Below are 143457 nucleotides of genomic sequence, written 5' to 3'. Positions count from 1 at the left end.
TGATATTTTCCCTGACCAGTAATGCCACTCCTCCCCCTTTCATCCCTCCCCCTCTATCACGTCTAAAACAACGGAAGCCCGGAACATTAAGCTGCCAGTCCTGCCCCTCCTGCATCCAAGTCTCACTAATAGCAATAATGTCGTATCCCACGTGCCAATCCACGCTCTAAACTCATCTGCCTTACCTACAATACTTCTTGCATTGAAATAGATGCACCTGAGAACATTTCTATCACGTACAAACCTTTGGTTTCTGTCTATACCTGCAGTCCTCGCATGACCTTTTCCCTCCTCCACCTCACTATCTGCTCTAACACTCTGGTTCACCTCCCCCGCAAATCTAGTCAAAGGACCCCATCACGGACCGCACCCCATCACCTGGAGATGTCCCAGACGCAGGAGTTGATGATGAGGATGTCCGGCGGTGGTCCGCTCTGGAACCCGTCCAGGACCCTCTCCACATAGTCAGAGTACACGCGGGTGAGGAAGTGGAACCGCAGCAGGTGGAAGGGCTGGCAGAACTGGCGAGCTTCTCGGTAATCCGTGCTGTTGGTCAGCTCCCCGCCCTCCAGCAGGCAGTCTCCCTCGAAGCTTTGCTCACACTGGCAGGACACAGCAATGTCAGGCACCAGTCGCAGGGCCACAGCACATCTCCTATCTCAGTATCCTGCACCATGACCAGACCCCTCAACCTCCTGAGCTCAATGACCAAGCCTCCGAAGACCCACCACCCTCTGACTGAGGAAACCCCTTCTCATCTCAGCCCTGAATGTCCTCCTTCATCTGAGGTGTGAAGACCCACACAGGGAATCATCATCCGTATGTCCCATGTCAAGGATTTTGTACTTTCCACAAGTCACCTCCTGTTGGTCTAAACCACAGAGAATCTGCTTAACCAGTGCGCAGAGGACAAACCTGTTCTCCCACAGATCTCCCCTATAAACCATTGCACATTCAGGCTGTGACTGGTTTCTGTGGGCAATGTGGGGCTGAGGTAGCAACTGCATTAGCCGTGAGCTTATGTGGAGGCCAGCTCCTGCTCCCGATTCATGTGGTTCCTGTCACAGGTTCAACCAGTCCACCCCCACTCTCCAAGTGTATCCGATACTAGCCCTGGACACAGCAATTGAGGACCAGTGTAATAGGAGCAGGACGTCTAACTCTTGTGACTAAATCTTTCTGCAGTGAAGGCCAACATAATGTCTCCTTCCTAACCACCCGTGTGTGAATGCTGAGTGGTGAACATGGTCACCTAGTTCCCTCTGAACACTGAAACATTTCAGTCTCTCACTATTTAAAAAATACTCTGCCTTTACTTCGTCTTACACCATTTTTCACGTTCTATTCAGTCAGCCATGCCGCACCCATGGAAACTTACTGCCTATGTCCCCCAGAGCCCACTGCATCCTCCCACCACAGGATCAGAATACAGGCCACACACTGGCAGTCTTCCCACCACCTCCCCTCCCACACCCCTCCACACCCTCCTCCCCTCCCACACCCACCTCCCCCCTCCCCCCACCAGCAGCAGACCAGACCCCCATCCCCCATACCTTGGTCCGCAGCTGTTTGTCGGTCAAGTAGCCCGCAGTCTGTAGGAAGAGCACTAGGTCCTTGTAGACTGCCCGCTGGACTGCAAGAGGAGGCGGGGGGGAGAGAGACAGGGGTGCAATGAGTGAGGTGGGGAGGGTGCGACGGGGGTTCAGGGGGGGGAGAGTGGTGCGGTGGGGGCAGCAGGGGAGACACGGGGGTGCGGTGGGGGAAAGGGGGACGGTGGGGGCGGGAGGGGAGGGGTGGATGGCGGGGGAGAGGGGGGATGGCGGCGGAGGGGGGAGGGGGGACAGAGGCGGCGGGGGACGGGGATGGAGGGGGCAGGGGGACGGCGGCGGCAAGGGGGAGAGGGGGACGGCGGGGAGAGGGGGATGGCGGGGGGACGGCAGGGGGGAAAGGCAGGGGCGGGGAGGGGGGACGGCGGGGGTGGGGGGGGGGAGGGACGGCGGGGGTGGGGGGGGGGGAGAGGGCATTAATCCCACACCGTTCTCTGGATCCAGACACAGAACGACAGGAAGCAGATTGACTCTCCCCCACCCGCTCCCCCCCCCCACCATACAAACTGCCTGCCCCCCACCACACGATCTCTCCGCGCCCCACATACTCTGCTGTTACAAGATATCGGAGATGGAGAGTGAGCAGGGGACCACTGCAACAGCCAGTAACCTGCTCTCCCTTCATCCTGCATCTGTGCGCACGAGCTCCCCACTCTGCCCACTCTCCGCAGCGAGGTTCTCACAAATTCCCTCTGGATTCATTCTTTACAATTTGATTTTTATGGTCAGTAGTTATAAAGTCACAAAGCATAGAAACAGGCCCTTCGGCCCATCATATCCATGCTGACCACCTGACATAAAAGTTGGTGGAGATGTGGACAGTGAGGAAGGTTGTCGGAGGATTCAGCAGGATGCAGGTCAGCTAGAAATGTGGGCAGCGATATGGCAGATGGAGCTTAATGCAGACATGTTTTATGTTGCACTTTAGAATATAGAACAGTACAGCACAGCACAGGCCCTTTGGCCCACCATGTTGTGCTGACCTATATAAACCTACTCCCTGATCAAGCTAACCCTTCCACACATCCCGTAACCCTCCATTCTTCTTACATCCATGTGCCCACCTAAGTCTTTTAAATGTCCCTATTGTGTCAGTCTCTACCACAACCCCTGGCACCACCACCCTCTGTATAAAGAGACCATCTCCCCTAAACTTTCCTCCACTCACCTTAAACTGCTGTCCTCTGGTATTGGCCATTGCCGCCGTGGGGAAAAAGTACTAGCTGTCTATTCGATCTATGCCCCTCAATCTTATACACCTCTATCAAGTCAGCTCTCATCCTCTGTCACTCCAAAGAGAAAAGCCCTAGCTCGCTCAACCTTTCCTCAAAAGACATGTGCTCTAATCCAGGCAGCATCCTCATAAATCCCCTCTGCACCCTCTCTAAAGCTTCCACATCGTTCCAATAATGAGACGACCAGAACTGAACACAATATTCCAAGTGTGGTCTAACCAGAGTTTTATAGAGCTGCAACATCACCTCGCGGCTCTTGAACTCAATACCCCGAGTAATGAAGGCCAGCACACCATACACCTTCTTAACCACCCTAAAACTGCGCAGCGACTTTGAGTGATCAATGGACTTGAAACCCAAGATCCCACTGTTCCTCCACACTGCTAAGAATCCTACCATTAACCTTGCACTCCACCTTCAAGTTCAATCTTCCAAAGTGTGTCACTTCACACTTTTCTGGATTGAACTCCATCTGCCACTTCTCAGCCCAGCTCTGCATCCTGTCTCTATCCTGTTGTAACCTATGACAACCTTCTATACTATCCATAACACCTTCAACCTTCATATCATCCACAAGCTTACTAACCCATCCCTCCACTTCCTCATCCGTCATTTATAAAAACTGCAAAGAGCAGGGGTCTTAGAAGAGATCCCTGCAGAACACCACTGGTCACCGACCTGCAGGCAGAATATTCTCCATCTACTACCACCCTCTGCCTTCCGTGGGCAAGTGAATTCCGAATCCACACAGCCAAGTCTCCATGGATCCCAGGCCTCATGACTTTCTGGATGAGCCTACCATGGGGAACTTTGGCAAACCCTTTACTAAAGTCCATATACACCACATCCACCGCTCTACCTTTGTCAATTTGTTGTCACCTCCTTGAAAAACTCAATTAGGCTCCTGAGGCACAATCTGCCCCTCACAAAGCCATGCTGACTATCCCTAATAAGACCATGCTTCTCCAAATGCTCGTAAATCCTGTCCCTAAGAATCCTCTCCAATAGTTTGCCCACCACTGGCGAAAGACTCACTGGTCTATAATTCCCAGGACTATCCCTATTACCTTTTTTGAACAACTGAACAACATTTGCCACCCTCCAATCCTCTGGTATGATTATCGTCAACACCCCTGCAATCTCTTCCCTCACCTCCCGTGGTAACCTGGGGTATATCCTGTCCAGCCCCGAGGACTTATTTATCCTGATGTTTTTCAGAAGCTCCAACACTATCTCTTTCTTAACCTCAACATGCTCCAGGACATTAGCCTGTTCTATGCTGACCTCACATTCATCAAAGTCTCTCTTCCTGGTGAACAATGAATCAAAGATGCGAGAAGTATCAGGAATAATGGTAATGAACTCAGAGCATGGGTAAATACATGGAACTATGACGTGGTGGCCATTACAGAGACTTGACTGTCAAAAGGGCAGGAATGGTTGCTGGATATTCCAAGGTTTAGATGTTTCAGAAGGGACAGGGACGGAGGTAAAAGAGGTGCGGGAGTGGCTTTGCTGATCAGGGACAGTGTCACAGATGTAGAAAGGGAGAATGTCCTGGAGGGATCGTTCACTGAGTCAGTGTGGGTGGAAGTCAGAAACAGGAATTGAGCAATCACTCCATTGGGAGTATTCTACAGACACCCACCTCCCCCACCCCCCTAATAGCAGCAGAGATGCTGAGGAGCAGATCGGGAGGCAGATTTTGGAGAGGTGCAAAATTGACAGGGTTGTTGTCATGCATGGGTGATTTCAACTTCCCTAATATTGATTGGCACCTCCTTAAAGGGGATAGATGGGGCCGAGTTTGTTCGGTGTGTACAGGAAGGATTCCTGACACAGTATGTGGACAGGCCAACTAGAGAAGAGGCTGTACTGGACCTGGTACTAGGCAAAGAGCCTGATCAGGTTTCAGAACTCGCGGTGGGAGAGCATTTTGGAGATAGTGACCATAACTCCTTGACCTTTACCATAGCCTTGGAGAGGGATAGGAGGAGACGATATGGGAAAGTATTTAATTGGGGGAGGGGGAATTATGATGTTTTAGGCAGGAACTTGGGAACATAAATTAGGAACAGATGTTCTTGGGGAAGTGCACAATGGAAATGTGGAGGTTGTTTAAGGAATAGTTGCATGGGGCTCTGGATAGGTTTGTCCCATTGAGGCAGGGTAAGGATGGTAGAGTGAAGGAACCATGGTTGACAAGAGATGTGGAATATCTTGTCAAGAGGAAGAAAGAAGCTTACCTGAGGTTTAGAAAGCATGGATCAGACAGGGCTCTGGAGAGTTACAAGGTAGCCAGGAGGGAGCAAGAATGGAATTAGGAGAGCTAGAAGGGGGCATGAGAAGTCCTTGGCGAGTAGGATCAAGAAAAACCCCAAGGCGTTCTACACATATGTGAAAATAAGAGGATGACTAGAGTGAGGGTAGGACCAATCAGGGATAAAAGAGGAAACATGTGCCTGGAGTTGGAAGAGGTACGGGAGGTCCTTAATGAATACTTCGCTTCAGTATTCGCCAGAGAGAGAGACCTTGACGTTTGTGAGGATGGCGTAAAACAGTCTGAAATACTAGGGCACGATGACGTGTGGAACGTGGGTGTGCTGGAACTTTTGAAAAACATTGGGATAGATAAGCCACCGGGGCCAGACGGGATACATCCAAGGTTATTACGGGAAGCGAGGGAAGAGATTGCTGTGCCTTTGGCGATGATCTTTACATCCTCACTGGCCACAGGAGTAGTGCCAGATGATTGGAGGGTGGCAACTGTTGTTCCTTTAAGAAAGGGAGCAGGGATAACCCTGGGAATTACAGACCAGCGAGTCTTATTTCAGTGGTGGGCAAATTACTGGAGAAGATTCTTAGAGACAGGATTTATGGGCATTTAGAGAAGCATAGGCTGATTAGGGACAGTCAGCATGGCTTTGTGAGGGGCAGGTTGTGCCTCACGAGCCCGAATGAATTCTTTGAAGATGCGACAAAGCACATTGATGAAGGTAGAGCAGTGGATGTGGTGTATATGGATTTCAGTAAGGCATTTGATAAGGTTCCTCATGGAAGGCTCATTCAGAAGGTCAGGAGATATGGGATCCAGGGAAACTTGGATGTGTGGATTCAGAATTGGCTCGCCCATAGAAGGCAGAGGGTGGTGGTAGATGGAGCGCATTCTGCTTGGAGGTCGGTGACCAGTGATGTTCTGCAGGGATCTGTTCTGGGACCCCTGCTTTTTGTGTTTCTTATAAATGACTTGGATGAGGATGTGGAAGTGTGGGTTAGTAAGTTTGTTGATGACATGAAGGTTGGTGGCGTTGTGGATAGTGTAGAAGGTTGCTGTAGATTACAACAGGATATTGATAGGATGCAGAGCTGGGCTGAGAAGTGGCAGATGGAGTTCAACCGGGATAAGTGTGAAGTGAGACTCTTTGGAAGATTGAATTTGAAGGCAGAATACAGAGTTAATGGCAGGACTCTTAGCAGTGTGGAGGAACAGAGGGATCTTGGGGTTCACGTCCATAGATCCCTCAAGGTTGCCGCACAGGTCGATAGGGTTGTTAAGAAGCCGTATGGTGTGTTGGCCTTCATTAGTATCAAAGTATTATATCATCATAGTATTGAGTTCAAGAGCCACCAAGTAATGTTGCAGCTCTATAAATCTCTGGTTAGACCACAGTTGCAGTATGAAAAACACAATCATGCTGGAAGAACTCAGCAGGCCAGGCAGCATCCGTGGAGAAAAGCAGGCGGTCAACGTTTTGGGTCAGGACCCTTCTTCAAGACTGAAGATAGGAAAAGGGGAAGCCCGATATATAGGAGGGAAAAGCAGAGCAGTGATAGGTGGACAAATAGGGAAGGCAGGGTGGGCACAGGGTGGTGATAGGTAGATGCAGGTAAGAGACAGTCATAGGCAGGAGCGGGGGAGGAGGAGAGAGCCACTCTTGCCCTTGCGACAGGCAAGTCTCTGTAATGGCCACAACATCATAATTCCACATACTGATCCGTGCTCTAAGTTCATCACCCTTGTTCTTAACACTTCTTGCATTAAAGGAAATATATTTCAACCCATTCAACTGACTGCTTTTATGCCCTGTCCCCTACCTATCCTTCCTCACCTTCTCTGTATGCATCACATCTACTTCTGCACCACCTGATCCATCATCTAATCTAACACTCCGGTTCCCATCCCCATGTCAAACTAGTTTAAACCCTCCCCAACAGCTCTAGCAAACCTGCCCACAAGAACATTGGTCCCTCTCGAGTTCAGGTGTAACCCGTCCCTTTTATACAGGTCATACCTTCCCCAGCAGAGATCCCAGCAATCCACAAATCTGAAAACTACTCTGGGATACCCTTACAGGCACCGTTATACAGAGAGACCTTGGGGTCCAAGCCCATAGCTCCCTGAAAGTACTAACACAAGTGATAGGATGCTTAAGGTGTACAGTATACTTGCATTCATCGGTCAGGGCACTAACTTTGGGCAGTCATGTTGCAACTATACAAAACTTCAAGTATTGTGAGCAGTCCTAGTCGCTGCATTATGGGAAGGATGTCAGAATCAGATTTATTATCACTGACATATGATGGGAAATTTGTTGCTTTGCAGAGGCTTTGGAGAGGGTGAAGAAGAGATTCACCAGGATTTGCCTGGATTAGAGTGCTTCAGCTATAAGGAGAGGTTGGACAAACTTGGGTTGTTTCCTCTAGAGTGTCAGAGGCTGAGGGGAGACCAGATAAAAACGTATAAAATTATGAGATAGGGTAGACCGTCAGAGTCCCTGTCCTGGGGCGGAAATGTCAAATACTAGAGGACATAGGTTTAAGGTGAGAGAGGGGAAGTTTGAAGATTTATGAGGCAAGTTTTGTTTTACAGAGAATGGTGGATGCCTGGAACGGGCTGCCAGGGCGGGTGGTGGAAACAGATACGATAGCATAGTTTAAGAGGCCTTCAGACGGACACATGAACGGGCAGGGATTGGAGTGATCCAGACCACGTGCAGGCAGATGAGATTAAATTGGTACTGTGGTCGGAGCAGACATGGTGGGCCATTACCAGCACTTGGTCCACATGCCTCAGTGATTCACGCGGTTGTCCAGGTGCTTTTTCAATGTCGTGAGAGTCTCTGCCTCCAGCATCCATGCGGGCAGTGTGTTCCAGGTTCCATACACCCTCTTCCTCAGATCCCCTCTACGTTCCTTACTCCTCACTTTAACCTATGCCCTCTAGTCTTAGATATCTCTGCCATGAAGGTAAGTTTTCTCCCATCTACCCTGTCATAATTTTGATCTCACACGGAAGTGGAAAGATCTTTTCCTCCACTGATGCTCTCAAAGTCCTATAACGTGTCGGCCAGGTCTTGCCTGTCCTGATGGACACCCGAGTCTGTTCAGCTCCTGACTCCACACACTCTGGCAGCTCCAGGGCTTTCTGGAAACCCAGCTCTCTTACGCTGTACTTAGAGTCACAGCATACATACAGCATAGAAACAGGCCCTTCAGCCCACTGCTTCCATTCGTTCTACAGACTAATGTGGTTGGCAATCAGTGGTGAGCGGGGTGCCGCAGGGGTCGGTGCTGGGCCTGCAACCATTCATGATGTACATTAACAGTTTGGAAGAGGGGGCCGAGTGTAGCGTATCTAAGTTTGCTGATGACACTAAATTGAGTGGAAAAGCAAATTGTGCAGAGGATGTGGAGAGTCTGCAGAGAGATATAGATAGGTTAAGTGAGTGGGCAAGGGTCCGACAGATAGAGTACAATGTTGGTAAATGTGAGATCATCCATTTTGGAAGGAAAAATAGAAGATCAGAGTATTATTGAAATAGTGAAAGATTGCAGCATGCTGTTGTGCAGAGGGACTTGGCAGTGCTGGTGCATGAATCGCAAAAGGTTGGTTTGCAGGTGCAACAGGTTATCAAGAAGGCAAATGGAATGTTGGCCTTCATTGCGAAAGGGATTGAATTTAAGAGCAGGGAGGTTATGCTGCAACTGTACAGGGTACTGGTGAGGCCGCACCTGGAGTACTGCGTGCAGTTCTGGTCTCCTTACTTGAGGAAAGATGTACTGACTTTGGAGGTGGTGCAGAGGAGGTTCACCAGGTTGATTCTGGAGATGAGGGGGTTAGCCTATGAGGAGAGATTGAGTCACCTGGACTATACTCGCCAGAATTCAGAAGAATCAGAGGGGATCTTATAGAAACATAAAATTATGAAAGGGATAGATAAGACAGAGGCAAGAAGGTTGTTTCCACTGGTAGGTGAGACTAAAACTAGGGGACATAGCTTCAAGATTTGGGGGAAAAGATTTAGGATGGAGATGAGAAACTGCTTTTCCCAGAGAGTAGTGAATCTATGGAATTCTCTGCCCAGGGAAGCAGTGGAGGCTACCTCCTTAAATCTATTTAAGACACAGTTAGATATTTTTGCATAGTAGGGGAATTAAGGGTTATGGGGAAAAGGCAGGTAAGTGGATCTGAGTCCACAGCCAGATCAGCCATGATCTTATTGCATGGCAGAGCAGGCTCGACGGGCCAAATGGCCAACTCCTGCTCCTATTTCTGATGTTCTTGTGTTCCATGCCAACCAAGATTCCCATCTAAGCTTGTCCTATTTGCCCATGTTTAACCTATATCCCTTTAAATTTCCTGTCCATGGACCTGTCCAAGTGTCTTTTAAACGTTGTTATTGTACCCGCCTCAGCCACTCGCTCTGACGGCTTGTTCCATAGAACACTTCACCCTCTGGGCGAAGGAATTGCCCCTCAGGTCCCTTTTAATCTCTCTTCTCTCACCTTAAACCTATGCCCTCTAGGTTTTGCTTCCCTTTCTCTGGGAAAAAGACTGAGTGCATTACCCTGTCTATTACCCCTCACGATTTTATACACCTCTACAAGGTCACCCCTCAGTCTCCTACACTCCAAGGAATAAAGTCCAGCCTGCCCAACCTCTCCCATTAACTCAGGCCCTCAAGTCCTGGCAAAATTCTCCTGAATCCTTTTTGCACTCTTTCCAGCTTAATGACATCCTTCCTATAACCAGGTGACCAAAACTGAACACAATACTCCTGGTGCAGTCTCACCAACGTCTTGTACAACTGCAACGTAACGCCCCAGTTCTTAAAGTCAATGCCCTGACTGAAGACCAGCGTGCTAAACACCTTCTTCATCAACGTCTATCTGTGATTCCACTTTCAGAGAACTGTGTACCTGTACCCCGAGGTCCCTCTGTTCTACAACACTCCTCAGGGCCCTACCGCCCACTGTGAAGGTCCTACCCTGACTTGTCTTCCCAAAATGCAAATATTTGCATACACAGTAGTGTAGCGGTTAGCGTAACACTATTACAGCGCCAACGACCCGGGTTCAATTCCCACCGCTGTCTGTAAGGAGTTTGTATGTTCTCCCTGTGTCTGTGTAGGTTTCCTCCGGATGCTCCAGTTTCCTCCCACATTCCAAAGACGTACAGGTTAGGAAGTTGTGGACATGCTATGTTGGCGCCGGAAGCGTGGCGACACTTGCGGGCTGCCCCCAGAACACTCTATGCCAAAGATGCATTTCACTGTGTGGTTCAATATACATGTGACTAATAAAGCAATCTTATTTTATTTGTTAGGTGTGTCCAGAAAGGATTCCTGACACAGTATGTGAACAGGCAGACCAGAGGAGAGGCCATACTGGATTGAGTACTAGGCAATGAGCCTGGTCAGGTGACAGACCTCTCAGTGGGCAAGCATTTTGGAGATAGTGAGCACAACTCCCTGACATTTCGCATGACCACGGACAGGGATAGGAGCAGACGATATGGGAAAGTTTTTAATTGGGGGAGGGCTAATTACAATGGCATTAGACAGGATCTTGGAAGCGTAAATTGGGAACAGATGTTCTTAGGGAAATGCACAGAAGAAACGTGGAGGCTGTTTCGGGAACACTTGCATGGGTTTCTGGACAGGTTTGTCCCACTGAGACAGGGAAAGGATGGTAGGGTAAGGAAACCATAGTTGACAAGAGTAGTGGAACATTTAGCCGAGAAGAAAAAGGAAGCATACTTATAGAATGCAGACATGGGCTGAGAAGTGGCAGATGGAATTCAACTAGGAAAAGTATGAAGTGATATGCTTTGGGAGATCGAATTTGAAGGCAGAATACAAAGTTAATGGCAGGACTCTTAGCAGTGTGGAGGAACAGAGCAATCCCTCAAGGTTGCCACACTGGTCGATAGGGTTGTTAAGAAGGCATATGGAATGTTGGCCTTCATTAGTCAGGGTATTGAGTTCAAGAGCCGCGAGGTGATGTTGCAGCTCTATAGAACTCTGGTTAGACCACACTTGGAGTATTGTGTTCAGTTCTGGTCGCCTCATTATAGGAAGGATGTGGAAGCTTTAGAGAGGGTGCAGAGAAGATTTACCAGGATGCTGCCTGGATTAGAGAACATGTCTTCTGAGGAAAGGTTGAGTGAGCTAGGGCTTTTCTCTTTGGAGCATTAGAGGCCACTTGGTAGAGACGTATAAGATTACACCTTTTCCCCAGGGCAGCGATGGCCAATACCAGAGGACACCCATTTAAGGTGAGAGGAGGAATGTTCAGGGGAGATGTCAGAGGTAGGTTCTTAACACAGAGAGTGGTGGTAGAGGCTGATATATGGGCAGGCACAGTAGTGTAGCAGTTAGCATAACACTATTACAGCACCAGCGACTTGGGTTCAATTCCGGCGGCTGTCTGTAAGGAGTTTGTACGTTCTCCCGTGTCTGCGTGGGTTTCCTCCGGTTGCTCCGGTTTCCTCCCACATTCCAAAGACATACGGGTTAGGAAGTTGTGGGCATGCTATGTTGGCGCCGGAAGTGTGGCGACACTTGTGGGCTGCCCCCAGCACACTCTTCGCAAACGATGCATTTCACTGTGTGTTTCGATGTAAATGTCACTAATAAAGATCTTATCTTATACAACAGGGATATTTAAAAGGCTCTTAGATTGGCACATGGATGTAGAAAATGGAGGGTTATCAACGAGGTTAGATGAGGGAAGGGTTAGATTGATCATGGAGGAGGTGTTCATATAGTTCCACACAACATCGTGGGCTGAAGGGCCTGTACTGTGCTACTTGGTCAAACACAGAAGCTCAGCAGAGGCCACAACAGCCAGTGCTCCTGGTGTGCTTACTGAGGTGAAGCAAGCTCTGTTCCAGAAAGCTCTGAGTCACTGCTGTGTGTACCACACAATCAACAAATGCTACTTACTGGAATCTCCCAGAACAACCACAAACTTATTGTGCAGCAGGAGGCGAGCCTCTTCTGACGTGAAGCTCATTGTCGGCGTGGAACAGGATGGCAATGGCTGCAGGGCACATATCAAAGGCCAGGTCACCACTGGCCACTGCTGGGGACCAGCATCCAAACCCTGCCCCCTGTCCACCAGCATTCTTACCCTGGAGACGGCCCGTCTCCCGGACAACATACATCCCACAGGCAGCCTGGGCCCAGCCCCCTCCACCGGGCAACCCCAGACCCCATGCCCCCGCCACCGGGCAGCCCGGCCCCAGCCCCCCCCCCCCACCGGGCAGCCCCAGACCCCATGCCCCCCCCCACCGGGCAGCCCGGGCTCAGCCCCCACACCAAACACATGGCTCCCTGGGCCAGTCCTGAGAGTAGAGCATCATTGGTGGGGGGGGGGTGGGTGAAGGGGAGGGGGATGGAGTGAGGGGGGGAGACACTAACACACCCCTCCCTTCCCTCCATCACCTTTCCTTTCCCCTACACTCTCCCCTCACCCCTCCCCACCCCCTCACCTCCCCCCTCCCCTCACCTCCCCCCCACCTCACCCCTCACCTCTCCCCTCCCTCTCCCCTCTCCCCACCCCCCCCACCTCACCCCTGACCTCACCCCTCACCTCCCCTCTCCCCAACCCCCCTCCCCCTCCCCTCTCCCCACCCCCCCACCTCACCCCTCACCTCCCCCTCACCCCTCCCCCCCACCTCTCCCCTCCCCCCACCCCCCCACCTCTCCCCTCCCCACTCCCCCTCACCCCTCCCCCCACCCCCCCACCTCTCCCCTCCCCTCCCCCCACCCCCCCACCTCTCCCCTCCCCCCACCCCCCCACCTCTCCCCTCCCCCCTCCCCACTCCCCTCCCCACTCCCCCTCCCCCTCACCCCTCCCCCCACCCCCCCACCCCCCCACCTCTCCTCTCCCCACCCCCCCACCTCCCCTCCCCCTCCACTCTCCCCCCACCTCACCCCCTCCCCTCTCCCCCTCCCCTCCCCACCCCCCCTCCCTCTCCCCTCCTCACCCCCCCTCCCTCTCCCCTCCTCCCTCTCCCCTCTCCCCACCCCCCCACCTCCCCTCCCCCTCCACTCTCCCCTCTCCCCTCCCCCCACCTCACCCCCTCCCCTCTCCCCACCTCACCCCCTCCCCTCTCCCCACCCCCTCCCTCTCCCCTCTCCCCACCCCCTCCCCCTCCCCTCTCCCCTCCCCACCCCCCCCTCCCCTCCCCACCCCCTCCCCTCTCCTCCCCCCTCCCCTCCCCACCCCCCCCCTCCCCTCCCCCCCACTTCACCCCTCACCTCTCCCCTCCCTCCTCCCTCCTCCCTCACCCCTCACCTCTCCCCTCCCTCCTCCCTCCTCCCTCACCCCTCACCCCTCACCCCTCACCTCCCCCTCACTTTCTCACCAGTTTGTTTTCAGAATTCGACCGATTCCCGCCCGATTTGTCACCTCTGACCTCCGGCCGTCAACGACTCTGCTCCAATCAGGACAGAGACCGGTGCCGGCGGGATCACGTGACTATGGCAGCCAATCAGGAGGGGAGAAATAAACCCCGCCCACCGGCAACGGCTGGCGCCTCCAATGAGTCGGTGAAGGTCGTGGGAGTTAGTGTTGGTCGTGGGGGGTCATAGTGAGGGTCATGGGGGTCATAGTGAAGGTCATGGGGGTCATAGTGAAGGTCATAGGGGTCAGTGTTGGTCGTGGGGGTCATAGTGAGGGTCATGGGGGTCATAGTGAAGGTCATGGGGGTCAGTGTTGGTCGTGGGGGTCATAGTGAGGGTCATGGGGGTCATAGTGAAGGTCATGGGGGTCAGTGAGTGTCAGAGTTTTGGGGGTCAGTGAGGATTATGGGGTCATCATAGTTCATGGGGTCAGTGAGGGTCATGGGGTCAGTGAATGTCAGAGTTATGGGGGTCACTGAGGGTCATCGAGGGTCAGTAAGGATTATGGGGTCATTTCAGTTCATAGGGTCAGTGAGGGTCATTGCAGGTGAATGCGGTTGGGCTGGTTCGCGAGGTGCACAGGAGGCGGTGAGAGCAGAGTGACAACAGGTGTCTCGTATCTTCACTAAACACATTCCCGTCGCCCTACAAGACGGATTGCAGCAGTACAGTCGGTGCAGCAACGGGGAGGGGAACTGGAACCGGTCTATCACTGTCGCTGGTACCGAGGTGCAGTGAAAGACTTGTCTTACAAACCGTTCACACTGATCAATGCATTACACACTGCATTGAGGCAGTACAGGGTAAACAATACAGAACGCAGAGTAAAGTGTCACAGTAGACCATCAGACAAAGGAGCAGAAGTCAGCCATTCGGCCCATCGAGTCTGCTCTGCCATTCTGTCATGAGCTGATCCATTCTTCCATTTAGCCCCACTCTCCCGCCTTCTCACCATAACCTTTGATGCCCTGGCTACTCAGATACCTATCGATCTCTGCCTTAAATACACCCACTGACTTTGCCTCCACAGCCGCCCGTGGCAACAAATTCCACAGATTCACCACTCCAGCTAAAGAAATTTCTCTGCATCTCTATTCTGAATGGGTGCCCTTCAATCCTGAAGTCGTGCCCTCTTGTACTAGACTCCCCTACCATGCAAAACAACTTTGCCACATCTATTCTGTCCAGGCCTTTTAACATTCAAAATGTTTCTATGAGGTTCCCCCTCATTCTTCTGAACTCCAAGGAGGACAGCCCAAGAGCCGTCAAATGTTCTTCATGTGTTAACCCTCTCATTCCTGGAATCATTCTCGTGAATCTCCTCTGAACCCTCTCCAACGTCAGCACATCCTTTCTTAAATAAGGAGCCCAAAACTGCACACAGTACTCCAAGTGAGGTCTTACCAATGCCTTATAGAGCCTCAACATCACATCCCTGCTCTTATATTCTATTCCTCTAGAAATGAATGCCAACATTGCATTCGCCTTCTTCACCACCGACTCAAGCTGGAGGTTAACTTTTAGGGTATCCTGCACAAGGACTCCCAAGTCCCTTTGCATCTCTGAATGTTGAATTTTCTCCCCACTTAAACATTAGTCTTCCCCTTTATTTCTTCTACCAAAGTGCATGACCATACACTTTCCAACATTGTATTTCATTCGCCACTTCTTTGCCCATTCTCCTAGTCTATCCAAGTCTCTCTGCAGACTCTCCATTTCCTCAACACTACCTGCCCCTCCACCTATCTTTGTATCATCAGCAAACTTAGCCACAAAGCCATTTATTCCATCATCCAAATTGTTGATATACAACGTAAAAAGAAGCAGCCCCAACGTGAAACACTGCGGAACACCACTGGGAACCAGCAGCCAACCAGAATGGGAATAGGTTTGTCAGGCAGGATTTTCCTTTAAGGAAACCATGCCGAGATTGGCCTATCTTGTCATGTGCCTCCAGGTACCTGTTCAAAGAGGACGGGTTGCACTTGAATCCCAGGGGGACCAACATACTGGCGGGGAGGTTTGCTAAGGCTACTGGGGAGAGTTTAAACTAGAATTGTTGGGGGATGGGATCTGTACTGGAGAGACTGGGGAAGAGGTGTTTGGCTCTCAAATAGAGGAGGCTAGGAGTAAGTACCATAGGCAGGTGATAGAGAAGGACGTGTTCAGACAGGCTTGAGATGTGTGTATTTTAACGCAAGGAGTATTGTGAACAAGGCGGATGAGCTTAGAGCTTGGATCGATACTTGGAGCTATGATGTGGTGGCCATTAGGGAGACTTGGATGGCTCCGGGGTTGGAATGGTTACTTCAAGTGCCGGGTTTTAGATGTTTCAGGAAGGACAGGGAGGGAGGCAAAAGGGGTGGGGGAGTGGCACTGTTGATCAGAGATAGTGTCACGGCTGCAGAAGAGGTGGACGTTGTTGAGGGACTGTCTACGGAGTCTCTGTGGGTGGAGGTTAGGAACAGGAAGGGGTCGATAAGTTTACTGGGTGTTTTTTATAGGCCACCCAGTAGTGACAGGGTTATTGAGGAGCAGATAGGGAAGCAGATCCTAGAAAGGTGTGAGAATAACAGAGTTGTTGTGATGGGGGATTTTAATTTCCCAAACATCGATTGGCATCTCCAGACAGTGAGGGGTTTAGATGGGGTGGAGTTTGTTAGGTGTGTTCAGGAAGGGTTCTTGACACAGTATGTAGATAGGCCTACAAGAGGAGAGGCCGTGCTTGATTTGATATTGGGAAATGAACCTGGTCAGGTGTCAGATCTCTCAGTGGGTGAACATTTTGGTGATAGTGATCATAATTCTATCTCCTTTACATTAGCACTGGAGAGAGATAGGAACAGACAGACTAGAAAGGCATTTACTTGGAGTAAAGGGAATTATCAGGCTCTCAGGCAGGAAATTGGAAGATTAAGTTGGGAACAGATGTTCTCTGGGAAAAGTACGGAAGAAATGTGGCAAATATTCAGGGGTATTTGTGTGGATTTCTGCATAAACATGTTCCGATGAGATGGGGAGTCATGATAGGATACAGGAACCGTGGTGTACGAAGGCTATAATAAATCTAGTCAAAAGGAAAAGAAAAGCTTACAAAAGGTACAGAGAGCTAGGTAATGTTAGAGATCTGGAAGAGTACAAGGCTAAAAGGAAGGAATTTAAGAAAGAGATTAGGAGAGCCAGAAGGGGACATGAGAAGACCTTGGTGGGCAGAATTAAGGAAAACCCCAAGGCGTTCTACAAGTATGTGAAGAGTAAGAGGATGAGATGCGAAAGGATAGGGCCTATCAAGTGTAGCAGTGGGAAAGTGTGTATGGATCCAGAAGAAATAGCGGAGGTACTTAATGAATACTTTACGTCAGTATTCACTATGGAAAAAGATCTGGGGGAATTGTAGTGGGGACTTGCAACGGCCTGAAAAGCTTGAGCATGTAGATATTAGAAAAGAGGTGGTGCTGAAACTTTTGGAAAGCATCAAGTTAGATAAATCGCCAGGACCGAATGAGATGTACCCCAGGTTGCTGTGGGAGGCGAGGGAGGAGATTGCGGAGCCTCTGACGATGATCTTTGCATCGTCGATGGAGATGGGAGAGGTTCCAGAAGATTGGAGGGTTGCGGATGTTGTTCCCTTATTCAAGAAGGGGAGTAGGGATAACCCAGGGAATTATAGACCGGTGAGTCTTACCTCAGTGGTTGGTAAGCTGATGGAGAAGATCCTGAGAGGCAGGATTTATGAACATTTGGAGAGGTATAATATGATTAGGAATAGTCAGCACGGCTTTGTCAAGGGCAGGTCCTGCCTTACGAGTCTGATTGAATTTTTTGAGGATGTGACTAAACACATCGATGAAGGGAGAGTAGTAGATGTAGTGTATATGGATTTCAGCAAGGTGTTTGATAAGGTACCCCATGCGAGTCTTATGGAGAAGGTGAGGAGACATGGGATCCAAGGGGACATTGCGGTGTGGATCCAGAACTGGCTGGCCCACAGAAGGCAAAGAGTGGTTGTTGAAGGGTCGTATTCTGAGTGGAGGTCGGTGACCAATGGTGTACCTCAGGGGTCTGTACTGGGACCCTTGCTCTTTGTGATTTTTATAAATGACCTGGATGAGGAAGTGGAGGAGTGGGTTAGTAAGTTTGCAGATGACACGAAGGTTGGGGGTGTTGTGGATAGTTTGGAGGGCTGTCAGAGGTTACAGAGGGACATAGATAGGATGCAAAGTTGGGCTGAGAAGTGGCAGATGCAGTTCAACCCAGATAAGTGTGAAGTGGTTCATTTTGGTAGGTCAAATATGTTGGCAGAATATAGTATTAATGGTAGGACTCTTGGCAGTGTGGAGGATCAGAGGGATCTTGGGGTCCAAGTCCATAGGACGCTCAAAGCAGCTGCGCAGGTTGACTCTGTGGTTAAGAAGGCATATGGTGTATTGTCCTTCATCAACTGTGGAATTGAATTTAGGATCCGAGAGGTATTGTTGCAGCTATATAGGTCCCTGGTCAGACCCCATTTGGAGTTTTGTGCTCAGTTCTGGTCGCCTCACAGGAAAGATGTGGAAGCCATATAGAAGGCACAGAGGAGATTTACAAGGATGCTGCCTGGAATGCGGAGCATGCCTTATGAAAGCAGGTTGAGGGAACTCGGCCTTTTCTCCTTGGAGAGACGGAGGATGAGGGGGGACCTGATAGAGGTATATAAGATGATGAGAGGTATTGATTGGGTATATAGTCAGAGGCTTTTCCCCAGGGCTGAAATGGTGGCCACAAGAGGACATAGGTTTAAGGTGCTGGGGAGTAGGTACAGAGGAGATGTCAGGGGTAAGTTTTTTACTCAGAGAGTGGTGAGTGTGGGGAATGGGCTGCCGGAAACAGTGGTGGAGGCGGATACGATAGGGTCTTTCAAGAGACTGTTGGATAGGTACATGGAGTTGAGTAAAATAGAGGGCTATGGGTAAACCTAGTAATTTCTAGGGTAGGGACATATTCGGCACAGCTTTGTGGGCCGAAGGGCCTGAATTGTGCTGTAGTTTTTCTACGTTTCTACTCCATAACCTCATCCTTGACAATCGACTCCAACAGTGGATCCCCTAGTGGGCTCAACAACAAGCTGTTCTAAAAAGCCATCTCGTAGACATTCTACAAATTCTCTCTCTTGAGATCCAGTACCAACCTGATTTTCCCAATCCACTGGCATGTTAAAATTCCCCACGATTATCATAACATTGCCCTTCTGACAAGCCTTTCTATTTCCTGTTGTAATTTGTAGTCCACATCATGGCCGCTGTTTGGAGGCCTGTATATAACTGCCATCAGTGTCCTTTTACGCTTGCGATTTCTTAACTCAACCCATAACGATCCTATACCTTCCGATCCTACATCACCTCTTTCTAATGATTTAATATTATTTCTTACCAGCAAAGCCACGCCACCCTCTCTGCCTACCTGCCTATCCTTCCAATACACCATGTATACTTGGATGTTCATTTCCCAAAGACATCCATACTTTAGCCACATCTCAGTGATGGCCACAACATCATACCTGCCAATCTGTAGCTGTATTTCAAGATCATCCACCTTATTTCTTATGCTGTGTGCATTTAAGTATAATACTTTAAGTCCAGTATTTGGTACATTTGGCTTTGATTGCACTGCAACTCTATTGCACTGCGACTCATCCCACTGGTTGCAAATTTGCCCCATCACCTGCCTGTCCTTCCTGTCCTCTTTACTGCGCGCTATCTTTGATTTATTACTGTTTTCCCCTTCCTCAGCCCTATCACTCTGGTTCCCATCCCTCTGCCAAATTAGTTTAAACCCTCCCTAACAGCTCTATTAAACCTGCCCACTAGGATATTGGTCCCCTTCGGGTTCAGGTGTAACCCATCCTTTCTGTAAAGGTCATATTTCCCCCAGAGAGATCCCATTGATCCAAGAATCTGAAGCCCTGCCCCCTGCACCAGTCTCTCAGCCACGCATTCATCTGCCTGATCCTGCAATTCTTGCTGTGCTAGCATGTGGCACAGGCAGCAATCCTGAGATTACTACCCTGGATGTCCTGCTTCTCAGCTTCCTTCCTAACTCCCTGTATTCTCTCTTCAGGACCTCCTCCCTATTTCTACCTATGTCATTGGTACCAACATGTACCAAGACTTCTGGCTGCTCACCCTCTCCCTTCAGAATGCTGTGGGCCCGATCTGAGACATCCCGTACCCTGGCACCTGGGAGGCAACACACCATGCGGGTGTCTCTATCAGGCCCACAGAATCTCCTGTCCATTCCCCTCACTATGGAATCCCCTCTGACTACCACATTCCTCTCCTCCCTCCTTCCCTTCTGCGCAACAGAGCCAGGCTCAGCACCAGAGACCCTGTCACCATGGCCATCCTCTGTCAGGTCTCTTCAGTTACAGAGAAAGTGCAGTGCAGGTAGACAATAAGGTGCAAGGTCATAATGAGGTAGATTGTATTGGGATTAGTATTGGTATTTTTTTATTATTGTCACTTGTACCGAGGTCCAGTGAAAAACTTGTCTTACAAACCGATCATACAGGTCAATTCATTACACAGTGCAGTTACATTGAGTTAGTACGGAGTGCATTGATGTAATACAGGTAAAAACAATAACAGTACAAAGTGTCACAGCTACAGAGAAAGTGCAGTGCAATAAGGTGCAAGGTCACAACAAGGTAGATCGTGAGGTCAGAGTCCATCTCATTGTATAAGGGAACTGTTCAATAGTCTTATCACAGTGGGGTAGAAGATGTCCTTAAGTCTGGTGGTACATGCCTTCAGGGTCCTGTATCTTCTACCCGATGGAAGAGGAGAGAAGAGAGAATGTCCCAGTTGGGTGGGGTCTTTGATTATGCTGGTTGCTTCACCAAGGCAGCGAGAGGTAAAGAGAGTCCAAGGAGGGGAGGCTGGTGTCCGTGATGCTCTGGGCTGTGTCCACAACTCTCTGCAGTTTCTTGCAATCCTGGGCAGAGCAGTTGCCGTACCAAGCCGTGATAGATCCAGATAGGATGCTTTCTATTGTGCATCGGTAAAAGTTGGTGAGAGTCAAAAGGGACAAACCAAATTTCTTTAGCCTCCTGAGGAAGTAGAGGTGCTGGTGAGCTTTCTCGGCCATGGTTTCTACGTGATTTGACCAGGACAGGCTGTTGGTGATGTTCACTCCCAGGAACTTGAAGCTCTCAACCCTCTCAACCTCAGCACCATTGATGTAGACAGGTGCATGTACACCGCCCCCTTTCCTGAAGTCAATGACCAGCTCTTTAGTTTTGTTGACATTGAGGGAAAGGTTGTTGTCATGACACCATTCCACTAAGCTCTCTATCTCCTTCCTGTACTCCGACTCATCGCTGTATGAGATACGGCCTACAACGGTGGTATCATCTGCAAACTTGTAGACGGAGTTAGAGCAGAATCTGGCCACACAGTCATGAGTGTATAGGGAGTAGAGGGCTGAGGACGCAGCCTTGTGGGGCACCAGTGTTGAGAATAATCGTGCCGGAGGTATTGCTGCCTATCCTCACTGATTGCAGTCTGTTTGTTAGAAAGTCAAGGATCCAGTTACAGAGGGAGGTGTTGAGTCCTAGGTCCTGGAGTTTGGTGACAAGCTTGCTTGGAATTATTCTATTGAAGGCAGAGCTGTAGTCAATAAACAATAGTCTAACATACGTGTCTTTACTGTCCAGATGCTCCAGAGCTGAGGGTAGGACCAGGGAGATGGCATCCGCTGTAGACCTGTTTCACTGATAGGTGAATTGCAATGGGTCCAGGTTGTCTGGGAGGCTGGAGTTGATGCGTGCCATGACCAACCTTTCAAAGCACTTCATGATGGTGGATGTCAGAGCCACTGGTCGGTAGTCATTGAGGCATGTTACCTTGCTTTTTTTTGGTACTGGGATGATAGTGGTCTTCTTAAAACAGGAGGGAACCTGAGATTGAAGCAGGGTGAGGTTAAATATGTCCGCAAATACTTCTGCCAGCTGATCAGCACAAGATCTGAGCACACGGCCAGGAACACCATCTGGGCCAGGTGCTTTCCTCGTGTTCACTCTCCAGAAGACTGATCTTACGTCCTCCACTGTAATCACAGGTTCAGCTTCACTGGTGGCTGTCAGGGTTGGATGGTGACAATCCACTTCCCTTCTGTTCAAAACGCGCATAGAATGTGTTAAGCATCCAGAAGGGATGCGCTGTTGTTAGCTATGCAGCCCGACTTCGTCTTGTAGCCTGTTATGGCATGCAAGCCCTGCCATAACTGACAGCTGGTCAGGGACTCAAAATAGAGTCGGTATTGCCTCTTGGCATCCCTGATAGCTTTCCGAAGGTCATACCTTGATCTCTTGTACAGATCAGGATCACCAGATTTATGTGCAGCAGTCCTCTCCTTCAGTAGGGAGTGGATCTCTCGGTTCATCCATGGTTTCCAGTTTGGGAACACCCAGATTGTCCTCTTTGGTACACAGTCCGCCACACACTTGCTGATAAAGGTCAAGAGTCAATCTTATCATACTAGGGGACCGTTCCATAGTCTTATAACAGCGGGATAGGAGCTGTTTTTGAGCCTGGTGGTATGTGCTTTCAGGCTTTTGTGTCTTCTGCCCGATGGGAGAGGGGAAAAGAGGGAATGTCCCGGGTGAGTGGGGTCTTTGATTATGCTGGCTGCTTTACCGAGGCAGCGAGAAGTGTAGACAGACTCCATGGAGGGGAGGCTGATGTCCATGATGCGCTGAGCTGAGATGCATCTGAATAGGATGCTTTCTACGGTGCATCGATAAAAATGGGTGAGTGTCAAAGGGGACGTGCCAAATTTCTTTAGCCTCCTGATGAAGTAGAGATGCTGGTGAGCTTGGCCGTGGTGTCTACATGGATGAACCAGGACAGGCTGTTGGTGATGTTCACTCCAAGGAACTTGAAGCTCTTAACCCTCTTGACCTCAGCACCATTGATGTAGACAGGTGCATGTACACTGCCCCCTTTCCTGAAGTCAATGACCAGCTCTTTTGTTTTGCTGACATTGAGGGAAAGGTTGTTGTCATGACAAGGTATGACATGTTGTTGTACATGGTGGTGTAGCGATTAGCGTAATGCTATTACAGCGCCAGTGACCCGGGTTCAATTCTGAGCACTGTCTGTAAGGAGTTTGTACGTTCTCCCCGTGTCTGCGTGGGTTTCCTCCGGGTGCTCCGGTTTCCTCCCACATTGCAAAGACGTATGGGTTAGGAAGTTGTGGGCATGCTATATTGGCACCGGAGGCGTGGCGACACTTGCGGGCTGCCCCCAGAACACTCTCCGCAAAAGATGCATCTCACTGTTTGTTTTGATGTACACGTGACTAATAAAGAAACCTTAGCTTATCTTATGTCACTAAGCTCACTATCTCCTCCTGTATTTGAGATACGGTGGTGTCATCTGCAAACTTGTAAAGACACCATGTCACCAGGTTGATTGGTTAATTGGCCACTGTAAATTGCTCATGTAGTGTAGGTGAGAATCTGGGCTGATGATGTTGATGGGAAGGTGGGGAGAATAAAATGAGATTAATGTATCAGTTTATTGTTGTCACATGTACCAGGTTGCAGTGAAAAAATTTGTTGTGTGCGTTCCAGGCAGATCATTCCATAGGCAGGTACATCGAGGCACTAGAAAACAGGATGCAGAACGTTTTGTTGCAGTTACAGAAAAGGTGCAGTGCAGGCAGACAATGTAAGATCAGAGTAACTGGTCAATGTCGAGCTGTCTCCGTGGGCCTGTTAACGTGATGTATCTCTCCACAACCACACCTGCAGATTCCCTTCCGGTCACACACTGTCCTCACTGGAAAATACATCACTGTCCTTCATCATCACTGGGTATAAACCCTGGGTGTCCCTCCCCAGCAGCACCGGACCAGCTTCCCCACATGGATGTGGCTGAAGGGGACACACCATCACCTTCTCAAGGGTCATTGTGGATGGTCAATAAATGCTGGCCTCACCAGTAATGCCCAGATCACAACAGTTAGTATGTTTATGTTTTCATTTATTGAGATCTGAGCATCAAAAACCTGCTGCATCTTTACAGGATGTTGGTGAGACCACACCTGGGGCAGTGTGGTACCTGGTGAGGCCACACCTGGGGCAGTATGGTACCTGCTGAGATCACACCTGAAGGACTGTGGTACCTGGTGAGGCCTCACCTGGAGCACTGTGGTACCTGGGGCACTGTGGACACTTCTGGTCTCCGTATTTAAGGCTATGCCAACACAGGAATTAGTGCAGGGAAGGGTTACTGGGTCGATTCCTGGGGTGAGAGGTTGACGATATGGAGTGGTTGAGCCAATTCTTATCCAAGCTCAGAAGAACAAGAGGGGATCTTATTGAAACATCAGATTCTGAGATGGATGAACAGGGTCAGTGCTGAGAGGAGGTTTGCTTGCAGCTGGTGAATCAGGAAGAATGAGTGTAGTCAGTGTTTTAGCTCTCTCACCGAGGTCTGGTGTTGTTCCCAGTCCGTCAGGGGAGCCAGTCGTCACGAGAACCAGTTGTTACGGGAACCTACCCGTCATGAGAACCAGTCCGTCACGGGAACCTCTCCGTCATGGGCTCTTGATCTCCATTGCATGTCTGTTGCACTTTCTCTGTAACATCATATTCTGTATCCTGTTTTTTTCCCCTTTTGTACTAAATTGATGTACATGTGTGGAATGCTGCGTGCGGAATGGTCTGTGGGTCACTGCTGGTGTGGACAAGACTGACCATACACATAATTACGCCGAGCTCTGCATCGACACGTTAGCCCGAGCCCACAGTGTGTAGTGTTGGTGTTCCCGGGAATGCTGTGCCTCCAGGCCGTTGCTCCCTCGTCACCAGGAGTCCACAGGATCGGACACTTCCAGCAGCCGGAGCACTGGTCTGTGGATCTGGTTCTTCCCTCTGCCGCTCTGTGCCCCTGCCCCAGGGCACCGACTGACCACAGCCTAGCCCCCATGTCAGTGGTGGTGACCCTTCCCAATGTCACCACCGAAACACTGGACCAGATGGGACTGTACCTCACTGTGCTGTTTATTGGGGTCCGGCTTGGACATCGACACACAGAACTGCTCCCAAACCCCCTGAGTACACCTGTCTCTGACAGTCGAGGGGCCACCCCTCTCCCACCCCACCCTGTCACCACCTGACTGGGGTGTCACCCGGAGTGGGTCTGTAGTCACACGCAACCTCCTAGCTACAAGCGGCAGGACCCCTGCACTAACGGGCAGCAAAGTCTCACTCACAACAACCATCTCATGACAACTGCTTCACACTAAGAACAATCAGGGAGAGAGTAGGTCCCCTGTAGGCTCAGTGTGGACTGTGTGTGTGGAGCCACAGGAGATGGGCAAAGTCTTAAATGAATACTTTGGTCTGTATTCACTGCAGAGAAGGTGATGGAAACTGGGAATTCAGGGAAGAGGACACTGAAGTTCTGAAACCTATCAACATCACCAAAGGGAGGAGCTGGCACTCTTAAAGCACATAGAGGTGGATAAATGCCCAGGGCCTGACCAAGTGTGTCTGAGAACATTGTGGGAAGCTCGGGAAGATATTGCTGAGAACGTGGCAGAGACTTTTATCATCGTTTGTCACAGGTGAGGGAACAGAAGACTGGAGGGTGATCAATGTGCTGATGAGCCTGACATCAGTGGTGAGAGTCTCCGGAGAGGCTTCCAAGGGACAAGATCTCCCTGCATTTGGGAAGGTGTGGACTGATTAGGGATTGTCAGCATAACAGTACAGCACAGGAACAGGCCCTTCATCCCACAATGTTGTGCTGAACTCATTAACCTTGTAATTAAATGCCTAATTTAACTAATCCCTTCTGCCTACACAATGTCCACATCCCTCCATTCACTGCACATTCATGTGCCTATCTAAGAACCTCTTAAATGCCTCCACCACCACCCCTAGCAGCACATTCCAGGCACCCACCACTCTCCGTGTAAAAAAAAACCTGCCCTGCACATCTCCCTTGAACTTACCCTGTCTCACCCTAAAGCTATGCCTTCTAGTATTTGACATTTCCACTTTGGGAAAAAGATACTGGCTGTCTACCCTACCTCTGCCTCTCATAATCTTATAAACTTTGATCAGGTCTCCCCTCAGCCTCCACCGCTCCAGAGAAAACAACCCAAGTTTGTCCAACCTCTCCTTATAGCACATACCCTCTAATCCAGGCAGCATTCTGGTAAACCTCTTCTACACCCTCTCCAAAGCCTCCACATCCTTCCTATAATGGGGCGACCAAAACTGAATGCAATTCTCCAGATGCGGCCTAACCAGAGTTTTATAAAGCTGCAACATAACTTCCTCACTCTTGAACTCAATGCCTTGACTGATGAAGGCAAGCCTGCCGTACACCTTCCTTACCGCCCTATCAACCTGTGCAGCCACTTTCAGGGAGCTATGAACTTGGACCCCAAGATCCTTCTGTACATCAACACTTAACAAAGGGTCCTGTTCAATCGCCTTACTAAAACCCATGTAGACAACATCCACAGCTCTACCTTCATCAATCAGCCTCGTCACCTCATCAAAAAACTCAACCTAGTTAGTAAGGCACGACTTGCCCTGCACAAAGCCATGCTGACTGTCCCTAATTAGACCATGGTTTTCCAAATGCTCATAAATCCTGTCCCTCAGAATCCTCTCCAGTAACTTCCCTACCACTGAGGTGAGACTCATCGGTCTATAGTTACCCTGTTTCCCTTCTTAAACAATGGAACAACATTAGCTACTCGCCAGTCCTCCAGGACCTTGCCTGTAGCTATAGAGGACATGAAGATCTTGGTGAAGGGCCCAGCAATCTCATCTCTCGCCTCTCTCAATAACCTGGGGTATATCCCATCAGGCCCTGGGGACATCCACCTTAATTGCTCTTCAAGGGAGGCCAGGGAGAGAGTAGGTCCCCACAGAGATCAGCAGGGCCACCCGTGTCTCGGGCCACAGGAGATGGATGGGGTTTTTAACAACTATTTCTCCTCGATGTTCACTGAGGAGAAAATCATGTCTCCTCAAGAGATGAGGGAAACAAGTGGAGATGTTTTGGAGAACATTCATATGACCAGAGAGGAGTATTTGCAGCCTTACAGCACATCAAGGTGGATAACTCCCCAGGGTCTGACCGAGTGCATCCTCGGACTTTGTGGGAGGTTCGAGAAGAAATTGTGGAGGCCCTTGAGGAGATACTTGCTTCATCGTTAGCCACTGTGAGGTTCTGGAAGACTGGAAGGAGGCTAATGTTGTTCTGTTGTTTAAGAAGGGTAGCAAGGACAAGCCAGGGAACTACAGCTTGGTCAGCCTGACACCAGTGGTGGGGATGTTACTGGAGGGAATTCTGAGGGACAGGATCTACCAGTATTTGGATGGAGAGAGTCTGATCAGGACAGGTCAGCATGGCTTTGTACATGCTTGATGAACCTTGTTCTTCAAGAAACCCAACACCACCCCCTCCTTTATCTTGAAATGCCCTGGCACATTAACATGCCCCACACTGATCTCCCTATCCTCTACGTCCTTCTCCTTGGTAAATACTGACGCAAGTGCTCATTAAGGATCTCACCCACATCCTCCGCCTCCAAGCACGTTCCCTCCTTTATCCTTGAGTGGTCCTACCCCCTCCCTTGTTAACCTCTTGCTCTTGATGTATGTTTAGAATGCCTTGAAATTCTCTTTAATCCTACTTGCCAAGGACTTTTCATGACCCCTCATTGCTTTCCTAATTCCCTTCTTGAGTTCCTTTCTAGTTTCTTTATAATCCTCGGGGGCCCCGTTTGATTTTAGATTCCAAAACCTTCCATACGCTTCCTTTTTCTTCTTGACTAAATTCACTAAGTGTGTGTGGGAAATTAGGTCTCACAAATTTAATTGAGTTTTCTTGAAGAGGTGATGGAGTGGACTGACCAGGGCAGGGCCGTACATGTTGTTTATGTAGGCACTAGCAAGGCCTTTGACAAGGTCCCACTTGGTAGGCTGGCCCGGCATGTGACAGAGGGTGGTGGTGGAGGCTGGTTTTTCAGATTGGAGACCTGTGACCAGTGGTGTACTGCAAGGATCTGTGCTGGGTCCCCTGCTGTTTGCCATATATGTTAATGGTTTGGATGACAATGTTGGTTGCATGATTGGTAAGTTTGCAAATGACACAAAAATTGGTGGTATAGTGGACAGTGAGGAAGGTTGTCTAAGATTACAACAGGATCTAGATCTACTGGGAAAGTGGGCCAGGGAATGGCAGATGGAACTTAACTCAGATAAGTGATGCAGTTTTGTAAGTTAAACCAGGGCAGGATATACACAGTGAACGGCAGGGCCCAGGGGAGTGTAGAACAGAGAGACCTGGGGGTACAGGTACATTGTTCCCCGAAAGTGGTGACACAGGTAGACAGGGAGGTGAAGGGGGCATTTGCCACACCCTCGGTCAGGGCACTGAGTACAAGAGCTGGGACGTCATGTTACAGCTGTACAAGACGTTGGTGAGACCACACCTGGAGTGTTGTGGGCGGTTCTGGTCGCCCAGCTATAGGAAGGGTGTAATTCAGCTGGAGAGGCTGCAGGAAAGATTCACAAGTATGTTGCCAGGACTGGAGAGATTGAGTTATAAGGAGAGGCTGGACAGGCTGGGACTGTTTTCCCTGGAGCGAAGGAGGCTGAGGGGTGACCTTGTAGACGTTTATAAATCATGAGGGGCAGAGATAAGGTGAACGGTCAAGGTAGGGGAGTCTAAAACTAGAGCATTGTGTGCAGTTCTGATCGCCCTGTTACAGGAAGGGTGTGGGGGCGTTGGAGGGGGTGCAGGAGAGGTTCACCAGGATGCTGCCTGGATTAGAGGGTATGAGCTATCAAGGAGAGGTTGTTTTCTCCGGAGTGGAGGAGGCTGACGGGAGATCTGATAGAGGCATAGATACACAGTCAGAGTGGAAATGTCAAATACTAGAGGGCATAGCTTTAAGATGAGAAGGGGAAAGTTTAAAGGAGATGTGTGAGACAAGGTTTTGTTTTTACACAGAGGGTGGTGGGTGCCTAGAACATGTTGCCAGGGGAGGTGGTGGAGGCAGATACAATAGTGGTGCTTAATAATCATTTAGCCAGACACAGGAACAGGGAGGGAATGGAGGGACCGACCGCGTGCAGGCAGGTGGGAGTAGTTAGATTGGCATCATGGTCAGCACAGACATGGTGGGCCGAAGGGCCTGTCCCTGTTCTGTTCTATGGTACCTGAGGGGCAACTTTTACAGAGACTGGTGGGTATACGGAGGAAGTGCTAGAGGTGGGAACAATTATGTTTAAAAGACACCTGGACAGGTTCACATGTTGGAAAGGTTGGAGGAGAACAATCTGCCTGAGGAGCTCAGCAGGTCGAGCAACGTCTGTGGATGCGTCACAGAGTCATACAGCAATGGAAGCAGGCCCTTTGGCCCAACTCATCCATGCTGACTGTGTTGCCCAGCGAGCTAATCCCATCTGCCCATGTTTGGCCCACAGCCCTCTAACCCTCTCCTATCCATGTACTTATCTCGATGGCTTTGAAATGTTGCTAATGTGCCCACCTCAACCACTATTTCTTTATGCACTTGCATTCCCAGGTCCCTCTGATCCATAACACTCCCCAGGTCCCCACCATCACGGCACAAGTCCTGCCCTGGATTGATCTCCCGATATGCAACACCTCACGTTTATCTGGATTGAAAGCCATTTGCCAGTCCTCAGCCCCCACACCCAGCTGATCAACATCCCCCTGTGATTTTACATAACCCTCTACACTATCCACAGCACCACCACAAACTAACTAACCCTGTATATTCACATCCAAATCGTTTCTATAAATTACAAACAACAAAGGTCTATAATCTCTTCACAACAACCAGCTGTTCCACACAGTGTCCCCAGCGCGGAGCTGTTCCAATCCTGTGTCCCCAGCGCGGAGCTGTTCCAATCCCGTGTCCCCAGCGAGGAGCTGTTCCACGCCCCGTGTCCCCGGCGCGGAGCTGTTCCACACCCCGTGTCCCCGGCGCGGAGCTGTTCCACGCCCCGTGTCCCCGGCGCGGAGCTGTTCCACACCCCGTGTCCCCGGCGCGGAGCTGTTCCACACAGTGTCCCCGGCGCGGAGCTGTTCCAATCCCGTGTCCCCAGCGCGGAGCTGTTCCACACCCCGTGTCCCCAGCGCGGAGCTGTTCCACGCCCCGTGTCCCCGGCGCGGAGCTGTTCCAATCCCGTGTCCCCGGCGCGGAGCTGTTCCACACCCCGTGTCCCCAGCGCGGAGCTGTTCCACACAGTGTCCCTGGCGCGGAGCTGTTCCAATCCTGTGTCCCCAGCGCGGAGCTGTTCCACACCCCGTGTCCCCGGCGCGGAGCTGTTCCAATCCCGTGTCCCCGGCGCGGAGCTGTTCCACGCCCCGTGTCCCTGGCGCGGAGCTGTTCCAATCCCGTGTCCCCGGCGCGGAGCTGTTCCACACCCCGTGTCCCCGGCGCGGAGCTGTTCCCCTGCCCACACCAGGACTATTGGACAGGTGGTGAGAGTGGCTGAGCTGGGGAGGTACAGGCAGCTGGTGGTGGGATACAGGCAGCCGGTGGTGGGTTACAGGCAGCTGTTGGTGGTGTGAGAGGCACCAACTGTCGGTACAACACTCTGCTTCAGCGCCTGTTATCAACTCTCCTGCGGCTGATGTCCGGTGTGTGTCTGGAAGATAAGGATGACCAGTGACTGCTCTGCACAGTGTACAGGGAGCCCCCAAACAAACCCACCCTCCATCCTAACACCTCCTCCCCAACGGTCAGTTCCCTCCGTCAACAGGGGGCAATACAGGGCTCGGGACAGTGACCAGTACAGGGCTCGGGACAGTGTCCCCAGCACAGAGCTGTTCCACACCCCGTGTTGCTGGCATTCAGGGCCCGGGATGGTGCCCGGTACAGGGTTCGGGACGGCACCCGGTACAGGTCCCGGGACGGCGTCCGGTACACGTCCCGGGACAACACACGGTGTAAGTAGAACCTGCAGCCCCCAGCGCTGTGACCGTGCGGGGTGAATCATCCACTGGAGACGCAGCTCCCCGGCCGGGCTCCTCCATCACCCACACTGCTGGGGTGGGGGTCCAAAGGACGGGCGTCCATGCAAGGCGGGTACACCGCGGGGCTTCAGGTGTAGGTATGTGGGGTGGGTACATAAGGCTGGGGTACGCATTTCGGGTACGCAGGCGGGGTACGCAGGGCGAGGGTACACAGTGTGGGGGTACGCAGTGTGGGTACGCAGGATGGGGGTACACAGTGCGGGGGTACGTAGGGCAGGTACACAGGGCAGGTACACAGGACGGGGATACACAGGGTGGGTACACAGGGTGGGGTATGCAGCGCAGGGGGTACACAGGGCAGGTACGCAGGGCGGGAGTAAACAGGGCGGGTACACAGGGTGGGGTACACAGGGCAGGGGTACACAGCGCATGGTTACGCAGGGCAGGTACGCAGCGTGGGGGTACACAGGGAGGGGCTATGCAGGGCGGGTATGCAGCATGGGGGTACACAGCGCAGGGTTACGCAGGGCAGGTATGCAAGGCGGGGGTATGCAGTGCAGGGTTATGCAGGGCGGAGTTACGCAGCGTATGGTTATGCAGGGCAGGTACGCAGCGTGGGTGTACACAGGGTGGGGATATGCAGGGTGGGTACACAGTGTGGGTGTACACAGGGCAGGTACACAGTGCGGGGGTACACAGGGCGGGTACACAGGGCGGGGTACGCAGGGCGGGGTACGCAGGGCGGGGTACGCAGGGCGGGGTTACGCAGCGCAGGGTTACGCAGGGCAGGGTTACGCAGCGTGGGGGTACACAGGGTGGGGGTACACAGGGCGGGTATACAGTGTGGGGGTAGGCAGGGCAGGTATGCAGCGCAGGGTTACGCAGGGCAGGTACGCAGGGCAGGTACGCAGGGCGGGTGTACGCAGTGCAGGGTTACGCAGAGCGGGAGTACACAGCGCAGGGTTACACAGGGCGGGGGTACGCAGTGCAGGGTTACGCAGGGCAGGAAGGATGGGGGTATGCAGGGTGGGTACACAGTGCAGAGGTATGCAGGGCGGGTACGCAGTGCGGGGGTACGCAGTGCAGGGTTATGCAGGGCTGGGGTCCGCAGCGCGGGGTTACGCAGGGCAGGTACGCGGCACACACCTGAGTGCAGAGCTGGGGGAGACAACTCCTGCTGTGGTGAGGGTTCGGTGACCGGAGACAGGGTCGTTTACTGACACACCGGCTCTGAAGGGGAGGGGTCTCTGGGGCCCCGTATGTCTCAGTGCCCCTCCCTGCTGACTCTGAAACACAAGCAAAAAGGGACAGTGTCAGCCCCATCTTGGCTGGGTGTGAATGGATTGGGGGTGGTGGGGGTGTGAGGTGTCGCCATCAGACGGCCTGTGACCAGCGACCCAGCACACAGACCACAGTACTTGGCATACTTAGGTCGACCAACAGGTGCGATCCTGGACTTTCCTGGACACACAGAAACGTGGCTGGGAAACACAACAAAGGTTCCAAAACATTGGCACACCCAGCCAGAAGGTCAAGCTCCCACATAATAGGTTAATCAAGAAGGTTGGGATGCATGGGGTCAGTGGAGAATTGGCTATGTGGATCCAGAACTGGCTTGCCCACAGAAGACAAAGGCTGGTGGTTGAAGGGACTTATTCGGGCTGGAGGCCTGTGAGTAGTGGTGTTCTGCAGGGATCTGTGCTGGGACCTCTGCTATTTGTGATGTACATAAATGACCTGGGTGAGTATGTTGATGGGTGGGTTAGTAAGTTTGCAGATGATACCAAGATTGGTGGAGTTGTGAATAGTGTGGAAGACTGGCAACAGATAGAGCATGATGTAGATCAGTTGCAGATGTGAGCAGAGAAATGGCAGATGGAGTTTAAGCTGGATAAATGTGAGGTGTTTCACCTTGGTAGGACTAATGTCAAGAGGCAGTACACTCTAAAGGACAAGACCCTTAATGATGTTGAAGAGCAGAGAGACCTTGGGCTGCAAGTCCATGGCTCAGTGAAAGTGGCTACACAGGTAGACAGGGTGGTTAAGGCGGCTTAGAGACTGCTTGCATTTATTAATCGGGGTATTGAGTATAGGAGTCAAGAAGTTATGATGCATCTCTATAGAACTGTGGTTAGGCTGCATTTAGAGTATTGCATGCAATTCTGGTCACCTCACTACAGGAAGGATGTCGAGGGAGAAAATTCAAAGTACAGAAGTACAAAGGGACTTGGGGGTACTCGTGCAGGATACCCTAAAGATTAACCACCAGGTCGGATTGGCGGTAAGGAAAGTGAATGCTATGTTGGCATTCACTTCGAGAGGTATAGTGTATAAAAGTAAGGAAGTGTTGATGAGGCTCTACGGGGCACTAGTGAGTCCTCATTTGGAATACTGTGTCCAGTTTTGGGCCCCATATCTTAGGAAGAATGTGCTGATGTTGGAGAGGGTTCAGAGAAGATTAACCTCCCAACTCCTGTACTCAGTGCCCTGGCCAATGAAGGCCAGCGTGCCAAACGCCTTCTTCACCGCCCTGTCAACCTGTGACACCGCTTTCAGTGAACTATGCACTTGTACTCCTCTGTTCCACCAGACCCCCCAGGTCCCCACCGTTCACGGCACAAGTCCTGCCCTGGTTTGATCTCCCAATATGCAACACCTCACGTTTATCTGGATTGAAAGCCATTTGCCAATCCTCAGCCCACATCCCCAGCTGATGAACATCCTCTGTGATCTCAGATAACTCTCTGCACATCCTTAACACCATCTATTTCAGTACTAGTGTTCTAGACAGTGCACAACTCAGTTCAGTGGTTGGAAACCATCGGAAAAAGTCCTCAGGGACAGGATCTGTGTCCATCTGGGAAAGGTGGGGGCTGGTCGGGAATGATCAGAGTGGCTGTGTGTGGGGGAAATGGTGTCAGTACCCGGGCAGACCCCACCTCCCCCTCCCCCTCCCAACAGGGAAACCCCTTCACTGCAGGGACCCCCCCTTCCCCTCCCCCTCCCTGGGCAGACCCCACCTCCCCCTCCCCCTCCCAACAGGGAAACCCCTTCACTGCAGGGACCCCCCCTTCCCCTCCCCCTCCCTGGGCAGACCCCCCCTCCCCCTTCCCCCAGGGAGACCCCCCTCACCCCTCCCCCTCCCAACAGGGAGACCCTTTCACTGTGGGGACCCCCCCCATCCCCCTCCCCCACAGGGACCCCATCCCCCTCCCCCACAGGGAGACCTCCCCCCCATCCCCCTCCCCCTCCCCCACAGGGAGACCCCTCCCCCCATCCCCCTCCCCCACAGGGAGACCCCCTCCCCACAGGGAGACTATTCCCCAGTCCTGCTACTGACCGGCTGCCCCCTCACCTTCCCAGCATCCTCTCTAGCGTTTGCAGCCAGCATCGGCCGCACGACACTGACCGGCTGCTGCTGACCCTCGGCACTGGGCTTCGGCAAACGAGATGGAGCCGGAGACCGAGACGGAGCCGGAGGACGAGACGGGGCCGGAGACCAAGATGGAGCCGGAGGACGAGATGGAGGTCGAGATGGAGCCGGAGACCGAGACGGAGCCCGAGATGGAGCCAGAGACCGAGACGGAGCCGGAGCCAGAGGACGAGACAGAGCCGGAGGACGAGACGGAGGACGAGACGGAGCCGGCTGTGTGAAGAAACCAAACACAGGAACATTGGAGCAGGAGTAGGCCACTCGGCCCCTCGATGCTGACCCACTGCTCGATGTGATGATCTGCCCCAGGACACCACCCTGCCCCACTTCTCCAAAGACCTCAGTTCCCAAATCTTTCAAACAATGATCTACCTCCACCTTAAACCTCCACCATACACCTTCTTAACCTGAAGTGGCAACCTTGAGGGATCTATGGCCGTGGACCCTAAGATCCCTCTGTTCCTCCACACTACTAAGAGTCCTTATCGGGCAACCACAGTCAGTGCGGCGGATCGGTAATAACATCTCCTCCTCACTGACTATTAACACAGATGCACCTCAGGGACGCGTGCTTAGCCCACTGCTCTATCTATACTCATCACCGTGTGGCTAGGCACAGCTCAAACACCATCTATAAATTCGCCGATGACACCACTGTTGTCGGCAGAATCTCAGATGGCGACGAGGAGGTGTACAGGAGTGAGATAGATCAGCTGGGTGAGTGGTGTCGCAACAACAACCTCGCACTCAATGTCAGCAACACCGAGGAATTGTTTGTGGGGTTAGCGGTGGGAAGGGTGAGCAGCTTCAAGTTCCTGGGTGTCAATGCACAGTTTCAGGTTATGCAGATAAACTCAGACCTTGGCTGGGTGGTGTGAGGGGAGTGGTGGTGGGTGGGCACAAGAAGTTGAGAAGAGAGGAAAGCAGCTTTTGCAGATGGTTGTTAATCGGGTGGGCTAACAAAACCTATGGAGCTTGCCATAACAAGTGCAGAGTTCGTTGAAAGTGGTGTCACACGTAGACAGGTGGTGAAAAAGGCAGTTAGCACACTGGCCTTCATCAGTCAGGGCATTGAGTATAGGAGTGGGACATTACGTTGCAGTTGTACAAATCAGTGGTGAGGGCACACTTGGAGTACTGTGTACAGTTTTGGTCACCCTGTTATGGTTAAACTGGAAAGAATGCAGGGAAGATTTACGAGGATGTTGCCAAGACTAGAGGGCCTGAGTTATAGGGAGAGGTTGGCCAGGCTGGGTCTTTATTCCTTGGAACGTAGGAGAATGAGGGGCGACCTTAGTGAAATATTAAAAAATTATGAGAGGCACAGATAGAGTGGATGGTAACAGCCTTATCCCCAGGGTAGGGGAGTCCAAAACTAGGGGGCATAGATTTAAGGTGAGGGGGAAGGATTTAAAAGGGACCTGAGGGGCAACTTTTCCACGCAGAGGTTCATGAGTATATTGAACGAATTGCCAGAGGAAGTGGGTGAGGCAGGTACAATAGTATCGCTTAAGAAGCACCTGGACAGGTACATGGAGTGGTGAGGCTTAAAGGGATTTGGGCCAAACACAGTATGCTCTATAACATCTCAGAGGAACTATCTTGGGCCCAACCCACTGATGCAATCACAAAGAAAGCATGCCAGCGGCTCTACTTCATTTGGAGTTTGAGGAGATTCGGTATCACCAAAGAATCTTGCAAATTTCTACAGATGTACGGTGGAGAGCATTCTGACTGGTTGCATCACTGCCTGGTATGGAGGCTCCAATGCACAGGATCGAAAGAGGCTGCAGACTCAGCCAGCTCCATCACGGGCACAACCCTCCCCACCGTCGAGGCCATCTTCAAGAGGCGGTGCCTCAAGAAGGCGGCATCCATCACTAAGGACCCTCCCCACCCGGGACATGTCCTCTTCTTGTTACTACCATCGGGGAGGAGGTACAGGAGCCTGAAGACCCACACTCAACGTCTCAGGAACAGCTTCTTCCCCCCCGCCGTCAGATTTCTGAATAGTCCATGAACCCATGAACGCTAGCTCGTTATTCCTCTTTTGCACTATTTATTTATTTTTGTAACTTATAGTAATATTTATGTCCTGCACTGTACCACTGCCACAAAACAACACATTTCACAACACATGTCAGTGATAATGAACCTGATTCTGGTAGATGGCATGATTGGTAAGTTTGTGGATGACTCTAAATTAGTGGTGTAGTGGACATTGCATATGCTTGTCTAAGGTTACAACAGGATCTAGATCAACTGGGAAATTGGGCAAAGGAATGGCAGATAGAATTTAACTCAGACAAGAGATTTTGGGAAGTTAGACCAGGGCAGGATTTACACAGTAAATGACAGGGACCAGGGAGTGTTGTGGAACAGAGACCTGGGGGAACAGGTACATAGTTCCCTGTAAGTGGTGACACAGGTAGACAGGGCAGTGAAGAAGGTGTTTGGCACGCTGGCCTTCACTGGTCAAGGCACTGAGTGAAGGAACTAGGATATCATGTTGCAGTTGTACAGGTCATTGGTGAGACCACAAGTGGAGCACTGTGTACAGTTCTAGTCACCCAGCTATAGGAAGGATGTGATTAAGCCAGAAAGATTCACAAGGATGTTACCAGGACTGGAGGGATTGAGTTATAAGGAGAGGCTGGACAGGCTGGGACTGTTTTCCCTGGAGTGAAGGAGGCTGAGGGGTGACCTTCTAGAGGTTTATAAACTGTCGTGGGCAGAGAGAAGGTGAGTGGTCTTTTCCCAGGGTAGGGGAGGGTAAAACAAGAGCGCGTAGATTTAAGGTGAGACGGGAAAGATCTAAAGGAGATCTGAAGGGCAACTTCTTCACAGACGGTGGTTCGTACGTGGAACAAGCTGCCAGAGTAAGTGGGTGAGGCAGGTACATTGACAACATTTAAAAGGCACTTGGACAGGTCCGTGGATAGGAGAGGTTTAGAGGGATATGGGCCAAACATGGGCAAAAGGCTTAGGTGGGCACCTTGGTCGGCATGGAGAAGTTGGGCCGAAGGGTCTGTTTCCATGCTGTCTGACCGTGAGACAAGATATTTCACTATTAAATGCCTGGCCCATGAACTTGTAGTTATGTTGCTTTGTTCTAGACTCTCCCTCTGGTGAAAACATCACAACACCCACCCTGTCAAGCCCACTCAGCATTTTCTATGTTTAAATAAAGTCACCCCTCATTCTTCTAAACTCCAAGGAACACAGACCGAGACTGTCTGCGCTCTCCTGCTGGGACAACCCCCTTATCCCCAGATACTCTGTTCCAATACACTCCCTGGTGCCCCACCATTCACAGTACAAGTCCTGCGCTGGTTTGACTTTCCAGAATGCATCACCTCACACTTATCTGTATTGAAATCCATTTGCCACTCCTCGGCCCACTGCCCTAACTGATCAAGATCCCCCTGTGATCTATGATAACCCTCTTCATCATCAACAACACCTCCTAATGTTGTGGCATCGGCAAACTTACTGATCAAGCCTTGTGCATTCGCATCCAAATCACTTACATAAATGACAAATGACAAGGGTCCCAACACCGACCCCTGCGGCACACCACTAGTCACCAGCCTCCATCCCGAGAAACAGCCTCCAACCACCACCCTCTGCTTCCTACCTCTGAGTTAATGTTGAATCCACCTAACTAGCTCTCCCTGGATTCCATGGGACCCAACCTTCCAGACCAGCCCACTATGTAGGACCTTGTTGAAGGCCTTGGTAAAGTCCAAACAGACAACATCCACTGCCCTACCTCTTCAAAAAAACTCCAGAAGATTCGTGAAGCACGACTTCCCCCGCACAAAGCCATGCTGACTCCTCCTGATCAGACTCTGTCCATCCAAATGTTGGTAGATCCTGTCCCTCAGGATTCCCTCCAGTAACTTCCCCACCACTGATGTCAGGCTGACCAGCCTGTAGATCCCTGGCTTGTCCTTGCTGCCCGTCTTAAACAATGGAATAACATTAGCCACCTTCCAGTCTTCAGGAACTTCACCAGTGGCTAATGATGAAGCAAATATCTCCGGAAGGGCCTCCACAATTTCTTCTCGAGCCTCCCACAAAGTCCGAGGATGCACTCGGTCAGGCCCTGGGGATTTATTCACCTTGATGTGCTGTAAGGCTGCAAATACCTCCTCCCTGGTCATATGGTTCTCCAAAACATCTTCACTTGTTTCCCTCTCTTGGACAATCATGGTTTTCGATTCTCCTGGAAGTTGTTGAGAGTTGGAGTTGCTCTCATCCAAGCGAGTGGCACACTCCTGACTTGTGCTCTCTCAGTCAGAGTGTCGAGGGGTGGGTCACTCACCGCAGCGTCCCCCGCCTCTGACCTTCTCCTGCAGCTACAGTACTTGTGTGGCTGGGATGTTGACGGTGGGCTCTCAGTTACCCCCCTACGCACCCACCCAATCACAGACCCTCCCCCATGTTCTATCCACCCCTTTCCTCAACAGCAAGGTGCCAACAAGATCCCTGGTGTCGTGGGCAGTGGTGGGTTCTGGGACCAAGGGCCAGAGCAGCTGAGACCAAGGTCACACTGGCTCAATACTACAATTCCAAGCAAACTCAGCACCAAACTCCAAGAGCTGGGACTCAACACGTCCCTCTGCAACTTCCTGACCAACAGACCACAATCAGTGAGGATAGGCAGCAATACCTCCGGCACGATTATTCTCAACACTGGTGCCCCACAAGGCTGCGTCCTCAGCCCTCTGCTCTACTCCCTATACGCTGACAACTGTGTGGCCAGATTCTGCTCTAACTCCATCTACAAGTTTGCAGATGATACCACCATTGTAGGCCGTATCTCAAACGGCGATGAGTCGGAGTACAGGAAGGAGATAGAGAGCTTAGTGGAATGGTGTCATGACAACAACCTTTCCCTCAATGTCAACAAAACAAAAGAGCTGGTCATTGACTTCAGGAAAGGGGGCGGTGTACATGCACCTGTCTACATCAATGGTGCTGAGGTCAAGAGGGCTGAGAGCTTCAAGTTCCTAGGAGTGAACATTACCAATAGCCTGTCCTGGTCCAACTATGTAGACGTCATGGCCAAGAAAGCTCACCAGCGCCTCTACTTCCTCAGGAGGCTAAAGAAATTCAGTTTGTTCCCTTTGACTCTCACCAGCTTTTAATGATGCACCATAGAAAGCATCCTATCTGGATGCATCACAGCTTGGTACGGCAACTGCTCTGCCCAGGACTGCAAGAAACTGCAGAGAGTTGTGAACACAGCCCAGCGCATCACGGACACCAGCCTCCCCTCCTTGGACTCTGTCTTTACCTCTCGCTGCCTCGGTAAAGCAGCCAGCGTAATCAAAGACCCCACCCACCCCAGACATTCTCTCTTCTCCCCCCTGCCCCCTGACAGAAGATACAAAAGCCTGAAAGCACATACCACCAGGCTCAAGGACACCTGCTATCCCATGGTGATATGACTATTGAACGGTTCCCTAGTACAATGAGATGGACTCTTGACCTCACAAGCTACCTCGTTTTGACCTTGCACCTTATTGTCTGCCTGCACTTTCCCTGCAGCTGTGACACTTTCCTCTGCATTCTGTTATTGTACTTGTCCTACCTCGACCTGTACGATCGGTCTGCGAGACAAGTCTCTCACTGCACCTCGGTACCGGTGACAGTAATAAGCCGGTTCCAATTCCTGGACCATCAGCCTGCTGGAGCAGGCAGCAAGGGTGAGGTCTCCACCGTACCGGGCACTCACACCACATCAGTTGACCTACCCAATGACCCCGCTCACTGCTCAGGCCCCCCATTATTTACCCGACTCCCCCCACCCCTCCGAGCTCTCGTTCCCCATCAGACCCCCAGCTCCGTTCCCTGCACTCACCCTGCTGGGCGCCTTCTGTTCCAACTGCAGCTCCGACATCGCAACAGCACTGGTTTCAGGGAGATGGGGCCGGGCAGCTCTGCAGAGACAACACTGTCAGTGGGGGAGGGGTCCACGGGAACCGGGGGGGAGGTGGCCAAGGTTGGGGAGGTAGGGAAACCGAGGGACAGGGCTGGGCAGCTCTGCAGAGACAACACTGTCAGTGGGGGAGGGGTCCACAGGGACCGTAGGGGGGGGGGGGGGGTGGCCGAGGTTGGGGGGGTAGGGAAACCGAGGGACAGGGCTGGGCAGCTCTGCAGAGACAACTCTGTCAGTGGGGGGGGGAGTCCACGGAGGGAGGGCGAGGGACGGGGGAGGGAAGCCGAGGGACGGGGGGGGGGGGGGGGGTGGGGGAGGGAAGCCGAGGGACGGGGGGGGGGGGGGGGGGGGGGGGGGGGGGGGGGGCGGGTTCCTAGGGGAGCGTCCGAGGGGGATTTAAAGAGCAGTGTTTCTCAAGGTAGGGGTTCCCCTGGGGGAGGGATCTGGAGGGGGGGGGGGTCCCTGACGTGGGGGTCTGGAGCAGGGGGTTCCCCTGGGGCAGGGGTTCCGGGGCGCGTGGGTTCCCTGGGGGCGGGGGTCTGGGGCGGGTGGGCTCCCCGGGGGCGGGGGTGCAGGGGTCCAGGGTGAGTGGGTTCCCCGGGGCAGGCGGGGTCTGGGCCTCCCTTACCTGTGTGTGCAGGGCAGTGGGCCCCAGCGCTGGGCCCAGCGGTCACTCAGTGCCCCCCGGTGTCGGTAACAGCAGAGCCCGGCCGTCAGCAGGGCCGGAAGCAGCAGCAGGAAGGTCAGGAGCAGCCCCACCATCAGCACCGTGTAACCTGTGGGCACAGAGAGCATCAGCCCCCCTGTGCCCACCCATCCGGGGAGACCCCCCCCCCACCCCCCGACACCCCATCCTGGGGAGAATCCACCCCCCCCAACCCCCCCGATGCCCTGTCTGGGGGAGATCCCCCCTGACACCCCGTCCTGGGGAGACCCCACCCCCCCAACCCCTGTCCCAGGGAGACACCCCACCCCCCCCACCCGTACCGGGGAGACCCCCCCAACACCTTAAGAAGGCATATGGAGTGTTGACCTTCATTAGTCGGGGTATTGAGTTCAAGATCCGCGAGGTGATGTTGCAGCTCTATAGAACTCTGTTCAGACCACACTTGGAGTATTGTGTTCAGTTCTGGTCCCCTCATTATAGGAAGGATGTGGAAGCTTTAGAGAGGGTGCAGAGGAGATTTACCAGGATGTTACCTGGATTGGAGAGCATGTCTTATGAGGATAGGTTGAATGAACTGGGGCTTTTCTCTTTGGAGCGACAGGGGATGAGAGGTGACTCGATAGAGGTGTACAAGATTATGAGGGGCATAGATTCAGTGATATCAACATACCACTCCCAACCCTCAAACCACCCATGCCCTCTCCTTGCTGAATTCTGATACAAAGCACTCATTGAGGACCTCACCCAGTTCCTCCGGTGCCAGGCGTAAATCCACTCTGTTATCCTTGTGCGGACCTACCATTTCCCTCGCTACCTTCTGCTCCTCATATACACATAAAGTGCCTCTGAATTCTCGTTAATCCCACTTGCCACTTCATTGGCCCCTTTTGCCCTCCTAATTCCCTATTAAATTTCTTGCCCAATTCCTCAAGCGCCAGAAGGTACTGACCTAAGCAACCTTCCTCAGGAAGGCCGCTGACAAATGCAGGTGACTGGGAATAGTGCGGTTGGGGATTTATTGATCATCCTGGACAGGATGGGCTGAAGGGCAGGTTTCTGTGCTGTGTGCTCAGGATGGGATTGGATGGGCAGGGTTGAGGACGGAGATCATCGCCCAGACTGTGGTCAGAGGGAGGGAGCCCTGCCTGGACCAATGCCCCAGTGGTCCTGCACTGGGTCAGGCTTCAACCCTCCCCCACCCACGGCAGGTGTCACCGTGTGAAGAACGGCCCTTACTGTCTCTGTGCACGGGTCCACTGTCAATGCTGCCTCCTAGCCCAGGTTTATCGCAGTACGGGGGTGCCCAGTGAGGGTCACAGTGGCAGTTCCTGTTACTGTTACACACCTGTCAACACATTGAGAGGGGAGACGTCAGCCCAGGGTTCGGTCCCCAACCATCCTTGCCTGTGACACCAATAGTCCTCTCCCAACACCCCCATCCCAACACCCCCTACCCAACCCCCAACACCCCACCAGCAACACCCCCTCCCAACCCCCAACACCCCCATCCCAACACCCCCCACCAACACCCCTCTCCCAACTCCCCCACCCAACCCCCAACACCCCCATCCCAACACCCCCCACCCAACCCCCAACACCCCCATCAACACCACCCTCCCAACCCCCAACACCCCACCCAACCACCAACACCCCCACCCAGCCCCCAGCACCCCCCTCCTAACAATCCTTCACAACCCCCAACTCCCCCCTCCCAACACCTCCCCACCCAACACCCCCCACCAAGCCCCCAACACCCCCTCCCAACAATCCCTCACAACCTCCAACAACCCCCCAACCCAACACCCCCTCCCAACCCCCAACACCCCATCTCAACACCCCCTCCCAACCCCCAACACCCCCATCTCAACACCCCCTCCCAACCCCAAACACCCCCCCACCCAACACGCCCCTCCCAACAGCCCCCTCCCAACTCCAACACCCCTCTCCCAACCCCCTCACCCTTCCCAACCCCCAACACCCCTCTCCACTCCAACCCCGGTCTCCCCACACCCCTCTCCATACCACCACTGGCCTCCACAAACAACATGACCCTAACCCTCCTGCCACCCCTCTCCAACCCACCCCAATCCTCAGTGACCCCAACACATCTCCTCCCCCCCGACGTCCCTCCTGTGACACCTCTCCCCGGACCTCCTCCCCCTCCGACTCCTCCCCCCCGACCTCCCAACCAACCTTCTCCCCCGTCCTCCACCCCCTCCTCCCCTCCCCCCATGAACCTCCTCTCCCCCCACACATCCCCAACCTCTTGCACTCAGGAGGAGGGGGGAGGAGTTGGAGAGGAGAGAGGAGGGGGGAGGAGGAAGAGAGGAGGCGGAGGCAGGAGGAGGGAGGAGGAGGAGGAAGAGGGAGGGGGAGGGAGGAGGAGGAGGGGGGAGGAGAAGTTGGAGGGAGAAGTTGGAGGGAGGAGGAGGAGGAGGGAGGAGGAGTTGGAGGGAGGAGTTGGACAGAGGAGGAGGAGGAGGAGGGAGGAGGAGTTGGAGGGAGGAGTTGGACGGAGGAGGAGGAGGAGGAGGGAGGAGGAGTTGGAGGGAGAAGTTGGAGGGAGGAGGAGGAGGGAGGAGGAGGAGGGGGAACTTACCCCATGACTGTGACACTTCTCCTCACAGGCCGTGAGGTCGAGGAACGAGGCGTTCTGGCATCGCTGCTGCAGACACACCTGGGCCGGCGCAACAGGACATGGGTAACATGGAGCCCCCGTCACCCCCATAACCCCCCCCCCGTCACCCACCCCACTTTCACCCCCTGTAGCCGCCCCATTGACACCCGTCACACCCCCCCACCGTCACCCGTCACACCCCCCCACCGTCACCCGTCACACCCCACCGTCACCCCCGTAACCCCCTCCAACGTCACCCCCAGAACCCCCCACCATCACCCCCTGTAACCCCTCCCACTGTCACACCCCATCACTGGCAGTGTCCCTGATCTCCCACGTCCTGCAGGAGGCGCCACTGCTTGGCCATATCCTTTATCCCCCGTCCCTACGCCTAAGAACCACCTTTACCTGGTTCCTCCCCCCCCCCCCTCACTGACGCCCGACACTCACCAAAACCCGCTCTCTGACCCCAACAGCAGCACTTTCACCCCAACAGCCCCTCCCACTCTTCCTGGCAGTGCCCTTATACCTCGGTCTCTCCTGAAAGCCCATCAGAGTCAGAGACTTTTCCCAGTGCGACAATGGCTAACACGAGGGGACATCATTTTAAGGTGATTGGAGGAAGGTATAAGGGGGATGTCAGGGGTAAGTTTTTTTACACAGAGAGTGGTGGGTGTGTGGAACGCACTGCCGGCAGAGGTTGTGGGGGCGGATACATTAGGGACATTTAATAGACTCTTAGATAGACACATGAATGATGGAGAAATGGGGGGCTATGTGGGAGGGAAGGGTTAGATAGATCTTAGAGCTGGATAAAATGTCGGCACAACGTTGTGGGCCGAAGGGCCTGTACTGTGCCGTACCGTTCTATGTTCTGTGTTCTATGTTCCATGTTCTATGAAAGCTGCCCTTCACTCTCCGCCTCAGTCCCTGATCGCAGGCGGAGTAAACGCGGGACCCCGCAACGCAGACCATCCCCTCACGGGTCGGTGCTTACCCTGCCATCGCCACACTTGGTGCCCGTTTTCACCAGCCCAGGGTCGGGCTCATCTCCCCGGTCCTCCTGAGCTGAGTACAGGTAGGTGCCACGGCACTTCACGTCCCTGCCGTTGTGGTGAAGGGTGGTGTCGATGGATACCGTGTTGCGCTCTCGGGGGCTCTTTGCCGCAGTCAGACATTGGATTTTGCCGCACAAGGCATCGCTGTGGATACACCGGCACTCTGTGAGACCACACTCGGAGCTAATACACCAGCACTCTGTGAGACCACACTCGGAAGCAAAACACAGGCAGCGCTGCCCTGCAGCCCACCCCAGGGCTGGTGGGAGTCACCTGGTGCCCACCCCAGGGCTGGTGGGACTGTCACCTGGTGCCCACCCCAAGGCTGGTGGGAGTCACCTGGTGCTCACCCCAGGGCTGGTGGGAGTCACCTGGCCACAGGACTCACCAGGTCCAGCATGCACAGTGCAATCCCCAACTCAGCCACCGTCACTGAGAGCTCAGTGTGGCCAAGTGCAGAAAACTCAAAGAACTGCAGATGGTGGCAATCTCAGATAAATACAGAACATTTGGAAACGTTCGCTGGGTCAGGCTGCATCTGTGTACAGGGAAACAGCAGTGTGGTGGGTCTTAGATCCTTCACCGGACCGGAAAAGAGAAGTGGGACTTTGAATGGACAGAGAAGGTGAAAAATTGAGACCAGCTCAATTTTTACGGGGAGGTCAGGGAGTGGCAGTGCTGCAAGAGGTCCCAGCAGGGCTGTGGGAGTGGCCGTGCTGCCCAGCAGGGCTGTGGGAGGCGACCAGTGGGGCCATGGGAGGTCCCAGCAGGGCTGTGGGAGATGCCCAGCGGGGCAGTGGGAGGTCCCAGTGGGGCTGTGGGAGGTGGCCAGTGGGGCTGTGGGAGGCGCCCAGCGGTCTGGACTGTGGGAGGCGCCCAGCGGTCTGGACTGTGGGAAGTGCCCAGCAGGGTTGTGGGAGATGCCCAGCACGGCTGTGGGAGATGCCCAGTAGGGCTGTGGGAGATGCCCAGCAGGGCTGTGGGAGATGCCCAGCAGGCAGGGCTGTACTGATGCAGGGACACATCCTGAGCCCAGTGGCAGATGGTGACTGCATGGATGGCAGTTCTGATACTGGCAGCAAGACCCAGTCACTGGAAGTCATGCTGAGGCCGCAGACCGGGTCGGAGGGTAAAATGTCCCGCTGAATGAGCACACGTGTCCACACAGCGGTCACCCAATCTGCAGGGGGAGGAGTCCCGGTGAAGGAACTGTTCATTTCCCTCCAGAGAAGCTGCCTGACCTGCTGAGTTCCCGCAGCATCCCCATCGCCCAGTCAGCAGCTGGTCTCCCAGTGTCGAGGGGACCACAGAGGGAACACTGACTGCAGCTAGAAGTGAATCACTGCCAGTGGGAAGGGAAGAGGGGAAAGGACTGATGTCACATCACCTGTGGTCGTGCAGAGAAAGAGCCCGGGGACGGGGAGTGGGGGGGGGGGGCGGTGGGACGGGGAGTGGGGGGGGGGAGTGGGGGGACGGGGAGTGGGGGGACGGGGAGCGGTGGGGGGGAGCAGTGGGACGGGGAGTGGGGGGGGGGAGTGGGGGGGGAGCGGTGGGACGGGGAGCAGTGGGACGGGGAGCGGGGGGACGGGGAGCGGTGGGACGGGGAGTGGGGGGACGGGGAGTGGGGGGACGGGGAGCGGTGGGACGGGGAGTGGGGGGTGGGGGGAGGGGAAGAGCAGAGCCTGGGGACGGGGAGTGGTCGGTGGTGGGGGGGGGGGGGGGAAGGAGAGCAGTGCCGGGCAATGCAGAGCAGTGATCCCTGGAACTGCTGAGGGAGGAGGGAGGGGAAGATGTGTCTGGTGATGGAGCTGGGAGCTGGCGGAAATGGCCAAGGATGACCCACTGGAGGCTGGTGGGGTGGAAGGGTGCGGAGCAGGGGAACTCTGTTCTTGTCCTGCTCTGGAGGTGAAGGGGTGGGGCAGAGCGCAGGGAATAAACGGCGTCTGGTCAGGAGCTCTGTCCACTGAGGCAGAGAGAGGTCATGGTTCAGGGGTTCCTGTGTGGTAAATCTCACCATTGGAGCAGATGTGAGGGCAAAGGAGCGACTGGAAGAATAGTGCAGAGTCTCTACATGGTCAGGGCGGGGCCAGGGTGGGGCCAGGGTGGGGGCAGGGCGGGGGCAGGGCGGGGCCAGGGTGGGGGCAGGGCGGGGGCAGGGTGGGGCCAGGGTGGGGGCAGGGTGGGGGCAGGGCTGCTGAGATCAGCTGTGGATTGGAATGGATATTGGTGGTTAGCCCGTTGCTGAGGTGGAGATGGAGAGATCCAGGGGGTGGGGGAGAGGGGGGAACAGGTGGGTAGGGGGGAGGAGGAGGAGGAGGGGGAGACGGGAGGTGGGAGGAACAGAACTCAGGGGGTTGAGCAGAATCTGCGGAGCAGAAGGCGGGAGTCGACATTCCTGCATCGGGACTGAGCGGGGAGGGGGCAGATGCCGGTGCATGAGAGGGGCTGGTTGGTGAGAGGTGGGGGCAGATGGGGAGGGGGTGGGAGGGTTGACCAAAGGGAGAAGACTGGGTGGGGGTTATCTGAAACTGGAGAACTCAATGGAAGAGTGCACCACAGGAGCAGGCGGGAAGGGCGTTCACACCGCTGGGCTGTCGACCACCCAGGTGGTGTATGAGGTGCTCCCCCAGTCAGTGAGGCTGAGGACGAACAGGTCCGTGTGGGAATGGGGAGGAGGGAGCTCGGCACGGCCGGGAGCTCGGCAGGGTCAGTGTGGTCAGGGTGCAGGTGCCCCGTGAACCGGTCACCCAGTCTGTGCTTGGTCTCACCAATGTAGAGGAGGCCACACCGGGAGCACCGGATGATGTCAGCCAGGTTGGAGGAGGTGCGAATAAATCTCTGCCTCACCTGGAAAGGCCGTTCAGGTCGCTGGGTGGTGGGTGAGGGAGGGGCAGGAGGTGTGGGGACAGGTGTTACAGCTAGAGGGGAAAGTGCTAGGGTCAGGGAGGGTGGGTGGGGAGGAGATGTGGCTGCTGGAGGGATCTTGTATTGAGAGGAAATGGTGGAGGATGATGTGCTGGGAGCGGAGACTGGTGGGGAGGGGGAGACCATTCGTGCAGGAAATGGAGCAGGTACTTGTGGGGGCTCGATCACCTGTAGCAAAGAGGAAGCCACTCCCCCCACAGACCGGACACTCACCTGCTGGAACATTTAAGAAAGCCTCCCTCACCATCCTTTCCGCAGTTCCCATAGTCATTGCCAGCAGCATTGACAGCTTCGAAGCAGGTCAGGGGGGCAGGCAGGGCACCTGGAGTGTGGAGACAGCAACACCTGTCTGAAACACCGGACTCAGCTCACTGTACGTGACTGCTGATGAGAGACGGGGAGGGGGGGGGGGGAAGAGGGAGAGGGGGAGAGAGAGGGAGGGAGAGGGAGAGGGAGGGAGAGGGAGAGGAAGGGAGAGGGAGAGAGAAGCAAGTTTCAGCCACACAGCCTAATGCCCCTCCCTCACTGGGAAAACACTGGAACCCATTACCAAGGAGATAATGGCTGAACATTTACATCAATGGTGCTGAGGTTGAGAGGGTTGAGAGCTTCAAGTTCCTGGGAGTGAACATCACCAACAGCCTGTCCTGGTCCAACCAAGTTGACCCCACGGCCAGGAAAGCTCACCAGTGCCTCTACTTCCTCAGGAGGCTAAAGAAATTTGGTTTGTCCCCTTTGACCCTCACCAACTTTTACTGATGCACCACAGAAAGCATCCTATCTGGATGTGTCACGGCTTGGTACAGCAACTGCTCTGCTCAGGATCGCAAGAAACTGCAGAGAGTTGTGGACACAGCCCAGCGCGTCACGGACACCAGCCTCCCCTCCATGGACTCTGTCTACACTTATTGCTGCCTCGGTAAAGCAGCCAGCATAATCAAAGACCCCACCTACCCTGGACATTCTCTCTTCTCCCCCCTCCCACTAGACAGAAGATACAGAAGCCTGAAAGCACGTACCACCAGGCTCAAGGACAGCTTCTACCCCGCTGTTATAAGACTATTGAACGGTTCCCTAGTATGATAAGATGGACTCTTGACCTCACAATCTACCTTGTTATGACCTTGCACCTTATTGTCTGCCTGCACTGCACTTTCTCTGTAACTGTAACACTTTATTCTGCATTCTGCTATTGTTTTCCCTTATACTAACAGTGCACTGATGTAATGAAATGATCTGTATGGATGGCATGAAAAACAAAAGTTTTTCACTGTACCTTGGTACATGTGACAATTAAACCAATTTACCAATTTACAAAACCACAGGAGAGTCAAACAGACACTGACTGGATTAGAAGGTTGGGCTACAAAGAGATGTTGGACGAACTTGGGCTGTTCTCTCTGGAGTGTCAGAGGCTGAGAGGAGACCTGATAGAGGCTTATAAAATTCTCTGCAGTTGTGGACACAGCTCAGCATATCACTGAAACCAGCCTCCCCTCCATGGACTCTGTCTACACTTCTCGCTGCCTCGGTAAAGCAGCCAACATAATCAAAGACCCCTCCCACCCTGGACATTCTCTCTTCTCCCCCCTCCCATCAGGCAGAAGATACAAAAGCCTGCAAGCACGTACCACCAGGCTCAAGGACAGCTTCTAAGACTATTGAATGGTTCCCTAGTACAATAAGACCTCACCGTCTACCTCATTATGACCTTGCACCTTGTTGTTTGCCTGCACTGCACTCTCTCCGTAACTGTAACACTTTATTCTGCATTCTGTTATTGTTTTCCCTTGTACTACCTCGATGCACTGTGTAATGAATCCCGGATGGTATGTTGCCTCCCAGGTGCCAGGGTCCAGGATGTCACTGATCGGGTCCACAGGATTCTTGAGTGGGAGGGAGAGCAGCCAGAAGTTGTGGTTCATGTTGGCACCAACGACATAGGTAGGAAGGGGGATGAGGTCCTGAAGAGCGAGTTCAGGGAGCTAGGCAGAAGACTGAGGAACAGGACCTCAAGGGTAGCAATCTCGGGATTGCTGCCAGTGCCACGTGATAGTGAAGGCTGGAACATGAGGAGGTGGCAGATAAATGTGTGGATGAGAAGCTGGTGCAGGAGGGAGGGTTTTAGATTTCTGGATCATTGGGATCTCTTCTCAGGAAGGTGGGACCTGTACAGAGAGGACGGGTTACACCCGAACCAGAAGGGGGCCAAGATCCTTGCGGCTAGGTTTGCTAGGGTGGTTCGGGAGGGTTTGAACTAGTTTGTGAGGGGGAAGGGAACCGGAGGAGTAGGTCAGAGGAAGAAGGGGATGGGGAAAAGTTAGATCAAACAGGTAGAGAGGCTTTGGGGAAGGAGAAGTAGAATACAGGCTATAAAAGTAGTAAGGTAGATGGACTGAAGTGTATTTACTTAAATGCAAGAAGTGTTAGGAATAAGGGAGATGAACTGAGGGCTTGGATAAGTATGGGGGACTATGATATTGTGGCTATTACTGAGACGTGGCTGACGTCAGGAGAGGAGTGGATATTGAATATTCCTGGTTTTCGGTGTTTTAAGAGGGATAGGGAAGGGGGGAGAAGAGGAGGAGGGGTGGCGATACTGGTGAGGGACACTGTTACAGCTGTGGAAAGGATGGATGTTGTAGAAGGATCATCTCTAGAGTCCGTATGGGTGGAGTTAAGGAACAAGAAAGGAGCAGTTACTCTACTAGGAGTATTCTATAGGCCCCCCGGTAGCAGTAGAGATATAGAGGAGCAGATTGGCAGGCAGTGTTTGGAGAGAAGCAGAAATAACAGGGTTGTTATAATGGGAGACTTCAACTTCCCAAATATAGACTGGAACCTGCTTAGTGCCAATGGTTTAGATGGGACGGAATTTGTTAAATGTGTCCAGGAGGGATTCCTGATGCAGTATGTCGACAGGCTGACTAGAGGGAATGCCATGTTAGATCTAGTTTTAGGAAATGAACCGGGACAGGTGAAGGATCTATTGGTGGGTGAGCATTTGGGGGACAGTGACCATTGCTCCATAACCTTTAAAATTGTCATGGACAGGGAAAGGTGCAGAGAGGACAAGAAGATATTTAATTGGGGAAGGGCGAACTATGAGGCTATAAGGAGAGAACTTGGGAGTGTAAATTGGGATGTCCTTTTTGAAGGGAAATGTACCATGGAGATGTAGTCGATGTTCAGGGATCTTATGCAGGATGTTAGGGATAAATATGTCCCGGTGAGGCAGAGAAGGAATGGCAGGGTGAAGGAGCCGTAGGTGACGAGAGAGGTGGAAAGACTAGTTAGGGAGAAGAAGGTAGCATACATAAGGTATAAGCAGCAAGGTTTAGACAGGGCCCGTGAGGAATATAGAGTAGTGAGGAAGGAACTTAAGAAAGGGCTGAGGAGAGCTAGAAGGGGATATGAAAAGGCGTTGGCTAGTAGGGTTAAGGAAAATCCCAAGGCCTTTTTCACCTACGTGAAGGGTAGGAAGATGGCTAGGGTGAAGGTAGGTCCGGTTAAAGACAAAGGTGGGAGAATGTGGCTGGAGGCGGCGGAAGTGGGAGAAGTTCTCAATGAATACTTCTCTTCAGTATTCACCAAGGAGAGGGGTCTTGATGACGCGGAAGGGAGTGCTGGTAAGGGTAATGTTCTCGAGGTTGTAGATATCAAGAGAGAGGATGTGTTGAAGTTGTTAAATAATATCAAGACAGATAAATCTCTGGGGCCTGACGGGATTTTCCCCAGGCTGCTTCGAGAGGCGAGGGAGGAGATTGTTGAACCGCTGGTAAAGATCTTTCAGTCCTCCTTGTCCACGGGGATGGTGCCGGAGCATTGGAGGGTGGCGAATGTTGTCCCCTTGTTCAAAAAAGGTAGTAGGGATAGTCCAGGGAATTACAGACCGGTGAGTCTTACGTCTGTGGTGGGTAAGCTGTTAGAAAGAATTCTAAGAGATAGGATCTATGAACACCTGGAGAATCATGGACTGATTAGGGACAGCCAGCATGGCTTTGTGAAGGGAAGATCTTGTCTCACAAGCCTGATAGAGTTCTTTGAGGAGGTGACCAGGAAGATTGATGAGGGTAGTGTGGTGTATGTGGTCTATATGGATTTTAGTAAGGCATTTGATAAGGTACCTCATGGTAGGCTTCTTCAGAAGGTCAGAGGCCAAGGGATCCAGGGAAGCTTGGCTGTGTGGATTAGGAATTGGCTTGCCTGTAGAAAGCAGAGGGTTGTGGTGGAAGGCGTGCCCTCGGATTGGAGGGCAGTGACTAGTGGTGTCCCGCAGGGATCGGTTCTGGGACCTCTACTTTTTGTGATATTTATAGATGACTTAGATGAGGGGGTGGAGGGCTGGGTTAGTAAGTTTGCAGACAACACTAAGATCGGCGGTGTTGTGGATAGTGTGGAGGGCTGTCGGAACTTACAGAGGGATATTGATAGGATGCAGAGCTGGGCTGACAAGTGGCAGATGGAGTTCAATCCGGAGAAGTGTGAGGTACACTTTGGAAGGACAAACTCCAGGGCAGAGTACAGGGTAAACGGCAAGGTACTTGGCAGTGTGGAGGAGCAGAGGGATCTGGGGGTTCATATTCACAGTTCATTGAAAGTTGCCTCACAGGTGGAAAGAGCAGTTAAGAAGGCCTTCAGTTAAGAAGGATTTCATAAATCGCGAGATTGAGTTTAGGAGCCGCAAGGTGATGATGCAGCTTTACAAAACTCTAGTTAGGCCACACTTAGAGTACTGTGTTCAGTTCTGATCGCCGCATTATAGGAAGGATGTGGAGGCGTTGGAGAGGGTGCAGAGGAGATTTACCAGGATGCTGCCTGGATTAGAGTGTATGGAATATGAGGAGAGGCTTAAGGTGCTAGGGCTTTACTCACTGGAAAGGAGGAGGATGAGAGGAGACATGATAGAGATATATAAAATATTGAGAGGAATAGATAGAGTAGACAGTCAGCGCCTCTTTCCCAGGGCACCAATGCTCAAGACGAGAGGGCATGGCTTTAAGGTTATGGGTGGGAGGTTCAGGGGAGATGTCAGGGGGAGGTTTTTCACCCAGAGAGTGGTTGGTGCATGGAATGCACTGCCTGGGGTGGTGGTGGAGGCAGATACATTGGACAGGTTCAAGAGCTTGTTGGATAGGCATATGGAGGAATGTGAGATAGAGGGATATGCGGGAGGAAGGGGTTAGGTACTGTGAGGGTGGTCTGATGGACGGCACAACATGGTGGGCCGAAGGGCCTGTTTTGTGCTGTATGGTTCTATGGTTTTCTATGGATCTGTATGATCGGTTTGCAAGAAAAGTTTTTCACTGCACCTCGGTACATGTGACAATAATAAACCAATTCCAATTCCATATTATGAGAGGGATATTAAGGGTAGACTGGCAGAATCTTCTCCCCAGGGTAGTAAAGTCAAATATTAGAGGGCATGGTTTAAAGTGGGAGGGGGAAAGTTTAACAGAGATTTGCGGGGCAAGTTTTTTTTTCCTACAGAGAGTGGGAGGTGTCTGGAACAGGCTGCTGGGGAGGGGGGGAAGCAGATACAACAGCAACATTTAACAGACATTTGGACAGACACGTGAACAGACAGGGTACAGAGGGACAAACCATGTGCAGGCAGACGTGCAGTTTGAATTGATATCATGGCAGCACAGTCACTGTGGGCCGAAGGGCCTGCCCCTGTGCTGCACTGTTCTACTTTCTGTGTTCAGAGTCAACATGGATTTCTGTAAGGGGGAGAGTGTTGGACAGCATTGCTGGTGTGTTTGGGGGTATAAACACACGTAGCGGTCAAAGAGAAACAGCAGATGTGGAGCACCTGGATTTCCAAAAGGCATTTGATAGATCAGTCAACTGCACATCAACAGGTGGAGAATAATATGGGAACTATTAGGGTTAAAAGTAGTGAAGTTTTGATGCAACTTTATGGGGTGTTGGTGAGGCCACACCTGGGGCACTGTGGTACCTGGTGAGGCCACACCTGGGGCACTGTGGACACTTTTGGTCTCCGTATTTAAGGCTGTGCCAACACAGGAGTCTGCGCAGGGAAGGGTTACTGTGTCGACTCCTGGGGTGAGAGGTTGACGATATGGAGTGGTTGAGCCAATACTCATCCGAGCTCAGAAGAACAAGAGGGGATCTTATTGAAACATCAGATTCTGAGATGGATGAACAGGGTCAGTGCTGAGAGAAGGTTTGCTTGCAGCTGGTGAATCAGGAAGAATGAGTGTGGTCAGTGTTTTAGCTCTCTCACCGAGGTCTGGTGTTATTCCATCACTGAGTAGATTGAAGTCTGCGATCATTGGGTCTTTGGGTGACACAGTGGGGCAGTAAGTAGCCGCTGCCTCACAGCTCGTGACCCAGGTTCAGTCCTGACCTCTGGCGCTGTCTGTGTGGAGTCTGCACGTTCCCTCTGCGTGGGTTTTCTCCTGGTGCTCCGGCTTCCTCCCACATCCCAAGGGTGGGTTAATTGGCTGCTGTAAATTGTCCCTGGTGTTAGGGTGAGGGGTAAAACCTGGTTTGGGGGGGGGGGGGAGGTTGATGGGAATGTGGGGAGACTTGTGTAAAGGGGTGTTGGTGGTTGGTGCAGACCTTGGGCTGAAGATCCTGTTTCCGTGCTGGATGAGATTCCGTGACAGACTGAGTTACCAATTCCTGCCTCTGCCTCCCATGTTCTTACTTGCAGAGGGTGGTGGTAGATGGAGTGTATTCTACCTGGAGGTCGGTGACCAGTGGTGTCCTGCAGGGATCTGTTCTGGGACCCCTGCTCTCTGTGATTTATATAAATGCCTTGGATGAGGATGCGGAAGGGTGGGTCAGTAAGTTTGCGGATGACACAAAGGTTGGTGGTGTTGTGGATAGTGTAGAAGGTTGTCGTACGTTACAACGGGATATAGACAGGTTGCAGAGTTGGACAGAGAAGTGGCAGATGAAGTTCAATCTGGAAAACTGTGAAGTGATTCATTTTGGAAGAATGAACTTGAAGGCAGAGTACAAAGTTAATGGCAGGATTCTGAGCAGTGTGGAGGAACAGGGGGATCTTGGGGTCCACATCCATGGACTCCTCAAAGTTGCCGTACAAGTTGATAGGGTGGTTCAGAAGGCGTGTGGTGTGCTGACCTTCATTAGTTGAGGGATTGAGTTCAAGAGCTGCGAGGTGATGTAATGTAAACAACATCCACTGACTCTCCTTTGTCTATCCTGCCTGTTACTTCCTCAAAGAATTCCAACAGATTTGTCAGACAAGATCTCCCCTTAAGGAAACTATGCTGACTTCAGCCTATTTTATCATGTTCTTCCAAGTACCCCGAAATCATCCCTAATAATGGACTCTAACATCTTACCAACCACTGAGGTCAGTGGTTGCCGTCTTTGTCTCCCTCCCTTCTTAAAGAGTGCAGTGACATTTGCAATTTTCAGTCCTCTGGAACCACTGCTGACTCCAGTGATTCTTGAAAGATCACTGCTACTGTCTCTACAATCTCTTCAGCTACATCTTTCAGAACCCTGGGGTGTAGTCCATCCGGTCCAGGTGACTTATCTACCTTCAGACTTTTCAGCTTCCCAAGCACCTTCTGCTTAGTAAAAACGACCACACTCAATTCTGCCCCCTGACTCTCTCGAATTTCTGGCATGTTGCTGGTGTCTTCCACAGTGAAGACTGATGCAAAATACTCATTTAATTCTTCTGCCATGCCTTTGTTCCCCATTACTACCTCTCCAGCGTCATTTTCCTGCGGTCCGATGTCCACTCTTGCCTCCCTTTTACTCTTTATATATCTGAGAAAAACTTTTGGTATCCTCTTTTATATTATTGGCAGCTTACCTTCATATTTAATCTTTTCTCCCGTTATTGCTTTTTAAGGTGCTTTCTGTTGGTTTTTAAAAGCTTCCCAACCCTCTAGCTTCCCACTAATTTTTGCAATATTGCATGCCCTCTCTTTTGCTTTTATGCTGTCTTTGACTTCCCTTGTCAGCCACAGTTGCCTCATCCTCCCTTTAGAATGCTGTTTCTGTACTGAATGCTGTACTTTAGAATGCTGCTGCTTCTGATCCTGCGTCTTCCGAATTACTCCCAGAAACTCCTGCCATTACTAGTCTACCGTCATCCCTGCTGGGGTCCCCTTCCAATCAACTTTGGCCAGCTTCTCTCTCAGGCCTCTGTAGTTACCTTTACTCAACTGTATTACCGATACATCTGATTTTTGCTTCTCCCTCTCAAACTGCAGGGTGAATTCTATCATATTATGATCACTACCTCTAAAGGGTTTCTTTATCTTAAGCTCCCTATTCAAATCTGGTTCATTGCACAACACCAAATCCAGAATTGCCTCTTTCCTAGTGGGCTCAATCACAAGTTTCTCTAAAATTCCTTCTCTTGAAATCCAGTACCAACCTAATTTTTCCAATCTACCTGCACATTGAAATTCCCCCATGACCACCATAACATTGCCCTTTTTACATGCCTTTTCTATCTCCTGTTGTAATTTGTACCCCATGTCCTGGTTACTATTCAGAGGCCTGTACATAGCTCCCATCAGGGTCTTTTTACCCTTGCAGTTTCTTAACTCTACCCACAAGGATTCTACATCTTCTGATCCTATGTCACTTTCTGAGGATTTGATTTCATTTTTTACCAACACAGCCACCCCACCTTCTCTGTCCACCTGATTGTCTTTTCAATAGGATGTGTATCCTTGGATGTTTAGCTCCCAGCTGTGATCTTCTTTCAGCCACGACTCTGATACCCACAATGTCGTACCTGCCAGTTTCTAACTGCGCTATTTCGTATACTGCGTGCATTCAAATATAACACCCTCAGTCCTGTATTCACCACCCCTCTTCTTAAATTTGTCTCTATATTGCCTTAAGTTAAATTCTTATCCCTTTCTAAACTTTGTCTTATTCTTTATTCTGGAGACTTCAGTAACCTCTCCTGCACTCTCCTTCCCTTTTACTTTATCCATACTTTTCCAATCTGTTGAACCCACCCCCCTATTTAGTTTATAGTGTCCTATAACACTGCCCTACTGCAATGAATTACAGTCCCAGAAAAGTGTCACTAAATAGTGATGCAATATCCAAAGTACGTTATGGGATGCAAGGGAGGACACTGCTGGGGCCCTGGCAGATTTCTATATTTTCATTAGCCATAGTGAGGTCCCAGAAGATAAGAAGGTGCCTAATGTTGTGCTTCATTCAAGAAAGGCTGCAAGGACAAGTCAGGGATCTACAGGCCAGTGAGTCTGATGTCAGTGGTGGGAAAGTTACTGGAGGGGATTCTGAAGGACAGGATCGATCAACATTTGGATAAGCAAGGACTATTTAGGGATAGTCGGCAAGGCTTTGTGCATGGGAAATAGTGTTTGACAAATCTGTTAGTTTTTTGAAGAGGTAACCAAGAGGATAGATGAGGGCAGGGCAATGGATGTCATATACATTGACAAGGTCCCACATGGTAGGCTGGTCTTGGAGGTTGATCATGTGGGATCCAGGCTGAGCTCGCCAAGTGGATACAAACTTGGCTTGGTGCAAGGAGTCAGGGGGTGGTGTTGGAGGCCTGTGACCAATGGTGTTTCACAGGGATCGGTAATGGGTCCCCCGTTGTTTGTCAGACATATTAATGATTTGGATGAAAATGCAGCTGGCATAATTAATGTCAGATTCAGAATCAGGTTTATTATCACTGACCTATGCCGTGAAATGTGTTGTTATAACTCAATCAAAAACACACAGTGAAATGCATCTTTTGCGTAGACATAGCATGCCCACAACTTCCTAAGGAATGGCAGATGGGATTTAACTCAGGCAAGTACAAAGTGATGCACTTTGGGGTAAGTTAAACCAGGGCAGGACTTACACAGTGAATGGCAGGGCCCTGGGGAATGTTGTAGAACAGAGAGACCTGGGGGTACAGGTACACAGTTCCCTGAAGGTGGTGATACAGGTAGACAAGGTGTTGACGGAGAAGTATGGCATACTTGCCTTCATTGGATGGGGCAGGAGGTGAATGCAGGAGTTGGGATGTCATGTTACAGATGTACAGGATGCCGAGACCACACCTGGAGCACTGTGTGCAGTTCTGGTCACCCAGCTATAGGAAGGATGTGATTAAACTAGAGAGTGCAGGAAAGATTCATGAGGATGTTGCGGGGACTGGAGGGATCGAGTTATAAGGAGACACTGGACAGCTTGGGACTGTTTTCCCTGGAGCGAAGGAGGCTGAGGTGTGATGCTTTGAATACTTATAAAATCATGAGGGGTGTAAGGTGGATGATCACAGTGCCTTCCCAGGGTAGGGGAGTCTACAACTAGAGGGCATAGATTTAAATTGAGAGGGGAAAGAGTTAAACAGGGCCTGAGGGGCAAGTTTCCACACAGAGGGTGGTGGGTGTGTGGAACGAGCTGCCAGAGGAAGTGGTGGAGGCGGGGACAATTATAACTGACATTTAGACAGGTCCGTGGACAGGAAAGGCTTAGAGGGATAGGGGCCAAATGCAGGCAAATGGGACTGGCTCAGGCAGGCCCCTTGGTTGGTATGGACCAGTTGGGCCGAAGGGCCTATTTCTCTGTGACTCTAGTGTTCCATCACACAGAGACGTGGGCTAGTGTCACTGTCCCAGTGCAGGGAAGGGATCGTGGAATACTGCCCTGTGGTACCGCACTACATCCTGTCACACTACCCCACCGTGCCTGGACACAGCCACTCCACTCTGCCTCCCACACTCTCCCACACAAGCTCCATCCAAGCTCATCATCGAACGGGTCACCTCTCAGCACTCTGGACTGAGCACTGAGCTCCATACAAGTAAATTGGAGTCGGAGTCAGCCCCTCCCGAGTCTTCCTACCAACGTAACCACAGCTGAGCTGCCCCAGGCCTCAGCTCTGCAGTTCCCCGTCGCCCTTGATGCCAGAACTTTCCAGTATCTATTTACTTGCTCTTAAAAAACATTGGGAACAGTGTCTGGTGATCACTGTTCTTGGCTGGTGTCTCGCAGTTCCAGCAGTCAAGCTGTTTCTCTGGAATTTCACATTTGATTCCTCTCCCCCACACATTCTTGGCTCACAGACCTGCCCTTGTGTTTGCTCTGTCCCTACTGCAGCTCAAACCTCCCTAAATGGTCCTCACCGACCTGAAACACTCGTCCTGTTTCACTTCCCACCACTGCTCCCTGTTCTGCTGACTGGGCTCAATATTTTATTAAAGTCTGTGAAACGTTTGAGTCCTGCACCAGTGCAGTCATCGATGTCGCGGAACGGGTTGGGGGAGGCAGACGCTGAGACACCAGATGCTGGAGGCTGCACCAACAAACACCCGCTGGAGGAATTCTCCGGCTCGAGCAGGGTTTGGGACCGATGCAGGGCTTCACCCAAAATGTCGACAATTCCTTCCCCGCCCCACAGATGCTGCTTGACCTGCTGAGTTCCTCCAGCAGTTTGTTTTTTTGCTGGGGCGGGGGGTCCGTGTGGGACAGGAGCACAGAAACTACCCTCAAAAGTTTCACAAACAAAATATTGAGGCCCCTCCACCCCCCACCCACAACCGCCCCACCCTCCCCCTCCACTCCCCCCACCCCGCCCCCCACCCCTCCACTCCCCCTCCCCTCCACCCCCCACCGCCCCAACCTCCCCTCCACTCCCCCCATCCTGCCCCCAACCCCCCCCCCCCCCCCCCCCCCCCCCCCCCACCCCCCCCCCCCCCCCCCCCCCCCCCCCCCCCACCCCCCCCCCCCCCCCCCCCCCCCCCCCCCCCCCCCCCCCCCCCCCCCCCCCCCCCCCCCCCCCCCCCCCCCCCCCCCCCCCCCCCCCCCCCCCCCCCCCCCCCCCCACCCCCCCCCCACCCCCCCCCCCCCCCCCCCCCCCCCCCCCCCCCCCCCCCCCCCCCCCCACCCCCCCCCCCCCCCCCCCCCCCCCCCCACCCCCCCCCCCCCCCCCCCCCCCCCCCCCCACCCCCCCCCCCCCCCCCCCCCCCCCCCCCCCCCCCCCCCCCCCCCCCCCCCCCCCCCCCACCCCCCCCCCCCCCCCCCCCCCCCCCCCCCCCCCCCCCCCCCCCCCCCCCCCCCCCCCCCCCCCCCCCCCCCCCACCCCCCCCCCCCCCCCCCCACCCCCCCCCCCCCCCCCCCCCCCCCCCCCCCACCCCCCTCACTCCCCCCCACCCCCCCACCCCTCCACTCCCCCCCACCCCACCCCCCACCCACAACCGCCCCACCCTCCCCCTCCACTCCCCCCCACTCCCCCTCCCCCCCCCACCCCCAACCCCCTCCACTCCCCCTCCCCCCCACACCCAACCCCCTCCACTCCCCCCCACCCCACCCCCCCACCCCTCCACTCCCCCCTCCCCTACCCCCAACCCCTCCACACCCCCACCCCACCCCCCACCCCTCCACTCCCCCCACCCCGCCCCCCACCCCTCCACTCCCCCTCCCCCCCACCCACAACCGCCCTGCCCTCCCCTCCACTTCCCCCATCCTGCCCCCCACCCCCCACTCCCCCCCACCCCCAACCCCCTCCACTCCCCCCCACCCCACCCCCTCACTCCCCCCTCCCCCCACCCAGCACCACCGTTACTCCCACCCCTCCCCACCTCCAGCCAGCACCAACACCACGTCACTCCCCCCTCAGCCAGCACCACTTCGTATGTCTGTGGTGAAGGTGAACCAGTTGTCACCAGGAATTAGAAACTGTCTAAGTGGTGAAGATTCAAAATCAGGGGGTATAATTCTATAAAACTGTTTCACTTTTCACTGAGGTAGCGTCCTGTAATACTGTTGCTAGCACAAGATATAGTCAAGTAATACTGGCTCACTGTACAGGTACACAGTCCTGTAACAAGTTCCATGGCACGGTATTTACTAAGATTGCTTTGAGCTGGTATCCTGTAACGATATCCCATTGTGCTGACACAGTTCTGTAATATTGCCTCACTGGAGTGAGCTGCGTTCTGTAACAGGCTCCAATACACTTAAGTACTGTCTAGTAATAGTGTCCCATTGTATGAAGCTGCAGATGCAATATGGTTTGTAATACTGCCCCAGGGCACTGTGTATGGTCCTGTAATTTCATCCTTTTACACTGAGGTACATTCTGTAATGGACACACCCTGCTGACATGCCCAGGGTCCTACCTGATCCCCAGAGCTGCTCGCACTGTTGCCGGTGAGACTGACACATCCCATTGTAACAGTAGGCATGGCCGTTCTCACAGCTTGATCCGTCTGCTCTGTAAACGTTGAAAGGACAGAATGCTGACGCTCCCGTGCAGTACTCTGGCAAGTCACATGATCCAGCGGCCTTGCGACATACCGTCCCGGCGGACCTTAACTGTGGGGTTTGATCAGACATTCCCTTAATGTTCCCATTTAAATCAATGCATTATAATAGTGGAGGAATCCTCACATCAGAAGCTGCTATCGCTGTACCCTCTGGGGACCGTGTCAGGGTAACTCAACAGTCAGATTAGGTCAGCACTGTTATCATTCAAGAGAACTGACCAAGCCCAGCAACAGCGGGGTGCACTGAGCTGAGTTTAAGGGAATGTACCTGGTCAAGTGGAAATGTGCTGGGAGGAATTTAAAATAGGAGGATATGTGGGAGGAAGGGTTTAGTTAGTCTTAGGCGTGGTTTAAAGGGCAGCACAACATGGTGGGCCGAAGGGCCTGTATTGTTCTACGGTTCTATGGGTGGGGAGCATCTCGACAACACTGATCATAGATTAATTATGTTTGAGACAATTATGAAAAAGGACAACGACTGACCTGGAGCAAAGGTTCAAAACTGGGGCAAAGCCAATTCTACTCAGTGCCAGAGATAATACATCAAAAGGTGACTGTATGAAGTGAGAGGCCAGGGGGTCCAGTAAAAGAGGAAGGGAGCTCATAACTGTAGCTCCCGGTGTACGCCGAGGAATGTGGATGGCAGGAGGAGGTGGTAAAGGGAAGGTGAAAGCAGATATCCTGGGCTCCACACAGCAGAAGGATGGGTACATAGAACACAAAACAGTACAGCACAGAACAGGCCCTTCGGCCCATAATGTTGTGCCGACATAGCTATTCCCTCCTACCCACAGAATGCCCCTCTCATTCATGTGCTCATCCAAGCCGTTCTTAAAAGCCCCCAATGAATTTGCCTCCACCACCCTATCAGGCAACACATTCCAGGCATTCACCACTCTGAGTAAAAAACGTACCCCTCATGTCTGTTCTGAACAAATGAAGTGGTTCATTTTGGTAGGTCAAATATGATGGCAGAATATAGTATTAATGGCAGGACTCTTGGCAGTGTGGAGGATCAGAGGGATCTTGGGGTCCGAGTCCATAGGACGCTCAAAGCAGCTGCACAGGTTGACTCTGTGGTTAAGAAGGCATATGGTGTATTGTCCTTCATCAATCGGGGAATTGAATTTAGGAGCAGGGAGGTACTGTTGCAGCTACATAGGACCCTGGTCAGACCCCACTAAGAGTACTGTGCTCAGTTCTGGTCACCTCACTACAGTAAGGATGTAGAAGCCATGGAAAGGGTGCAGAGGAGATTTACAAGGATGCTGCCTGGATTGTGGAGCATGTCTTATGAAAGCAGGTTGAGGGAACTCGGCCTTTTCTCCTTGGAGAGATGGAGGATGAGGGGGGACCTGATAGAGGTATATAAGATGATGAGAGGCATTGATCGGGTAGATAGTCAGAGGCTTTTCCCCAGGGCTGATATGGTGGCCACAAGAGGACATAGGTTTAAGGTGCTGGGGAGCAGGTATAGAGGAGATGTCAGGGGTAAGTATTTTACTCAGAGAGTGGTGAGGGTGTGGAATGGGCTGCCGGCAACGGTGGTGGAGGAGGATATGATAGGGTCTTTTAAGAGACTTTTGGATAGGTACATGGAGCTGAGAAAAAGAGGGCTATGGGTAAGCCTAGTAATTTCTAGGGTAGGGACATGTTCGGCACAGCTTTGTGGGCCAAAGGGCTTGAGTTGTGCTGTAGGTTTTCTATGTTTCTAACCTACCCCATCTCACCTTAAATGCACGCCCTCTGGTATTGGATCACTCAATAATGGGAAAAAGATATTGCTTGTCCACCCTATCTATGCCCCTCGTAATTTTATACACTTCCAACAGATCACCCCTCAGCCTCTGCCGCTCCAGAGAAAAGAGCCCAAGTTTGTCCAGCCTCTCCTGATAGCACATGCCCTCTAATCCAGGCAGCATCCTAGTAAACCTCCTCTGCACCCTCTCTAAAGCCACGACATCCTTCCTGTAGTGAGGTGACCAGAATTGCACGCAATACTCTAAATGCAGCCTAACCACAGTTCTATAGAGATGCATCATATCTTCTTGACTCCTGTACTCAATACCCCAATTAATAAATGCAAGCAGTCCCTAAGCCGCCTTAACCACCCTCTCTACTTGTGTAGCCACTTTCAATGAGTCATGGACTTGCAGCCCAAGGTCCCTCTGCTCTTCAACACTGTTAAGGTTCTTGCCCTTCAGAGTGTACTGCCTCTTGACATTAGTCCTACCAAGGTGCACCACCTCACATTTATCTGAGTTAAACTCCATCTGCCATTTCTCTGCCCATATCTGCAGCTGATCTACATCATGCTCTATCTGTTGCCAGTGTTCTACACTATTCACAACTCCACCAATCTTGGTATCGTCTGCAAACTTAGCAACCCACCCATCAACATACTCATCCAGGTCATTTATGTACATCACAAACAGCAGAGGTCCCAGCACAGATCCCTGCAGAACACCATGACACAGGCCTCCAGCCCAAGTAAGTCCCTTCAACCACCACCCCTTGTCTTCTACAAGCAAACCAGTTCTGGATCTACACAGTCAATTCTCCACTGACCCCATGCATCTGAACTTTCTTGATTAACCTATTATGTGGGACCTTGTCAAATGCCTTACTGAAGTCCATATAGATGACATCCATAGCTCTACCTTCATCAGTCTCTCTCGTCACCTTGTCAAAAAACTCAACCAGGTTAGTAAGACACGACTTGCCCCACACAAAGCCATGCTGGGTTTCCCTAATCAAGCCATTGGATTCCAGGTGTTCGTATATCCTATCTCTAAGAATTTCCTCCAGCAATTTCCCTGCAACTGACGTGAGACTCACCGGTCTATAGTTCCCCGGATTTTCCCTTGTTCCTTTCTTAAACAGAGGAACAACATTAACCACTCGCCAGTCATCTGGGACCTCACCCGTGATCAAAGAGGACACAAAGATACTGGTCAAAGCCCCAGCAATTTCCTCTCTCTCCTCCCTCAGTAACCTGGGGTATATCCCATTGGGCCCCAGGGACATCCACCTTCATACTGTTTAAGAGACCTAACACTACCTCCTCCTTGACCTCTAAATGCCCTAACATGTTTCCGCCCTCAGTTCCAATTTCTGGGTCCTCCATGTCCCTTTCCTGGGTAAATACTGAAGAGAAATATTCATTCAGAACCTCACTCACATCCTCTGCATCCAAACATAGATTCCCTTCTTTATCCTAAGTGGTCCTACCCTTTCTCTCATTATCCTCTTATTCCTGACGTAGGTATAGAATGCCTTTGAATTTTCCTTAATCCTACTTGCTAACGACTTTTCATGGCCCCTCCTGGCTTTCTTAATTCCTTTCTTGAGTTCATTTCTAGTTTCTCTATAGTCCTCACGTGCTCTGTCTGATCCTAACTTTCGAAGCACCACATACTTCCCCTTTTTCTTCTTGACTGAGTTCATCACTTCTCTGGACATCCAAGGTTCCCTTATTTTCCCATTCATGTCCTTCCTTCCAATCGGGACATACCTATCCTGTACTCTGTATTTGATCTTTAAACACTTTCCACATGCTCGACGTGGACTTGCCAGCAAGAAGGTTTTCCTCTACCTAGTTCCTGCCTTGTGCCTTCATAATTAGCCCTGGTCCAATTTACAACCCTCCCGCTAGCCCCATACCCTTCCCTATCTATAGCTATCTTGTCAACATATTGATTTAAGAACCCCTCCTGGATACAGCTAACAAATTCTGCCCCATCTAACCCCCTTGCACTAAAAAGGTCCCAATTTATATCAGGGAAGTTGAAATTCCCCATGTCCACACGCTGTAATTTTTACACATTTTCCTAATCTGTTTGCATATCCGTTCCTCAATGTCCCGGTGGCTATTGGGAGGTCTATAGTACACCCCCAATAGAGTGATTGCACCCTTCCTATTCCTGAGTTCTACTCATATGGACTCTGTGTCCGAGTCCTCCATAATATCTCCCCGGAGTGCAGCTGATATATTATCTCTAATTAGCATTTTACTCCTCCCCCTATTTTACCCCCCTCTCTATTCTTCCTAAAACTTCGAAACCCTGGTACATCGATCACCCATTCCTGTCCCTCCCTCAACCAAGTCTCTGTAATGGTGACAACATCAAGTTCCATGTACTGATCCATGCTCTAAATTCATCACTCTTGCCCATAGTACTCCGAGCATTAAAGTACAAACACTTCAAACCATTCATCCAACCACATCTGTTATCAGGAATCTGCCTATTACTACATTTCTCGACATCAGCCCTCCTGCCCGTTCCCTCACTTACTGACCTGTTGTTCCAGTTCCCATCCCCCTGTGAAGCGAGTTCAAGGGTTAAACTCATGGGTGGCACGAGGGTTAAGCTGATGAGTGGTCGAGGGTTAAACTGACAGGGGGCGCGAGGGTTAAACTGATTAGGACATTAGGAAATTACAGAGGATGGTTGGAAAAATATTGTGGGATCCATGACAAGAAAGCCTGAAATGGTCTGTGAATCAGAGAGGGGAATGTGTAAGGGCAGTGACTGTCCATGGGGGGTGAGGGTCGGGACAGTGACTGTCCATGGGGGGGGTGAGGGACGGGCATTGAATGTCCATGGGGGGTGAGGGTCGGGACAGTGACTGTCCATGGGGGGTGAGGGACGGGACAGTGACTGTCCATGGGGGGTGAGGGGAGGGCAGTGAATGTCCATGGGGGGTGAGGGACAGGCAGTGAATGTCCATGGGCGGGGGGGGGGTGGTGAGGGGAGGGCAGTAAACGTCGGGCGCCCTTCCCAGGGTGAATGAATCGCGTACCTTGCACTGACTGCAGCAGACTCCGTGTGCACACTCTGCCCCCCGGGTCAGTGTGCAGTTATTGGCATTACAACATGGGTTCACACATTCCTGCAACAGAAGCAGAAAACATTACCCTCCTGAGGCTGGGACACACGTATTTTGCGGATGCTGGAATCTGGACCAACACACAGAAAGTGCTGGAGGACCTCAGCAGGTCGAGCAGCATCCGTGGAGGGGAATCGGCTGATTATTTCCCTCCATCGATGCTGCCTGACCTGCTGAGGTCCTCCAGCACTTTCTGTGTGTTGCCCTCCCGAGGCTGGTGCTCTGCAGGCTCCAGAACACAGGCAAGTGCTGCACACCATCTCGTACACAGAATAGCAACACAAACGTTCCGCATGACAAGTTTGACAAAGTTCCCCATGGTAGGCTTCTTCAGAAGGTCAGAGGCCAAGGGATCCAGGGAGGCTTGGCCGTGTGGATTCAGAATTGGCTTGCCTGTAGAAAGCAGAGGGTTGTGGTGGAGGGAGTGCATTCAGATTGGAGGGCTGTGACTAGTGGTGTCCCACACGGATCGGTTCTGGAACCTCTACTTTTCATGATATTTATTAATGACTTAGATGAGGGGGTGGAAGGGTGGGTTAGCAGGTTTGCAGATGACACAAAGGTTGGTGGTGTTGTGGATAGTGTGGAGGGCTGTCAATGCTTACAGAGGGATATTGATAGGACGCAGAGCTGGGCTGACAATTGGCAGATGGAGTTCAATCCGGAGAAGTGTGAGGTGGCACACTTTGGAAGGACAAACTCCAAGGCGGAATACAAGGTTAATGGCAGGATTCTGGGTAGTGTGGAGGAGCAGAGGGATCTGGGGGTTCAAATCCACAGATCCCTGAAAGTTGCCTCACAGGTGGATAGGGTAGTTAAGAAAGCTTATGGGATGTTAGCTTTCATAAATCGTGGGATTGAGTTTAAGAGCCGCGAGGTGATGATGCAGCTTTACAAAACTCTGGTTAGGCCACACTTAGAGCACTGTATCCAGTTCTGGTCGCCTCATTATAGGAAGGATGTGGAGGCGTTGGAGAGGGTGCAGAGGAGATTTACCAGGATGCTGCCTGGATTGGAGAGTATGGATTATGAGGAAAGACTAAAGGAGCTGGGGCTTTACTCATTGGAAAGGAGGAGGATGAGGGGAGGCATGATAGAGGTATACAAAATATTAAGAGGAATAGATAGAGTAGACAGCCAGCGCCTCTTTCCCAGGGCACCAATGCTCAGTACAAGAGGGCATGGCTTTAAGGTAATGGGTGGGAAGTTCAAGGGAGACGTCAGAGGGAGGTTTTTCACCCAGAGAGTGGTTGGTGCATGGAATGCGCTGCCTGGGGTGGTGGTGGAGGCTGATACGTTGGTCAAGTTCAAGAGATTGTTAGATAAGCATATGGAGGAAGTTAAGGTGGAGGGATATGTGGGAGGAAGGGGTTAGATAGTCTTACGAGTGGTTTGAAGGTCGGCACAACATGGTGGGCCGAAGGGCCTGTATTGTGCTGTATTGTTCTATGGTTCTATGCACACTGTCCTGCACACTATCCTGCATGCTCTCCTGTGTGCGAGCCAATCCTGCACCTCCCCCTACGTGGAATAGTTGCATCCACAGTCCAGACACACGTGCTGACCTGGACACGTGTCTGTACTGCACGTGGCCCCGTACACAGGCCAGTACCGCGCGTGGCCCCGTACACAGGCCAGTACCGCGCGTGGCCCCGTACACAGGCCAGTACCGCGCGTGGCCCTGTCCACAAGCTAGTACCGCACAAGGCCCCGTACACAGGCCAGTACCACGCACAGCCCCATACACTGGTCGGTATTGCACACGGCCTCAAATGCAGGCTGGTTCTGCGCACAGACCTGTTTGTCAGTCAGTACTGTTCATGGATTGGTGCACATTCCCATACCATGTCCAGTGCCTCCGTACACAAGCCGGGACTGCGCACATTCCACGCTCCTGTGTGCATTCACCCGAGGTATAATGGATGAGCAGGGGGTCTGTGAGATGACGGTCTGAGTGAGGTCACCGCAAGGTGTCTGTGGGTCGGGAGGTGTCCACGGGTCAGCCAGTGTCTGGAGGACGAGCAGTGTCCGGGATTCAGGCAGTGACCGCGGGTCGGGTAGGGTCCACGGGACGGGCAGTGTCCGGAATTCGGGCAGCGTCTGTGGGTCAGGCAGTGACCGGGGGTTGGGCAGTGTCTGTGGGTCAGGCAGCGTCTGGGGGTCCAGCAGGGTCCGCAGGTCGGGCAGTGTCGGTGGGTCGGGCAGTGTCCGGGGGCCGGGCAGCGTCTGTGGGGAGAGAAATCCCCGGCAGAGTGGGGGCAAGAACCTCGGCTCTGAGCCCTGGAGTGCACTGGGGGCTTTCCCCACCCCCCACAAATTACCCCCCACCTCACCTGCACCTCTCCACAGTCGCACTCCTCCTGCCCCTCCACGTACCCGTTGCCACAGCGACGGGCTCCGTACAGTCGATCCATGTCGGGACGGTTGTACAGACAGGCGCCCCCACCTCGACGGAAATACCGGCGCAGATCCGACAGGCTGCAGGAGCTGAACACTCGCGGGAATGGGTGGCTGCAGGGGGAGGGGGGAGAAGTGGGGATGGGGGGACGGGGGGATGGGGGGGAGGGGGGAGAGAGGGGGAGGGAGAGGAGGGGAGGGGGAGGGAGAGGAGGGGAGGGGAGGGGAGGGGAGGGGAGGGGAGGGAGGGGGAGGAGGGGGAGGAGGGGGAGGAGGGGGAGGAGGGGGAGGAGGGGGAGGAGGGGGAGGAGGGGAGGGGGAGGAGGGGAGGGGAGGGAGGGGAGGGGAGGGAGGGGAGGGGGAGGAGGGGAGGGGGAGGAGGGGAGGGGGAGGGAGGGGAGGGGAGGAGGGGAGGGGAGGGGAGGGGAGGGGAGGGGAGGGGGGGAGGGGGAGGGGGGAGGGGGAGGGGGAGGAGGGGAGGGGGAGGGAGAGGAGGGGGAGGGGAGGAGGGGAGGGGGAGGAGGGGAGGGGGAGGAGGGGAGGGGGAGGAGGGGAGGGGAGAGGAGGGGAGGGAGAGGAGGGGAGGGAGGAGGGGAGGGGAGGGAGAGGAGGGGAGGGAGAGGAGGGGAGGGAGAGGAGGGGAGGGAGAGGAGGGGAGGGAGAGAGGGGGATGGAGAGAGGGGGATGGAGAGAGGGGGATGGAGAGAGGGGGATGGAGAGAGGGGGATGGAGAGGAGGGGGGAGAGAAGGGGGAGGAAGGGGAGGGGGAGGAAGAGGAGGGGGGAGAGAAGGGGGAGGAAGGGGAGGGGGGAGAGAAGGGGGAGGAAGGGGAGGGGGAGGAAGAGGAGGGGGGGAGGAAGAGGATGGGGGGAGGAAGAGGAGGGGGGGAGGAAGAGGAGGGGGGGAGGAAGAGGAGGGGGGGAGGAAGAGGAGGGGGGAGAGAAGGGGGAGGAAGGGGAGGGGATGGTTCCACATATCACCTACACTGTGTAAAATCTTACCCCTTAGACCCCTTTAAATATCCTACCTCTTGCCTTAAACCTGTACCCTATTGTTTTTGCCACCCATCCATGGGGAAAAGATTCTGACTTAGTCTACACTATCTGTGCTTCTCAGAATCTTATACACCTCCATCAGGGCTCCCCTCAGCTTCCTTCACTCCAGGGAAAACAAGCCCACCCTGTCTGATGTCTCCCCAGAACTCGTCTTCTGGTGCAGGCACCATCCTGGTGAACCTCCCGTGCACCCTCTCCAGTGCCGTCACACCCTTCTCATAGTGACCAGAACTGCACACAGTGCTCCAATGGTGCTGCTCTTTAGTGCCCTGCCTTTCACAGAACATCTCCTTCCCCTATTGGACTTCCCAAAAAGTATCACCCCGCACTTGTCAGGATTAAAACCCATCCGCCAGTCGTCCGCCTGACTTGCCCTGTCTCCTGACACCTTCCTCGCTATCAACACCAACTCACATCAGCCGATCACACCCCCTGCACTCACATCCATGTTGTTAACATAAATCAGACGGCAACAGTCCCAGGACCACTGCCTGCCGTCCACCACTGGTCACAGTGACCCCACCCCCATCCCACCCCCACACCAACCCTCCCCACCCCCACCCCACCACCCCATCCCCCACCACCATGTGTGGTGAGGAGAGAGTTCTGGTAGCGGGGGGTGGGGGTTGGGGGGTGCAGAGATATCTGGGCTCCAGTGCGGGGTGGTGGGCTCCGGTGGTGGGGTGGGGTGGGGTGGAGGGGGTGTGGTGTGGGGTGGGGTGGAGGGGTGTGTGGGGTGGGGGTAGGGGGGTGTGGGGGTGGTGTTGGGTGGGGGTGGGGGTGGGGTGGTGTTAGGTGGGGGTGGGGGGTGGGAGTGGTGATGGGTGGGGGTGGGGGGGGGGAGTGGTCTCACCCTGTGGCTGCAGCCATGATGCAGCCCCCCAGCTCCGGGGCCTGCCCGCAGCACCAGGCCCCATCGTGGCTCAGGCCGAGGTTGTGTCCGATCTCATGGGCCATGGTGGCAGCCGCACCGACAGCAGGGTCCGAGTGATCCTGTGGGGAGGGGCGTCCGTGGCAGTCAGCACTGGGGGGGCACATGGCCCCGCATGTCCGTCCACTCCCTCCGCACCTCCCCCTGCCCTCCACCCCAATGCCTCCCTGACCCCCACCTCTCCCGACCCGCACCTCCCCCCCAACGCCCGCACCTCCCCCGAATCCACCTCCCCCTACACCCGCACCTCCCCCCACCCCTGCACCTCCCCCCACCCCGTCTCCCCCAGACCTCCCGCACATCCCTCCGCCCCCCCACGTCCCTCGTGGGCCCTGCCCCCCACACCTCCTCCAGCAACCCCCTTGCCCACCTAACCCCTCCCCTCCAACACCTCCCTCTGACCCCCCCCACGTTGCCCTCTCCCCAACCCCTCCCTCCGACCCCCCCACGCCTCTGCCCCCGCACCTTCCCCTGCAACCCCCTCCCCGCTTCCTTCCAAACCCCCCTCCCCCCATGCCTCCGCCCCACGCCTTCCTCCTCCCCCTCCCCCTCGCCTTCCTCCATGGGCCCTCTCCCCCACCCCCTCGCACCTCCCCCAGCAACCCCTCCCCACCCCGCATCCCTCGGTGACCCACTCTGCCCTCCGCACCAGCCTCTGCCCCCTTCCCCCCCACACGTCCCTCACCCCCCCCGAGCCTCCCTCCACTCCTTCCCTTCCACCCCCGCAGCCCACCCCCCATCCTGTGCCTCCCCTTCTCCTTCCCCCCCTCACACGTCCCTCCCCCCACCACATCCCCACCTCATGTCCCTCTGCCCCATTTTCCACAGTCCCATCGGTCCCTCTATGTTGCCCTCCCCCCGGCCCCCCCCCACCCCGTCCCCAACCACCACCCACCTCCCCAGTCACCGTCGTACAGCAAGGAAACAGGCTCTTTGGCCCCACTGCTCTGTGCCGGCCAAGATGCCCCCTCCAAGTCAGTTCCCATTGGTCAGTGTTGGCGGCAGTGAGGGAGGCCAAGGGGTGGGGTGGAAGGGAGGAGGGTCTCACCCTCCTGACTCCACCTCTAGGGTCGGGGGAGGTGGTGATGGGAGAGCTGGGAGTAGGAGGTGCTGAGGGTGGGGGCCGTCGTCTGGGGGCACCCATGGCTCTAAACCGGGGCGGCTCTTTCGTTTATTGATTCCCAGGATCCGGGTCCCACCGGCATGGAGTGTGGGGGTGGGGAGGGGAGAGAGCCCCATTAGAAAAGGGAAGGGTTTTTATTTTAATTTGTTGTTGGTATATAGTTCAGGAGGCTTTGGTGAGCAGAGACTGAGGTGAGGTTCAGGTAAGGTTTTTTCCTCTTAAGGTAGAGCAGTGGGAATGACACCCGGGGCAGTGGTGTGCTCCTCCTATAGGGTGTGGGAATCAGGGAGACCTCCAGTATCCCTGATGACTACACCTGCGAGAAGTGCACCTGGCTGCAGCTCCTTACAGACCGCGTTAGGGAACTGGAGCTGGGTGAACTCCGGATCATTTGGGAAACTGAGGAGGTGATAGACAGGAGTTCCAGGCAGGCAATCACACCTAGGTTACAGGATGCAGGTAGCTGGGTGACCATCAGGAGTGGGAAAGGGAATAAATAGACAGTCAATGCAGGGTACCTCTGTGGCCATTCCACTCAATAACAAGAATATAGTTTTGATACTGTTGGGGGAGCAACCTACCAGAGGAAAGCCACGGCAGTCAGGTCTCGGGCACTCAGTCTGGCTCTGCGCTCAGAAGGGAAGGGGTAGGAAGAGGAGTGCGGTAGTGACAGGATTCATTGGTCAGGAAAACAGACAGGAGGTTCTGTGGACGAGAATGAGACTCCCAGATGGTATGTTGCCTCCCAGGTGCCAGGGTCAGAGACATATCAGATCAAGTCCACAGCAGTCTTAACAGGGAGAGTGAGCAGCTGGAGGTCTGGGTACACATTGGTACCAATGACATAGGCAGGAAAAGTGACGAGGTCCTGCAAAGTGAGTTCAGGGAGTTAGGTGCTAGGTTAAAAGACAGGACCTCCAGGGTGGTGATCTCAGGATTGCTGCCTTTGCCACGTGCTAGTGAGGCAAGAGGTAGGAAGATAGTGCAGTTTAACACGTGGCTAAGCAGATGGTGCAGGAGGGAGGGCTTCAGATTTTTAGATCATTGGGCTCTCTTCCAGGGCAGGTGGGATCTGTACAAACGAGACAGTTTTTGCCTGAACTGGAGGGGGACCAATACCCTTGTGGGAAGGTTTATTCATGCTGCTCGGTGGGGGGGGGGGGGGGGGGGGGGGGGGGGGGGGTGGTGGTGGTGGTGTTTAAACTAGAGTTGCAGGGGGGTGGGAACCAGAGCGGCAGGGCAGCAAGTGGAGGGGCTGTGGGGAAAGTAGATGTGAAGACTACAGACAAAGATGGAAACTGAAAGGTTGAGCGTGGTGGGAATAATGTTCAGAGTTGTGTCTATTTCCATGCAAGGAGTATTGTAGGTCAGGCAGATGAACTCAGAGCATGGATCTGTACGTGGAACTATGATGTTGGAGCCATTAGTGAGACTTGGTTACAGGAGGGGCAGGACTGGCAGCTCAATGTTCCAGGGTTCTGATGTTTTATACATGATAGAGAGGGAGGTGTTAAAGGGAGAGGGGTGGCATTACTCATCAGGGAAAATGTCACAGCAGTGCTCGGAGAGGACATACTGGAGGGCTTGACTACTGAGACAATATGGGTGGAACTGGGGAATAAGAAAGTGATGACCTCGTCAATGAGACTATATTATAGACTATATCTCAATAGTCAGCAGGATTGAGAGGAACAAATTTATGGAGAGATAGCAGACAGTTGCAAGAAAAATAAAGTTGTGATGGTAGGTGATTTTAACTTTCCACATATTGACTGGGACTCCCATACTGTAAAGGGATTGGATTGGATGGGATAGAGTTTGTCAAATGTGTTCAGGAAAGTTTCCTCAATCAATATGTAGAGGTCCCAACTAGAGAGAGCGCGATACTGGATCTCCTCTTAGGGAATGAGGCAGGGCAGGTGACAGAAGTGTGTGTAGGGGAACACTTTCGACGCAGTGACCATAATTCCATGTTTCAAGATAAGTATGGAGAAGGATAGGACTGGTCCTCGGGTTGAGATCCTAAATTGGAGTAAGGCCAATTTTGATGGCATGAGGAGGGATCTGGCAGGCGTGCATTGGGACAGGCTGTTTTGTGGCAAAGGGATGCTTGGTAAGTGGGAGACTTTCAAAAGTGAAATATTAAAAGTACAGAATCTGGATATTCCTGTTAGAATAAAAGGCAAGGCTAACAGGTTTAGGGAACCTTGGTTATTGAGGGATATTGGGGCCCTGGTAAAGATAAATAAGGTGGTGCATATCAGGTATAGGCAGTTTGGATCAAATGAGGTGCTTGAGGAGAATAAGAAATGGAAGAGAACACTTCAGAGAGAAATCAGGAGGGCAAAAAGAGAACATGGGGTTGTTCTGGCAGACACGGTGAAGGAGAATCCCAAGGGTTTCCATCATTATATTAAGAGCAAAAGGGTAGCAAGGGACAAAATTGGTCCTCTTGAATATCAGCGTGGTCATCCATGCACAGAGCCAAGAGAGACGAGGGAGATGTTAAATTATTTTTTTGCATTTGTATTTACTCTGGAGACAGGCACAGACACTCTAGAAGTGAGGAAAAAGAGTAGTGAGTATCCAGATTACGGAAGAGGAGGTGCTGACTGTCTTGAGGCGAATGAAGGTGGATAAATCCCCAGGACCTGTCAAGGTCTCCCTCGGACCTTGTGGGAGACTAGTGCAGAAATTGTAGGGGCCCTGGCGGAGATATTTAGAACATAGAACAATTACAGCACAATTCAGGCCCTTCGGCCCACAAAGCTGTGCCAAACATGTCCCTACCCTAGAAATTACTAGGCTTACCCATAGCCCTCTATTTTACTCAGCTCCATGTACCTATCTAACAGTCTCTTGAAAGACCCTATCGTATCCGCCTCCACCACCGTTTCCGGCAGCCCATTCCAAGCACTCACCACTCTCTGAGTAAAAAACTTACCCCTGACATCTCCTCTATACCTACTCCCCAGCACCTTAAACCTGTGTCCTCTTGTGGCCACCAATTCAGCCCTGGGGAAAAGTCTCTGACTATCCACCCAATCAGTGCCTCTCATCATCATTCTTAGCCATGGGTGAGGTGCCGGAGGACTGGAGGATAGCTAATGTTGTTCCGTTGTTCAAGAAAGTCTCCGGGAAATTATAGGCCGGTGAGCCTGACGTCAGTCGTGGGTAAATTATTGGAAGGCATTCTAAGGGATAGGATATATAAGTATTTGGATAGACAGGGCCTGATTAGGGATAGTCAAAATGGCTTTGTGTGTGGCAGGTCATGTCCAATTAATCTTATAGAGTTTTTCAAAGAGGTTACCAAGAAGGTTGATGAAGGGAGGGTGGTGAATGTTGTTTACATGGACTTTGACAAAGTCCCACATGGGAGGCTGGTCCAGAAGGTTAAGTGTCTTGGCAATCAGAATGAAGTAGTCAATTGGATTCAACATTGGCTGAGCAGGAGAAGCCAGAGAGTGGTAGTAGATGGTTTGTCTCTCTGACTGGAGGCCTGTGACAAGTGGTGTGCTGCTGGGATTTGTTTGACTGGGGGGGGCGGGGGGCATAGTGGACAGCGAGGAAGGCTATCAAGCTTGCAAAGTGTTCTGGACCAGCTGGGAAAATGGGCTGAAAAATGGCAGATGGAATTTAATGCAGACAAGTGTGAGGTGATGCACTTTGGGAGGACAAACCAGGGTAAGACTTACACAGTGAACGGTAGGGCACTGAGGTGTGCGGTAGAACAAAGGGACCTGGGAACACAAATCCATAGTTCCTCGAAAGTGGCATCGCAGGTAGATAAGATTGTAAGCAGAACTTCTGGCACATTGGCCTTCATAAATCAGGGCATTGAGTACGGGAGTTGGGATGTTATTGTTGAAGTTGTACAAGACGTTGGTGAGGCTGAATTTAGAGTGTTGTGTGCAGTTCTGGTCACCTACCTACAGGAAAGGCATCAATAAGCTTGAAAGAGTGCAGAGAAAATTTACACGGATGTTGCTGGGACTTGAGGACCTGAGTTATAGGGAAAGGTTGAATAGGTTAGGACTTTATTCCCTGGAGTGCAGGAGAATGAGGGGAGATCTTATAGAGGTATACAAAATTATGAGGGGTATAGATAGGGTGAATGCATGCAGGCTTTTTCCCCTCAGGTTGGGTGAGACTAGAACTAGAGGTCATAGGTTTAGGGTGAAAGGTGAAATATTTAAGGGGAATCTGAGAGGTAACTACTTCACTCAGAGGGTGGTGCGAGTGTGGAACGAGCTGCCAGCATAAGTGGTGGATGCGGGTTCAATTGTAACATTTAAGAGAGGTTTGGATAGGTACATGGATGGGAGGGGTTTGGAGGGATGTCCGGGTGCAGGTAAATGGGACAAGGCAGAAGATCAGGTTGGCATGGACTAGATGGGCTGAAGGGCCTGTTTCTGTGCTGCAGTGCTCTATGATCTCTCCCCCCACCCCTGCCACTGGGGGAGGCAGGGACCACACACCGCACCCTGGGGACAGTGCTAATCCCAGTCGGTGTGACACTCACCATGCTCACTCCTCCTGATGTGTCGATAGAGCACATTCCCTCCAGCGGGGCCATCCCAATCGTCGTGCCCTGGAACTTAATGCCCCTGTACGGGGGGGGGAACCTGAGTGAGAACATCACTGCACACCTGGGGAACCCCAACATCTGGGGGACCCCACCATCCCCACACGTGGGGAACCCCTACCACCCCCACACCTGGGGAACCCCTACCACCCCCACACCTGGGGAAAACCCTACCGCCCCCACACCTGGGGAATCCCTACCGCCCCCACACCTGGGGAACCCCTACCACCCCCACACCTGGGGAACCCCTACCACCCCCACACCTGGGGAAAACCCTACCGCCCCCACACCTGGGGAACCCCTACCACCCCCACACCTGGGGAAAACCCTACCGCCCCCACACCTGGGGGACCCCTACCGCCCCCACACCTGGGGGACCCCTACCACCCCCACACCTGCAGGACCCGCCGCCCCCACACCTGGGAGAACCCCCACCCACACAACCGGGGGTATCCCATCCACGCCATCCACACACCTGGGGGACCTCCACACTGCCAGCACACCTGGGGAACCCTCACCGCACCCACACCTGGCGGACACATCCCCTGCCCACACACCTGGGGAACTCCCGCTGCCTGATCACCTGGGGGAACTCCACTGTCTGTACGGCGGATCCCCTGTCCGCACATCTGGATGAACCCAATCGCACCCACACACCTGGATGTCTCCCTCCCCCACACACCTGGTTAGACCCCACCCTCTACACATCCCTGTGCTAAATCCCCACACCCGTGCCTGTGTAACCCCCCCCCCACACACACCTGTGTAAACCTCCCAAACACACCTGAATACACCCCCACACACACCTGTGTTAAATCCCCACACCCATACCTGTGTAACCCCCCACACACCTCTGTAAACTACCCCCACACACACACACTTGGACACACACCCTCCACACACTTGAATACACCCCCCACACACACCCAGACACCTCCGCCCCATCCCCCCATACCTGGATACACTCCCCACACATACACACATCTAGATACATCCCTCCACACATACTCCTGGATACATCCCCCCCTCCCCCCCCCCCCCCCCCCCCACACACACACACACACACACACACCTGGATACATCCCCACACACACCTGTGTTAAATCCCCACAGCCATACCTGTGTAACCCCCCCACATACACCTGAATACACCCCCCCCACACACACACACCTAGACACACCACCCCCTCCCCACACACTTGAATACACCCCCCCCCCACGCACACCCAGACACCCCCGCCCCACACACACACCTAGATACACCCCCCAGGCACACACCTGGATACACTCTTCACACATACACACATCTAGATACACCACACACACACACACACACACACACCTGGATACACCCCCCACACACATAAATCTAGATACACCCCTCACACACACACACACCTGAATACATCCCCACACACACCTAGGTATACACCCCCTACACATACATACACACACACACACACACACACACACACACCTGGATACACCCACCATACATACACACATCTGGATACACCTCCTCCACACACACACCTGGATACACTACGCCACTCACATTCACCTGGATAACTCCCCCCCCCACACACACACTTAGATACAACCCTCCACACATACACCTGGCTACAACCACCCCCCACCCCCACATACACCTGGATGCACCCCCCACCCACACACATACACATCTGGATACACTCCCTCCCCACACACACAGACATCTGGATATAGCCCCATACACATATACCTGGATACAACCCCACACAGCTGGATACCACCCCCCCACTCCCGACACACACACCTGGATACCCTCCCTACACCTGTCTGACCAGCAGACACTCACGTGATGAGCTGGGCGTTGTCATGCTTGGCTCGGACCCACAGCTGCTGCCTCCACTTGAGGAAGGCGGAGAGGACCACGTTGGGATCTCCACTCATGGTGATCTGGTCTCCATGTGTCCACACCTCCAGCCCAATCAGTGCGATCCGGATGTTCGTGCTTCTGTAAAACTGCAGGGGAACGCAGGGCGCTCACACCCCATGCAAAGCCCCAAAGTTCACTGCACACCCCAGCCTGCCAGGCCCTTCAGCCCCTCCAACCCATTCTATCTCTCCATGCTGCCTGGATTGGCGGGCATGAGCTATAAGGAGAGGTTAGACAAACTTGGGTTGTTCTCTCTGGAGCAGCGGAAGCTGAGAGGAGACCTGATGGAGGTTTATAAGATTATGAGAGGCATGGATAGAGTAGACAGCCAGTATCTTCTCCACAGGATTGAAATGTCTAATACCAGAGGGCATGCATTTAAGGAGAGGGGGTAAGTTCAAAGGAGATATGCGGGGCAGGTTTGTTTTTTTTTACACAGAGAGTGGTGGGTGCCTGGAATGTGCTGCCAGGGGTGGGGGTGGAGGCAGATACGATAGAGGCGTTTAAGAAGCTGTTAGACAGGGCCCTGGATGTGCGGAGAATGGAGGGAGGTGCACATTGTGTAGGCAGAAGGGATTAGTTTAGTCAGGTGTTTGATTACTAGTTTAATTAGTTTGGTACAACATGGTGGGCTGAAGGGCCTGTTCCTGTGTTGTACTGTTCCGTGTTCTCTGTTCTCCAGCAGGGTTCCCAGTGCGTGAGGAAGGTTCCAGAACCACTGAATTTTCACTGCCATGTGTACGATGGTGGACCCATACTGGGCGGGGGTCAGGGGTCCCTCATACCTTATCCACATAATTTGCTATCTCCAGGATCCTGTCCTTGGTTTTCCGCAGATCCCGGTCCTGGCTCTGGAACTGGGAAAGGGAAACACCGTCAGTTGGCAGAGGCTGCAGCCCAGCTATTCCACCGACTGAGACACGACCCCTCACCGTCCCCTCACCCTGCCCCCTAACCCCTCACCCTGCCCCCTAACCCCTCACCCTGCCCCCTAACCTCTCACCCTGCCCCCTAACCTCTCACCCTGCCCCCTAACCTCTCACCCTGCCCCCTAACCCCTCACCCTGTCCCGTAACCTCTCACCCTGTCCCCTAACCCCTCACCCTGCCCCCTAACCTCTCACCCTGCCCCCTAACCTCTCACCCTGTCCCCTAACCCCTCACCCTGTCCCCTAACCCCTCACCCTGCCCCCTAACCTCTCACCCTGTCCCGTAACCCCACACCCTGTCCCCTAACTCCACACCCTGTCCCCTATCCCCTCACCCTGTCCCCTAACCCCACACCCTGCCCCCAACCTCTCACCGTCCCCTCACCCTGCCCCTAACCCCTCACCCTGTCCCCTAACCCCACACCCTGCCCCCAACCTCTCACCGTCCCCTCACCCTGCCCCTAACCCCTCACCCTGTCCCGTAACCCCTCACCCTGCCCCCTAACCTCTCACCCTGTCCCGTAACCCCACACCCTGTCCCCTAACTCCACACCCTGTCCCCTAACCCCACACCCTGCCCCCAACCTCTCACCGTCCCCTCACCCTGCCCCTAACCCCTCACCCTGTCCCATAACCCCTCACCCTGCCCCCTAACCTCTCACCCTGCCCCGTAACCCCACACCCTGCCCCCAACCTCTCACCGTCCCCTCACCCTGCCCACTAACCCCTCATCCCTCACCCTGCCCTGTAACTCCTCACCCTGCCCCCTAACCTGTCACCCTGCCCCGTAACTCCTCACCACACCCCGTAACCCCTCACCCTGCCCCCTACAACCTCTGACCTCTGCGTGGTCGGCCACTATGTACATTTCCACGTATTTCTCGGTGGTCCAGGAATCCCGTCGCACCTGTGGGAGAGGAGAGGGGGTGTCTCACTAGTCAGCACTGACCCTTCCACCTCTGACCACTGCCCCTGATCAGGTGTGGCCCGACACAAGGGGGGCCGGTCCGGCAGGTAGTGACGGGGAGGGAGCAGGAGAAGGGTGTGGGTGGGAATCCACAGGAGGGAGGGCCGGCCCGGGCCCCACCCAATCCAACAGCAGCCCCCGGCCCCATACCCAGGAGAGGAGGCCCTCAGCCCATCGAGCCTGCTCCCATATTCATGGCTTTCCCACAGGACAACAGGTCACCATTCCTTCAAACCTGCCCCACCATTCAGTGTGATCGTGGTGGACCTACCCCGGGCCTCAGCTCCTCCTGTGCTGGCCGTCTCCCCACACCCCTCCACTCCTCCATCGATCATACACATCCACCTCCCACCGGCGCAGGGATTTCCACAGATTGACCACCCTCTGAGGTGAGAAGAAATGTCCCCCACCTCTGCTTTAAATGGCCTGCCCATTACCTTGTACTTACGTCCCCTGGTTCGAGACTTTCCCACTGGTGAAAACATCTCCACATCCACCCTGTCAGGCCCTCTCACCCGTCATTTGTCTAAACTTCCAGGAATACAGACCGAAAGTTTAGTCTCTCTTGGTTAGACGCTCCTCACATCCCAGGCATTACCCTGAGGAACCTCCCGAGGACTGCCTCCAGTATTACAATATCCTTCTTTAGGTAAAGGGACCAAACCTGTGCACAGTATTCCACCCTGTACAATTGCAACAGACCCCCCCCCCCCCCCCCCTCCTAGTTTTAAACTCCAACCCTTGGCAATGAAGGCCAACATGCTGTTTCCCTTCTTAGCTCCTTAGACCAGTACAGCACAGGAACAGGCCCTTCGGCCCACCACATCTGTGCTGAACACGATGACAAATTAAATTTTTTGCCTTCACGTGATCCATATCCGTCCATTCCCTGCATACTCGTGTGTCTATCGAACAGCCTCCTAAACGCCATCATCGTATCTGCCCCCACCCCTGGCAGCCCGTTCCAGGCACCCACCACTCTCTGTGTAAAAAACTTGCCCCATAAATCTCCTTTAAACTTTCCCCCTCTCACCTTAAATGTATGTCCTGTAGTATTAGATATTTCTACCCTGGGGAAAAAACCCTGACTGTCTCCCCTATCTGTGCCTCTCATAATTTTATAAACCTCCATCAGGTCTCCCCTCGGCCTCCGCTGCTCCAGAGAAAACAACCCAAGTTTGTCCAACCTCTCCTTATAGCTCATGCCCTCTAATCCAGGCAGCATCCTGGTGAACCTCTCCTGCACCTGCTCCAAAGCCCCCACACCCTTCCTGTAACAGAGCGACCAGAACTGCACACAATGCTCCAAGTGCAAACTGACCAGAGTTTTACTGTTGGACCTGGCTGCTAGCGTCGTGATTTATGAACACCTCGATCTCTCTGAACCTCACTCACTTGCAGTCTCTCCACTTAGATAATAATCCACATTTTCATTCCCCTTACCCAAGTGCATGACCTCACACTTCCCCACGTTAAACTCCATTTGCCAGTCTTTACTCACTCACTATCTCTCTCTACATCCCACTGCAGGATCACAGCATCACATCGTGATCTTCCCCCTATCTCCACATCATTGGCTAAATTGGAAACCTTGCACATCGTTCCTTCCTCCAGGTCATCAATGTAAATCGTGAACAATTGTGGACCAAGAACCTGGGGTACTCCACTAATTACCTCCTTCCAGCCTGAAAGGACCCATTTATTCCAACTCTGTTGTCTACGATACAGCCAGTTTGCAATCCCTTCCAACACACTTCCTCGATTACCTTGGGCATTTACTTTATACACCAGCCTCTTATGTGGCACCTTATCAAAAGGCTTTTGAAATCTAACTATACCACATCTACAGTCCCCCTGTATCAGCTGTTCCTGTCACCTCATAGAACATAGAACACTACAGCACAGTACAGGCCCTTCGGCCCACAATGTTGTGCTGACATTTTATCCTGCTCTAAGATCTATCTAACCCTTCCCTCCCACATAGCCCTCCATCTGTCTATCATTCATGTGGCTATTCTAAGAGTCTCTTAAATGTCCCTAATGTATCTGCCCCACAACCTCTGCCGGCAGTGCTCAAAGAACACACCCTCGAAGGAATTTGAGCAAATTTGTCAAAAATGATTTACCTTTCATAAAATGATATGACTCAGTTTAATAATGTTCAGCTTTTGTAGATGATTTGCTGTTTCCTCTTTGATTATTGTCTCCTGGCATCTTGCCAATGGCAACAAACTAACTGACCTGTGGTTTTCCTGCCTTCTGCCTTCTTTGAACAAGGGAGTCACATTGGCTGTTTTCCAATCTTCTGGTACACTCCCAAGTATAATATTTTCACAACTAAGTAACCAAATTTTCAACTAAACTCAGAATAAAACCTCTCTATTTTCCTTCATTTCTTGTAGTAGCATCCTGGAAATTGGAGCTTAATCCCGAGCAATCCTGGAGAAACTGCCCGGCTAATCTAACATTCTCCTGGTACACTTCAGGGCCTGTTGGGCTGAAGGGAAAGGCTGGCAGGTTTCAGGAACCCTGGTTGACAAGAGGTATTGAGGCTCTGGTTAAGAAAAAGAGGAAGGCATACACTGTGCACAAGGAATTGGGAACTAGTGAATCTCTTGATGACTACAAGAAGTGTAGGAATGAACTTCAGAGAGAAGTTCGGGCAAAAAGAGGATATGAGAAGGATCTGGCAGGCAAAGTGAGGCAAAATGCCAAGAGGTTCTATTGGTATATTAAGAGTAAAAGGTGGCTAGGGAGAGAATGGGTCCCCTTAAAGATCAGCCCGGCCGTCTGTGTGTGGAACCAAAGCAAACAGGTGAGACGTTTAATGACTATTTCTCTTCAGTTTTTACTGTGGAGGAAACGATGGAAGCTGAGGAAATGGGGGAAATGGGTGGTGATGTCTTGTACCACATATGGATTAGCAGAGAGGAGGGATTGGAGGCAAAGTGCATTAAGGTGGATAAATCCCAGGGCCCGACCTGGTGCATTCTCAGACCTTGTGGGAAGCTGGAGAAGAAATCACGGATGCCCTGCAGAGATTGCTGCTTCATCTCTGGCCACAGGTGAGATTCCAGTGGTTAATGTGGAACCATTGTTTAAAAGGGGAGCAAAAGCAAGCCAGGAAACTACTGGCCGGTGAGTCTGACATCAGTGGTGGGTCCATTGCTGGAGGAGATTCTGAGGGACAGGATCTACCAACGTTTGGAGAGACAGGGTCTGATTCAGTCAGCGTGGCCTTGTGCATGGGAAGTCATGTCTGACAAATCTCTTGGAGTTCTCCGAGTCCCCTGGTCCTCACATTTCACCCCCACCAGCCTCCACATCCAAGCACATCATCCTTTGTCAATTCTGCCAGTTGAAATGAGATCCCACCACCAGCCACATCCTCCCCTCTCCACCCCTTTCCCCCTTCCATACAGACCACTCTCCCTCCGTAACCCTAGTCCACTCATCCCCACCATCCCCCTGACCCCGGCACTTTGCCCTGCCCTCGCAGTAGATGTTCCCAGCCTCTGTCACTATTTCCACCCCTCACTCCCCACCTGACCACCTGCCCATCACCTCTCCTCACCGGGATCCACCTGTCACCTGCCCATCACCCGTCCTCACCGGGATCCACCTGTCACCTGCCCATCACCCCTCCTCATCGGGATCCACCTGTCACCTGCCGGCTCTAGCTCCTTGCCTCCCCCCCCACCTCTTTATACTGGCGATCTCCCCCCTACCCCTCCAGTCCAGACAAAGGGTCTCTACCCATTCCCCTCCGCAGCTCCAACCACTCCACTGAAAGGTACAAAATGGACACAAGGAGAACGTCTCCCTCCCTGAACCACCCAGAACCAGGGGTCAGGCTCACCATGCGGACCGGCCCTTCAGGACGGAGATGCGGAGACATTTCTTCACCCAAGGGTGTGGACAGGGAGTGGAGACTTCCGGTGAATGTGAGTGTGACCGGGGGAGGGGCGGGGTGGGGGTCAGTTGAGGGGAGTTGTTCCTCAGCTTGGGGGCAGATAAACCTTGGGGAAGGGGGAGGTTGGGGGGGGGGGGTAGAGTGCGACGGCTGGGGGTCATGAACCATCAGGCTGTGGAGCACAGGGTCGGTGGGAATTCGGGGCTCGGGGTCTGTCAGGGTTGTGGTTGGGGGTCGAGAGAACCATCAGGGGTGCGGGATCCCATGGGCGGTCTGAGTCGGGGGTCTGGGTTGTTGAAATTGGGTCCTGTTGGGACTCGGGGTGTCCAGGATTGGGGAGCAGGGGTCAGGGGGTGGTTGAAGGGTCCAGGGTCAGGGGTAGGAGGTCCGTCAGGGGTTGTGGTCGGGCGTTCAGTCAAAGGATCCAAGGTTGGGGGTCAGGGGTATATCATGGGTCAGTGGTCGTGGCTGGGGGTCAGGGGTTCTCTCAGGGGTTCGTCGAGAGTCCATAGTCAGGGGTCCAGGGTCAGTGGACCATCAAGGACAGGGTCTGTCGGGGGTCCAGGGTCAATGGTCAGGGGTGGTGGTTGGGGGTCAGAGGTCAGGGGTGGTGGTGGGAGTTGGGGTCCAGGGTCAGGGGTGGTGACTGATGGTGTACAGAAGGAATACAATAACCTGCGGGCAGTGGGGACAGAACTAGGAGCCGGGCTGTCTGTGGGGCAGGCTGGGAAGGATGGGCCGAGTGACCCCAGCAAACCTCACCCTGTGGAACCGCTGCACCAGACGAGCCATCGAGCCCTGGTCCGTCCCCCTGTCCTCTCCATGTCCACACCTCCCCCAGCGGATCGGCTGGTGCTCTGTCCTGGACACCATGTGGTGCTGACCGCTGACCGGCTGCAGGTAGTAACTGTCAGCGGTATCCACAGCAACAACCCCCCTGCAGGCAGAGCAACAACAACAGTTACCCCGGTGGTCATCCACCAGTTGGGAACGTACCAGGCAGGTCAGTCCGTCTGAGGGTGACACGGGCACGGGTGGTGCAGTGGGAGGTGAGGGTGGGGCGCAGATCACAGGGGGACCTGGATCAGCTGGTCAGTGGGCCGAGGAATGGCAGATGGGGTTCAATGGGGATGTGAGAGGGGTTGTGTGTTGGTGAGATGGGCGGGGGGGGGGGGGGGGAGGAGAGGGTGATGGGGGGGTGATGGGAGGGGGGAGGGAGGGGCTGATAGGCAGGGGAGAGAGGGGGAGAGGGATGTGATGGGTGGTGTGGGGGGGACGGGTGGGGGAGAGGGAGGGGGGAGTGGGGAGGGGGGATGTGATAGGTGGTGTGGAGGGGGGGTGATGGGCGGGGGAGGGGGAGGGTGTGACGGGCAGGGGGTAGTGGGGGGTGGGTGTGACAGGTGGGGGGTGGGGGGAGTGTGACGGGTGGGGGGTGGTGGGTGATGGGTGGGGGAGGGGGAGGGTGTGACGGGTGGGGGTGGGGGGTGATGGGCGGGGGAGGGAGGGGGAGGGGGGCAGGCAGGGGAGGGAGGGGGAGGGGGGGAATGATGTCAGAAGCTGGGGGGTGACGGGTGGAGGTGACAAAGGGCTGAGGGAGGGAATCTGATGGCAGAAGGTGGAGCCTGGAAATAAAGGGAGGGGAACCGGAGGGAGGGAGGGAGGTGGGGAAGGAGAGGGTGAGGGGGGTGGGGAAGGAGAGGGTGGTGGGGTGGGGAAGAGGGTGAGGGGGGTGGGGAAGGAGAGGGTGAGGGGGGTGGGGAAGAGGGTGATGGGGGTGGGGAAGTAGAGGGTGATGGGTGGGGAAGGAGAGGGTGAGGGGGGTGGGGGTGATGGGGTGGGGGAGGGAGGATGATGGGGGTGGGGAAGGAGAGGGTGATGGGGTGGGGAAGAGGGTGAGGGGGTGGGGAAGAGGGTGAGGGGGGTGGGGAAGGAGAGGGTGATGGAGGTGGGGAAGGAGAGGGTGATGGAGGTGGGGAAGAGGGTGATGGGTTGGGGAAGGAGAGGGTGGGGGTGGGGAAGAGGGCGATGGGGGTGGGGAAGGAGACGGTGATGGGGGTGGGGAAGAGGGTGATGGGGTGGGGATGGAGACGGTGATGGGGGTGGGGAAGAGGGTGATGGGGGTGGGGAAGAGGGTGATGGGGTGGGGAAGGAGAGGGTGATGGGGGTGGGGAAGGAGAGGGTGATGGAGGTGGGGAAGGAGAGGGTGATGGAGGTGGGGAAGAGGGTGATGGGGGTGGGGAAGAGGGTGATGGGGGTGGGGAAGGAGAGGGTGGGGGTGGGGAAGAGGGTGATGGGGGTGGGGAAGAGGGTGATGGGGTGGGGAAGGAGACAGTGATGGGGGTGGGGAAGAGGGTGATGGGGGTGGGGAAGGAGAGGGTGATGGGGGTGGGGAAGAGGGTGATGGGGGTGGGGAAGGAGACGGTGATGGGGGTGGGGAAGAGGGTGATGGGGTGGGGAAGGAGAGGGTGATGGGGGTGGGGAAGGAGAGGGTGATGGGGGTGGGGAAGAGGGTGATGGGGGTGGGGAAGGAGAGGGTGATGGGGGTGGGGAAGAGGGTGATGGGGTGGGGAAGGAGAGGGTGATGGGGTGGGGAAGGAGAGGGTGATGGGGTGGGGAAGGTTTAGGAAGGTAGGATATTGAGTACAGGAGCTGGGACGTCACGTTACGGCTGTACGAGACGTTGGTGAGCCCACACTTGGAGCACAGTGTACCGTTCTGGTCGCCCCGCTCCTGGGAGGACGTCATTAAACTGAAGAAGGTGCAGAAAATATTTACGAGGATGTCCCCAGGACTGGAGAACTGGGTTATCAGGAGAGGCTGGGGCATTAGGGGTGACCTGAGGGGCAGAGATAGGGTGGATGGTCACAGCCATGTATAAACACACTTGGACAGATACACGGATAAGTAAGGTTGAGAGGGATATGGGCCAAACGCGGGCGAATGGGACTGGCTCGGTAAACTTGGTCGGCATGGACCAGTTGGGCCGAAGGGCCTGTTTCTGTGCTGTAACACTCAATGACTCCCTGACCAGAGGAACAAAGCCCACCCACCCACACTGTGGAGTGTGGGACCACCTGTTCACTGTATCACCAAATCCCCCACCCGCCCACTCACCCTCCCCCCACCCCACCAACCCCTCCCCATCCATCACCCCCACAGCGTCCCCTCCTCACCCACTCCCCCGCCACCATCCCCTCCCCACCAACACCCCACCCCTCCCCACCCACTCACCATCCCCTCCCCACCCCACCCACCACCCCCCTCCCCAACACCCCACCCTCTCCTCACCTAATTGTCCCCCCCACCCCACATCCCTCCTGACCCCTCCACATCCACCACACCCCCACCGACCCCCCCACCAATACCCCATCCCCTCCCCACCTACTCCTCCCCCACCGTCCCCTCCCCACCAATACCGTCCCCTCCCCACCCTCTGTACCCTCCCCACCAACACCCCACCTCCTCCCCATCCACCCAGTCCCCCACCCCCCGACCCCTCCCCATCCACCACCCCATCCCCTCCCCACCCACTCCCCCCTACTGTCCCCTCTCCACCCACACCCCACCCCCCTCCCCACCCACCACTCCCCAACATCCCTCTCCCCCTCCCACCCAGTGTCAACCCCACCCACATCCCCTCCCCCACCACTGGTTCTCACCTGACCCCTGAGCACAGACTGAGGACAACCCACGAGTGCGGGTGGTTGCGGACATGGCCGTGGTAAAGGCAGTGCTCCTGTGGGGACACAGCACACGTTACCTCCGCCCCCTGACCCCGCCCCTGGCCCCCAGGTGTGAACCCTGCTCCCCTGCCCCCAACCCTGCCCTCCGCCCCTGGCCCCTGACCCCAACTCTGCCCCCAACCCACCGCCCCCCGACTCCGACTCTGCCCCCCGGGTGTGAACCCCACTCCCCCGCCCCTGGCTCCCGACCCCAACGCCCCTACTCTGCCCGACCCCAACCCCCACCCCCAACCTCCGCCCCTGGCCCCCGGGTGTGACCCCTGCCCCTGGATGCGAACCTCAGCCCTGGCCCCTGGGTGTGACCCCTGCCCCGGCCCCTGGGTGTGACCTCCTGCCCCCCCAGCCCCAATGTGTCCCACCCCCCCACCCCTTGGTGTGACCTACACCCTCTCGCCCCCTTGACCTCTCCGTGCCCATCTCCCCACACCCCCGTTCCCTCACCGTGTAGTTCGGACTGATCGTCACTCGGCTGCCATCCTGTAGATAATGTGTCTCTGTGTAACCGCGGGCAACCAGCTGCCTGTGAACCACAACAGGAAGTACCGACTGAGTGATTCCTGGTCTCCTGGCTCCCAGTCTCCCAGCTCCCGGTCTCCCGGTCTCCTGGTCTCCTGATCTCCTGATCTCCTGATCTCCCAGCTCTCAGCTCCCGGTCTCCTGATCTCCCAGTCTCCTGATCTCCCAGTCTCCTGATCTCCCAGTCTCCTGATCTCCCAGTCTCCCGGTCTCCCGGTCTCCCGGTCTTCAGGCTCCCGGCTTCCCTTCCCCTCCAGAGCAGAACTGGGACAGAGTTCCCCTCGTCCCCACCTACCACCCCACGAGCCTATGCGTCCAACATATCATGTTGCATAACTTCCGCCATCTCCAACGAGATCCCACCACCAGGCACATCTTCCCCTCCTCTCTCTGCTTTCCACAGAGATCACTCTCTCGGTGACTCCCTTGTCCACTCATCCCTCCCCACCCATCCCCCCTCTCCCCAGGCACTCTCCCCTGTAATAGCTGCCCTCACCACCATCCTGGGCCCTAAACAGCCCTTCCAGATGAGGCAGTCTTTCACATGCCATAGAACCATACAGCAAAAAACAGGCCCTTCGGCCCACCATGTTGTGCCGTCCATCAAACCACCCTCACACTATCTAACCCTTTCCTCCCGCATATCCCTCTATCTCACATACTTCCATGTGCCTATCCAACAAACTCTTGAACCTGTCCAATGTATCTGCCTCCACCACCACCCCAGGCAGTGCATTCCATGCACCAACCACTCTCTGGGTGAAAAACCTCCCCCTGACATCTCCCCTGAACCTCCCACCCATAACCTTAAAGCCATGCTCCCTCGGCTTGAGCATTGGTGCCCTGGGAATCCAACGGTGTCACTTATTGCATCCGGTGCTCCTGTTGTGTCCTCCTCTACATCAGTAAGACTGGATGCAGATTAGGTGACCGCTTGGCCGAGCAACTTCATCCCATCTGCTGTCCCAGCCAGGATCTTCCGGTGGCCAGATATTTTGATTCCACTCCCCATTCCCACACCAAAATGTCTGTCCTCGGCCTACTCAACTGCCAAGTCGAGGCTAAACGCAAAATAGAGGAACAGCACTTCATATTCCGCCTGGGCAGTCTTCAAATCTGGTGTCACGAACATTGAATTCTCAAACTTCTGGTAACTGCTCCCCCTTTGTCCCTTTTCTCTCTCCTCCTGATCCACATGGCGCCCATTACCCTGTCTCTTTCCCCTCTCCCACCTTCTCCATCTGCCCACGAGCCCAACACATTCCTCCCACGAGTTCCCCTCTCCACCTCCCTCCCTTTATTCCATGCTCCACCTTCCTCTCCCATCAGATTCAATCTTCCTCAGCCCTTTTCACTTCCACCTATCACCTCCCAGCTTCTGACATCATTCCCACACTCCCCCCCCCCACCTCATCTGCCTATCAACCTCCTCACCTGGAACCACCTATCACCTGTCAGCTCTTGCTCCCCCCCCCCCACCCTTTTATACCATCTCCCCTCTTTCTGTCCAGGTGAGAGGTCTGGACGGGGGGGGGGGGGGGGGGTGGAATGGGGGGAGGGATGGGGAATCTCGAGGGGGGGGGTCAGAACAAGGGTCACGGTCTGCACGGAGTTGGTGGGCATTTCTCTTCCCCAGGGCGGAGAGTCTCTGGATTTCTCCCCCTGTGGAGGTGGAGTCAGGGAAAGGGGAGAGAATTGGGGGTAGGGAGATTCGATGGGTACATGGCAGGCGGAGGGGTGCAGGGGGTACGAGGGGTACGGAAGGCGAGGGGTACGGTGGGGTCAAGGGGTGTGAGGGAGCGAGGGAGGAGTACGAGGGAGTGAGGGATGCGGGGGGGAGTCCAAGGGGTGCGGGGGGTCGAGGGGTGCGGAGGGGAGAGGGGTGTGGGGATCTGAGGGGGTCCGAGGGGTGCGGGGGCCGCGAGGTGTGGGGGGGGTTCCAAGGGGCAGGTAGGGAATCTGAGGGGGTCCGAGGAGTGCAGGGGGGTGAGGGGTGCTGGGGGTCCAAGGGGTGTTGGGGGGGGTGGCGAGGGGTGCAGGGGGAGTGATCGAGGTATGACCTTCGGAAAGCTATCAGGGATGCCAAGAGGCAATACCGACTCAAAATAGAGTCCCTGACCAGCCGTCAGTTATGGCAGGGCTTACATGCCATAACAGGCTACAAGATGAAGTCAGGCTGCATAGCTAACAACAACGCATCTCTTCCTGATGAACTTAACACATTCTATGCACGTTTTGAACAAAAGGGAAGTGGATTGTCACCATCCACCCTGACAGCCACCAACGCAGCTGAACCTGTGATCACAGTGGAGAACCTAAGATCAGTCTTCCAGAGAGTCAACACATGGAAAGCACCTGGCCCAGATGGTGTCCTGGGCCATGTGCTCAGATCTTGTGCTGATCAGCTGGCAGAAGTATTTGCGGACATATTTAACCTCTCCCTGCTTCAATCTCAGGTTCCCTCCTGTTTAAGAAAACCACCATCATCCCGGTACCAAAGAAAAGCAAGGTAACATGCCTCAATGACTACCGACCAGTGGCTCTGACATCCACCATCATGAAGTGCTTTGAGAGGTTGGTCATGGCTCGCATCAACTCCAGCCTCCCAGACAACCTGGACCCACTGCAATTCGCCTATCGGCGAAACAGGTCTACAGCAGATGCCATCTCCCTGGCCCTACACTCAGCTCTGGAGCATCTGGACAGTAAGGACACTTATGTTAGACTTTTTTATTGACTACAGCTCTGCCTTCAATACAATAATTCCAAGCAAGCTTGTCACCAAACTCCGAGATCTAGGACTCAACACCTCCCTCTGTAACTGGATCCTTGATTTTCTAACAAACAGACCGCAATCAGTGAGAATAGGCAGCAATACCTCTGGCACGATTATTCTCAACGTTGGTGCCCCACAAGGCTGCGTCCTCAGCCCTCTACTCTACTCCCTATACATTCACGACTGTGTGGCCAGATTCTGCTCTAACTCCATCTACAAGTTTGCAGATGATACCACCGTTGTAGGCCGTATCTCAAACAGCGATGAGTCGGAGCACAGGAAGGAGATAGAGAGCTTAGTGGAATGGTGTCATGACAACAACCTTTCCCTCAATGTCAACAAAACTAAAGAGCTGGTCATTGACTTCAGGAAAGGGGGTGGTGTACATGCACCTGTCTACATCAATGGTGCTGAGGTCAAGAGGGTTGAAAGCTTCAAGTTCCTGGGAGTGAACATCACCAACAAACTGTCCTGGTCAAATCACGTAAATGCCATGGCCAAGAAAGCTCAGCAGCGCATCTACTTCCTCAGGAGGCTAAAGAAATTTGGTTTATGCCCTTTGACTCTCACCAACTTTTACCGATGCACCATAGAAAGCATCCTATCTGGATGTATCACGGCTTGGTACGGCAACTGCACTGCCCAAGACCGCAAGAAGCTGCAGAGAGTTTTGGACACAGCCCAGCGCATCACGGACACCAGCCTCCCCTCCTTGGACTCTGTCTTTACCTCTCGTTGTCTTGGCGAAGCAGCCAGCATAATCAAAGACCCCACCCACCCGGGACATTCTCTCTTCTCTCCTCTTCCATCGGGTAGAAGATACAGGAGCCTGAGGGCACGTACCACCAGACTTGACAGCTTCTACGCCTCTGTGATAAGACTATTGAACAGTTCCCTTATACGATAAGATGGACTATGACCTCATTTGATGACAGTTGCCCACCAAGACGCAAACAGCCACCAGTTTCCCCATGAGGTGTCGTGCTGGAGGAGCTGGTCCCTTGCTTTTTGAACTTTGGCCACCGTCCCAAATGTGAGCAGCCAAGTGAGCGATGTTGCTTGACTCATCAGGGATGAACGCACAGCCCTCCTTGACCTCACGACCTACCTTGTTGTGACCTTGCACCTTATTGCAATGCACTTTCTCTGTAGCTGTGACACTTTACTCTGTACTGTTACTGTTTTTACCTGTACTACCTCAATGCACTCTGTACTAACCCAATGTAACTGCACTGTGTAATGAATTGATCTGTACGATTGGTTTGTAAGACAAGTTTTTCACTGTACCTCGGTACAAGTGGCAATAATAAACCAATACCAATACCAATGTTGGGACCAGGACTGTGTCAGCCATGATCTTATTCAATGGGGGACAGGCTAGAGGGGCTAAGTGTTCTCCAGGGCTCTCTCCAGTTGGACTATGACGTCCCCATTCTCGTTCTACAGTACAGCCCCGTGTGCTATCTGCAAACAATACGGCACAGGAACAGGCCCTTCGGCCCACCATGTCTGTGCCGACCATGATGCCAATCTAACTCACCCCACCTGCCTGCACACGGTCAGTCCCTCCATTCCCGGCCTCCTCCTGTGTCTGCCTCCTAAATGTCACTGTTGTGCCCGCCTCCCCCACCTCCCCGTTCCAGGCACCCACCACTCTGCGTAAAAAAACTCGCCCTGCAAATCTCATTTAAATATTTCCCTCTTGTATTGGACATTTCCATCCTGGGGAAAAAGGTTCTGACTGTCTACCCTATTTATCCAGGGCAGGCCCAGTCGTGTAGCGGTGAGCGTAACACCATTACAGCGCCAGCAACCCGGGTTCAATTCCCGCCGCTGTCTGTAAGGAATTTGTACATTCTCCCTGTGTCTGCGTGGGTTTCCTCCGGGTTCCTCCCACATTCCAAAGACGTACGGGTTAGGAAGTTGTGGCCATGCTATGTTGGTGCTGGAAACGTGGCGACACTTGCGGGCTGCCCCCAGAACACTCTACGCAAACGATGCATTTCACTGTGTGTTTCGATGTACATGTGACTAATAAAGATAAGATCTTTAAGATATCTTTATTAGTCATGTACATCCAAACACACAGTGAAAAGATCTTTTCTTATCTTATTTCTGCCTCTCATAATTTTATAAACCTCTGTCAGGTCTTCCCTCAGCCTCCGTCACTCCAGAGAGAACAACCCAAGTTTGTACAACCTCTCCTTATAGCTCATGCCCTCTAATCCAGGCAGCATCCTGGTGAACCTCTCCTGCACCCTCTCCAACACCCCCACACCCTTCCTGTAATGGAGCAACCAGAATTGCACACAATATTCCAAGTGCGGCCCAACCAAAATCTTACTCAATGCCCCGACCAATGAAGGCAAGCGTGTCACACGCCTTCTTTACCACCCTATCTACCAATGTTGCCACTTTCCACTTCATTATAAACCGTGCTGACCATGATGCCTATCGATGCCAGCCTCACTTGACTGCATTCGGCCCCTCTCCTTCCGTGCTTTCCCATCCAAGTACCTGCCCAACACCTTTTGAACATTGTACCTGCCTCCACCACCTCCTCTGGCAGCTGGTTCCAGATGTTCACCACCCTGTGTGGAAAATGTACCCCTCAAATCTCCTTTAAACTTCTCCCTTCTCACCTTAAATCTCTGGTTCTAGTTCTGGACTTCTGTCCTGGGAAAAAGACTCTACTTTACCTGTGCCCCTCATTGTATAAACCTCCACAAGGTCACCCCTCAGCCTCCCATGTCCCAGTGAGGACAATCCCAGCCTCCATCCCAGGCAACGTTCCGGTGACTCTCTCCTGCACTCTCTCTATTGCTCCTACACCCTTCCTGTGGTGTGGTGACCAGAATGGCCGAACGGCCTCCTCTCACTCCTAGTTCTCATGTGTTGCCCTTCAGCCCATCACATGCATACCAACCATCAAGAACCCATTTCCACTAATCCCACTGACCAGCAGTTGGTCTGTTGCCTACTTTGCTCTGTGATTCAAATTCTCATCAAGATACTTCAAAACTGTGAGAGTCTCTGCCTCCACCACCCTCTCGGGCAGTGCATTCCAGATCCCAACCACCCCCCGCATGAAAAGTTCTTCTTCAGATCCCCTGTAAACCTCCTACCCCTTGCCCTAAACCCATGCGCTCTTTCCTCTGGCTCACACTCTGGGTCTCTGGCTGGTCAGAATGAATGCCCAGTGGCCGTGCCTTCAGCTACCTCGGCCCTGAGCTTTGCGCACACCTCCCCCCCCCAGCACAGAGTCTCACTGGTGATGCTGTGCTCCATGCCCTGTGTGACCGGTAGTTGTGCAAGGCTGCACACCGTTCCACTGGTGGGGGGGGGGGGGTGAGGTTTAACCACAGGCTGCTGTGCTTGTACCAAGTCAGGGAATGGAAACTTGACAGAGCGGCTGAGCTCAGCCAGCAGCAGTGCTGTGCTCAGCCATGCTCAGCGGGTAACTCAGCCAGCAGCAGAGCTGTGCTCAGTGGGTAACTCAGCCAACTGTAGTCACACACCAGACACACAGAGATTCTGCAGATGCTGGAATCTGGAGCAATACACAAAGTGCTGGAGGAACTCAGCAGGTCAGGCAGCATCACCGGAGGGAAATAAACGGTCAGCGTTTCGGGCCGAGACTCTTCAATGGGACTGGAAAGGAAGAGGGGATTCTAGTTTCTGCCAGAGGTCAGCAGTGACCCTTGGCCATTTATTCCTCTGCTGCCCTGCTCCAGCTGAGGAAGACAACAGTTCCACAAGCGCACACTAACCCATACAGATCTGCCCCTTCCCACAGGAAGTGTAATGAGCTAAAACATGCCTCATCTTACTTCCTGTCAGTCACTTATAAGGATCAGATTTCTTTATTAGTCACACACACATTGAAATACACAGTGAAATACATCTTTTGCGTAGAGTGTTCTGGGGGCAGCCCGCAAGTGTCACCACGCTTCCGGCGCCAACATAGCACACCCACAACTTCGTAACCCATACGTCTTTGGAATGTGGGAGGAAACCGGAGCACCCGGCGGTAGCTACACTACCACTACTTTCTGACAAACAGTAAAGGTCCCAAGACCACTGCCCACAGGCTGCTAATCACAAAAGTAACCCTCCACCACCTCTGTCTCCTATTACCCAGCCAGTTTTGGATGTCATGGACTATGACCTTTTGGACACAGGAGGCATTAATGAAGTTCATGTAGACTTGGGCAGCTGTGCCAGATGTTTGAATGTCCTTCCTGATGACACACACTTGTGACACAAACTGGGGGTCCGGTGTGATCTGTGTCAGGCTGTGTTTGTGGTTTCTGGGGGAGATGAAAGATAACAGTTCACCGGGTGAGCGGTGGGCAGGCACGGTGGTGTAGCGGTGAGCGTTACGCTATTACAGCACCAGCGACCCAGGTTCAATTCCGGCCACTGCCTGTGAGGAGTTTGTACATTCTCCCCGTGTCTGTGTGGGTTTCCTCCGGGTGCTCCAGTTTCCTCCCACATTCCAAAGATGTACGGGTTAGGAAGTTGTGGACATGCTACGTTGGTGCTGGAAGCGTGGCGACACTTGCGGGCTGCCCTCAGAATACTCTCCGCAAAAGATGCATTTCACTGTGTGTTTCGATGTACATGTGACTGATGAAGATCTTGTCTTATCTAATGGGAAATCTGGTGGTGTCGACGGTGAAGATAATGTTAGGCTGCAGAAGGATATTGCTCAGTAGAGCAATGGCAGATGGTTTAACCCTGATAAATACAAGGTGATAGGATTTGAGGGGTCTAACATAATAGGCTGTATGTGGTGAATGGTAGAGTCACAGGGAGTATGGAGGGACAGAGAGAGACCTTGGTGTACATCCATGGACGTCTGAAGTTGGCAGCATGGGTACACAATACAGTGGGGCATAGAGTATGACAACGTGCAGGTCAGGGCAGAATTTGGTTAGGTCCACAGTGTACAGTTCTGGTCCCCACACTACAGGAAGGATGTGACTGCACTGGAGAGGGTGCAGAGGAGGTTTCCCAGGACGTGGCCTGGGGTGGGGGGTTTATGAGGGCAGACGGGTCTGTTTTTAACCATAGAATCATAGAACAATACAGGCCCTTTGGCCCACCATTTTTGGAGCAGAGGAGGCTGAGAGGGGACTCACAGAGGTGTACAAAATGATGAGGCATAGATAGGGTGGAGAGTGAGGAAGTTTTCCCCATAGCAGAGGTACTTAAAGCCAGAGACCATAGGTTGGAGGCTGCCCAGAATCCACCCCACCCCACACGAGGCTGGTTGTGATCAGGAACACACTGGAGAGACAGGAACTCTCATCAAATGTAAACATTAGCTGGGTAAACAACAGCTGGCACAGCTGTCCAAGGAACCCCACCAGTTAACAGCTGTCCGAGGAACATCCATCAGTAAACAGCTGGCACAGCTGTCCAAGGAACCCCACCAGTTAACAGCTGGCACAGCTGTCCGAGGAACATCCATCAGTAAACAGCTGGCACAGCTGCCCACGGAAACCAGTAAACAGCTGGCACAGCTGCCCAAGAGCCACAGCCAGCTGTGGTGGAACAAAGCAGATTGAAGAAAGGTTGCTCACAGAACTTCTTCCATGTACAATCTGTTCATCCCATTCCCAACTCTTGGAACTCCGTGGATTGGAGCTTCCCATTTCCTTTTGGAAACGGTGACAGATAAATCAATCTGCTGACCCCAGTCTCTCAGACAGCCATTCCCAAGTATTCCCTGTCTGGCAATTCTTTTCTTGCATCCGTTTTGCCAGTTGTCGTAATCCACTCCACTGCCCTGGACCCTTCCCACAGAGGGAACACTTTCTCAGCCTGTTCTACCACATTCAGGACTTTGACTTCAAACACTTCCTTCAAATCAAGTCCTAAACTTCACAACTTGACAGGGAACAACACCACCTCCTTCATCCTACTTAGCATGGTCAGCACAGTCAGTGTATGCTGAAGTGCTTATTCATGTGCTGTTAGAACTAAGGTCCCTCAGACCCTGAGAACATTCTCCAGCACCCTCTGAAGGGCCTTCACACCCTCCCTGTGCACTGACCAGAACTAGAGGGAGGGTGTGAAGGGGGCAGAGTCATAGAGCACAGAAACAGGCCCTTCGGCCCAATTGGTCCATACCGACTAAGATTCCCATCTAAGCCAGTCCCATTTGCCTGCATTTGGCCCATATCCCTCCATACCTTTCCTATCCATTAACCTGTCCAAGTACCTTTTAAATGTAGCTGATGTACCTGCCTCACCACTTCCTCTGGCAGCTCCTTCCATATACGCACCACCCTTTGGGTGAAAAAGTTGCCCCTCTGGTCCCTATTAATTCTCTCCCCTCTCACCTTAAATCTGTGCCCTCTAGTTTCCCAACCCTGGGGAAAAGACTGTGCACATTCTCCCTATCTGTGCCCCTCATGATTTTATACACCTCTATAAGGTCACCCCTCATTCTCCTAAACTTCAATGAAAAAAGTCCCAACCTACTCAACCTCCCTCCATAACTCAGGCCCTCAAGTCCTGGCAACATCCTTGTAAATCTCCTCTGCACTCTTTCTAACAATGGCATCTTTCCTATAGCAGGGCAACCAAAACTGAACACAATATTACAAATGCAGCCTCACCAACATCTCATACAAGAGTGTTTTGTGTGTCAGTGACCGGGGGATAGTTTTCTGTAGCCCCTGTAGGGAGCACGAGGTTGGGATCTTAGATTAAGCCAGAGACTGGGAAGGGAACAGAACACCTCCCACTGGGAATCACTGCCAGGGTCAGCATTCAAGATTAAATTGGAGAAGAGGTCAGAAGGAAAGGGGATGAAGAATTTGGGAAGGTGGGAATGAGGCAGCAATTCGGCCCTTGGTGCTGTTGCTCAACATCAGCCCAGCATTCAGCCAGTTGAGCACAGGGAGAGGAGGCTGCCAGCTCTCCAGCATGTTCCCTCATACAGGGTGTGTGTGTGCAACCCCTGGGGCTGGCTCCAATCATATCGTGCCCTGGGATCCCCAGCGCTGGGGCTTCTCTGCTACATCTGTGAACTATCGCCATTGGTGGCATGACTGTAGGTGGTACAGCACTGTCTGTGTCACAGCCCACCGTTAGTTGGAGAAGTGTATCATCACTGCGGTCAGTACTCACTGGTTACGCTTGATGTCCAAGACCAGCTCTCTGTTGTCGACAGACACACCCAGCACACCACCATCTGGGCACAGCTCCTGGCAAATGCAAACAGTCAGCTCAGTATCAGGCTCAGTGTGTATGTGTGGGACCCGTCACCCAGTGAAAGACAGTGTGTGTGGGACCCGTCGCCCAGTGAGGGTCAGTGTGCATGGGACCCGTCGCCCAGTGAGGGTCAGTGTGCGTGTGTGGGACCCGTCGCCCAGTGAGGGTCAGTGTGTGTGGGACCCGTCGCCCAGTGAGGGTCAGTGTGTGTGGGACCCGTCACCCAGTGAGGGTCAGTGTGTGTGGGACCCGTCGCCCAGTGAGGGTCAGTGTGTGTGTGTGGGACCCGTCGCCCAGTGAGGGTCAGTGTGTGGGTGGGACCCATCGCCCAGTGAGGGTCAGTGTGTGTGGGACCAGTCCCCAATGAGGGTCAGTGTGTGGGTGGGACCCGTCGCCCAATGAGGGTCAGTGTGTGGGTGGGACCCGTCGCCCAGTGAGGGTCAGTGTGTGTGTGGGACCCGTCGCCCAGTGAGGGTCAGTGTGTGTGTGGGACCCGTCGCCCAGTGAGGGTCAGTGTGGGTGGGACCCGTCCCCCAGTGAGGGTCAGTGTGGGTGGGACCCGTCACCCAGTGAGGGACAGTGTGTGTGGGACCCGTCCCCAATGAGGGTCAGTGTGTGTGGGACCCATTGCCCAGTGAGGGTCAGTGTGTGTGGGACCCATTGCCCAGTGAGGGTCAGTGTGTGTGTGTGTGTGGGACCCGTACCCCAGGCAGTGGAGAGGTGGGGGATAATCGGGGACTGACAGACATTCTCACAGGCCTGGCACTCACCCGGCTTTGCACAGTGACCACTCGACGACTGTCACCAAGTCCCAGCCAGTACAGGACAGTCAACTCCTCACCAGGCAGCCCTGCAGAGCAACAACAGGATGAAATCAGCACCGGTCGTCCACCACTGACCCCGGGGACCGGTCGTCCACCACTGACCCCGGGGGACCAGTTGTTCAGCACTGACCCCGGGCGTCACGTCGTCTGCCACTGACCCCGGGGGACTGGTCATTCAGCACTGACCAGGGGGGAAGGGTTGTCCACCACTGACCCCGGGGACCGGTCGTCCACCATTGACCCGGGGGGGGGGGCAGTTGTCCGCCGCCGACCCGGGGTCCGGCCTCCAGTCACGGACACAGCCGCTGGGAGCTCGGGGTGGGGGGGGGGGGGTTGCAGTGGGTCCCGGTGAGGGTCGGGCTGCGGTACCGGGACGGGGCGGCCACATCCCGGGTCTGACCCCCTCCCCCGGCCCCACTCACCGCCCGCCGGCCCCGCCGACAGCCCGAGGCCGAGCGCCAGGGCGAGGAGGGCGGGGAACCGCCCGGAGTCCGACCGCATCCCGTCCGCTGCCGACACTGAGCGCGGCCCCGCCCGCAGCCGGAGCCCGGAGCCTCCTCCCCCTCCCCCTCCCCTCCCCCTCTCCCTCCCCTCCCTCCCTCCCCCCTCCCCCTCCCCCCCTCCCTCCCCCTCCCCTCCCCTCCATCCCCCTCCCCTCCCCTCCCCTCATCCCCCTCCCCCTCCATCCACCTCTCCCTCCCCTCCCCCTCTCCCTCCCCTCCCCCTCCCCTCCCCCTCTCCCTCCCCTCTCCCTCCCCTCCCCCTCCCCTCCCCCTCCCCCTCCCCTCCCCCTCTCCCTCCCCTCCCCCTCCCCCTCCCCTCCCCCTCTCCCTCCCCTCCCCCTCCCCTCCCCCTCCCTCCCCCTCCCCCCCTCCCCTCCCCCTCCCCTCCCCTCCCTCCCCCTCCCCTCCCCTCCCTCCCCTCCCCTCCCCTCCCCCTCCCCTCCCCTCCCCCTCCCCTCCCCCTCCCCCTCCCCTCTCCCTCCCCCTCCCCTCCCCCTCCCCCTCCCCTCCCCCTCCCCCTCTCCCTCCCCTCCCCTCCCCTCTCCCTCCCCTCCCCCTCCCCCTCCCCTCCCCCTCCCCTCCCCCTCCCCTCCCCTCCCCCTCACCTCCCGTCCCCCTCTCCCTCCCCTCCCCTCTCCCTCACCTCCCGTCCCCCTCTCCCTCCCCTCCCCTCACCTCCCGTCCCCCTCTCCCTCCCCTCCCCTGTCCCTCCCCTCCCCTCCCCCTCCCCTCCCCCTCCTCCCTCCTACCCCTCCTCTCCCTCCCCTCCCCTCCCTCCACCATCCCTCCCCCTCCTTCCCCTCCCGTCTCCCCTCCCCACCCTCCACCATCCCTCCCCCTCCCCTCCCTCTCCCTCCACCCACCCCATCCCCCCTCCCTCCCCCCCTCCCTCCCCTCCCCTCCCCCCTCCCCTCCCTTCCCCCTCCCCCTCCCCCTCCCCTCCCTCCCCCTCCCCCTTCCCTCCCCCCTCCCTCCCCTCCCCTCCCCCCTCCCTCCTCCCTCTCCTCCCCCCTCCCTCCTCCCTCTCCTCCCCCCTCCCTCCCCTCCCCCTCCCCCCCTCCCTCCTCCCTCTCCTCCCCCCTCCCTCCTCCCTCTCCTCCCACTCCCCCTCTCCTCCCCCTCCCCTCCCCCTCCCCTTCCCTCCCTCCACCATCCCTCCCCCTCCCCTCCCCTCCCCTCCACTCCCTCCCCCTCCCCTCCCATCCCCTCCCTCCCCCTCCCCACCCCTCCCCACCCCTCTCCTCCTTCCCCCTCCCCTCCCTCCCCTCCCTCCCCTCCCCCTCCCCCCCCCCCCCCTCCCCCCTCCCCCCCTCTCCCCCTCCCCCCCTCCCCCTCCCCCCTCTCCCCCTCTCCCCCTCCCTCCCCCTTCCTCCCCCTCCCTCCCCTCCTCTCCCCCTCCCACCCCCTCCTCTCCCCCTCCCTCCCCCTCCTCTCCCCTCCTCTCCCCCTCCTCTCTCCTCCCCTCCTCCCCCTCCCCTCCCCCCCCTCCCCTCCCCCTCCTCCAATCCTCCCCCTCCTCCCTCCTACCCCTCCTCTCCCTCCCCTCCTCTCCCCTCCCTCCACCATCCCTCCCCCTCCTCTCCCCTCCCGTCCTCCCCTCCCCACCCTCCACCATCCCTCCCCCTCCCCTCCCTCTCCCTCCACCCACCCCCTCCCCCCTCCCTCCCATCCCCCTCCCCCTCCCCCCTCTCCTCCCCTCCCCTCTCCCCTCTCCTCCCCTCCCCCTCTCCCTCCTCCCCCTCCCCTCCCCCTCCCCTCCCCTCCCTCCCCTCCCTCCCCCTCCCCTCCCTTCCCCTCCCCTCCCTACCCCTCCCCCTTCTCCTCTTCCCTCTACCCTCCCGCCTCCCTCCCCCCTCCCCCTCCCCTACCCTCTCCTCCAACCCCTCACTCCTTTCCACTCCCTTCTTCCTCCCCCTCCCCTTCCCTCCAGCCTCCCCCCTCCTTCTTGCCTCCCCCTCCCTCCCCCTCATCTCCCTTCCCCTTCCTCTCTCCCGTCCACTCCCCCTCCCCCCACTCCCCTCCCCATCCCTCTCCTCCTCCCCTCCTCCTCCACCTCCTCCTCCCCCTCCCCCTCCTGCTCCCCACTCCTCCCCTCCCCCTCCCGTCCTCCACCTCCTCCCCTCCTCCTCCTCCCTCTACCCTCCCCATCTCCCCTCCCTCCTCCCTACCCCCTTCACCTCTCCTCTCCACTCCCTCCTGCCTCCCCTACCTCTTGCCTCCCCCTCCCTCCCCCATCTCCCTTCCCCCTCCCCATCCCCTCTCCTTCCTCCCCCATCTCCCTTCTCCCACCCCCTCGCCTCCCTCCCCCTCGCCTCCCTCCCCCATCTCCCTTCCCCCTCCCCATCCCCTCTCCTTCCTCCCCCATCTCCCTTCTCCCACCCCCTCGCCTCCCTCCCCCTCGCCTCCCTCCCCCATCTCCCTTCCCCCTCCCCCTCCCCTCCCTCCCCCCTCTCCTCCCCTCCCCTCTCCCCTCTCCTCCCCTCCCCCTCTCCCTCCTCCCCCTCCCCCTCTCCTCCCCCTCCCCTCCCCCTCCCCTCCCCCTCCCCTCCCCTCCCCACCCCTCCCCTCCCTCCCCTCCCTCCCCCTCCCCTCCCCTCCCTCCCCTCCCTCCCCCTCCCCTCCCTTCCCCTCCCCTCCCTACCCCTCCCCCTCCTCCTCCTCCCTCTACCCTCCCGCCTCCCTCCCCCCTCCCCCTCCCCTACCCTCTCCTCCAACCCCTCACTCCTTTCCACTCCCTTCTTCCTCCCCCTCCCCTTCCCTCCAGCCTCCCCCCTCCTTCTTGCCTCCCCCTCCCTCCCCCTCATCTCCCTTCCCCTTCCTCTCTCCCGTCCACTCCCCCTCCCCCCACTCCCCTCCCCATCCCTCTCCTCCTCCCCTCCTCCTCCACCTCCTCCTCCCCTCCCCCTCCTGCTCCCCACTCCTCCCCTCCCCCTCCCGTCCTCCACCTCCTCCCCTCCTCCTCCTCCCTCTACCCTCCCCATCTCCCCTCCCTCCTCCCTACCCCCTTCACCTCTCCTCTCCACTCCCTCCTGCCTCCCCTACCTCTTGCCTCCCCCTCCCTCCCCCATCTCCCTTCCCCCTCCCCATCCCCTCTCCTTCCTCCCCCATCTCCCTTCTCCCACCCCCTCGCCTCCCTCCCCCTCGCCTCCCTCCCCCATCTCCCTTCCCCCTCCCCATCCCCTCTCCTTCCTCCCCCATCTCCCTTCTCCCACCCCCTCGCCTCCCTCCCTCTCGCCTCCCTCCCCCATCTCCCTTCCCCCTCCCCCTCCCCTCCCTTCCCCCTCTCACCTCACGAGACATCTTGGTTTCTATGCTCCCCTCACCCACTCCAAGCCCACCCCCTCCACAGCGATCCCATCTCCCCATCAAGTCCACCGACAAGGGCGGTGCCAGTGTGGTCTGGCGCACTGACCTCTACCTTGCAGAGGGTAGACGGCAACCCTCGAACCCTCCTCACATTCACCTCTGGACTTTGACCCAACCAGCAAACACCAGACCGCTGACTCCTGCCCCATCGCAGATCTCATCACTGCACGTCACCCCTCCACAGACTCCAAACTGAGACCACACCAGCCCCATGTTTCCCATTTCACCTCTTGCCCAAGATCCACAACCAGGCCCATTGTTTCTGCCTGTTCCTGCCCACGGAACATGTACTCATTTATGATGCCATTAGGCAGGAACTTGGGAGCGTAAATTGGGAACAGATGTTCTTGGGGAAGTGCACAGCGGAAAGTGGAGGTTGTTTAAGGAATACTTGCATGGGGAGTGTGTCTGGGTGTGTGTCTGGGTGTGTGTCTGGGTGTGTGTCTGGGGGTGTGTCTGGGTGTGTGTCTGGGGGTGTGTCTGGGTGTGTGCGTGTGTGTGTGTGAGAAGCCGGGGGCTGTGACTGAGCCGGGCCAGTCTCTCTGCCTCTCTCCACAGACACAGCCGTGTGTTCATCAGTTCCTGATTTTATTCTCAGCACCCAGCAGAGGCAAGGCTCGACTTTCGATATGAAGATCCATCTATGTTCACTCCGGAGGGACAGAGACAGAGCCTCAGTCAGGGGAAGTGAACAGAAACCTGCTGACTGTCGGTGGGGAGGGGCTGCAGTACTCACCACGGACTGAGGGTCCCAGAGGGAAGGGGAACTGCTGGAACAGAGGGGTTGACTGACTGAGGAAGTCACTGCTGGCGGACGGGACCAAGGGAAGTGGCTCCGTCTGTGGGTGAACAGCCACCGAGGTTGGAGCAGCAGGAGGGTTCTGCAGGGTTTCACATCCAGGTCCCCAACTCCCTCCACCTCTTCTCCTGCCCCTCACCTCTCCCAGCCTCCTGAACGTCCACGTCCTCTGTCCTGCACTGAGCACTGGCCGATGTGTGACCCGTCCCGTACTGATCAATGTGGGACCCGTCCCATCCCGCACTGACCAACGTGGGACCCGTCCCGTCCCGCACAGATCGACGTAGGACCTGTCCCGCACCGACCGATGTGGGACCAGTTTAGATGTTTCAAAAGGGAGAGGGACGGAGGTAAGAGAGGGGCGGGAGTGGCTTTCTGATCAGGGACAGTGTCACAGCTGTAGAAAGGGAAGACGTCCTGGAGGGATCGTCCAGTGAGTCAGTGTGGGTGGAAGTCAGAAACAGATAGGGAGCGATCACTCTATTGGGAGTATTCTACAGACGCCCCCCCCAATAGCGGCAGAGACACTGAGGAGCAGATCGGGAGGTAGATTTTGGAGAGGTGCAAAAATAACGGGTTATCATGGGTGATTTCAACTTCCCTAATATTGAGTGGCACCTCCTTAGTGTAAAGGGGATAGATGGGGCCGAGTTTGTTAAATGTGTACAGGAAGGATTCCTGACACAGTATGCGGACAGGCTGTCTGGAGGAGAGGCCATACTGGACCTGGTACTAGTCAATGAGCCTGATCAGGTTTCAGATCTCTCGGTGGGAGAGCATTTTGGAGACAGTGACCATAACTCCTTGACCTTTACCATAGCCTTGGAGAGGGATAGGAGCAGACTATATGGGGAAGTATTTAACTGGGGGAGGGGGAATTATGATGCTATTAGGCAGGAACTTGGGAACGTAAATTGGGAACAGATGTTCTTGGGGAAGTGCACAGTGGAAGTGTGGAGGTTGTTTAAGGAATACTTGCATGGGCCTCTGGATAAGTTTGTCCCATTAAGGCAGGGTAAGGATGGTAGAGTGAAGGAACCGTGGTTGACACGAGATGTTGAATATCTTGTCAAGAGGAAGAAAGAAGCTTACCTGAGGTTTAGAAAGCATGGATCAGACAGGATCCATGTTACAAGGTAGCCAGGAGGGAGCTTAAGAATGGACTTAGGAGAGCTAGAAGGGGGCACGAAGTCCTTGGTGAGTAGGATCAAGGAAAGCCCCAAGGCATTCTACACGTATGTGAAGAATAAGAAGATGACTAGAGTGAGGGTAGGACCGATCAGGGATGAAAGAGGAAACATGTGCCTAGAGTCGGAAGAGGTAGGGGAGGTTCTTAATGAATACTTTGCTTCAGTATTCACCAGTGAGAGAGACCTTGACGTTTGTGAGGATGGCGTACGACAGGCTGATACGCTGGGGCATGTCGATGTGAGGAAGGAGGATGTGCTGGAACTGTTGAAAAACATTAGGATAGGTAAGTCACCGGGGCCGGACGGGATATATCCAAGGTTATAACGGGAGGTGAGGGAAGAGATTGCTGCACCTTTGGCAACGATATTTGCGTCCTCACTGGCCACAGGAGTAGTGCCAGATGATTAAGAAAGGGAGTAGGGATAACCCTGGGAATTACAGACCAGTGAGTCTTACTTCAGTGGTGGGCAAATTACTGGAGAAGATTCTCAGAGACAGGATTTATGGGCATTTAGAGAAGCATAGGCTGATAAGGGACAGTCAACATGGCTTTGTGAGGGGCAGGTCGTGCCTCATGAGCCTGATTGAATTCTTTGAGGATTTGACAAAGCACATTGATGAAGGTAGAGCAGTGGATGTGGTGTACATGGATTTTAGTAGGTTTTTGAAAAGGTTCCTCATGGAAGACTTATTCCAAAAGTCAGGAGGCATGGGATCCAGGGAAACTTGTCTGTGTGGATTCAGAATTGGGTCGCCCATAGAAGACAGAGAGGGTGGTGGTAGATGGAGCATATTCTGCCTGGAGGTCGGTGACCAGTGGTGTTCCGCAGGGATCTGTTCTGGGACCCCTGCTCTTTGTGATCTTTTATAAATGACTTGGATGAGGATGTGGAAGGGTGGGTTAGTAAGTTTGCTGCTGATACAAAGGTTGGTGGTGCTGTGGATAGTGTAGAAGGTTATGTAGATTACAACAGGATATTGATAGAATGCAGAGCTGGGCTGAGAAGTGGCAGATGGAGTTCAACCCAGATAAGTGTGAAGTGATACACTTCGGGAGATTGAATTTGAAGGCAGAATACAAGGTTAATGGCAGGACTCTTAGCAGTGTGGAGGAACAGAGGGATCTAGGGGTCCATGTCCATAGATCCCTCAAGGTTGACGTGCAGGTCGATAGGGTTGTTAAGAAGGCATATGAAGTGTTGGCCTTCATTAGTCGGGGTATTGAGTTCAAGAGAACCATAGAACCATAGAAAACTACAGCACAGAAAACCGGCCATTTGGCCCTTCTAGTCTGTGCCGAAACATTATTCTGCTAGTCCCATTTACCTGCCCCCAGCTCATACCCCTCCAGACCTCTCTCGTCCATGTATCTATCCAATTTACTCTTAAAAGTTAAGAGCGAGCCCACATTTACCACATCAGATGGCAGCCCATTCCACACTCCCACCACTCTTTGAGTGAAGAAGTTCCCTCTAATGTTCCCCCTAAACCTTTCCCCTTTCACCCTAAAGCCATGTCCTCTCGTACATCTCTCCTAATCTAGGTGGAAAGAGCCTACTTGCACTAACTCTGTCTATGCCCCTCATCATTTTGTAAACCTCTATCATATCTCCCCTCATTCTTCTCCGCTCCAAGGAATAAAGTCCTAACATGCTCAATCTTTCCCTGTAACTCAACTCCTGAAGACCCGGCAACATTCTTGTAAATCCCCTCTGCACTCTTTCAATCTTACTGACATCCTTCCTGTAGTTAGGCGACCAGAACTGCACACAATATTCTAAATTTGGTCTCACCAATGACTTATACAACCTCACCAAAACATTCCAACTCCTATACTCAATACTTTGATTTATAAATGCCAGGATGCCAAAAGCCTTCTTTACAACCCTGTCTACCTGCGACGCCACTTTCAGGGAATTATGTATCTGAACTCCCAGATCCCTTTGTTCCTCCGCACTCCTCAGTGCCCTACCATTTACTGTGTACGTCCTACCTTGATTTGTCCTTCCAAAATGCAACACCTCACACTTGTCTGCATTAAATTCCATCTGCCATTTTCTGGCCCATTCTTCCATTTGGTCCAGATCCCTCTGCAAGCTTTGAAAGCCTTCCTCGCTGTCCACTACACCTCCAATCTTAGTGTCATCCGCAAACTTGCTGATCCAATTTACCACATTATCGTCTAGATCATTGATATATACAACAAACAACAATGACCCCAACACAGATCCCTGAGGCACACCACTAGTCACAGGCCTCCAATCTGAGAAACAACCATCCACAACCACTCTCTGTCTTCTCCCACTCAGCCAATTTCGAATCCAGTTTACAACCTTACCATGGATACCCACTGACTGAACCTTCTGAACTAATCTCCCATGTGGGACCTTGTCAAAGGCCTTACTAAAGTCCATGTAGACAACATCCACAGCCTTACCTTCATCTACTTTCTTAGTGACCTCCTCAAAAAACTCCACAAGATTCGTTAAACACGATCTACCACGCACAAAGCCAATGTTGCAGCTCTATAGAACTCTTGGTTAGACCACACTTGGAGTATTGTGTTCAGTTCTGGTCGCCTCATTATATAAAGGATGTGAAGCTTTGGAGAGGGTGCAGAAGAGATTTACGAGGATGTTGCCTGGATTGGAGACCATGTCTTATGAGGATAGGTTGAGCGAGCTGGGGCTTTTCTGTTTGGAGAGAAGGAGGATGAGAGGGGACTTGATAGAGGTGTACAAGATGATAAGCGGCATAGATCGAGTGGACAGTCAGACACTTTTGCCCAGGGCGACAATGGCTAACATGAGGGGACGTAATTTTAAGGTGATTGGAGGAAGATATAAGGAGCATGTCAGGGGCAAGTTTTTTACACAGAGAGTGGTGGGTCCATGGAATGCACTGCCTGCAAAGGTTGTGAGGGCAGATACATTAGGGACATTTAAGAGACTCTTAGACAGACACATGAATGATAGAAAAATGGGGGGGGGCGATGTGGGAAGGAAGGGTTAGATAGATCTTAGAGCAGGATAAAATGTTGGCACAACATCGTGGGCCGAAGGGCCTGTACTGTGCTGTAGTGTTCTATGTTCTAGAAACATGACTATGGGAGGGACAGGACTGGCAGATAAATGTTCCAGGGTACAGGTGCTACAGGGGGGAGAGAGGTGGAGGAAAGAGAGGAGAGGGAGTTGCATTTCTGATTGAGGAGGATGTCCCAGCAGTGGCCAGAGATGAGATTATTGAAAGATCATCCAGTGAGGCTTTATGGATGGAGCTGAGAAGTAAGAAGTGGATGGCCACATTGTGGGGATTGTACAGTAGGCCCTCAATCATCATCGGGAGTTTGAAGAACAAATCTGCAGGGAGATGGTGGAGAGTTGTAAGAATAATAGGGTTCTCATGGTGGGAATTTTAACTTTCCCAACATAGACTGGGTCTGCCATAGTGTTAAGGGCTTCGATGGTGTGAAATTTGTTAAGTGCCTTCAGGAAAATTTCCTTGGGCAATATATAGAGGGCCCTACTGGGGAGAGGGCAAAGCATGACCTACTCTTGGGTAATAGGGCTGGGCAAGTGACTGGCTGTAGGTAGGCTATTCCCTCCTACCTACAGAATGCTCATATCCCTCTATTTTCCTCTCATTCATGTGCTCATCCAAGCCCCTCTTAAAAGCCCCCAATGAATTTGCCTCCATCACCCTATCAGACAACACATTCCAGGCATCCACCACTCTCTCAGTAAAAAATATGCCCTTCACATCTGTTCTGAACCTACCCCCCCACCTTAAATGCACGCCCTCTGGTATTGGATCGCTCAATAATGGGAAAAAGATATTGCTTGTCCACCCTATCTATGCCCCTCATAATGTTATACACTTCCAACAGATCACCCCTTAGCCTCCGCCACTCCAGAGAAAAGAGCCCAAGTTTGTGCAGCCTCTCCTGATAGCACATGCCCTCTAATCCAGGCAGCATCCTGGTAAACCTCCTCTGCACCCTCCCTAAAGCCTCGACATCCTTCCTATAGTGAGGTGACCAGAATTGCACGCAATACTCGAAATGTGGCCCAACCAGAGTTCTATAGGCTCTGGTCAGGAAAAAGGAGGCCTGGGCCAGGTACAGGCACTGGGATCAAATGAAACGGAAGCACAAGGGACTGCAGAGGCTGGAATCTGGAGCAAAACAAAATGAGAGAATGGTTTGAGGTGACAGAGAAGGTGAGGGAGGGGGTGGGGTGGACCAAGGAGAATATCTCCAATAGGGCAAGACTGGACCACCGAATGTGGCAGTTAAGGAGCAGTTGAAAGCAGATTGTCAGGTGTTGCTAATAGTGAGGCTGTGGGACATGCCCAGCGGGATAGGCTGTACCATCAGATATAGGGGCAGAATTAGGCCATTTGGCCCATCAAGTCTGTAGAGAAAGAGAAAAAGAACAGCTGACAGACAGAATGAAATAGTTAGTTATCTAATGTTCCCGAGCTCTGCAGGCTGCAGTGTGTCCACATAGAAGAATGAGGTGTTGCTCCTCAAGCTTGTGTTGGACCCCTCTCCAACAGAGCAGGAGACCACGGACAGAAAGGTCAGAGTGGGAGTGGAAAGGTGAATGAACGGAACCTCAGGGTCACTCCTGTGGTCTGAGAACAGGTCTCTGCAAATTGATTACAAGTGGCATGTGTTTACTCCAGTGAAGAGACCACGTGTACACTGAATCCAGTACACGAGATTGGAAGAAGTGAAGGAATTGCTGCTTCACCTCGGAAGGGAGGAGGTGAAAGGACAGGTGTGCATGAGAAAGTGCCCTAAGAGTGGACAAGGAAGTCACAAAGCATTCGATCCCTTTGATAAGGGGAGGGGAGCAGAATCTGTATCTGGTGGTGGGATCTTACTGGAGCTGGCAGAAATTGCAAAGGATGATCCATTGAATGTGGAGGCTGGAAGGTTGGAAGTTGGGGACCAGGGGAACTCCGATTTTGCTCTGTTCATGAGGTAAAGGGGTGAGAACAGAGGTCTGGGAAATAGATGAGATTCAGTCATGGGGTCTGCCTACTGTGATAGAGAGAAAGTCGCTGTCGGGAGGAAGGAAGATGTTTCCGAGGCACTTGTGCAGAATGTCTCATCACTGGAGTCCATGTGAATGAGACTGTGAGAGAATGCAATGGAGCCCTTTCAGGAGGCAGGCTGGGAGCAAGTATCATCAGATTAGCTGTGGGAGTCTGTGGGCTCGTAGATGTAGCCTATCCCTCAGACGGTAGCAGAGGTATCCAGAGAGGGAGAGACAGAGATGGATCACATGTCCGTGAGAATAGGGGGGAAATTGCAGTAAAAGTGCTGAAATTTGTGAACAACAAACGATCTGCTGGAGGAACTCAGTGAGTTAATCAGCACCTGTGGGAGGAAAGGAACTGTCGATGTTTCGATCCGAAACGCTGACATATTTTTCCCCCCCACAGATGCTGCTCGACCTGCTGAGTTCCTCCAGCAGATTCTTTGTTGCTCCAGATTCCAGCATCTGCAGTGCCTGGTGTCTTCATGAAGTTCTTGAGGTCTGCATAATTGCAATCATTGATGTACCAGAGAAAGAGTTGAAAGAGTTGGCCCTAGTAGGATTGACACAAAGACTATTCAACATATCCCACAAAAAGACAGGTATAGCTGGGCCCATGTGAGTGAGGATAAGATCATTAGATAAGACCACAAGATATAGGAGCAGATTAGGCCATTCGGCACGTTGAGTTTGCTCTGTCATTCAGTCATGGCTGATTTTCTTTTCAATCCCATTCTTCTGCCTTCTCCCCGTAAATTCGCCAATGACGCCACTGTTGTTTGCAGAATCTCAGATGGTGACGGGGAGGTGTACAGGAGTGAGACAGATCGGCTGGTTGAGTGGTGTTGCAACAATAACCTCGCACTCTTTGCATTACTACCATTGGGGAGGAGGTACAGGAGCCTGAAGACCCCACACTCAACGTTTCAGGAACAGCTTTTTCCCCTCTGCCTTCAGATTTCTGAACAGTCCATGAACCCGTGAACTCTGCCTTGTTATTCCTCTCCCATTATTTATTTATTTTTGTAGCTTATGGTTAAATGTAACAAATTTCACGACATGCGTCAGTGATAATAAACCTGATTCTGATTCTGAACCCTTACCAATCAGCCAGGTGAAGGAATGTGTTGGTGGAGGGGAACTGGTGGGGCCTCCGTGCGAGGACAGCTCCTCTGCCCCTCCTGAGGTGGGATGGAGAGGAATTGGAATCCATGGTGAAGACAAACAAGTCAGGAGCTGGGAACTGGAAATTGTCAAAGTGCTAGAGGAGATCTCGTTTCACATTAACAGCAGGAGCAGGACGAGACCGCTGGATCCCTGAAGCTGGCCCCACTTCAGTATGATCACGGCTGATGGAGCCCAACTCCTTCTCTGCCAGTTCCCCATTGTCCTCAGATGGAAGTGGGAGGGGACTGGGCCGATGAGAAAGGATGGAGCCAGAGGACTGACAGCGAATGGAAACAATGGGACTGCCCAGACAGTCCTTCTTGTGGACCCTGGGCAGGAGGTAGACATGGGCTGTGTGAGTCTGGGGCATGACAGGGTAGGAAGCTGTGGAGGGAAGTTCTCCTGAGTGAATGAGGTGTGGGAGTCTATGGCCTGAGGTTCGATGGTGGGGTTATGGTCCAGAGGGAGGGATCAGGATGTGTGGGGGTCTGGTGTCCGTAAGATAGGGGTCAGTTCACCACACCACCCTTGTCAGCAGGTCTGGCGATGATATCAGGGTCGGTTCTTTGTGAGGGGAGTGCTGCAAGTTCAGAGGGCAGTAGGTTAGGGTGAATGAGGGGGGTGGTCAATGAGCCGTCGGCAGTTGGCAATGAATATATCGAGACGGGGGGGGGGGGGGGGTAAGAGGCCAAGGGGAGATGGATCGGGCGATGCAAAGTCAGGGGAAAGGCTCAGCAGACTGAACTGGACTCTGGCCACGGGACAGGGACCAGGTGGAGGAAGAGGTCAAGGTTATCGGCTTGAATTCACTATGTAGGGATGGCGGTCGAGGCATCAACTGAGACCATGGTCTGTTCCCTGCCTCCATCTCAACACCATCCACTGCATTCTGGACCTTAACCCCTGTTCAACTCTGGTTACAAGCCCGACTTCCCTTAAACAAATCTGACCTGCTCTCTGTCAGTGCAAACCTCCCGGAGCCTTGTCACGTGCTGTCTGGTTATTGTTCCTCCTGTGTTGGGAGGAGTAGAAAATTACAACACTCTGTAAACTCAGCCGCTTGCTCAGCAACACAGGGTGTGTCCTTCGGAGCTGGTGCTGGCTGGGCCTTGGGGGCAGTAGGCAGCTCAGTTACTTCGGGTGCTGTGAACAGCTCAGTTACCTCAGGGGCAGTACACAGCTCAGTTACTGTGTGTCAAGGTCAATCCAGACACAGTGATTCCTGGAAACGCACCCTGCCTCATGTTGGACATGTTCTGGGAGTGCCTGATAAAATTATTTTCCAGGAACAGGTTATCTATTGCTGCTTCTCAGCAAAGTAATAAACAATATTACACACTTCCTAGGGAGCGTTACAAGGAAGCCCTTTCTTTCCGTGGCAGGTGCTTTGTGTTGCTGGAGCAGACCAACGTGTGTGAGAAACATTCTGCAGTGAGGGTCTCCTCTGTTGTCTGACCTACCACCACTGGAGGGGCTCCCCGGTAAGTGAGCGGTTCTGAGTTCGATACTGTGTGGGAATGGAGGGAAGTGGGTTAATCCAGGAAAGTGTCTCATCTTCTGGATCAGGGGAGCTGCGTCTTCTCCTGCTCCTGTCTCCTACACCTGTTGAACCCTGCTGAGCTGTGGGCTGCGTGTTATGGTGCTGAGATGGTTCAGTGCCAACAATAACCTCCTATGTCCGGGATGGCCTTAGGAACAAGAGGTGCAGTCCTTGGCACCTCCTGAATCTGGATAAAAGCGATTTCACCTCTGGGACCCCTCCCCTCCCATCCCCTCCCCATGTTAACCACTGTTCCCTTGTACGACCTCAATGCACTGTTATAATGAAACGATCTGTATGGATGGGATGCAAAACAAAGTTTTTCACTGTACCTTGGTACATGTGACAATTAAACCAATTTACCAATTTAATCTTTACTAATTTACCACCTCCAGATTGGAAGGAGGTGTCAGTAGGGGTACCGGTGCTTGGGTTCCTAAGGCAGAGGAGGGCACAAAGCCATTGGTGAGCCCTGAGGGTTTCATTTCTCCAGGGACTCTGAAGGGTGGCATGGGTCTATACTGGGCACACCCCCACACCACGTATCTCTGCCATTCCTGTCTGGACCAGATACACCCAACTATGGCTAACAATTGTCAATGGCACAGATTAGGCAGCATTAGATCCAAAGAAGAGGCACAGAAGTTACCAGAAAAAGTAGCAGGTGTGAGGATTGGGAGCAGTTTAGAACTCAGCACAGGAGGACCCCAGGAGGTAGGCTGAGAGAGTTCATTAGCAGGTAAAGAGTTGTTAATCTCAGTCCCAACAGATTTGGCAACTGAGAGGAGGAGCCAGAGCAGTTTAAAAGTTTGTTAGCAGGTAAGAGCAATGCCAAGGAAACATTTCTGACTGGCCTATTGTGAGGGATGTCAGCCAATAAAAAAAGGCAAGGTATCGTGGAGTGGCCTCTTTGGAGCGGCAGTTTGTGGGAATGGCTGTGTCCTAGATGCTGTGTTTGAGGGCAAGTGTGGCTTGTGAGCTTTCTGTGAGGAGCCAGAGCAGGTGTATGGGTTAGGATGGGTAAGGTCTTTTTTAACTTTACTCTTCAAACTTTGTGCAGTTGGGATGGCAGTTAGGGCAGTGACGTACTCCTCCTGGAGGATGTGGGGGATCAGAGACACTGCCAGTGACCCCGATGACTTCATCGGTGGGAAATGCACCTAGCTGCAGCTCCTGACTGACCACGTTATGGAACCGGAGCTGGAGCTGGACATATGTTCGATCGTCCCGGATGCTGAAGGCATCATCGACAAGAGTTGTGGTGAGGTGGTCACACCTAAGGTGCAGGCAGCAGGTAGTTACGTGACCACCAGGAGAGGCAGAGGGAGCAGGCAGACAGTGCAGGGTCCCCCTGTTGCCATTTCCCTCAGTAACAGGTAGACCCCTTTGGATACTGCTGGGGGGGGATGACTTTTCAGAAGGTAGCAGCAGTGGTCAGGTCTGTGGCTCTGAGACTCAGCAGGGAAGAATGGAGTCAGACAGAGCGGTGGTGATAGGAGACTTGATAGATCAGGGGACAGACAGATTCTGTTGCCACAAAAGAGACGCCAGGATGGTGTGTTGTTTCCCAGGTGCCAGGGTGGACGATGTCTCAGAGCAACTGTGGAACACACTCAAGGGCGAGGGTGAGCAGCCAGAGGTTGTTGTACACATTGGTACAAACGACATAGGTTGAAAAAGGGATGAGGTCCTGTGGCGTGAGTATAGGGAACTAGGAAAGGGATTAAAATGCAGGAGCTCGAGGCTAGTAATCTCTGGATTACTCCCGGTGCCACGTGCTAGTCAGGGTAGGAATAGAAAGCTAGCTCAAATGAATGTGTGGCTGAGGAGTGGTGCAGGGGGCAGGGGTTCAAGTTCTTGGATCATTGGGAACTCTTCTGGGACAGAGGTGACCTGTACAAGAGGGATGGGTTGCACCTGAGCTGGAGGGGAACCAATATCTTGCCCAGGACATTTACTAGTGCTACTCATGGGGGTTTTAAACTAGATTGCAGGGTGGTGGGTCCCTGAGCAGAAAAGACCCAGTTGAGAAGTTGGGGGCAGATATTATGGTCAATGAGAGTAAGTTTAGTCGTCTGGTTGGCCAGGAGCAAAGGGAAAGACAGGTGGTTTAAACTGCATTTATTTCAATGCAAGAGGCTGAACAGTAAAAGGTGGATGGACTCCGGGCATTGAGCCAGGAGGGAGCAGCAGCTTTTAACAAGTTGTTTTCGGTTGGGAACTTGTTCTCCTCAGTTGCAGCAGCCAGGGTGGCAGGGGGAGGAGCAGCAGCTTTTGTATCTGATCGACTGTGTGTGGCAGCTCTGTCGATAAAAGGACGGTAAAGTGGAATGGCCGTTGTGAGAGTGGGCAGTGCTGGAGTGGGGAGCTGAGGCTTTGGCTCAAGGGGCTTCGGTAAGGAGGCACAGGTGAGTAGCAGGTAAGAACAGGTAAAGTTTTTTTATGGTAGTTAAATAAAAAGACATCAAATTATAACTAATTTATAACTACTATCTTGTAGCTGCATGATGTGGGAGCTGGTGGACCCCTTTGTGGTTCCTGGTGACCACATCTGCAGCAAATGTTGGTTGCTCGAAGAACTCGGGCTCAAAATTGATGATTTGAAATCTAAGCTTCAAACACTGCAATGCATCAGGGAGGCGGAGAGTTACCTGAGCACTGTGTTTCAGGAGGCAGACACACCCATTGGATTAACTGCTTCAAATTCAGTCTGTGGTCAGGGACAAGGGGGTGTGACTGTGAGTGAGGTAGGTAGGGGGATCCAAGAGGCAGCGCTGGAGGAGCCTCAGCCCCTGAGCTTGTCCAACAGGTTTGAGATTCTTGCTCCCTATGTGGATGAGAGTGGGGGTTGTAGGAAGGATGAGCAATTGAACTGTGGTTCAGGGAGCCATTCAAGAGGGGGCAGAGAAGAGAAGTGTAGTTGTGATTGGGGACAGTATAGTTAGGGGAATAGACATGTTACAAGGATCGAGAGACCCGTCTTTCTCAATTGCATACAGTGTTCATCTGCTCTCCCAGTTCAGACCTCACTCCCACTTCTGACACCATGCTATGTTTGGTCTTCATCAAGAGACAAACTTCGCGTGGGTTTAACATCCGAACATTTTATTAACCAACACCACAGACCGGCTTGCCTTCCCTCCCTTCTTACAACCACTTCCTGTTCCCCATGTGACCCCTTGCATTGCCTGCTGGGAAGTGTAGTTCTTTATTATAACTACATAATAACACAACCAAAAAGGTAACGAGGGGAGGGCAGTGAATGTTGTCTGTTTGGGCTTTAGCAAGGCCTTCGACAAGGTCCCGCATGGCAGGCTGGTCTGGAAGGTTGGGTCCCATGGAATCCAGGGAGAGCTAGTTTGGTGGATTCAAAATCAGCTCGGAGGTAGGAAGCAGAGGGTGGTGGTTGGAGGCTGTTTCCTCGGGATGGGGGCTGGTGACTAGTGGTGTGCCACAGGGGTCGGTGTTGATACCCTTGTTATTCGTTATTTATGTAAATGATTTGGATGTGAATGCGTAAGGCTTGATCAGTAAGTTTGTGGGTGACACAAAATTAGGTGTTTTTGTTGATTGTGAAAAGATTATCGTAGATCACAGGGGGATCTTGATCAGTTAGGGCAGTGGGCCGAGGAGTGGCAAATGGATTTCAATGCAGATTAGTGTGAGGTGATGCATTTTGGAAAGTCAAACCAGCGTGGGACTTGTACTGTGAATGGTGGGGCACCAGGGAATGTAATGGAACAGAGGGACCTAGGAGTACAAGTGCATAGTGCGTTGAAAGTGGTGTCACAGGTAGACAGGGTGGTGAAAAAGGTGTTTAGCACACTGGCCTTCATCAGTCAGGGTACTGAGTACAGGAGTTGGGATATTATGTTGCAGTTGGTGAGGCTGCACTTGAAGTACTGTATACAGTTTTGGTCACCATTTGGACAGTCCTTTCTCCAGGGGAGGGGAGTCTAAAACTAGGGGTCATAGATTTAGGGTGAGAGGGGAAAGATTTAAAAGGGACCTGAGGGGCAACTTTTTCACACAGAGGGTGGTCTGTATATGGAATTAGTAGAGGCACAGTACACGTGTTAAAGGTTATAGAAACTACTTTATTAGAATTATATATGGACTAATATACAAAGAGAAAGAAAACTTAAAATACAAGAAAGCAAAATAATACTCATCAACCAATCAAGGAACCAATCTATCTCATGCCGGAGGGAGCTCAGGTGACCTCTGACGACAGCCTTCTCTCTGAGTGCCAGTCACCCAGCCGAAGGGAAGATTCTGATTTGCACCAAGTTGCCCCTTTTGATGCTCTTCAAAAGCCTGACATAACTTTTATCCCAGTGCTTTTCCATCCCCTCGTGGTACCAGCCTGAAGCTTCTTGTTTCTCACCACCTTTGGTCTGGGCACAAACTGAGAAACAGAGACAGCAGGACTGTGAGGGTTAGGGATAGGTTTAGGGTTAGGGTTAGCACACCTCCAGGGTGTAACCACATTCCAAACACATTATGATTTAAATGGTGACAGATTGCAGCATGCTGTTGTGTAGAGGAACCTGGGAGTGTTTATGCATGAATCACAAAAGGTTGGTTTGCAGGTGCAACAGGTTATTCAATAAGGCAAATGGAATGTTGGCCTTCGTTGCTGGAGGAAGTGATTTTAAGAGCAGGGAGGTTATGCTGCAACTCCACAGTGTACTGGTGAGGCTGCACCTGGAGTACTACGTGTAGTTCTGGTCTCCTTACCTGAGGAAGGATATACTGGCTTTGGAGGAAGTGCAGAGGAGGTTCACCAGGTTGATTTTGGAGATGAGGGGGTTAGCCTATGAGGAGAGATTGAGTCGCCTGAGACTATACTCGCTGGAATTCAGAAGATTGAGAGGGGATCTTATAGAAACCTAAAATTATGAAAGGGATAGATAAGATAGAGGCAGGAAGGTTGTTTCCACTGGTAGGTGAGACTAGAACTAGGGGACATAGCCTCAAGCTTCAGGAATATAGATTTAGACTGTAAGACCATAAGAAAAAGGAGAAGGTCGGCTATTCGGCCCATCGAGTCTGCTTCGCCATTCTATCATGAGCTGATCCATTCTCCCATTTAGCCCCACTCCCCCACCTTCGCACCATAACCTTTGATGCCCCGGCTACTCAGATACCTATCAATCTCTGCCTTAAATACACCCAATGACTTTGCCTCCATAGCCGCCTGTGGCAACACATTCCACAGATTCACCACTCTAGCTAAAGAAATTTCTCTGCATCTCTATTCTGAATGGGTGCCCTTCAATCCTGAAGTCGTGCCCACTTGTACTAGACTCCCCGACCATGCAAAACAACTTTGCCACATCTACTCTGTCCAGGCCTGTTGACGTTAAAAATGTTTCTATGAGGTTCCCCCTCATTCTTCTGAACTCCAAGGAGTACAGCCCAAGAGTTGTCAAATGTTCTTCATATGTTAACCCTCTCATTCCTGGAATCACTCTAGTGAATCTCCTCTGAACCCTCTCCAACGTCAGCATATCCTTTCTTAAATAAGGAGCCCAAAACTGCACACAGTACTCCAAGTGAGGTCTTACCAATGCCTTAAAGGCTCAACATCACATAGGATGAAGATGAGGAACTGCTTTTCCCAGAGAGTAGTGAATCCGTGGAATTCTCTGCCCAGGGAAGCAGTAGAGGCTACCTCATTAAATATATTTAAGACACAGTTATATAGATTTTTGCATAGTAGGGGAATGAAGGGTTATGGGGGAAAGTCAGGTAGGTGGATCTGAGTCCATGGCCAGATCAGCCACGGTCTTATTGAATGGCAGAGCAGGCTCATCGGGCCTGAGGGCCTCCTCCTGCTCCTATTTCTGATGTTCTCATGTTCTTACAACATCATAATTTCATGCACTGATCCAGGCTCTAAGCTCATCGCCCTTACCCATAATATTCCTTGCATTGGTGTCTATTACAGAGACATGGCTGACATCGGGGCAGGAATGGATATTGAATATTCCTGGTTTTCAGTGTTTTAAAAGGGATAGGGAAGGGGGGAGAAGAGGAGGAGGGGTGGCAATACTGGTCAGGGACACTGTTACAACTGCAGAAAGGGTAGATAATGTAGAAGGATCCTCTCTAGAGTCAATATGGGTGGAAGTTAGGAACAAGAAAGGAGCAGTTACCCTCCTGGGAGTATAATGGGAGACTTCAACTTTCCAAATATTGATTGGCACCTACTTAGTGCCAAAGGTTTAGACGGGGCGGAGTTTGTTAAGTGTGTCCAGGACGGATTCCTGACACAGTATGTTGACAGGCCGACTAGAGGGAATGCCATATTAGATCTAGTTTTAGGTAATGAACCGGGTCAGGTGACAGATCTATCAGTGGGTGAGCATTTGGGGGACAGTGACCACTGCTCCATAACCTTTAGAATTGTCATGGACAGGGATAGGAGCAAAGAGGATGGGAAGATATTTAATTGGGGAAATGCAAATTATGAGGCTATAAGGCTAGAACTTGGGAGTGTAAATTGGGATGACATTTTTGAAGGGAAATGTACTATGGAGATGTGGTTGATATTCAGGGATCTTTTGCAGGATGTTAGGGATAAGTTTGTCCCAGTGAGGCAGAGAAGGAATGGTAGGGTGAAGGAACTGTGGGTGATGAGAGAGGTGGAACAACTAGTTAGGAAGAAGAGGGCAGCATACATAAGGTGTAAGCAGCAAGGATTGGACAGGGCTCATGAGGAATATAGAGTAGCAAGGAAGGAACTTAAGAAGGGGCTGAGGAGAGCGAGAAGGGGACATGAAAAGGCTTTGACGAGTAGGGTTAAGGAGAATCCCAAGGCTTTTTTCTCGTACGTGAAGAGCAGAAGGATGACGAGAGTAAAGGTAGGAGCAATTAGAGACAAAGATGAGAAGATGTGCCTGGAAGCTGTGGAAGTGGGTGAGGTTCTCAATGAATACTTCTCTTCAGTATTCACCAAGGAGAGGGGTCTTGATGATGCTGAGGATAGTGTTGGTAAGGGTAATGTCCTAGAGTATGTAGATATCAAGAGAGAGGATATGTTGGAGCTGTTAGAAAATATTAGGACAGATAAGTCCCCGGGGCCTGACGGAATATTCCCCAGGCTGCTTCATGAGGCGAGGGAGGAGATTGCTGAACCATTGGTTAGGATTCGGAATTGGCTTGCCTTTAGAAAGCAGAGGGTTGTGGTGGAGGGAGTGCATTCGGATTGGAGGGCTGTGACTAGTGGTGTCCCACATGGATTAGTTCTGGGACCTCTACTTTTTGTGATATTAATGACTTAGATGAGGGGGTGGAAGGGTGGGTTAGCAAGTTTGCAGATGACACAAAGATTGGTGGTGTTGTGCATAGTGTGGAGGGCTGTCAAAGCTTACAGAGGGACATTGATAGGATGCAGAGCTGGGCTGACAATTGGCAGATCGAGTTCAATCCGGAGAAGTGTGAGGTGGTACACTTTGGAAGGACAAACTCCAAGGCAGAGTACAAGGTTAATGGCAAGATTCTGGTGAGTGTGGAGGAGCAGAGGGATCTGTGGGTTCATATCCACAGATCACTGAAAGTTGCCACACAGGTGGATAGGGTAGTTAAGAAAGCTTATGGGATGTTAGCTTTCATAAGTCGTGGGATGGAGTTTAAGAGCCGCGAAGTAATGATGCAGCTTTACAAAACTCTGGTTAGGCCACACTTAGAGTACTGTGTCCAGTTCTGGTCACCTCATTATAGGAAGGATGTGGAGGCGTTGGAGAGGGTGCAGGGGAGATTTACCAGGATGCTGCCTGGATTAGAGAGTATGGATTATGAGGGGAGACTAAAGGAGCTAGGGCTTTACTCTTTGGAGAGGAGGAGGATGGGGGGAGACATGATAGAGGTGTACAAAATATTAAGAGGAATAGATAGAGTGGACAGCCAGCACCTCTTTCCCAGGGCACCAATGCTCAAAACAAGAGGACATGGCTTTAAGGTAATGGGTGGGAAGTTCAAGGGAGATGTCAGAGGGGGGTTTTTCACCCAGAGAGTGGTTGGTGCATGGAATGCGCTGCCTGGGGTGGTGGTGGAGGCAGATACGTTGGTCAAGTTCAAGAGATTGTTAGATAAGCATATGGAGGAATTTAAGATAGAGGGATATGTGGGAGGAAGGGGTTAGATAGTCTTAGGTGTAGTTTGAAGGTCGGCACAACATGGTGGGCCGAAGGGCCTGTATTGTTCTATGGGTTAAACACACTAAATCTCTGGTTAGGCCACACCTGGACTACTGCGTGCAGTTCTGGTCACCATACCGTAGGAGGGATGTGACTGCACTGGAGAGGTTGCAGAGGAGATTCCCCAGGGTGTGGCCTGGCATGGAGTGGTTTAGTGATGAGGAGAGACTGGGTCTGTTCTCACTGCAGTGAGGAAGTAAGAGAGGGGATTGAACTGTATGGTTTCGGGTGAGTGTGAGATCTGGTTGTAACACTGGCCTCTTCTGTTTCAGGTTGCTGCCTTAGTGTTGTGCTCAGGACCAAGATGGCTGCCCTTGCTGCTCTGGGTTTAGTGTTGGTCCAGATGGGACTCAGTGAAGGTTGGATTCCAACCCCGGCTTCAGGTACCCCTGGTATGTCCCTGAACTCAACAGCATTCTGTCACAGCCTCACATCTGATACTCACATTCATCCATCTATTTAGTTATCTGTCTATCTGTCTATTTCTTTCAGTCACATGTACATCTAAACACACAGTGAAATGCATCTTTTGCGTAGAGTGTTCTGGGGGCAGCCCACAAGTGTCGCCACGTTTCCGGCGCCAACATAGCATGGCCACAACTTCCTAACCCGTACGTCTCTGGAATGTGGGAGGAAACCGGAGCACCCGGAGGAAACCCACACAGACATGGGGAGAACGTACAAACTCCTTACAGACAGCGGCCGGAATTGAACCCAGTTCACTGGCGCTGTAATAGCGTTACGTTAACCGCTGCACTACCATATCTGATGGGATCTTGATCTGCAGGACCTGGAGTCAGCAGCTTCTGGTGGTTTTAGCCTTGATCTAGACACCGGATTGTTCCCCACCGTCTGGTCCCCGTCCCTGGGGGGACCAGCCATGTCCGTGACACTCAGAGACCAGGACGGCACAGGACAATCCCACTGCTGACCCTCCACCTGCCACCCTCTGCAACCTCCCTCCACCCACACGCACTTCATGTCGGACCCCTCAGGCTGACCTGTGTCTGTCCCCAGGCCTGGACTACGGAGAGCTGCGTCTGTCTGGAGGCCGACTGCCCAGTGAGGGCCGGCTGGAGGTTTACTACGACGGAGAATGGGGAACCGTGTGTGACGATGGCTGGGACATCACTGACGCCCACGTTGTCTGCCGCAGCCTCGGTTACCTCAACGCCACGGAGGCAACTAAAGGAGGTGTCTTCGGATCAGGTGAGGGGGAAGGGCAGGGGTCACAGATCTGTTCTTCCTGTGGATATTCCTGGCCATCGGAGGGATCACCGGATCAGGTGAGGGGGAAGGGCGGGAATATGGTGGAAAACCAGTGGAAAGGCAGATTGTGACAGATGGATTGGCTGAGAAGTTGAGCATTGAATCGGTGGGGCAGGATTGAGGGACCGAGTGGACTCTCCTGCCCTGTTTTTGTACTAGAGATATTCAATAGGGAAACAGGCCATTAGGTCCATCACATCCATGCTGTCACCATGGGACCCAATCCCTGTACCTATCCCCCCCCGGATGGGCCTCAGTTCTCCATTTCTTTCTAGAATGAATTTCCCCCACCGACCTTCTCTTCCGCTCTGCCAAACTTGTTGTTACCCTGAACAACTTCAATTTTAATTCGTCCCAATTTCTCTGACTGGGAGGTGTGGCTCTCGCCTCAGCCCCGCCTGGCTGTTCAGTTGTTGTCAAGCACCTACATTCTGTGCCCCACGGACATCTGCAGCTCCCGGCTGGCAGCCATTTCCCCACACCGCCCATTCACACACCAACCTGTCCATCCTCGGCCTTCCCCACTGCCATGGTGAGGGCAGACTCAGACTACAGAAACTCCACCTCTACCCGACGGGAACTGCTCCCCCGGTTCCTTTCTCTCCCACTGATTTATCCAGGTTCCCTCTCACGAATGATTCCTTCCAACCCCCTCCCTCAGCCCTCTCCCACCCACTGCATCTGCCCATCACTGACACACCCCTCCCACTGGGTCCTCTCCCCCACTGTTCCCATAGAGTCAGAGCACGGAAACAGGTCCTTCGGCCCAACTGGTCCATGCCAACCACAGCATCCTCCCTGCTAGTCCCAGCTGCCCACACGTTCAGCCCAGAACCCTCCCAAGTCCCTCCCCTCCATGTACCTATCCAAATACCTCTTAAATCTTACAATTGTACGTGCCTCAACCTCTGAAGCTCACTCCAGGTACTCACTACCCTCTGTGTGACGTTACCTCTCAGGTCTCTTTTAAATCCCTCCCCTCTTACCTTGTATCTGTGCCCTCTAGTTATGGACTCCCCAACCCTGGGGAAAAGACAATGACCGTCCACCTTATCCATACCCCTCATGATGTTATAAACTTCTGTGAGGTCACCCCTCACTGTTCTGTGGTCCAAGGAACAAAGATCCAGCCTGGTCAACCTCTCCCTATAACTCTGCCCTCACACCTCCCTTCTTTGGTTCCACACTTCACCTTCCTTTCCCATCGGATTCTGTTGTCTCCACTTGTCATCTCCCAGCCTCTGTCACTCTCCACCCTTCCCCCCCCCCCCGCCCACCATCTGCCAGTCAGCCCCTCCCCACCAGAACGTCAAAGTTGCCCCTATGGACTGAGGGGAGGTGCCCCAGAAAGTGGTCACCCAGTCGGTGTTTGGTTCCCCCAGAGTGGAGGAGCCCACAGTGTGAACACCAAGTGCAGCTGCTTCAGCTGGAGAGCCTCTGGGTGCCTGGGTGGTGGGAAGGGTAGGTGGGGCACCTCCTGTGGACGCAAGGGGACGTGCTTCAGGGGGTGGGGGTGAGGGGGTGTTGTTGGGGATGGAAGACTGGACCAGGGAACCACACAGGGAATGTTCCCTGTGGAATGGTGACAGGAGAAGGTGTGTCTGGAGCTGGAATCTCAGAGCTGGAGGAATGGATTGATGAGGTGGAGACTGGTGGGAGGAAAGTGAGGGCCAGGGCAGCTCTGTTCTTCTTCTGTCCGGGAGGTGAAGTGGTGGTAGAACCAGAGGTGATTAGAGAGCTTAAGGTGAAGGAACACTTAGGAGGCAGTGATCACAACATGATGAGTTCACTTTGAAATTTGAGAAGGAGAAGCTGAAATCCGATATGTCGGTATTTCAGTGGAGTAAAGGAAATTACAGTAGCATGAGAGAGGAACTGGCCAAAGTTGACTGGAAAGAGACACTAGCGGGAAGGATAGCAGAGCAGAAATGGCTGGAGTTTCTGTGAGAAGTGAGGAAAGTGCAAGACAGATATATTCCAAAAAAAAAGAAATTTTCGAATGGGAAAAGGATACAACCGTGGCTGACAAGAGAAGTCAAAGCCAAAGTAAAAGCAAAGGAGAGGGCATACAAGAAGCAAAAATTAGTGGGAAGATAGAGGATTGGGAAGCTTTTAAAAACTTACAAAAAGCAACTAAGAAGGTCATCAGGAAGGAAAAGATGAACTATGAAAGGAAGTGAGCAAATAATATCAAAGAGGATACTAAAAGCTTTTTCAAGTATATAAAGTGTAAAAGACAGGCGAGAGTAGATATAGGACCGATAGAAAACGACGCTGGAGAAATTGTAATGGGAGACAAGGAGATGGCAGAGGAACTGAATGAATATTTTGCATCAGTCTTCACTGACGTCAGCAGTATACCAGACACTCAGGGGTGTCAGGGAAGAGAAGTGTGTGCAGTCACAATTACAACAGAGAAGATACTCAGGAAGCTAAATGGCCTAAGGGGAAATAAATCTCCCGGACCAGATGAAATGCATCCTTGTGTTCTGAAGGAAGTAGCTGTAGAGAGTGTGGAAGCTTTAGTAATGATCTTTCAAGAATCAATAGATTCTGGCATGGTTCTGGAGGACTGGAAAATTGCAAATGTCACTCCGTTATTTAAGAAGGGTACGAGGCAGCAAAAAGGGAATTATAGACCTGTTAGCCTGATGTCGGTGGTTGGGAAGTTATTGGAGTCGATTGTCAAGGATGAGGTTACGGTGTACCTGGAGGCACATGACAAGATAGGCCGAACACAGCATGGTTTCCTTAAAGGAAAATCCTGCCTGACAAACCTATTGCAATTTTTTGAGGAAATTACAAGCAGGCTAGACAAAGGAGATGCAGTGGATGTTGTGTATTTGGATTTTCAGAAGGCCTTTGACAAGGTGCCGCACATGAGGCTGCTAAACAAGATAAGAGCCCATGGAATTACGGGAAAGTTATGAGCATGGATAGAGCATTGGCTGATTGGCAGGAAACAGAGAGTAGGAATAAAGGGATCCCATTCTGGTTGGCTGCTGGTTACCAGTGGTGTTCCGCAGGGGTCCGTGTTGGGGCCGCTTCTTTTTACATTGAATATCAACAATTTGGATTATGGAATAAATGGCTTTGTGGTTAAGTTTGCTGATGATACAAAGATAGGTGGAGGGGCAGGTAGTGTTGAGGAAATGGAGAGTCTGCAGAGAGACTTGGATAGACTAGGAGAATGGGCAAAGAAGTGGCAAATGAAATACAATGTTGGAAAGCGTATGGTCATGCACTTTGGTAGAAGAAATAAAGGGGAAGACTAATGTTTAAGTGGGGAGAAAATTCAACATTCAGAGATGCAAAGGGACTTGGGAGTCCTTGTGCAGGATACCCTAAAAGTTAACCTCCAGCTTGAGTCGGTGGTGAAGAAGGAAAATGCAATGTTGGCATTCATTTCTAGAGGAATAGAATATAAGAGCAGGGATGTGATGTTGAAGCTCTATAAGGCATTGGTAAGACCTCACTTGGAGTACTGTGTGCAGTTTTGGGCTCCTTATTTAAGAAAGGATGTGCTGACGTTGGAGAGGGTTCAGAGGAGATTCACGAGAATGATTCCAGGAATGAGAGGGTTAACATATGAAGAACATTTGACGGCTCTTGGGCTGTACTCCTTGGAGTTCAGAAGAATGAGGGGGAACCTCAGAAACATTTTTAACGTCAACAGGCCTGGACAGAGTAGATGTGGCAAAGTTGTTTTGCATGGTCGGGGAGTCTAGTACAAGAGGGCATGACTTCAGGATTGAAGGGCACCCATTCAGAACAGAGATGCAGAGAAATTTCTTTAGCCAGAGAGTGGTGAATCTGTGGAATGTGTTGCCACGGGCGGCTGTGGAGGCAAAGTCATTGGGTGTATTTAAGGCAGAGATCGATAGGTATCTGAGTAGCCAGGGCATCAAAGGTTATGGTGAGAAGGCGGGGGAGTGGGGCTAAATGGGAGAATGGATCAGCTCATGATAGAATGGCGGAGCAGACTTGATGGGCCAAATGGCCAACCTGCTCCTTTGTCTTATGGACTGAGGGGAACAGGTGTGATGTGTCAGGTTCTGTCCTCAGGTGGGGGGAAGCCAACCAGCTCCAGACGAAATCCATTTACTCCCAGTCTAGGATGTGTCTCACTGCTCCCAGATTCTTTGTGAAACACCTTCCGATGATCCCAATGATCCACATCGTCCCCTTCATCTCCTCCTCAGTCACCTCCTCACACAGGGCGGTGGGAGATGAATGTTCCCTGAATGACCCCTCAACCCTCACCCCACCCCCTTACCACCCTGACCCCACAAACCCTCCCTCTCCCCACAACCCCACATCCCCACTCCCTCAGTGCCCCGACCCCACATCCCCACCCCCCCACCAACCTGACCCCACCACCCAACCCCTCCCCACCCTGAACTCACACCCTCAACTCCACCTCTAGCCCAGCCAACCCTCCACCCCACCCCATCCCATCCCTACCCTGACCCTCAATCCCACCCCTCCCACCACCTCAGATGGGAGGGATTCCCTGGGGCTGGCACTGACTGCCCTCTCCCTCTGCCCCCAGGATCAGGCTCCATCCTGCTGGACGACGTGTCCTGCACGGGAACTGAGAGCTCTCTCGCTTACTGCAAGACCAAAGGATGGAAGGTCCACGACTGCCAACACTCGGAGGATGCTGGAGTTCGCTGTGACCCCCGTAAGCTCCACACCGGGGGTGGGGGGGCAGGGTACGGGAAGAAAAACAGGGGTTGGGGGGGAGGGGGAAGAGATGCAGACAAGAAGGAAGAGATGGGGAGGGGGAGATGGGGAAGGGTTAGGAGGAAAGGGGTGGGTTAGGGAGAGATGGGATTGGGTGGGGGGAGATTTGAAGGGTGAGGAGGGGTGGGGGAGTGGGAAGAGGAGGGAGAGAAGAGGGGTGGGGTAGGGAGACGAGAGGAGGGGAGAGATGGGGAGGAGAGAGATGAGTGAAGAGGGGACGGGGAGAGGGGTGAGGGAATGGGAAGAGGAGAGGAAGAGAGGAGGGGACGGGTTGGTGGAAGGAGAGAAGTGGGAGAGGTGATGGAAGGTGAGTGGGGAGGAAAGGATTGTGAGGGAGGTTTGTGGGGGGGACTGGGTAGGAAAGGGACTGGTGTGTTTGGACATGAGGGAGGGAGGGGCTGAGGCGAGGAGTGGAAGGGTTATGGGAGACAAACAGCCATCAGCAGAATCAGGAGGTGACCTTCTGTTGGGGCGTGCGATGGCGGGTGGGGTGACCTTCTGTTGGGGCGTGCGATGGCGGGTGGGGTGACCCTCTGCTGGGGCGTGCGATGGCGGGTGGGGTGACCCTCTGCTGGGGCGTGCGATGGCGGGTGGGGTGACCCTCTGCTGGGGCGTGCGATGGCGGGTGGGGTGACCCTCTGTTGGGGCGTGCGATGGCGGGTGGGGTGAGCTTGTTCCCAGCCCCGCTGCAGTGCTGTGATGTTGGAGAACAGTGTTGTCACAAAGTTGCAGCACCAGCTCCACGAGCCATTGTCCAGGCTGACCATCACCACCCAATTCACACCAACATTACACTAATCACAGAACAGTACAGCACAGGACAGGCCCTTCAGCCCACAACATCTGTGCTGAACAAATTAAACTAATTCTCTTCTCCCTGCACACGGTCCATATCCTCCATTCCCTGCATATTCGTGTCTGTTTAACAGCCTCTTAAACCCCTCCATCGTATCTGCCTCCACCCCAACCCCCGGCAGCACATTCCAGGTACCCACCGCTCTGTCAAACAAACCTGCCTTTAGCATTTGACATTTTGACCCTGGGAGAAAGATTCTGACTGTCTATCTCTGCCTCTCATAATTTTAGAAACTTTTAATCAGATCTCCCCTCAGCCTCTGTCGCTCCAGAGAAAATAACCCAACTTTGTCCAACCTCTCCTTATAGCGCATGCCCTCTAATCCAGGCATGATAGAATATAGAACATAGAACACTTCAGCGCAGTACAGGCCCTTTGGCCCACAGTGTTGTGCCGACATTTTATCCTGCTCTAAGATCTATCTAACCCTTCCCTCTCACATAGCCACCTATTTTGCTTTCATTCATGTGTCTATCTAAGAGTCTCTTAAATGTCCCCAATGTATCTGCCCCCACAACCTCTGCAGGCAGTGCGTTCCACGCACCCACCACTCTCTGCGTAAAAACCTTACCCCTGACGTCCCCCTTATACCTTTCTCCAATCACCTTAAAATTATGTCCCCTCCTGTTAGCCATTGTCACCCTGGGAAAAAGTCTCTGACTGTCCACTCGATCTGTGCCTCTTATCATCTTGTACACCTCTATCAAGTCACCTCTCATCCTCCTTCTCTCCATAGAGAAAAGCCCTCGCTCACTCAACCTATCCTCATAAGACATGCTCTCCAATCCAGACAACATCCTGGTATATCTCCTCTGCGCCATCTCTAAAACATCCACATCCTTCCTATACTGAGGCAACCAGAACTGAACACAATACTCCCCCTCACAAGTGTTGAGCACAAGTGTAGTCTAACCAGAGTTCTATAGAGCTGCATCATCACCTCGTGGCTCTTGAACTCAATACCCTGACTAATGAAGACCAGCACACCATACGCCTTCTTAAAAACCCTATCGACCTCTGCGGCAACCTTGAGGGATCTATGGACGTGGACCCCAAGATCCCTCTCTTCCTCCACACTGCTAAGAGTCCTGCCATTAACTTTGTATTCTGCCTTCAAATTTGATCTCCCAAAGTGTATCACTTCACACTTATCCGGGTTGAACTCCATCTGCCACTTCTCAGCCCAGCTCTGCATTCTATCAATATCCTGTTGTAATCTACAGCAACCTTCTACACTATCCACTACTCCAGCAACCTTAAAATAAGATCTTTATTAGTCACATGTACATCGAAACACACAGTGAAATACATCTTTTGCGTAGTGTTCTGGGGGCAGCCCGCAAGTGTCGCCATGCTTCTGGCGCCAAAATAGCATGCCCACAATTTTCTAACCCATACGTCTTTGGAATGTGGGAGGAAACCGGAGCACCCGGAGGAAACCCACGCAGACACAGGGAGAACATACAAACTCATTACAGACAGTGGCCGGATTTGAACCTGGGTCGCTGGCGCTCTAAAGCATTGTGCTAACCACGTGAGTATCATCAGCAAACTTACTAACCCACCCTTCCGCATCCTCATCTAAGTCATTAATAAAACAAAAATCACAGAGCAGGGGTCCCAGAACAGATCCCTGCAGAACACCACTGGTCACCAACCTCCAGGCAGAATACACTCCATCTACCACCACCCTGTCTTCTATGGGTGCGCCTATTCTGAATCCACACAGCCAAGTTTCCCTGGATCCCATGCCGCCTGACATTCTCAATGAGCCTTCCAAGAGGAACCTTATCAAAGGCCTTACTAAAATCCATGTACATCACATCCACTGCTCTACCTTCATCAATGTGCTTTGTCATATCCTCAAAGAATTCAATCAGGCTCGTGAGGCACGATCTGCCCCTCACAAAGCCATGCTGACTGTCCCTAATCAGCCTATGCTTCTCTAAATACCCATAAATCCTGTGTCTAAGAACCTTCTCCAGTAATTTGCCCACCACTGAAGTAAGACTCACTGGTCTGTAATTCCCAGGGTTATCCCTACTCCCTTTCTTAAAAGGAAAGGAACAACATTTGCCACCCTCCAATCATCCAGGTTGTCTGGGAGGCTGGAGTTGATGCGTGTCATGACCAACATCTCAAAGCACTTCATGATGGTGGATGTCAGAGCTACTGGTCGGTAGTCATTGAGGCATGTTACCTTGCTTTTCTTTGGTACCGGGATGATAGTGGTCTTCTTAAAACAGGAGGGAACCTGAGATTGAAGCAGGGAGAGGTTGAATATGTCCGCAAATACTTCTGCCAGCTGATCAGCACAAGATCTGAGCTCACGGCCCGGGACACCATCTGGGCCAGGTGCTTTCCTCATGTTAACTCTCCGGAAGACTGATCTTATGTCCTCCACTGTGATCACAGTTCAGTTTCATTGGTGGCTGTCAGGGTGGATGGTGACAATCCACTTCCCTTCTGTTCAAAACGCACATAGAATGTGTTAAGTTCATCAGGAAGGGATGCGCTGTTGTTAGCTATGCAGCCCGACTTCGTCTTGTAGCCTGTTATGGCATGTAAGCCCTGCCATAACTGACAGCTGGTCAGGGACTCTATTTTGAGTCGGTATTGCCTCTTGGCATCCCTGATAGCTTTCCAAAGGTCATACCTCGATTTCTTGTACAGATCAGGATCACCAGGTTTGTGTGCAGCAGTCCTCTCCTTCAGTAGGGATTGGATCTCCTGGTTCATCCATGGTTTCCTGGTTGAGAACACCCATATTGTCCTCTTTGGTACACAGTCTACCACACACGTGCTGATAAAGTCTGTGATGGTGGTGGCACACTCATCAAGGCTGGTAGCTGAGGCTTTGAACATGGACCAGTCCACTGTCTCAAAGCAGTCACATAGGAGCTCATGTTTCCTCAGACCAGCACTGCATGAGTCTCCATACCGGATCCTTCCATTTCAGTTTCTGTTTGTATGCAGGGAGACGGAGCACAGCCTGGTGGTCTGATTTCCCAAAGTGAGGACGAGGGGTGGCTCGGAAGGCATCTTTGATGGTTGTATAGCAGGGTTGCACATGGTTGTATACATCGTAGTTCCATGTACTTACCCACGCTCTGAGTTCATCAGCCTTATTCCTGATACTTCTCGCATTAAAGCAGACACACTTCAGCCCATCCAACTGACTGCAATTTTGCCCTTTCAACTGCCTCTCCTTCCTCACAGTCTCTCTACACTCTGCATCTACATGTACAGTAAATGAACGAAGCTCTGACCTATCACTCTGGTTCCCATCCCCCTGCCAAACTAGTTTAAACCCTCCCCAACAGTTCTAGCAAACCTGCCCGCAAGAATATTGGTCCCCCTCCAGTTCAGGTCGTACCTTCCCCAAAAGAGATCCCAATTATCAACAAATCTAAAACCCTGTCCCCTGCACCAATTTCTCAGCCACACATTCATCTGCCAAATCATCCTGTTCTTACCCTCACTGGCACATGGCACAGGCAGCAATCCAGAGATTACTACCCTTGAGGTGCTGCTTTTCAGCTTCCTACCTAACTCCCTATATTCCCTCTTAAACCATAGAACCATAGAACCATACAGCACAAAACAGGCCCTTCGGCCCACCACGTTGTGCCGTCCATCAGACCACCCTCACACTATCTAACCCTTTCCTCCTGCATATCCCTCTATCTCATATTCCTCCATATGCCTATCCAACAAGCTCTTGAACCTGTTCAATGTATCTGCCTCCACCACCACCCCAGGCAGTGCATTCCATGCACCAACCACTCTCTGGGTGAAAAACCTCCCTCTGACATCTCCCCTGAACCTCCCACCCATAACCTTAAAGCCATGACCTCTCGTCTTGAGCATTGGTGCCCTGGGAAGGAGGCGCTGACTGTCTACTCTATCTATTCCTCTCAATATTTTATATACCTCTATCATGTCTCCTCTCATCCTCCTCCTTTCCAGTGAATAAAGCCCTAGCACCTTAAGCCTCTCCTCATACTCAATACTCTCCAATCCAGGCAGCATCCTGGTAAATCTCCTCTGCACCCTCTCCAACGCCTCCACATCCTTCCTATAATGAGGTGACCAGAACTGAACACAGTGCTCTAAGTGTGGCCTAACTAGAGCTTTGTAAAGCTGCATCATAACCTCGCGGCTCTTAAACTCAATCCCGTGACTTATGAAAGCCAACATCCCATTGGCCTTCTTAACTGCTCTTACCACCTGTGAGGCAACTTTCAACGAACTGTGAATATGAACCCCCAGATCCCTCTGCTCCTCCACACTGCCAAGTACCTTGCCGTTTACCCTGTACTCTGCCCTGGAGTTTGTCCTTCCAAAGTGTACCACCTCACACTTCTCCGGATTGAACTCCATCTGCCACTTGTCAGCCCAGCTCTGCATCCTATCAATATCCCTCTGTAAGCTCCGACAGCCCTCCACACTATCCACAACAGCGCCGATCTTAGTGTCGTCCGCAAACTTACTAACCCAGCCCTCCACCCCCTCATCTAAGTCATCTATAAATATCACAAAAAGTAGAGGTCCCAGAACTGATCCCTGCAGGACACCACTAGTCACTGCCTTCCAATCCGAGGGCACTCCTTCCACCACAACCCTCTGCTTTCTACAGACAAGCCAATTCCTAATCCACACAGCCAAGCTTCCTTGGATCCCTTGGCTTCTTCAGGACCTCATCTCTTTTCCTCCCTATATCATTGGTACCAATATGTACCACGACCTCTGGCTGTTCACCCTCCCCCTTCAGGATGCTGTGGACCCTGACCCTGGCACGGGGGAGGCAACATACCATCCGGGAGTCTATTTCACGTCCACAGAATCTCCTGTCTGCTCCCCTTACTATGGAATCCCCTATCACTACCACTCTCCTCTTCACCCCCTTCCCTTCTGCACCACACGACCAGGCTCGGTGCCAGAGACCTGGTCACTGCAGCTTTCCTCTGGTAGGTCATTCCCACCCCAACAGTATCCAAAGCAGTATACCTGTCATTGAGGAGAACAGCCACAGGGGTACTCTGCACTACCTACCTATTCGCCATCCTTCTCCTGACAATCACCCAGCTACCTGCCTCCTGCAGCTTCAGAGTGACTGCCTTCCTGTAGCTCTTGTCTATGTACTCCTTGGTATCCCATAGGAGCCAAAGGTCATCCAGCTGAAGCTCCTTAAAGGCCATGTTAGGGAACTGGAGCTGCAGCTGGATGCACCTCGTGCAGATGCAGTTATCAGGGAGACTGGATTCTCCCAGAACTCCCACATCTCACAAGCTGAGCACACCACTGACCCCAGAGCCAGTCTCACTACTCCGGCCTTGAACTAAAGGGAACACCAAATCAAAGAAAGAAAGGAACTTACCAGAGACTTACCTTCACCTCTTCACACTGAAGCCTCAGCTCCCCACTGGCCACGCACACAATGGCCGCTCCGTTTACACTCGCCTTACCTTTATTTGCTGCTTTACCTGCTTACCTTTATAAGCCAATCAACAGGTAACAATTTGCAAATGTGCCTCGTTTAGACTCTTGCAAGGTGAAACTCACAACCTCAGGCACAGAGACTCACCTCTTTGTAAAGGTCCCGCTCCAAATCTCGTTCCAACTCCTGACTCTGCAAGGTGAAAATCTCGGTGAACCTCTTCTGCACCCTCTCCAAAGCCTCCACATCCTCTCTGTAATGAGGCAACCAGAACTGCACACAACTCTCCAACTGTGGCCTAACCAAAATTTTATACAGCTGCAACGTGACTTCCTGACTCTTATACCCAGTGCCCTGACTAATGAAGGCAAGCATTCCATACACCTTCTTTACCACCCTATCTACTTGCGTAGCCGCTTTCAGGGAGCTGTGGACTTGGACCCCAAGATCCCTCTGTACATCAACACTGCTAAGGATCCTGCCATTAACTATGTACTGTCTCTTTACATTTGATGTCCCTAAGTGAAACACCTCACACTTGCCCAGATTAATCTCCATCTGCCATTTCTCCACCCATAATTGTAACTGATCTATATCCCGCTGTATCCTTTGGCAGCCCTCTGCACTGTTCACAGCACGACCAATCTTTGTGTCATTGGCAAATTTACTAACCCACCCATCTACATTTCCATCCAAGTGAGTTATGTACATCACAACTAGCAGAGGTCCCAGCATGGATCCCTGAGGAACACCACTGGTCACGGACCTCCAACCAGAATAAGACCCCTCCATGTATCATTCCCATTTCACTCCCATCACATTCTCATCAGATTCTACCCCTCACCCACACACAGGGGGCAATTCACAGTGGCCAATTAAGCCACCGACCCGCACGGCCTTGGCACGTGGGAGGAAACTGGAGCACCCAGGGGAAACTCCCACGGTCACAGGGGGAACGTGCAAACTCCACACAGACAGCACCGGAGGTCAGGATGGAACCTGAATTTCCAGAGTTGCCAGGCAGCAGCTCTACTGCACCATTGCAGTGCAGTGTTGTGCAGTGTAGTAGTGAGGTGTTGCAGTGCAGCGTTGTGGTGCAGTGTTGTGGTGCGGCGTTGCAGTGCGGCATTGCAGTGTGGTGTTGCAGTGCGGCACTGTGGTGGGGTGCAGTGTTGCGGTGTCGCAGTGAAGGGGTTTTGTGTTTTCCAGGGAGATTGGACCAGATCTTTGGCTACAGACTGGATCTCACGGCAGAGTTCTACGAATCTTTAAAGGAATTGTACGTGAGTCGCAGGAACTGCGACATGAACATCACGGTGACCACCCTGGAGGATGGCCAGGAGCAGGAGCGCTCCTGTGTGCACAGACTCATCCTGTCCCTGCACACAGACAAAAACACAATCAGCCAGAGTCAAGGCAGTAGCTTCAACCTGCTGGTGTCCCAGGACTGCGTGCAGTACGTCAATGACATCATCAGGTACCTTCTGGCGAGTTAAAAACCACTTCATCCGTTGCCCTCCGTACCACCGTTCCCCGTCATCCGGCAGAGGCAGGGCAGAGGGTGGGCAAGGACCAGACGGGCCAAAGGCCCTGTTTCCCTGCTGTATAACTAACTGATTCTATAACAGCTGGGACGTCATGTTGCAGTTGTACAAAACACTGGGAGTAGTGTAGACAGATCTGGTCTCCACACTACAGGAAGGATGTGGCAGCACAGAGAAAGTGCAGAGGAGATTCACCAGGATGTGGCCTGGAACAGAGCGCTGTAGTTTATCAGTCACATGTACATCGAAACACAGTGAAATGCATCGTTTGCGTAGAGTGTTCTGGGCGCAGCCGCAAGTGTCACTGTGCTTCCGGCGCCAACATAGCATGCCCACAACTTCCTAACCCGTACGTCTTTGGAATGTGGGAGGAAACCGGAGCACCCAGAGGAAACCCACGCAGACACGGGGAGAATGTACAAACTCCCTACAAGGAGAGATTGGACAGGCTGGGTTTGTTCTCACTGGGACATGGGAGGCTGAAGGGGGACCTTGTGGTTTATAAAATTATGAACATGGAACAGTACAGCACAGAACAGGCCCTTTGGCCCACAATGTTGTGCCGACACAGCTATTCCCTCCTACCTACAGAATGCCCATATCCCTCTATTTTCCTCTCATTCATGTGCCATCCAAGCCCCTCTTAAAAGCTCCCAGTCAATTTGCCTCCACCACCCTATCAGGCAACGCATTCCAGGCATCCACCACTCTCTCAGTAAAAAACGTACCCCTCATGTCTGTTCTGAACCTACCCCCTCTCACCTTAAATGCACGCCCTCTGGTATTGGATCACTCAATAATGGGAAAAAGATATTGCTTGTCCACCCTATCTATGCCCCTCATAATTTTATACACCTCCAACAGATCACCCCTCAGCCTCAGCCACTCCAGAGAAAAGAGCCCAAGTGTGTCCAGCCTCTCCTGATAGCTCATGCCCTCTAATCCAGGCAGCATCCTGGTAAACCTCCTCTGCACCCTCTCTAAAGCCTCGACATCCTTCCTGTAGTGAGGTGACCAGAATTGCACGCAATACTCTAAATGCAGCCTAACCAGAGTTTGATAGAGGTGCATCATAACTTCTTGACCCCTATACTCAATACCCAGATTAATAAAGGACATGAATAGGATAGATGGTTCTTTTCCCAGGCCAGGGGAGCCTAGAACCAGAGGGCACAGGTTTAAGGTGAGAGGGAGACACTTAAAGGAGATCTGAGGGGTAATATTTTCACATAGAGGGTGGTGGTGTGTGGAGTGAGCTGCCGCTGGATGTAATAGAGGCCAATTGAATACAATGTTTAAAATGTGTTTGGATAGATACTTGGATAGGTGTTGTGAGAAAAGGTTCTTTCGGGTCTTAAAGGCAGAGGGCTTCAGACACAAGTCTTTGTATTTTAAAAAGGAAAAATTTATTTACAAAGACAAACGCGGGGACAGAATGGATGGGAACGGATGCACACTCATACACACACACGGGTGATCGCGAGACATGGGGGAAAATCACAACAGGGGTGAGATGCATGCACACACACACACACACACACACACACACACACACACACACGCACACACACATGGGTGATCGCGAGACGTGGGGGAAAATCGCAACAGGGGTGAGATGTACACACACACACACACAGACACACACAGACACACACAGACAGACACACACACACAATGAACTGGTTACAAATAACCAAGGAATAAACAATACAATGTCTGAACACCTTGAATCTGGACAAACATTGGCTCTAACGCTCCCCGGGATCTTTAACTATCTACCCTGAAGTAGTGCACAGGTTACCTCAACATCCTTGGAGAGAGAGAGAGAGAGAGTGCCCGCAAGCCAACATGTGGCACTTTTTATACTGCTGGAGCCCAGGTGATTCACAAGCCAATCGCTCGGGGCCAGGTGCAAAGGTGTTTTACAAAAGCCAGTGGTTAGGTGTGCCCAGAGGGGCAGGGGTGGAGCCCAACCCTGACTGACAGTGGTGTCACTTCCGACCCGATGAGCAATGCTGTCAGTGTTGTTACTGTCACATGACAGCCATGACCTTTCACACTACAATAGGAAAGACCATAAGATATAGGAGCAGAATCAGGCCATTCAGCCCATCGAGTCTGCTCTGCCATTCAATCATGGCTGATTTTTTTTTAACCCCATACTGCTCGTTCAGATCAATTCATTACACAGTGCATTGAGATAGTACAGGGTAAGACAAGACAGAATGCAGAATAAGGTGTTACAGTTACAGAGAAAGTGCAGTGCAGGCAGACAACAAGGTGCAAGGTCATAACAAGGTAGATTGTGAGGTCAAGAGCATCTTATCGTACTAGGGAACTGTTCGATAGTCTTATAACAGTGGGATAGAAGCTGTCCTTGAGCCTGGTGGTACGTGCTTTCAGGCTTTTGTATCTTCTGTCCGATGGGAGACGGGAGAAGAGAAAATGTCTGGGGTGGGTGGGGTCTTTTGATTATGCTGGCTGCTTTACCGAGGCAGCAGGAAGTGAAAGTTCTACTCTGGTTTGACTTCTCAAAATGCAACACTTCACACTTAACTGGATTGAACACCATTTGCCACTCCTCAGCCCACTTACCCAGCTGATCAAGATCCCCCTGTAATTTTTGATAACCTTAGAGCATAGAACAGTCCAGCACTGGACAGGCCATTCAGCCCATGATGTTGTGCTGATCTTGATGCCAATTTATACTAAATGTCCTCCTCCTGTGTATCACCTACATCCCTCCATTCCCTCCATATTCATGTGTTGATCTAAAAGCCTCTTCACCAAACTGCCTGCTTCCACTACTACCCCTGGTAACCCAGTCAAGGCACCCCTACCAATGAAGGCAAGCATTCCATACACCTTCTTTACCACCTTAGCACCTGCCTAGCAACCTTCAGTGAACTATGGACCTGGACCCCAAGGTCCCTCTGTACCTCAATGCTATTAAGGGGTCTACCATTAACCATATACTTTCTCCTTTCATTTGATCTCCAAAAGTGCAACACCTCACACTTGCCCAGATTAAACTCCATCTGCCACTTCTCTGCCCACGTCTGTCAGTGATCTATATCCTGCTGTATTCTTTCATGGTCCTTTACACTGTCTGCAACTCCACCAATCTTGGTGTCATCTGTAAACTTGCTTAGCCACCCATCTACATTTTCATCCAGATCAGTGATATACATCATACACAATAGAGGTCCCAGCACCGATCCGTGCGGAACCAGTGGTCACAGACCTCCAGCCGGAATAACAGCCATCCACCCCTACTCTCTGTTTTCTATGGGTGGACAGTTCCAAATCCAAACTTGTAATTCACCCTGGATCCCATGCCTCTTTATCTTCTGAATCAACCCACCATGAGGGACCTCATCAAATGCCTTGCTAAGTCCCATGCAGATAACGTCCACTGCCTCACCTTCATCAAGCACCTTTGTCACCTCCTCAAAAAACTCAGTCAAGTTTGTAAGACATGACCTGCCCCACAGAAAGCCATACTGACTGTCCCTAAGCAGTCCATGCCTTTCCAAATGTGCAAACATACATCCTATCCCTCAGTATCCTCTCCAATAGCTTCTCACTGAGGCTCACTGGCCTATAATTACCTGGATTATCCCTATTTCCCTTGTTGAACAAGGGCACAACATTTGCTACTCTCCAGGTCTCCAGGACGTCACCTGTTTTTAGTGAGGACACAAGGATCTTTGTCAAAGCTCCAGCAATCTCCTCCCTTGCTTCTTTCAATATTCTGGGATATCTGCCATTAGCCCCTGGGGACTTATCCACCTTAATGTTGTTCAGAAGACCCAGCATTACCTCAATCTCAAAATGTCCCAGCACATTAGCATGCCCCACTCTGCACTTGCTTCCTGTTCTTTCTCCTCAGTAAATACTGACACAAACTACTCATTTAGTACCTCAGTCACTGGCTCTGACTCCGAGCACAAATTCCCTCCTTTGATCTTGAGTGGACCTACCCTCTCCTTAGTTATCCTCTTTTTCTTACTATAAGTAAAAAATGCCTTTGGATTCTCCTTGACCCTGCCCGCCAAGGGCATTTCATGGTCCCTTTGGCCTTCCTAATCACCTACTTGAGCACTTTCCTGCTATCTTTATATTCCACAAGAGCCTAGTCTGATTTTAGCTTCTTACACCTTCCTTTTTCTTCCTGACTAAGTTTAGGACCCCTCGGGTTATCCAAGCCTCCCTTACTTTACCATGCTTGTCCTTACTCCTTACCGGAACATGCTGATCCTGAACTCTGATCAGCTGGTCTTTAAATAACTCCCACACGTCAGATGTGGGCTTGTCCCACAGCAGCTGCTCCCAATCAACGCCCCTTAGCTCTTGTCTCATCTTGTTGTAATTCACCCTCCCCCAATTTAGTACCTTACCGCAAGATCCAATTTTATCCTTACTCATAACTATCTTAAAACAATGAGTTGTGGTCACTATTCCCAAAATGTTCACCCACTATCCGGCCTGTCACCTGGCCTGGCTCATTTCCCAAAACCAGGTCCAGTATATTCTCTCCTCTAGTTGGACTCCCCACAGACTGTTTCAAGAACCCCTGTTGGATGCACTGAAGAAATCCCCCTCCAATCAATACTGGGGAAGTTAAAGTTCCCCACGATGACAACCCTGTTGTTTCTGCACCTTCCATAATCTTTCTATGTATCTGTTCCTCCACCTCTCAGTGGCTATTGGGTGGCCCATCAGTGTAATTGCACCTGTCCTATTTCTGAGCTCCACCCAAGTTGCTCCTGTGGATGAGCCCTCCAGTGTGTCCTCTCCATTATCACTAGGACATCAATGACATTCTCTCTTATCAGTAGTGCAACCCCTCCACCTCTTTTACCCCTTTCTCTATCACGTCTAAAACATTAAAACCTAGGAACGTTGAGCCGCCAGTCCTGCCCCTCACCAACCTTCACTCTCTATGATACCACCTATTTTAGTATTAACCAAAAACTTACTAACCATGCCTTGTACTTTCTCATCCAAATTGTTTACATAAATAATGAACAACCAAGGTCCCAGCACTGAAGCCTTTGGTGCCTAGCTCACTCAACCTTTCTTCATAGGACATGCTCTCCAATCCAGGCAACATCCTGGTAAATCTCCTCTGCACCTTCTCTAAAGCTTCCACATCCTTCCTATGGTGAGGTGACCAGAACTGAACAGAGTTTTATAGAGCTGCAATGTTACCTCATGGCTCCTGAATTCAGTCCCCTGCTGACTTTCTCTCGTCAATCCACACTAGTCCAAGTGACTGATTATCATTAAGTGGTGGGGGGGGGGGGGGGGTTGTACAATTACAATGTTCACAATACACTTGGACAGGTACATGGATGGGAAAGGTTTAGAGGGATATGGGCCAAACACCGGCATATGGGACTAGCTTAGATGGGAACCTTGGCCAGCATGGACCAGTTGGGCTGAAGGGCCTGTATGACTCGAAATCAGAGGGAGATGAAACTAGAGGACATCGATTTGGGATGAGGGAGAAGAGGGGGGAATCTGAGAGGAACTTCTTCACCCAGAGAGTGGTGAGTACGTGGAACACACTGCCGGAGAGAGTGATGGAAGCTGGGTCATGGTGTCAAGACGAGTGCTTGAAATGCTGAGACATAAAGGGCTGTGGACCAAGTGCTGGCGATGGGACTTAGAACATAGAACATAGAACAGTACAGCACAGTACGGGCCCTTCGGCCCACCATGTTGTGCTGACCTATATAAACCTACTCCACGATCAATCTAACCATTCCCTCCGACACAACCCATAACCCTCCATTTTTCTGACATCCATGTGCCTATCTAAGAGTATTTTAAATGTCCCTATTGTATCAGCCTTTACCACCACCCCCAGCAGTGCGTTCCAGACACCCACTACTCTCTCCATGCAAAAAAACCTACCTCTGACATCTCTCTTAAACTTTCCTCCTCTGACCTTAAACTGATGTCCTCTGGTATTGGCCATTGCCACCCTGGGAAAAAGGGGCTGGCTGTCCACTCTATCTATGCCTCTCATAATCTTATACACTTCTATCAAGTTGCCTCTCATCCTCTGTCGCTCCAAAGAGAAAAGCCCCAGCATGCTCAAGCTATCCTCATAAGACATGCTCTCCAATCCAGCCAGCATCCTGGTAAATCTCCTCTGCACCCTCTCTAAAGCTTCCACATCCTTCCTATAATGAGGCAACCAGAACTGGACACAATACTCCAAGTGTGGTCTAACCAGAGTTCTATAGAACTGCAACATTACCTCATGGCTCTTGAATTCAATCCCTCAACTAATGAAGGCCAGCACACCAAAAGCATTCTTAACCACCCTATCAACTTGAGCAGCAACTTTAAGGGATCTCTGGACTTGGACCCCAAGATCCCTCTGTTCCTCCACACTGCTAAGAATCCTGCCATTTACCTTGTATTCTGCCTTCAAGTTCGATCTCCCGAAGTGTATCACTTCACACTTTATCAGATTGAACTCCATCTGCCACTTCTCCGCCCAACTCTGCATCCTGTCTATATCTTGTTGTAATCTACAACAGCCTTCTACACTATCCACAACACCACCAACCTTTGTGTCATCCGCAAACTTATTAACCCACCCCTACACTTCCTCATCCAAGTCATTTATAAAAATCATAAAGAGCAGGGGTCACAGAACAGATCCCTGGAGAACACCACTGGTCACCGACCTCCAGGCAGAATACTCTCCATCTGTTACTACCCTCTGCCCTCTGTGGGCGAGCCAATTCCAAATCCACACAGCCAAATCTCCATGGATCCCATGCCACCTGACTTTCTGGATGAGCCTACCATGGGGAACCTTGTCAAACACTTTACTAAAGTCCATATACACCACATTCACCGTTCTACCTTCATCAATTTGTTTTGTCACCTCCTCGAAAAACTCAATTAGGCCCGTGAGGCACCACCTGCCCCTCACAAAGCCATGCTGACTATCCCTAATAAGACTATGCTTCTCCAAATGCTCGTAAATCCTGTTCCTAAGAATCCTCTCAAACAGCTTGCCCGCCACTGGCGAAAGACTCACTGGTCTATAATTCCCAGGATTATCCCTATTACCTTTTTTGAACAAGGGAACAACATTAGCCATTCTCTGGTACCACTCCTGTGGCCAGAGAGGACACAAAGATCATTGTCAACGCCCCAGCAATCTCTTCCCTCACTTCCCGCAGTAATCTGTGGTATATCCCGTCCAGCCCCGGGGACTTATCTATTCTAATGTTCTTCAGAAGCTCCAACACTACCTTTTTCTTAACCTCAACATGCCCCAGCACATTAGCCTGTTCTATACTGACCTCACAATTGTCATAGTCTCTCTCCCTAGTGAACACTGAAGCAAAGTATTCATTAAGGACCTCCCCTACCTCCTCCGACTCCAGGAACATGTTTCCCCCTCTATCCTTGAGCGGTCCTCCCCTCACTCTAGTCATCCTCCTTCACGTATGTGTAGAATGCCTTGGGATTTTCCTTAATCATGCTCGCCAAGGCCTTCTCATGCCCCCTTCTAGCTTTCCTAAATCCCTTCTTAAGCTCCTTCCTGGCGACCTTATAACTCTCATGAGCCCTTCTTGATTTTTGCTTTCTAAACTTTGAGTATGCTTCCTTCTTTCTCTTGACTAAATATTCTACATCTCTTGTCAACAATGGTTCCTTCACCCTGCCATCCTTTCGCTGTTTCAGCGGGACAAACCTATCCAGAACCCTGTGCAAGTGGTCCCTAAACAGCCTCCACATTTCTGCTGTGCATTTCCCTGAGAACATCTGTTCCCAATTTACACTCCCAAGATCCTGCCTAATGCCATCGTAATTAGCCCTCCCCCAATTAAATACTTTCCCATAATGTCTGCTCCTATCCTTGTCCATAGCTATGCTAAAGGTCAGGATTACTATCTGTGGTCACTATCCGTGAAATACTCACCCATTGAGAGGTCTATCACCTGACCAGGTTCATTGCCTTGTACGAATGGATTAATACGAATGGGTGTCCACTGGTCAGCATGGATGAGTTGGGCCGAGCGGTCTGTTCCCGTGCTGCACGATCCTGTGTTTGGGGATGGGGAATGGAATCCGCTCACCGCTCTCTCCTCTTGGTCACTTCTTGCAGATACTTTTACACGAAGACGATCACCATTACGTTGTCTTCAGTCAAGTGCATCCACAACATGGCCTCAGACTACCGGATCACTGCCGTCCGGAATTACTGCGATAAGCTCTTCTACAAACTCCTACCCCAGGACCCATCCTTCCGACACCAGCTGGAGCTCTACAACTATGCCGAGGCAGTGGAGGACCCCCTGCTGAAGGAGATTTGCCTGCAGTACTTTGCCTGGAACTGTGAGTCGTTCAGTCAGACGGAGACCTGGAATGAGCTGACAGCGGAGGAGTTGGACACCTTGCTCCAGCGGTCGGACCTGGCCATTGAGAGTGAGTTTGTGCTGTTCCAAGCAGTGGAGTCTTGGATCACTCACAACGGGCGGCTGGAGGTGGTGGACCTGCTGTTGAGCAAAATCCGCTTCCCAATGATGTCCCCCGAGGAGCTGATCTCCATCCCCTTTAACTCCAGCCTGTATGAGCAGTTTGAGAACATGTTCACACCCCGACTGTTGGAAGCCTTTGAGTTCCATTCCGTCCCTCTGCAGAAGTTGAGGTACTTCAGGAACATGTCCGAGCCTGGCTTCCAACCCGGATCTACACCTCCAACGAGTGGAGCAGAACCCTCCTCATCTCCTCCAGTGGCCCAACCTCTGGCCGCAGGACCTATCCCTACCGGCACACAGGCCCGTACGGAGGCAAATACTCTTATGATCAGCAATACTACAACAGCTACAATGCCTACCGCTCCTCCCCCAGCGTTTTCTTCCAGACCAGACAACACATGAGCCAGCTGTACAGCTCCAATCACCTCTCCTGGTCAGCGTACTACCACAACTCTGCACAGCGCTGTAGGAACAGCTACGTCATCTGTCCCTACGACACCTACCCCGTGGCAGTGTTGACCACACACAGCCCCCAGCAGAGCGTAACCTTCCACAACACCCTGCTGCTGCTCTGTAACAACAGCAGTGTCTCCTATGTGCAAGAGATGAAGAACTCCACGCCGTGCTCCCCTCTAGCAATGCCACTGACCTCCTCCTCTTTGCCTGCGACACCGGCATCTCTGCCCTCAAGTTTGTCGTCAGGGCCCTTTTATGTTTGACCAGCCACTCTCCACCAGCAACAGTGTTACCCACAGATTTAGCATAACACGCCTCCCCACACGCCTGCCCCCACACGCCTCCCCCACACGCCTCCCCCACACGCCTCCCCCACACGCCTCCCCCACACGCCTCCCCCACACGCCTCCCTCCTCAGCCTCTGCCCCCCCACACTACCCCCCACACCCTCACACACGCCCCACCCCCCAACATTGCTAACTCCAACAGGACATGTCCTCTGTATTTTTGCCGCCCCCCCCCCCCCCCCCCCCCCCCCCCCCCCCCCCCC

General features: G+C 53.0%; 3 protein-coding genes across 4 annotated transcripts in view; 1 reads left to right on the top strand and 2 right to left on the bottom strand.

The window, feature by feature from the left end:
• Positions 1–13575, bottom strand: part of fam113 (family with sequence similarity 113) — a 31936-nt gene extending 18361 nt beyond the window's left edge. Inside the window, exons 1-4 of the mRNA XM_052032699.1 lie at positions 13497–13575; positions 12070–12166; positions 1554–1633; positions 379–602 (exon numbers count right to left, since the gene is read on the bottom strand). Coding sequence (XP_051888659.1) covers positions 379–602; positions 1554–1633; positions 12070–12139 — 374 coding nt within the window. The 5' untranslated portion in view covers positions 12140–12166; positions 13497–13575. The remainder of the gene's footprint in view (positions 1–378; positions 603–1553; positions 1634–12069; positions 12167–13496) is intronic.
• Positions 13576–29769: 16194 nt separating this feature from the next.
• Positions 29770–98818, bottom strand: adam19a (ADAM metallopeptidase domain 19a). Of its 2 annotated transcripts, XM_052036600.1 has the most exons (23): positions 98688–98818; positions 98212–98291; positions 97358–97434; positions 87364–87442; positions 86839–86915; positions 83942–84116; positions 79141–79206; positions 78157–78228; positions 77291–77457; positions 75391–75475; positions 69665–69804; positions 67693–67870; positions 65273–65362; positions 60323–60518; positions 47415–47523; positions 44216–44420; positions 43201–43278; positions 41838–41946; positions 40563–40710; positions 39857–39935; positions 33910–34200; positions 31701–31840; positions 29771–30226 (listed from the first exon to the last, which is right to left on the bottom strand). In XM_052036600.1, the coding sequence occupies exons 1-23, from the start codon at positions 98764–98766 to the stop codon at positions 30181–30183; spliced, it is 2766 nt and encodes a 921-aa protein (XP_051892560.1). In that variant the 5' UTR covers positions 98767–98818; the 3' UTR covers positions 29771–30180. The 2 variants fall into 2 exon arrangements, with proteins under 2 accessions (XP_051892567.1, XP_051892560.1); XM_052036607.1 differs by lacking the exons at positions 86839–86915; positions 97358–97434; positions 98212–98291; positions 98688–98818 and having other exon boundaries at positions 29770–30226; positions 87364–87426.
• Positions 98819–114120: 15302 nt separating this feature from the next.
• LOC127579774 (galectin-3-binding protein-like) lies at positions 114121–143170 on the top strand. The gene is given in 7 exon segments (XM_052032684.1): positions 114121–114295; positions 120353–120472; positions 121098–121289; positions 125902–126033; positions 133601–133868; positions 142079–142656; positions 142659–143170. Coding segments are annotated over 6 exon segments (1770 nt in total). The 5' UTR covers positions 114121–114295; positions 120353–120384.
• The last annotated feature ends 287 nt before the right edge of the window (positions 143171–143457 follow it).

The sequence above is a fragment of the Pristis pectinata genome, chromosome 2 (assembly GCF_009764475.1).
Source record: "Pristis pectinata isolate sPriPec2 chromosome 2, sPriPec2.1.pri, whole genome shotgun sequence".
Lineage (NCBI taxonomy): Eukaryota > Metazoa > Chordata > Chondrichthyes > Rhinopristiformes > Pristidae > Pristis > Pristis pectinata.
This window is presented reverse-complemented; position numbering and strand designations above follow the sequence as displayed.

Coding starts and splice junctions, on each gene's coding strand:
- adam19a (XM_052036600.1), bottom strand. CDS start 98,766: ATGCGGTCGGACTCCGGGCGGTTCCCCGCCCTCCTCGCCCTGGCGCTC. Junction 79,207..83,941: donor TGGTGCAGCGGTTCCACAGG/GTGAGGTTTGCT, acceptor CCTCTCCCACAG/GTGCGACGGGATTCCTGGAC. Junction 60,519..65,272: donor TCTGCTGCAGTCAGTGCAAG/GTACGCGATTCA, acceptor CAAACCCCACAG/TTAAGGTCCGCCGGGACGGT.